Genomic DNA, 121,896 nt, shown 5'->3' with positions numbered 1-121,896 from the left:
ACTAGGTAGTGTGACACTGCAGTGTGCAGCTGAACATAAGGTAGTTTGTCACTGCAGTGTGCAGCTGAACATAAGGTAGTGTGACGCTGCAGTTTGCAGCTGAACATTAGGTAGTGTGACACTGCTGTGTGCAGCTGAACACTAGGTAGTGTGACACTGCAGTGTGCAGCTGAACATAAGATAGTGTGACACTGCTGTGTGCATCTGAACACTAGGTAGTGTCACTCTGCTTTATGCAGCTGAACATAAGGTAGTGTGACACTGCAGTGTGCAGCTGAACACTAGGTAGTGTGACACTGCTGTGTGCAGCTGAACATAAGGTTGTGTGACACTGCTGTGTGCATCTGAACACTTGGTAGTGTGACTCTGCTGTGTGCAGCAGAACACTAGGTAGAGTGACACTGCTATGTGCAGCTGAACACTAGGTAGTGTGACACTGCAGTGTGCAGCTGCACATAAGATAGTGTGACACTGCTGTGTGCAGCTGAACACTAGGTAGTGTCACTCTGCTTTATGCAGCTGAACATAAGGTAGTGTGACACTGCAGTGTGCAGCTGAACACTAGGTTGTGTGACACTGCAGTGTGCAGCTGAACATTAGGTAGTGTGACTCTGCAGTGTGCAGCTGAACATAAGGTAGTGTGACACTGCAGTTTGCAGCTGAACACTAGGTAGTGTGACACTGCTGTGTGCAGCTGAACATAAGATAGTGTGACACTGCTATGTGCAGCTGAACATAAGATAGTGTGACACTGCAGTGTGCAGCTGAACATAAGGTAGTGTGACACTGCAGTGTGCAGCTGAACATAAGGTAGTGTGACACTGCAGTTTGCAGCTGAACACTAGGTAGTGTGACACTGCTGTGTGCAGCTGAACATTAGGTTGTGTGACACTGCTGTGTGCAACTGAACTTAAGCTGGTATGACACAGCCATGCTCAGCTGAACATAAGCTGGTGTGACAACTGTGTGCAGCTGAACATTATTTACACTTATGGCCTTGAGTTTATCACTTATCTCTTGCCAAATTAATTTGTCTGTTTTGTTGATTCACCTGTTTGATGTTCTGTATTCGCCATATTTAAGCACTCCTGACTTACTTCTAGACCTGTCTTGAAGTAATCAGTGCTTGGCACTATACTAGAAATATACATGAAACATAACAGTCTGAACTATGCCTGTTTTTTACTGCTTAATCTTTGATAACAACTTGTCTATGTTATGAATAAGCGTCCCCCTCTTTCAATTTTCTAAATGCCCAGGGTGCTGTTTACAGCAAGTATGGTAAGTGTTTTCTTGTCTAATATGCCCCAGTGAACACAATGTTGATTACTGTTGTTCAAGTGCTGTTGCCCGTAGATACTGACAGTGGTTTTAGTTCTCAGTATGTGTACATTAGTGTTGACTTGTTGGTATCCATGATCATTCCCAGCGCTCTCTTCTAGTACATCTGGATGGAAAATGTCATTTTTAGTATGTTTCAAACAGGTTTGAAATGTCAATCTTTGTCACTAAAACAACTCTCTGTCAAATATAATATGGACTCTGGCTGCCTGTGTTGGCACTGTTGTTACTGTAAAGAAGCTAAAGTTGTGCCTGAAATGTTTTACCATTGTTTCAGCCTTATAACTGTCACATGTGAACACTCCCTGCTGCCCACTATCTGTGGGCCTTATAACATCTTACTAGTTGTCACACTAGTGGCATAGGCTTGATCCACACCTTTCTAGTATAGCTGTATGGTTCAGGACATGTGATTATTGTTTTCTCCTTTCATATATTATATATGCTTCTTTCCCAATAGTTTTATCTCGATTACTGTGGGAGATCTTATTAGAGGGTAAGTTAGTTTTACACCACTTTGAACAGTATTTCAGTTACATTGTGCAGCATATCGGTCTGATATTAGGGTAGTCTTTACTTGACACAGCTGGCATATATAGTCTCATTTGGTGAAACAAACAGGCAATGATATGGTGCTGACAGAGAAGGATCAAATAAATGTGAATCTTGGATTTGAACACATGATCAGCTGATCCAGAGAGCTAAGGGAGAACTGTGCACAGCTAACTGCAGCACCTTGGACCAGTGAGTTGTGTTTGTGTCCTTGCTGTCAACATGATGTGAAACAAAAGATGGGTCCGTCCGATATCAGTTATGTCTTTTCATTATTTTGTGTTCTCATAATTGCATAATTCTCCCCTGTTCTTGCATAATTAGTGGGAACAAAATGTTCATTACCACAATTTTATTGTGTTCAGATATTAGCTCTTTTATGCTATCATATTATTCATACACAGCATTATGTGATTTCTTGATGACCTTCGTTATATTTCATGAATGTTTTTCAAATGAAATGCATAAGGAGAAATATGCCATTTTGGTCTTTGATATTGAGAGATATTTAGCTTTGTACTCGTGATTTTTAGGACATGCATGGTCGAAGCATTTGTGTTGTAATGTCAGCATTTGATAGAGTTCCTCAAAAACAATGGCCAGACTTGGCAGGATGTTATGTCCACTGTACTTGGAAGGATTGTATGCCCCCTGCAACAAGATCAGGGTCTTGTAGTAGCCGAGCGTGGAAAGGGGCACCTTTAGACATGTCAGACATGTGGCTTGACAAGACACAAACATGTCAGGTTAAGTTATCCAACACCCCGGAGTACAACCACAGAAAAGATTTGCTGGTGATGAGCATCAGGAGTATGTGATTCTTATTCCTGTATCAGCTGGTACAAGTGCTCGACTCTACCAGCTGCTGTTTGTATATACGCTGATCAGTAGATTGACCAGCCAACGACATAGTGCCAGTGTGTGGGTTACGTGGTCTAAAGGGGATGAATGACTGTGCAAGGTTTTCCTGTAACCCATTGCTGTGTTACGAAGCAGTAGTGTCGTACAAACAGGTGGGATGTACCATGTCATCTTGCCTCAGCAGTTCTGTTTATAGAGTAACCAATTCTCACTGATGCAGACATTGTATGTCATCTGTCTTTGGGCCAATCAGACTGCCTGAATAGTGCTGATTCAAATATCTATATGGTTGATAATTGCCAGGTTTAGATGTAGATCCATGAACCACTGATTACCATGACAACACAGAAGCATCGCCCATTAACAGGCATGAGTTTAGCAGTACACAGCAGTCTTGTCGCCTGTGCCAGATGAAGTGTATCTATAGGTGTGACTATTGGGCTAGCAGACAAGGGTTGTAGTTAGATGATCCGGAGATTCTTCCTGTGTACAATATAGTTTGGACAAGCTAATGCTTACTGTTGAATTTGTACTGCATAAATATCTCTGTGGTATGTATTACAAAACTAATGTTTTTTTAAAGAACCAACCACAAGGCACATTTTGGTATTGTGAAAGCTTTGTTGGATGTCTGTTGTCAAAATGCTAAACACTTATCATCACTGGATATGTTGACTACATGCCTTGATGGCAGGTCTTTAGCCTCAGTTATAGTTTCAGATTTGGTCCTTGGAATTTATCCCTGGATATACCGTGTTGTTTATGATGTTGTGATATTGTGTTACCGTATGGTTGACATTTCTCTCTTGTATGGTCAGACAGTGTTTGCAAATTATTTCTATTCCTTGCTGGCTATGCTGTGTAAGTCCATCACTATTATTTTCTGTCTAATCACCATGCTCAACTTTAGAAAAATCAAGGGGTGTGTGAAAAAAATCCATTATGTGTAGAATACATCTGATGAGATTTCTATTCAAGATACATGTATGTGTAAGAATCGTTGACAATTTGTTTTCTTGTCCTACAATGGAAGGTCAATGGTTGCACTATCAGAAGTGAGAAAACTTGGAAAGCTTAAAAGGAAAATATAGTTCTTCAAATATACTTGCATTGTATGTATTTATGATCTGGTAAATTTGTTAATTAATGATCCTGGACGCTGTTCCACAAAAAACATGTTAGGGCTAGGATGATATGTAGCTTCCATATGTTAACATAGGCTATAACGATCGTAGATAGCTTTGATTGCTAAGATAGTTTTGTGGAACAGGGACCAAGGTAGAAAATACATGTTGAACCAGGCAAATGTCTAGATAGTAAAACCTGTTGCGTTTTTGTGCTGGACTGTAGTGCAGGAGGTGTGGGAGATGAGAAACACCAGATTTACATGCTCTCAGGTTGTATCTGGTGGTGGAAACCCCCAAATGGCTGTCTTTGGACAATGGTTAGGCAAACATTGATAGACAGTAACTATGTTAATTTTGATTCAAACTCATTACATTTAACTGTTTCAGTTTGTCAAAGAAAGGCTTTCAAAGAGGGAATTAATGTATGTTGTATCTGTTCTACTAGACTGTTTCACTGTTTTATATGTACATTCTCTATGGCCAGTATCATATCTGGGCTCTCTTCCATTGGTCTTGCCATATTGTCAGTCTGCCCTGTGAGCGTGTAGTGTCGTGTGGGAACCATGGCATAGAGAAGCCTGGACACTTGTACATTGTGTTCTATCTTGCTATTTCCTCACAATAGTTTTGCCAAAATAATATTTAAAAACTAGATTTAATAATGAAATAGGTTTTGATTTTCTGAGATCTATTTGCTGGAGTTTGTATCTGTCTCAGTAAGATGTTTCAATTTGAAACTGTACAGAGATTGATTCTATTCTGTTCCAAAAGGATATGGTTATTTACAAAACATGTTTTGTGTTGCTTGGTTACCAGTAATGGCTGTATTTTTGTTGGGACAAGGGGTCATTATAGACAAGAGTAATTAATATTTCCAGTAAATTATTTTTGAAGTTAATCATCTTTGCTTGTAACATATGCTTCAATAAGATAGATGAGAAAAGTGAATTACTGTTGATTGAGAAAGTAAAATTATTTCAACTTTCCCAAATTTGCAATCCCAGCAAAAACAAGCTTGTGGCCTTAAGTCCTGTTTTGCCCCGTTTTCTAAACAGTGTAGTATCTACATCGTGGTGACTGTCATTTTCTGAACATGTCCACAATAGTAGAAATGGGACCTGTAATAGAATAGAAGCATGCTAGCACTTTTACTTTTGTCATGTTTGTCATTGACATTTTTTGTGCTTTCATCATATCAGCAGTGTTGTGTGTGGCCACCAGAGGCTCCTCCTGTACCATGTGTCTGTTTGATAGTAGTGTTGTCACCATCTTCACGAGGCAAGAGAGTTAACTGACTATAAAAGTCCAGTTTCCTCCCTTGCCGAACTAGGCTGGAATTACTGGGCTTGATCGTAGCGCCACCAGTGTCTATTACCAGTTATGTCCCTTCTAAGCCTCTCCAATGAACCAATCAGATTCCACCTCTTGTATCACTTGCATTTGCTACAAACAAAATGGCGGCACCCAGTTAGGACGATCTGATCGATAATCATGATCTATATTGTGATAAAACGGGTCTTACATCGCAAAATGCATCAAATCACGTGAGCACCTTGATTAAAAACAAGAAAAGATTTGGAAAATATCTGTTGATGAGTTAGTGGTGCACATGCTTTGCAAATCATGAAATCCAATGAAATCTACACGACAGTTTACAAACCGGATTTTGATTTCGTTGCATAAATTTGATTAGACTATGCATAGACTCGTTAGTCCAGCCAAAATGAAACTGGACTTTTATAGTCAGTTAACTCTCTTGCCTCGAGAAGATGTGTTGTCACTGGTCACATGATGGTCTTGTCATGTGCTAGACAAGAGATTATTTATCCCAAGTTGATGTACAGGTTCAAATTGATCACTTTCGTTAATTTCAAGAAGATTCAGCAGAAATCTCCAACCTGGACTGGTGGGTATGTGAGCTGCACACACATATTGGTTACATGAATCCTGTGTGTCAGGGACACAGATGTGCTGCAATGCCAATGGTGACTTTTCAATGTGCCTTGTAAAATGATAACTTGTTTGTTTTTTGGTAAGCATTTGAAAGTTGTACACCTCTGCTGGAAGAAGCTAGGTGGGAAGTGCTGTTGTTTCTTGTCTCTATCGATGTATGATGACCACACCAGTCTATTTGAATGAGTAGTAGCACACGTTCAGTGTTGTGGTATAGTGGATAGTGGGGCACAATTAGCGTCGGCACGCTCACACCACCACCATCCTGATCCAGAAAGCAATCCTACTGACTGCCATACATCTTTGCCATGTCCAAAATTAACAGACTAAAAACACAAACAGGATCTTCACAATTAACAACTAGTTTTGTTTTGATTGTTTCGAAAGTTAAAAGTGTATAGGCCTCTACTCTGTAAGGAATATTTAATGTTGTATAGCATGACTAAGCGTCATGTGTATTCAGGAATTTGACCTGTCCTCATGCCCTCACGCCACCACAACTGTTTTCCCCAAACACTGACTGCTTTATATACCCCAATGGGAAGTTTTCTTACATGTGTTTGAATGACATTCTGTTCACAACATTTTGGGTATACATATGACTGTATTTGAATGAGACTTAGTACACATGGTCCGGAGGTCAGGTCTCCATTGCATCAACTGTTCTGCCCATGTAAGGTCAAGGTCACTGTAGTTCAATTATGGAACAATTTGGATAAGTTCATAAGAAAATTTCACTCATTTACCTGTCATATGTCGTGCTTGTGTTAGATATCAAGTTTTCTCTAAAGGATATTCAAATGAGTTTTAAATAGTTTCATTCAAAAATTATTGCAATTAATTTAATGAAGACTTCGGTTTGTAACACGTACCACCTGTGTTTACCACAAGTAATGTTCTTACATGTGATTGGATGACATTGCAGGTCAAGGTCATTCAGTATGAACTAGTCACAAAAAGCATGTGTACACGAAAACTCAAATCTTTATTAATGGAATATGGTGAAATGTAGTATACCATCATCTCATCACATACAATTTTGGGGTCACCTCCATGAAGTCAAGGTGACTAGATGGCAAGTTTTCAAATGGTTCAAATTTCAGAAAATTTCTGATTAATTCATGAGGAAAAATCAAAGGTTTTTGCAATCAGTTAAGATGAACTCTGATTCAATACCTATCATGATTGTTTCAAATGACTTTAAATAGTTTCATTCAGGAAGTATTGTCAGTATGGTATGGGGACCTCACATTTGTAACACCAGCTGAGCTTGCAACAAGCAATGTCCTCTTATTTATGATTGGAATGTGTTAAACTGCATCAATATAAATGATCTCTTGGCAGTTCATGGCTGAGATCGAAGGTGAAGGTCATTAAACCGGAAGTACGTATAACCATCCTCTATATCTCCAGGGCTCACATTTTGGTGAACCTACACTAACCCCTGGATCCATCCCAGTGGTTATTGCAGTTTCAAATGACACGCCTTTGGTGGCTATTTAGACTACTACCGGTAAGTCTAACGTACCAATCAGAATGCGAGTTACTAACCAGTCTCAATGTTGGGTTGGCAGTATCAGTAACCTAGCGACCAATCCCGCTCATTACAAAAGAGTTTGCGAGGAATTCGAAAAACTGAATGACACGCAAAAGAAAGCCCTCAAGTATCTTATTGATGGAAAGGATGTCTTAATGTCCATTAAAACTGTGGTGGCTTTGGTTTGTAGGCAATATGAGTTACTTCCCTGACCCATTTTTTTCCCCCTTATCTCGAGGTTTGATTGGTCTGTAAAATTTTAATGAAAATCAAGGGTAGGTATTTCAAGATCGCGAGAACCATGTGAATTGGTCCAGGGGTTAGTGTAGGTTTACCTGAATGCAAGCCCTAGAGATATTGATGATGACTTGTGATTAACAATCTATTAATAAGGTAGCTGCAGAACAGACTTTTTGTTAAACCAGAAGCAATGTTGTGAAACCGGAAGTGCTTATGACTTTGTTAATAAGGTAGCTACACACATTGGACTTTCTGTTTCAAAATTGTATTGTATTGTATTGGCCATGTGTGAGGTCAACTGTGATCTGATGTGGTGAAGTTAACATGGTTCATGATATATGTTTCTGATTGGAAAGTTTGGGGGCATTCAGGAAAAGGTTGGGATAGGACCGCTGCTGTTTTTGATGTAATGCAAACATCTTACTAGTTTGGTGATTGGTTCACAGTGGAAACTAAACTCATTTAACTACACATGAACTTACCTTGCAATCAACTATACATGAAATCCCCTTATAATCAACTTAACTTAAAGTGAAGTTGCTGTTTAGTTATGGTATGTTTACAGTGTCAGTGGATAACTCTCTCAACTATTTCTACTCTATTCTTTGAGAGAGATATCCATTTATGACCTGCACCAATGAATGCCAGAAACCAACAAAACACTATCTTTTTTCGCTATCAGTGAAGCTGTTGTTTTTATGAATCAACCACTGTGTCCAGGAACATGACTCTTCACAAAAATAACACATTACTAAATGTGAATTGCAAAATTACAAAATCAAGTCGTCTCGTTAATCCGACACTCATTAATCCGACAATCGGCTTTATCCGACACTAATGATGGGAACCGATTAAATCAGTGCTATTTAGACCTGTTAATCCGACAGTCTTGCACTCCGACTCCGACACACCTAATTTGCAACGAATTACCGAAATCACTCATTAATCAATCTCGTTAATCCAGTGATTCAGTGTAGTACACTGCCTGCGAGTACACAGCCTGTGTTTTGATGCGAGACGAATCGGCTGGTAGCTGCATATTACTACGGCTGCAGAGATAAACTTGCTTAACAATAAACAATTAACGCTTTAAATAGGATAATTCACATGCTTAGATTACCTTAATCTTAATAAAATTAGATACAAGTTCTCGCTATCGACGAGGACATCCCATTACAGGTCACGTCAGAACAACATTTCGCATACTATGACCTACCAATGAAATGACCAACAGGAAGCTGATGTTAGCCACTTAGAAAGCAGCTTTCTTAGCTTCAAAGATGCGACTTCCATTCCAGACTATGCTTTTTAAAGTATTTTGAATCGGCCATACAGTCCGTAACAGTTGTTTTGTGTTAAACTTTAGAGGTTGCATGATTAGAAAACATATTCCGCCAACAATGTAACATAACAATATGAATATGTATTTTATATTTTTTATTACGTGTTTGAATCCTTATCTATCGTGTAGTTGTCCGTTTTTCGATCATGAACGTTGATACTACTAAATTTCGTTTATCCGACATACTCATTAATCATATGCAACCATCGATGTCAGATTAACGGGACTTGACTGTACTTGTCCAAACAGCTGTGAAGACTACACTTCCAGAAGGTATTAGTCACACCTGGGCTAATGCTGGCAGTGTTTACAGTGTTAACAACACTAAGTGGTTCATGTTTATGCTTGCTTTCATGTCCTATGTGTTTAAGACACATATAGGTTGTGAACAACAAATAGTTGTTCTCTTTTCTTTTTAATTGAAATAAATATGTGCCAAGTATTTTACAAAATCTTCATGTTGAAGATAGTATATTGAAATATAATCGATGGAATTTTAGATAATTGAAATCCATATCTTAAATACATATTGGAGATATTGTGATATGGTTAGTATGTGATATTAGTATATGATATTTTTGGATGTATCAAATTTCCAATTACAAAAGCTTGACATGAGATATGAGTACCATCATTAAGATGTACTCTTGTTCAAGTGTCCACATCTATACCGGGGTGAAACAACCCCCAGGCCAGTTCTTCACCAGGGAACATTTGGCCTAGGACAGTTCTTCCCCATCTTGGCCAGACCTTCCCCCATATGACTTCAGGTCGGGAAGATCCCGCCTGGGCCAAATCTTCTCTTCTGTTTTGGCTGGTTCTTCCCCATCTTGGTTGGACCTTCACCCATATGACTTCAGGTCGGGAAGATCATCTGACTGTCCAGTGTGATGAGAGAATTTATATCTGAACTGTCTGTCTGTATACAAGAGTAGTTATTGAACATTTAAAACAATACCACTGACCACTGAATTGATATTCAGAACTTTGTATTTCTATGTCAATGTCAAACTTGTTGCCGTGAAATGAAAAATTAAAAAATAAAATTCCCTAAATAGCAAAAGGCACTAGTTGACAATCTGGTCTTTGTGTGTACAAAGTTTCATGAAATAATACCTATTAGTTTTACTTTTTAGAGATATGGTCCAGACAAACACACCACTAGGAACAGAGTCTAAGTTAAACTTGTTGCCATGGAAACAGGAATAAAATACAAATTCTAAACATCCCTAAATAGCAAAAGGCACCACTTCAGCCCTTGGTTAATATATGTACCAAGTGTGGATGGAAAATCCTTCACAGTTTTCAAGTTTTGATCTGGAAACTAAATATGGACAGACTGACCAGATGATGACATTGTATGCTGGGGGAAAAGAAAGATATGCTTTCTTTCATAACTCTTCACTCCCGAGGGGGAAGATCTGGCCAGGGGCGGGGAAGAACTGGCATAGGATATTTCTCACTAGGGGAAGAACTGGCCTAGGCCAAACCTTCCCAAGCGAAAAACTCAAAAGGTTCAGCTTTGTACACCGGAAGTTATATCAGTAAATGTTCTGAAGTATGAAACCTTTAATCGTTTTTCAAGCACTCCAGTAATTTCATAAAAGCATTAATCACATCAGTCTAGCTGCCACATCAAGTGCTGTTGTCATCTGTCAGTTTGTATGATGAAGAGATTGTATTTAGGACCATCGTTCCTCCTGTACCGCATCATCAGTGTGCAGGATGTGTTCAGGCTGGAAGATGCTCCTCTCCAAGCAGTATACCTCACCTGACATTCCATATAGGTTTTCCTTTTGACCACGCGTTCTGTTTTTCTCACAGCTTATCACTACTGGTATATTATGACATATCACAGCATGGTATTGACTGAAAGAGATTGTTGTAAATTACATGTGAATTTCTGAAATGTGTTGACTCGGGGATTGAAATGAGTGCTCAAACAGAGGCGTGGAAACAGTACCTCCTTATGTCTATCTATATGTATTTTGTGAAGAGTTTTATTATTGTAATCGTTACAGCTTCTTGTTGAGCTGGAGAATTATTTCGTGTTGCTGACACAATGTGCCTTGTAAATAAAAACATCGAATGTGACAGTGATGTTCTCTTGTACATGACACTTCTCAAAGAGCTTGGTGGTTTCAGCTGTAAATGTCTGGGTGAAGTGTTTTAATTTCAGTGATTGTGAAAGGCAGTCTCAAATGGTTCTTGTGAGTTTGCTTTCAGACACAGGCCTGACAAGCATTAAACCTGTATCACATACAAAGGATGGGATGAACCCTCAGTGTTTGACTTGGCACAAAGTGTGTCATTCTACTCTGTTGCAGCATACCTCCCACTTTTGAATACTCCAGCTGGATTTCGGTGTCAAGTTTCACAGCGGCAGGACAAGTGTATCAACTCATGACTGATGGGGAGGGGAAGAGACTACACCTAGCTATGTCAGTGGGGTCTGGTAGTGAGTGAAGGCCCATATCCACAGGGGAAGAGACTACACCTAGCTATGTCAGTGGGGTCTGGTAGTGAGTGAAGGCCCATGTCCACGGGGGAAGAGACTACACCTAGCTATGTCAGTGGGGTCTGGTAGTGAGTGAAGGCCCATGTCCACGGGGGGAAGAGACTACACCTAGCTATGTCAGTGGGGTCTGGTAGTGAGTGAAGGCCCATGTCCACGGGGGAAGAGACTACACCTAGCTATGTCAGTGGGGTCTGGTAGTGAGTGAAGGCCCATGTCCACGGGGGAAGAGACTACACCTAGCTATGTCAGTGGGGTCTGGTAGTGAGTGAAGGCCCATGTCCACGGGGGAAGAGACTACACCTAGCTATGTCAGTGGGGTCTGGTAGTGAGTGAAGGCCCATGTCCACGGGGGAAGAGACTACACCTAGCTATGTCAGTGGGGTCTGGTAGTGAGTGAAGGCCCATGTCCATTAGTGTGACAGCTTATTACCAGTGATTGATAGTATGACCTCACATCCCACACCATCTGGGTTGATATGACATGCAGTCAACCAAGTCACCGAACAGAACCTGGAATCCGCAGAAATGAATGTCACAAGCACAAACTTGTCAGTCCAAAAATTGCTGTTGAACACACATGTTGTATTGTAATTCTTTAATTCACATATCAGAACATATGGCCAATATCTCACAATTCACAATGTTTCTGTACAGTAATTATTAATTTATAATTCCTCAACAAAATTGTATTATCATACCTCATATAAACAGAAAGTACAAATTGACATTACCTACACAAAATTAAAAATTGAAATGCAAGTTCCATGTTCATCATGATCAGTTCTTATTTTCAGGTTTGAGATAAATAGATTCTAACTTGTACACAAAGTTTAGTGACAAAACGTATGATAATAACACCCGAATGTCTCATTTATGGTAAAAATATGTACAGATTAAAGCATGTAATAATGTGTAATAAAGATACAAAATATACTTCCCCAAACACTTCCAAATCATTTTAATGGGTGCAAATATGACGAATGACAGTCAACATGTGTCATTGGACTGCATCTGCACATCATGCAACCACCTCTATACAATAAACGCCATCGTCAAAGTGAGATCCTCTCATAAACCTTCACTTATATCAGAACTTCATATTCGTGTCAAAGGGACATATTTTTAGGGAGGGCTCATGCCTTCTGTTGTACTGGGACCGCTGTTCCAGCCACGGATGGTCCTCTGTTGCTCTGGATGTCCCTCTTGCCCGTCCTCTTCCTGATGAGTTCCGCCATCCCAGGGAGGCGGGAGAAGTAGTTCCTGGCCAGGGTGTGCTTCTGCTTCACTTTGTGGATGAACACTTGGCCGTAACCCTGAAATACAGACACACTGTGTAGTTGGCCGTCAAATACTCTAACTCATTCGCTGACTACCACACTGGTATTAAATCCCTCCCTCCCCAACTCAACTCAGTGCCTCTATTTTTATTGACATACTTTTGAGGTTAAACGCATTGCTAAATTAAAACTTTCCAGATCATTTTTTAAAAGAGTGTGGGAGTGAGTATGGCTTTACACCGTTTTTAACAATATTCCAGCAATACCATGGCAGAGAACCCCAGATTTGGGCTTCACAAATTGTACAAATGTGGGGAATCGAACCTGTAAAGTGAATGCTTTAACCAAAAAGCTACCCCACCGCCAACCTTTTGTGAAGTGATGAGTATTGGGGTTAGCATGGGATTAATCCTAATATTGAAGATAGTAGTGCAAACATTTGTTTTCTGATCTGGATTGAACCATACGAAAGATGTTTGTCCATTATGACAATGATACTGACTCAACTGTATTTCAATTCAACATTCACTTTATAAGACAAAGTATTCTACATGTTAAAGCCCCCTATATGAAACCTGCCCAATACATGTGGTCAATTATACTTAGCGCAATGTCATGTCCAGGTTTGCGACCATTGTTTTATAAGACTTTATGAAGTGTTACTCCTCTGGTTGATAATTTTATCAGGAACTATTCATGTTTACAGCAAGCAGCTAGGTCACCTAACAGGATCAGGTGCATGGTCAAGCTCGCTGTCTTGGGTGATGCTCATGATGTCAATTACTGGATTGTCTGGATTGTTCATAGAGGTCACTCTCCCCACCTTACATTACCAGATTTATATTCCTGACTAAACATGAGCACACTACCCTGTTATGTAGCCTCCCAACCTCCTACCTCTTCTAGACTGTGTAGCCTGTCATGTGCCGAGGCTTCCTCCTTGGTGAGAAGCACACAATTCCATGGCGACCACTCATCATGCTTGTCCCAGCGCACCAGTATCAGGTCATACAGGTCCTCCCAGGCACTGAGGATACTCTGGCTGTTCCAGATGTTCTCCACCAAGTATTGCAGGTCATTCTCCTGCAGACACAACCGTACATGTATACATGTCACACACTGAACTGTTTGATAGGTCTTTCCTACAAGTTGACAGATGACAAAGTTGACACAATATACAGATAACAACTTGCTTGACGACGGTATAATGATCTATACCGAAACTCTACTATAGTAATAATTTACAGAAGTTCTTATCTGTAAATTGTGTCTACTATGTCACACACTGCAGGCTTGTCATACTTACCCACATAAAATTAAATATCTTAAAATATTTTAAATGCATAGGTATTTAGTTGGATCAGAGATGAGCCTGCGCTTTCGGTTCCAAATTCAGTTAGGGTGGTCATATCTACAGGTAACCTAGCTCTCCACTCAAAAGTAGAACCATACCTGCAACAAGAATGCAATCTGTGATCGATCCCCATATCCCTCCTCAGCCTTCCGCAGTGACTTGAGCATGAACCGGAAATGGCTGAAGTCCTGTCGAACTCGAGCATCATTGTCGGTCTTGCCACAGCGGCGACATTTGCCGACATAGCGCGAGTTGGAGGACAGGGAGAACTCGGTGGAGGGGAGATAACTGTTGCAGCTTGGACAGAAGTAGATGTTCTTGCGGAGAGTGGATGGATCTTGGGGCACCTGTGGGTAGTAGGAGAGATAAGTATTATACCATTCATCATACATTTATAGCAACAAAGATGAGATGAGTCCAGGAATCAATCGGGATGACACTGAACAATGCCCTGTAATTACATTACTAAAGATGTTCTCTCTTAACTATTGGCATATGTATATATATGTCTATTAAGACAATCTTCATTTATTCAAGAACATAAGATAGCCAGACGATAAATCACAAAGAACAATGAAGAATGAAACATGGTAACTGACGGATAATCGAAGTGAAAACTGTGAGAATATCCGGGAAATACCAAACTTACACCCCCTATTCATAAAATGGACTGGTATGACATTGCCAAGGTTGGATTGTATTCATATTACTTAAATATGGGAAATGTTTATGAAGATTTGTACATTCTGTTAACATCTTTATGTACTGGTTACTGGGGATCTAATCAGTCCTTGCTTCCCCAAAAGACAGACAGGATTTATCTGTTAATGATATGGATGGCATTCATTTTTGTCAAGCAAATCTCTTCCACAATGACAAACATACACAGTAGGTAAAGGAGCTGCCCACTAGTAATGAATTGCATGTATAGAGTACTAGCAGCATGTCTACCTTGAGGAGTTTGGCAGACTCAGGGTTGAAAGTGGGAGTTTTGATGTACTGGAGGAACAGAGTTGAGATTCTCTTCCTGAGTCCATCCAAGTTGGTTTCCTTCACACCTCGCATCAACAGGTCGGCTTCTCTGTCGATGAGTTCAATGATCTCCTGCGTTAACTTGCAGTCATGCTCCTAATAGATAAAACAATAAGGATGACTTTAATACATACTTGAATAAAAGTAGATAAATCATGGGTTATGACATGGTAAATTTGTAACGGAATATTATATACCAAAACGTTACAAATTCAGTTTTTATTGTTAGAATTAGACAAAAAATGCTTTCATATTGTGATTGAATAGGGTCTGAGAATATTAATTTCTGCCACTTGTGACATTTCATTACTACTTTTGTTAATGAAAAGACTCCCTTGATGTTCAAGAATTCAAGAAATCTAAAGCATTCAGTGCTCTGACAGAGCAGGATCTCACCTTCACAGTGTGTTTGAGAGTGAGAAGCACATCCAGTCGCTCATCCTGAGTCAGATACTTCATGTTAATACTGTTGTATATGTCTCGCAGTTCTCGTGCTCGAATTGTATATGGGGTGTCCATTTCAGTGACCTTTCCATCATGACCCTTCCATTTCTTTGGAGAAGCAGCCTTAAGATCAATAGATTACAGTTACCACATTTGCACACATTTTATCAAAGTCTACTATGAGTGCTTTATTGTTGAAAAGTGACATATGCAGGTAAAGTGCAGCTATTCGGAAAAGGAGGGGTGCGTTATGTTATTTGGCAATTTATAAATAGTGATTTGGACATTTTGTTGAAAATACATATGAAGTAACTATAGAGTTGTAATATGTTTAGTTTTAGTATATCTGACCACAGCCTGAGATCTTAGCCAGTAGTTCAAAGCCTAAGTCTAAAACGATTCTTTTTAGTCGAGTAAGCTCAGATAATGAAAGTCCATAAGATAACAATAAAATCTAATGAAAATGATGTTACGAGTCAACAGGCTAGTAGATTCAAAAGTCTTTGGCACAGACTGTGACTACCATGAATGCTTCCGAAATTTATGAGCCCCCGCCTCTGGATCTGCATACTCTGCGATATATTAAACACCAACCTTCTCCAGGAAGCTCTGGATGCGCAGGTCCTTGTTCTCAGAGCCGGCCTCCAGCTTGTGCCTATCGATGGCCGCCAACAGCTGGGTCTCCTGGTCCAGCAACATACACAGAGCAGCCTTCCTCTCAGCCCCCTCCAGGGTGGTGTTGATGCGCTCTATCTCCTCCTGCCGCCACTCTACAGCAGACAATTGTTTTTAACTTCCCACCTCTACATTCGCAGATTGGGATGAGACTAATGAAAGTCTTAATGGCTTCCATGACAATGTCATGAATTTCATACTTTTGCATAACAGAATCCCCCCACAATAATTGAAGATACTTTGTTACATTTTCCCGTAAATATCAGTTGAGAAGCAAATTAAACAATCTTCCACCTACTTTCCAAAGCATGAAAGAGAAGATCAAAGTCCTCTTTGTTCTTTGGATTCATTCGTCTTGCAAACTCCTTCTTTATTCTGTCTTCCTTCTCTTTCTTCTTCCTGATTTCTTCCTCCTTCTCCCACTCTAACCTACGCTGCTTATCTTGTTTCAGCTTGTGCACATATCTCTTGGACAACCAGCGGCGGTAGTACTTCTGTATGATAATAATCTGGAACAAACACATTAATGTTTTATACAAATGAAATATCCAGTACAGCTTGCACTCCTTCGAGTATTTTCTGCAATGCTCTGAACTTAACAGTTTCAACTTTCTTCTATCACACGTCACTTTCAGGTACACATTGAAACCTTCTGATCTTCTTTTACCCGTGAAGATCAGGTCTTCAGCAACCCATGCTTGTCGTAAAAGGTGACTATGCTTGTCATAAGAGGCAACTGACGGAATCGGGTAGTCAGGCTTGCTGACTTGTTGATGCATGTCATCATATCCCATTTGTGTGGATTGATGCTTTTGATATCAATCATTGGATTGTCTGTTACAGAGTCGATCATTTACAGACCACCATCATATGGCTGGAATATTGCTGAGTGTGGTGTTAAACAACAAACAAACAAACAAATCTTTTCAGCAGGTTCCCACAGCAAGCATGTTTTAATCCTAAACCACCATGGGAACAGATCTTTTTGATGCATGTCTGAAATCTTTTTGACTATATAACATGAACTCAGAATCATGCACTCACTGAATGGACAAATGAACATCAACCTTGTCTTAACAAATCAAGAACACATATACCTACCTTTCTAAGAAGCATGGCTAGATGATCATCAGCCGTCGTGTACTGGCCTGGGATAAGAAGCTTGTCTGACATATTGGACACAAACACACCAATCTTTGTCATCTGTGTTGATGTGTCATTGGTCGTCTGCTGTGGCTGGTGACGCTGTTGGACTGTCTGTGTGTCCCGACAGTAGCGTTCTATGTTAGACACAGGTCTCGGCTTGGTGGCAGTTTGTGCTGAAGCATTGTGATACTCAACGCCAGTTGTCTTGTGGCGGAATCCTCCCAAGAAAGGCTTCTTCTTTGTGGATCGTTCAATCTCAACTACAATGTCTCTGGGTTCTTCATCATCTACATAAGGAGAATTTCAAAGACATTCATATCTAGGCTGTTTACTAATGGTGCGCAAGTATTACTGGTATACCTGTATACCACAATTACTGATCACAATATATTTGAAAAATACAGGTATATTGCATTTTTTCAAATGAAGCATATTTTCATCTTTTGGGCTAAGTTTACATACTAGACAAGTCTGACTGAAATTATGATGTTTACAAATAAGCAACTGTTTCCTGTGATCAAAGAAGTGAAACTATTCACTTCTGGGGTTACGTGGCAGATGTATGAGGGTATCTGCCACACAAGTTGGAACAACTTCTTCTGCAGGTGGACCCCTCACTCATTAAATCACTGCCATCCCGTGGGACACGATGCCTGCATTCTGATCACCTGACATATCCAGAACCCTCATTCTAAATTTAGATTCTACAGGCTGGTATAACTGTGATGCGGGGATGGTTGGGTGGGCATTTAGCGAGTGAGATTGGATAAGTACATAAATATACAATTTATTAGAAAATTTACAATTTTTTAAACTTATCCTTTCTCATACTATGCATTTATCCCACAGTTGGATGGTGGGGCGCAGATACCCTAGCTTGTAAACATCTCAACCTTACGGGAACTAATCATGAAAATTCAAAGGATTTTACAAGGATTAGTGTAAGGTTTGCTTAAAAAACCCTCTTTGTGCTATCAAGAGAGCATAATGCATCAGAAGCATCTTGATATCCATCCTCAGGATGATATTGATCTGTCTGATGATTCAACCTGAATAAGGAATATGCGTGCGTTCCTGACTCTGTCTGTTTTCTTGAGAAGATAAGGGGAACATAAACTAATCTTTGATTATTTGCTGGGGAGTGTAGGTATTAGTCCTGAGGAGAACGAAAATCAATGAGAGGTCAGCATTCTGAACCTCCATCATTCATCCAGACTAGATACAGAGAATGAGTGGCTGATTATCTCGATTGTCAGAACCTGTTCATTTTGTTAAAGTTGATTTCACTTCAGTGAGCACCGTAATATGATCCATGACTGGATGTGGACCAGGTCCTTGTAGAGAACAGATCTTCAGAATCTCAAGCTTGCCATAAGAGGAGACTTTACAGATGAGACCAACAGGTTGGTGCAGGTCAACGTATCACAAGACGTTGACTGATGCTCATGATGGTTAAAAAATAGTTGATCATACTGCTGTTAAAGTAAGGTAATTAGGTTTCTTAGTAGGCCGGTGGTCAGTTGAAAGTGAGACGGTCCATACATAGGCGGGAAGGGCGGTAGACAAAACGAGTCGGTGAGCAATCCTCCTCGACTGGAAGCGATGTAACTGTTGCCGAATAGACTTAATTTCTTATTAGCAAGAAGATTAAGCCACAGCCACATGGAGTAACACATTGTTTGAGTGTCCACGCGGAGAAATGACCATGCACGGAAACCGTACACAATACCTTAAATGATGAACAAACGCCCTTATCGAAAACTTGCGAAAGTAAGTTTGAAATCCAATTCTGACAGGGCAACACACTGCTTGACAATTTGTATCATTACCCCACACTCCACAACAATCACAACAAAGGGAAATGGGGTCAAGTAGAGAAAACAGGCGATACCAGGTTGTGAAAAGGGACGTGACAACTCCAAATGTAAAATATCTCCGTGGTAATGGTAAACAGACGTGAAATCAATCATGTAAAAACCAAAACAAAAAAACAAACAAAATATATTCTCCGTTCAGGAATGCGTCCAAACACCAGGCAATAGAAATGAGAATAAGGGTGCTGGATATGTCAGATAATCAGATCGCAGGGATCGTGTCACACGGAATGGCAGTGGTGCATGACCCATGATCACAGTGGTGACTTTGTGATGTATGGGTTGTGTTGGGGTGAGTGGTGTTTTTGAAGCTGGTAACTTTGTCCTAGGATGTTTCCACACCAGGATCAAAGAATAAGAAGAAATGCATAGTGTGAAATAGGATAAGTTTAAAAATTCTGCATATTTGGCATTGGAGTATATATATAAGTACAGTGCTTTCACATCAGCTATTTTAAAGTATGACCTGAGAATCAAGAAAATGAAGCCTTACAGGCTGGACATCGAAATATTATTAGCAAGTTCAGTAAAATAATGTTCACACTGACTCCACAGTGATGCCTTCTGGAGCAAAAGGTAACACAGACTGACCTCCCTGCACTCGCACAGTGATGACGTCAGGCATGTGATACTCCTGACGAGGACGGTAGGACTTGATTGGTGTGTTGACAGGATCAGCAGACTGCATCTCCAGCTGAACAGTGCCATTTGGACCCACGCCCAGATCAGCCAGAGTTGACTTCTCACTTATACCTTTACCTGCACACATCACCAGACACATCAGTGCTCAACTGAACAATAAAAATCAAGAGACCCTTGATATACTTGTTATCCTAAGAACACATTTTAATGATTTAGGGATCCCCAGATGAAAATATTTGGGCAGATAGCCACAGGACACCCATTAATTTTAATACTGTCGATATTCAGGTTAGAAATGTATTTTTATTATTTTTTGTCACTACAGGTCTGCTACTGAGTTGCCATCTACCTCATACAAAAAGTGGAAGTTGACAAGGAAATGTTACTAGTCCATCCTTAATTTAACTAGTCTCAGACTTTAATCTTGAACCCTGATACAGTTGTAATCTATCATCACAAAAAAACTGCAGCATTTAGTTTTCTTTAAATACTGGATTGTTTGTGATTTAACCTATTACTACTACGGTAATCTATTTTGGTGACTATCTCAAGATGGCACATCAAGTGCAGAGTGTAATTCTTTAAATATGACTTCTAATTCCAGATAGATTAAAGAATTAAAGAACTGTGATCTGAAGCATCTGTCATTGCTTGAGTGATGTATGGAACAACCTAATGATAAGTGATGACAGTTGTTTACATAGTAGGAGGAATCTACACTCTCTGCGTACTTACCATCATGCATGATCAGGATCAGATTGACCGGCATCTTGAGTTCACTGGAAAAATGTTCCTTGAGCTGCTGGAGAGTCTGACCCAGTGTACATGCCAGAGTGACCACTTGACCGCTTGGCATCAGCACAAACTTCACTGTACATACAAAATATCATATGTATCCCTTGCATTGTGATGTTTTCTTACTCTCTCATTCAAAGCAACTTAATAAGGCGCATTCAAAAGAACATGAAATTTATTAGAATAAATCATTAAATACCTTGATTATGTTTTTGGTAATGTGAGTATTCTACCTGTAGCTGTTGCATCAAGGTTCACCTTGGTCTTCACTGAAGGAGTTGGCTTCACTGGAGTCGCCTGCCTTCCATCTAGTGTTACACCTTCATCCTCTATCTTCCTCATTTCTGTGCCCACCTCTGCTACGGAAGGGGCTCTTTCTACCTCAGGCTTGTCCTCCAGCTCCTGCTTATCCTGCTCCCTCACATCATCCTTTACTTCAGCCTTTTCTTCAGTTGTTGCATTTTCAGCCTTAACTTCTTCTCCTGTTGGTTCCTGCTCTGTCTTTTCTGCTTCATCAACCTTCTGTTCTTCCTTCTGGCCCTCTTCTATCACTTCTTCCTTCTGACCCTCTTCTGTTACTTCTTTCTGACCCTCTTCTGTTACTTCTTTCTGACCCTCTTCTGTTACTTCTTTCTGACCTTCTGTTACTTCTTTCTGACCCTCTTCTGTTACTTCTTTCTGACCTGTTACTTCTTCCTTTTGACCCTCTTCTGTTACTTCTTCCTTTTGACCCTCTTCTGTTACTTCTTCCTTTTGACCCTCTTCTGTTACTTCTTTCTGACCTTCTGTTACTTCTTCCTTTTGACCCTCTTTGGTTACTTCTTCCTTCTGACCCTCACTCTCAACTGGGACATTTGTCTCCCCTGTGACTTCTACTTCAGCTGACCCTCCCTCCTCAGGTTTTCCTGATTCACCAGCTGCAGGGTTAGGCTCTGTGATATCAGGCTCTGCAGGGTCAGGCTCTGCCTGAGGCACTAGTACTGGAGTGGTGTCTCCTTGTGCTTCATCAGGTGCAGGGTTTGTGTCCTGGGGAACATCTTCTACCGGGGCAGTCTCTTGATGGGGAGAATCTTTCTGGTCTGCAGACTCACCCGGAACTTCCTCTTTTTCTTGATCAGACATTTTTCTGTAAATATATAAAAATAGATCATACTACATTGATAAGCACAAGGTTTTACATGACTTACAAATGTGCATCCAGTATGCACAAATGTAGAGAATGGACACAGAAAAAAATATGCTGCATCCCAAGGGAAGAACAATGTTCATTGTACTTACAACAGATCAGGAGCAATTATGGGTGTCTGTTATTTCATCCATCAAGCATTACCACTGTCCATGATTCATCACAGGCTCTAGCATACCAAATATGCAACAAAAACTAAAAAACTGATTGTGAAAAGACAGTTACATTCTGTAAAAAATGTGCATGCTACTTTTCATTTGGTTTTAAATGATTTACAAGAATTGTTCGAAACTGGTTTTCAAGTCAAAATACTCAAATGGAAAGAAATGTGGGTAATTTTTTTTAATACCCCCTCACAATTGTGGATGCCTAACAAAAATCAAAAACCATGAAATACCCAAATAACCAAATGCTTATCTGGAGTTCTGCTCATGAATGGCAGGGTTGACCATGTGTCATCTTGCCCACTAGTATATTAATAACACTGATATACACAACAAAAACATTCATTTCATAAATATTGCATTAGAAGTTAAAAAGTCATATTTACCATCAATGGAAAACTCTATTACTTGAAAAATGAACTCGGTTTGAAGTACCAGTTCTACTATTTGCATTTGCAGGAGTGAGTGAGTGAGTGAGTTTGGTTTTACACCGCTTTTATCAATATTCAAGCAATATCACGGCGGGGGACACCAGAAATGGGCTTCACACATTGTTCCCATGTCAGGAATTGACCCAGGGTCTTCGGCGTGACGAGTGAACACTTTAACCACTAGGCTACCTGAACGCCCCGTGTTTGCAGGATATTTGCATGTTATGTATCACCCCAAAACAATCTACAACAACAAATGGCGACTTCGGCCACAAGTCCAAAGCCTGAGTCAGGTAAAATTCTGTACGTTAAGCTAATAATAGTACACCTAATAAACACAGAATTCACCTGAAATTTTGGGCTCATAGTCTCAAACATTTCTGGCACAGATTGCACAAAACCAATAATTGCTAAGCTTGACACTTATGAAAGAATGTTATTTTTTTAGTTAGTACTCAGACCAGTGGATAGTCACGTGATATGTTGCTTAATGACAAAAACTCATGATAGCTCAGTGGTTACACTACATTTCTTTCTGACGATGTGTATGTTTGAGTATAGACAAAGCTTAAGTCAACTTCGCTGTATGCATGATCTGATTGTTTGAAACATGTATCTAAATAGTTTTGGCCAAGGCTGTGGTAAAACAATTACCAATCAGTCATTTTGTTCCCAACTCTTGAGACCTGCAGTGGGTACCCGGGTAGTAAATTTGGACTCGTCCCAGCCCAACAGGTCAGGTACCTTTCTGTACACACAAATGTACCCTAGCTTGTCAATGATATTTGCACAATGCACAAAACCAGACCAATAATCCTGACATCATCAACATAGTCATGTAAGAGAATATTTGTGAATACAGGAAGGTACCCGGGGTTTATTTCTGTAATACCTGTGGCAACAGTGACCCCTATAGCTACACATTTGGTACATATTGTAGTACATGTGTTGATAACAACCTGAACAGGTACAGTTTTCTAACCTTGACGATAACTTTTGTTATTCTCATACTGACACACACATACATACACATATGCACGCACACACAAACACTTATAAATACATTCGCACACATAGATCTATACAGTTTTGCAATCATACCTATTTTACACTCCTAATAAATAACTTATGTATCACACGCATACTTATTATTAAAAACATGTTCACAGTCAATCAATCAACAAATCAAACTAATTAGTTTCGGAACACATGAAACAGTGTATAAACTAATAAAGTATTTAAGATCAACGAGTGAGGTTGTAAGGAACACAGGGAGGCGTTATGAATTAGCCGTAATTTTCAAACTGATATTAATTTCACGGATCCTTTTTTACAAAAGAAATGAACAATTATGACAATTATGAACATAGCACTTTCGTCCTATACACTCCAAAGTAACTGACTAAATTGAAATATTATAACTTCTAAACCTCATTAATTTATTTACCTCCCAAGAATTTTCATAAAGGAATAGTCAGCGACCTGCTTGACAACGGATGTTTTATGCACTGTAACAGTAAACGCATTTCATATGAAGTGGTGTTGATATTAACGCGTAAAAGACCGGATAATTGAAAACAAAAAAACTTATGAAATAGCATACCCTTTACGTTATACAACTTCACTCAGATGTTTTCACTTGACATGTTATCGCAGACGGCCGCCATTTTCCCTGCTTGTTTTGGAGACAGCATGGTTACCACGCACTTGCTGACGCTGTATAAGACAAACCTTCTCATTGGCACGATTTCCGAATTGGACCAATCGCATATCTCCTCTTACACGGTCGTCGATGCTGGTGGTGAACGTTATGGAGGCTCAAGTCTAAAGCTTCCATAACAACGCAGCGCGAAAAGGTCATATGCGTAACTATTAGGAAAATGTAAAGTTTATACAATTTGCTGCGTGATTTCCCATCTTATCTAACACCTGGAATAACAGTTTTGTATTTGCCGACCAAGACTTCTTGAAAAGGTAATATTTTAGTGCTCTAGCCTAACACAATCTTCACATAGCCAGGCAAGTGCTGCATCATCAATAGATCTCTATTGTAACTAATGACATGTAGCCAGCTTCTGTGAATTACATGTAATTCTTATTTGAGAATTCTTCTTTAAGTTTTATATATTTGGTAGAATGAAACACTTAAAAAACTCACTGTTATTTAAACATCACTATTATTGACCTGGCAAAAGCAAACATTTCAAACAGTCATAGCTCATACTGAGATCGGACAGATCAGACTCATTTAGAGTTCATTGATGACATTATTATGGTGCATAAGAATAACTTTTTGTATTTTTTCTACATTTATTAATGTTTCTTGCTCCTCACAATAAGTAGGAATTGAGATAATATATCCTTCATGGTAAATATGAAATGGAAAGGTTGAAATAATATTAATGTGTTGATGTTGGTCATTCAACTGCATATCTTACCAGTGAGAAAACTGATAACTCGTTGATATAACTTTTTCAATACAGTTAATTCACACACAAAAAGTTGCCAGTAAACATCTCTATAAGCAGGTAATTAAGATACAACTGAATCAAGGTACAAAATCATGTTCCCAAGTTTGTAATATTTTCTTCTTATTTGAATTCATGATGGGAAACAAATTTCAAAGTATGACTATTTTTATCACATTTTGGTGTGATTTATCTGATAAGAAGAAAAAGAGCAATCCCTAACTGGTTGTTGCCTAAGAATAGAGCATTTAGAAAAAGTTACAATAAATACAATTATAAAGGTTATGCAACACAAATGCAGCCGGGAACCACTTTATAGGAGGGCTCATTGCAGCTCATGACACATTAGTAACTCTCTTGCTGGAGGAAGATATATCAGAGTTTTAGGTAGGTATTTTTACACAACAAACAATTATAAGGTTGGGCCTTCCGTGAATGAGAGTGCGTATGGTTGTTGTTAAACACACTTTATAGTGATACATATACAACTTGAATGTGTAGATCAAACGTTTCCCTTTCAATATCTGCAAACCAAAGGCCATACACAAAATGTAATCTTGTATTTCTATATTGAAGTTTATTCTTCATGTAACAGTGATGAAGGACATCATAAATATGAAAACCATAGGCTCACAAAATCTAATCTTGTATTTCCAAAATTAATGTTATTATTCATGCGACAGTCAATTTAGGAAAGTAGTTCAATAATAGGGGTGCAAATATTTCTGAACCATATTGCTAGCTGTTCTGCTGCCCCATGGGATAACCAGCTGCTATGCCTCACTAAGCATGTTAAGCAGACATACACATATTAACTGACTATACATCAGTAACTTTCAAAATGTATGATAGTGAGCACCTTGTTTATCAGTTGGATACATACTCCTTGTCACCAGGGGATAGTGGGGTACCCCAGTGGTTAAAGGGTTCACTCATCATGCCGAAGACCCGGGTTCGATTTCCCACATGGGTACAATGGGTGGAGCCCATTTCTGGTGTCCCATGCAGAGATATTGCTAGACTATTGCAAAAACGGCGTAAAAGAATACTCACTCACTCTTTGTCACCACTGACTAAATTTGTCTTGTTTATGTGTTTAGATGGCATCTCCAGGCAGATATACCAATGGCACTACAAATGGTGATGGAACAGCCAATGAGAGACTTGGGCCGATCAGACAAAAAAACAAAATTGGCGGCATTGGCCCAGATGGATATCCAAGATTACCGCCAATCAAACGACCAGCGGTCTCCAAAGAAGATCCATATGCAAATAGTAAACTGATGAACTTCAGGCTTGCTAACCACAAGCAAGCTTTACTCATGCAGATCCTGTGAGTTTACTTTAAGAAACATATCTTTCAATGGACATTGATTTTCAATTCAGTATGATTCCAACTTGTGAAGGTGCCTTGTAAAATAAGTAATTAAGAACATCTTTGTTAGATGTTGGTTGATTCTGAACTCAAATAATTGTCCTTAACATGTCTTCCATATGTCCTTCCATAGTGCTGCGAAAATGTTTGATTAAATGTGATGTGAGCAAATATAGGTTGTAGACTTAGTAAGGTGCATTCCTCACAATTCTTGTGTATATATTTAGACAAGACACAGCCATGAAGGCAATGGATGAAACCCAGGAAGCAGTGGAACTGACACCTGACAAACCGCCCAGTCCAGACTACCCTGAGGAGGTGAGAGATTTACCTTGCTATGTCTTCACAGTAAAACAATGTAGATTCTGCAAATCAAGACATGAATCCAGTAGGACAATACTGTTACATCTTGTTTTGTCTTAACTCCAACATTCTTTCAATTGAGAGAGAAGACATTCTTGGGATTCGTCGTGATATTGCTGGAATATTGCTGAAAGCGGCATAAAACCATACTCACTCACTGTTTCAAGGGGTTGAAGAATTTCAGGATTTTAAGGGGGTGTCCCTATGTGTGTGGACTTGATAAGGCTAGTAGATGTTTCAGTCAGTTTTCATTGTTGCAAAGAAAGTTTTTGTCAACATGAAAAGTTGTGCAGGTGTAGTTGGTAACTAATTTGTCTGTTTGTGTGGTCTGAGAGACTGATCACCTGACATCAGTACTTGGTATGTGCTTGCATTACACAGTCAGAATTACATCAAACTAATTTCAAAGACAATTTTGTTGTTGTTGGTGCCTTAATTAAGGTGTGTTTATGAATGTGCTTTTCTCATGTGTTATCCTTTCTTGATTTTCATTCAAGTCATTGATTGGCATTTAGAAGTGATACACATAAGGAAGAGAATTTATGGATGTCAACTTCTTTATTATGAGTATCACAATATTTCAGAGTATATACATGTACTTACCCGTACTCCTTCGTCAGATGAACAATCGCCTGATGAAGGAGTAAGTATACTAGCCACATTAAGAAACTGTGCACGGAGAAAATATAGATATAAGGGCACACCGTCCATATATGAAATATAGGTTTGAACACAGCAATTATTGGAGACATTCAAACGCTCATGCACGTGCTATGCGATATGATGTCATTGATGGGGGCCTTTGGATGTGCAATGTGTTACTGCACGTGCATCATGTGCAGCCGTCCACAGCATGTGCAACTCAAAATTCGCCGTCACTTTGGAAAGCATGATCTGTGGTCATTCAAAAATTCAAAACTTCTCAGGCGCAGACATAAGCATATCACAAGCAAATCATGCCAAGATTGACAGCTGCACAGCGTCATGAAGCCATTGGAATGATCCGAGCGGGAATGAGGCAACAACAGGTGGCAACACATTTCCAATGCCATCATTACACGATATCATCTTTGGTGAGGCGTTATCAGAACACAAATGACGTTGCCGACCACCCACGTTCAGGACGCCCCCGAGTAATGACACCAAGACAGGACAGATGGATTTGAGTTACACATCTCCGACTCAGGTAACAAACGGCAGTAACGATGTCCCAGACAATTCCTGGACTGCGCCGTATCCATCCCAACACTGTCAGGAATCGTTTACGTCAGTACGGGATTCGACCATGACGCCCTGCCATACGTCCCATCCTGACACACCGTCATCAAGTCAACCGTCTAGGATGGTGTCGAAATCATGTTCGCCAACCTCGAATATGGTGGAGAAATGTTGTCTTTACAGATGAATCGAGGTTTAACATTTCCCACAGTGACGGGCGCCAACGTGTCTACCAGCGTTTGGGAGAACGTTATGCACGCAACTGTATTGTGGAAAGGAATTGTTTTGGAGGTGGCTCTGTGATGATTTGGGTTGGGATAACAGCACGACACCGAACCCCTTTGGTGGTTGTTCAGGGCAATCTCACCGGTGTTGGCTGCAGAGATCAGATTCTGAGGCCTGTGGTCATTCCTTTCCTGCAACGTCATGGCCCGGGATTGACATTTCAACAGGACAACGCTCGTCCTCACACGGCTAGGGTCGCAATGGATTTCCTTCACCATAACAATGTCATGTTACTGCCATGGCCTGCAATTTCTCCAGATCTCTCCTCAATAGAGGATGTGAGTGATGAAATGGAGCGCCGTCTGCGTCGTCTTCCACATCCTCCCTATAACGTCCGTGACTTGGCACAGGATTTGAGGAGGATATGGCAGGCCATTCCCCAGGCCTTCCATCCCCATTTGGTGGACTCCATGCGTCGCCGATGCACTGCTGTGATTCACGCACAGGGTGGTCATACCCGTTATTGACTTTGTCACTTTGTCGTATGACCCCCTACTCCATTTTGATCTTCTGACGTCATCGTAACAGATGTTGTTCAGGTCCCGTTGACATTTTCTTATGGTCCGATCATTCAGCTGCTACAGCGTCTGCATCATTTTGTTCTTGCTGTGTTGTATTTCAGTCCAGAATATATTTTCTCCGTGCACAGTTTCTTTAAGTGCCTAGTATATATACTTCGAAACGTGTTCCTCATAATAAAGAAGTTGACATCCATAAATTCTCTTCATTTGATTTTCATTGTTTCACAAAAATGCTTTTAAATGTTGTGGTGATGAATATATTTGTTATGTGAAAAACTGCCACTTGATAAAAACCAAGTTCATTATTTTGTGTTATTGACCCCTTTTTGATCTGAACCTCATTAGAAACGAAAAAAAAGCAAGGAAGAACAAATTGCGGTATGTTTTGACTGTTTGTTCCCAATTGCACCTTTAATATCTTCACAATGTCCTGCAATGTTGGATTGTTGTCCGACACCAGAGCACACTTCATTGTATTAGTATCATGTATTGTCATAAGATGTATTGAGAAAATCCTTAATCACGTCAGATTTACTGCCTTGTCTGTCACACATTTTATCATGTCTTTTGTTATATTTCCACAAAGGAAAAAATATTAATTCCTTCACACTTTGTGTATCCTTGTATTCACATGTATGTATTCGCATCTTGTAATTAATGTTGATTCACTTTAAATGTATATTTTTTCCTTGTCCTTTGAGGCAAAATAAGCTAAAGTAGAATCTAGTAAAAACTGTTGCAACATATAGTATTATCACCATAAACTCATAGATTTGTTTCTTTTTCTTTTATTTGACCTTCCCTCCCCACATCACTACCCTAACTACCTCATCCCTTGCCCCACCCTATATGTCCTTAATTTCCCGCCACCCTCACAGATGATGAGTCCTGAGCGGCGTGTCCGGGTAAGTGCAGGTGGTGTCGCAGTAGACAGTAGCTAGTGCTGCCTCTTGTAACCACCAGGCCAAGTTGCTGTCCTCTATTTATCCCTGAAGACTAATCCCAATATTCACATATTATCATCCTGTATCACAAAGACTTTGCTAACACACCTTTACCATATTGACTGCAGTTGAATTTCCTCCAATCTCTGACTGTCACTCCCATCATATCATTGTTAAAAAAAGGAGCTAAAATTCAAAATATCTCAGAAGTTTTAATTCATCAGGGTTTTACCTTATCTTACAAAACTGTGGTTCTATGGGTCCCCAAAGGGTTAATTTCAAGGGTGCTTAAACAAAATATGGTGGTCCTGTAAAGTAATGAAATGTTGTGGTGTACTATCAGATTTGATAATTACTTCAATTAGAGGACCTTTGTATTTCTTGTCAAGAACTTAGTACAATGAATATTGTTGTGCATCCCTTGGGACGCAACATATTCCTTTTTCTGCATCCATTCTATACATTTGGGCGTACTGGATGCACATTTCTGCGTCACGTAAAACCCTGATTCATTATTCTATTCACATTTCTGTATACGCCCTTTAAAGAAATCAGATTACATTGAATTCATGGTTCTGAAATTTGAATAGAATGCTGAATTATAAATTATTTTGTGTATGTGAAGCTGTTGGACATACTTTAATTAGAAACTTATGTATAGTGTCTTTTAACTCTCTGTCCTGGTCATGGCATTTAGAACAAAAAGTAAAAGGCATATTACAAAAATGAATGAGTTTGAACAGCATGTTCATTTCATAAGAAAGAAACCCAAACATGTACTATATAGCGATGAAATATTGTTGATATAAAAGTTGTGAGTATACAGTCATGAGTCTGCCCAGTACCAGAGTGTACCCACGCATATCTTCACTGTTCCACCATGTACATACACACTTGTGTGAGTTGTTATATGTGCACATGGTTTTTTTGGCGTGTTTTCACACAAACTGCACATCTGTCTCGAACCTTTACACAGCGGTATCTACTGGTACAATAACTTATGTACTATTTTAATAAGATAAGTTAAATGACAGTTTTCATGCTGATATGACATTTTTCATTTGACCAATGTGATGATAGAATAAATTACTTATTATGTTGTAAGTTGAGTACCCTGATTAAATAGCTTGTAAGAACAGAAATACCACAGGGGTAGTTTAATAACTAATTTGTATGTAGCCAGCAGGGCTTGCTCCTTTTAAAAGATACTGGCCATCTAAACACATGAACAAGACAAACTTAGTCAGTGGAGGAGGCCATGGAGTGGCAGAACCTGAGGCAGTTTAGTACTCCTCTCCCCAGAATGTTTTTTCTTGCACTCTGAGAATAAATCTTGGCTTCTATTTGCCTCATTTCATGGTGATTTATGAGCAAATAAAAAAGTTTTTGTCACAACATTACCAAACGGCGGCCGGCTGTCATTCTACCGAGATGGTCCAATTAAAAGAATAAAACATACAAGGAGAAGGGGTGAAATTTTGACTGGCCGGAAAAGCCATCTACTTTACGTTTCAGCAAGCCCTTTGTAATTTTAACTGGCCACAGGCCAACAGAACAGCAGTTAAATCAACAACTGAACTATGGGAGTTATATATGCTATATGGCTTATTGGAGTTCTGCAGTTCTGTTTTGATAAAGAATTTTCAATCAATGCACTCTCAATTTCTTTTCTCAGATTAAAAGTATCTTTTCTTGACTAAATATTATTTTGAAAATAGTATATCTAATCTTGCAACAGTACATGCTCCATTTCTTAGTAACTTGCTCTGTCACAAAGAATAATAATTCCAATCTGTGTAGCACCTGGTGTGTGTTGATAGATCTCGCTCATGTTGAGTATCTACCGATTCTTCTTTCATAACGCCAGTTGTCTGCTAATGTCAAGATTTAAGATGTTTTCTACACATGATCTGAATGTGTTTTCTCTAACCTTTGTCTAACAGTCTCGCTGTCAGGTTACAGTTGTATTAGATATGAATGCTACAAGCTTTATAATTCTCCCCTTCCCAAACCTAGATGAGCCGACTGATTAAAGAGTAATACTTGGCCAAGTGCCCATACCCAAGCGTAATCATGTTGGCGAGCTTCCAAGACCTACGGTATCTGATTATGCAATTAATTATTGATTGACTGGCTTAATCAGTCACGGTCCTCGCTGTAATGAGCTATTGCCTTTATATAACAGTATATATCATTCCTTCCTTAACAGTTATAAATATATCATTATTTGTATAACTGTATTATTTAATCTTTCCTTATTTGACAGTATATGCATACCATGTAACTTCAATACTTTAAAAAGATGATTTGTTATCATGAATTGCAAAGTGTTTGTTTTAATTGTTTTATTTAAATTTAAATGTTCCAGTCTCAAGATATTGTATCAAACAATGTAAATGTTAAGAAATTAGAACAAAACTTATCATGGATACATTTCTGAATTTAAATGATTATTTTAGGTTCGCGCTTGATAAAACCATTTTTTAGAATTTACAATGGAAAATGATGTAATGTAATTTAAGCTATCTGTTGTACAAAATCGAACAGATGGACCTATACCTGTTCATATGTTCATTCAACTATCTAATTAAACAAAGACAGGAGGAAGGGAAGGTTTCACATGTGCTGTGTTTGTAGCTAAACTACCAGTTTCTGCGTGGCTGTGTGGAGAGTGGCCCTATCACCCCCATGCAGAAGGAGTGGGACTCACACATACTCAGGATGGTGCCACAACACCTCCGACAGGATGCCGATCTCAAGGAATACCTCGCAGAGTTGTTTGAAGAAATCAGGAAAGACTACTATGGCAGTATGAAGAAGTCTATGGGTATGTTCACTCAAAAGTCTTGTGTGAAGACCAATGTGTTGGATTAATGTATATTTAAGTACAAAATCATACTTCTTAAGTCATTTGTAATTCCAGTTTTGATACTATCTTTATTTGCTGTAACATAGACACTGTCTGGAGGTAAAATACTGTGATGCCCTGTTGTTGTTTACAGTTCAGCATGTGCTGGTCAAGCCTGAAGTGAAGGGTCTTGAACTGGACTCTGCCGGACCTCCCCCAGCAGAACCACAGTAGGTCTTCTGCAGTCTTTATTGTCATGTATACTAGGATGAGTGACTGTAGGAAATAATCAAGAACTTAAAGTTACAGTAATTTGGATGATACGAACTAATCCTTCCATCCTGCTATAAATTTGTCAGTCATGGGTCTCTTGAAGCTCTGTTTAATATAATCAGGAGGAAAGAAAATTATACACAATATACCCATCCCTTTCTAAATGCTGATCACACATAATTGGACTTGAAATATCCGGAAATGTAAAGTTCATGTGTGGACAGAACTCCAACATTACTCGGTACGCTTTGGATTTGAAACTTTTAATTTGTTTGAATTTTTAAGGTAAACAATACACATAACATCTCTTATCTCAATTATTTACAGACTGCTGGAATATTGCTGTAAGCGGCATTGACCAGCTAACAAACAAAACACTCTATCCCTTGTCCATCAGTAATGAATGATATTCTCTAGTACTGTTAAAAGTATAAAGCACAACTGCTAATAAGGAATATTTGTCTCTCTAGGGGTCTTGATTTCTCACGGCCATGGCATGAAGATTACCTTGACAACCGGCAGACAATCCGCACCAACCTGCACCTTTTGCACCCGTCCATGCAGGTGGTGCTGAAGATGTGCCAGACCACACTGGGGAACATGATCCTCGTCGACATCTCGTCGTACAGGTAGGGCGCTGCAAATCTCACTTACAACGTTTCTCTTTAAGAATGAAACACTGAAGTGATAACAATCTTTTCAGGAACTCATATTTGTTGCTTATCCGGCATTACTCCTTAATGCATCTAGTGCCTACCTTACGACAAAGAAGACAGAGCTTCTTTATGGTCCTGGGTGAGAAAAAAGTGTTGTTTCCCTCTCAGGTCATGTGACAGATCGTGACATCACAACCAATTCACATTCTTGCTTGTCGCCCTACAAGGAATGTCTTGGTAATCTTTCTACCACACTAAATTTTGACTGAGATGGGTGATGTACATATTCCATTTCATATTATGTTCACTTTAATGTGTATTAATATGCAGGTATTTTCCATGTAAAATGACTTTGTCTTTTTCCCACTACGTGGCTCATTGTTTCTGCGTTACATTGTTTACCTCCATGTAGAGGTAGTAATTATTGTTTGCAATTCTCAGCTAGGTATTAACATTTCTTGTATATTTAAATACCATTAGCCTTTGGCGTTATATAGAGTTTCACGCTTGTATTTTGACTGCACCACAGTATGCACTCCAAACTTTAAATGTAATTTTTGCTCACCTCTTTACATCCACGGCTCCGAGACTAGGAGTGGTTTGTGGAAACGGTTATTCATTTCCGTATCCCATACGTCCACGACCAAGTCAGTCACAACACCATATCTCTATGGTTACGCACAGTCTTCCTGCAGACTAACAAGATTGCTAACCTTGAACCTTGATCCACCGAGAGCAAACAATCTTCACAAGATCAGAGCAGTAGCCTCAACCATGGCTTTACATAGCAACTGTGCTATTAGGGCAAATATGGAAGGATGTTTTTGGAGGTCTGACATGATTTTCGCCAGCAATTATCCTGGCGATGTGGCGCTGGAAGACATTGAAGGCATTCATAGTTTTGGCCCTCTGCTAGTAGCCCAGCAGGTAACCAACCCCCGACACAAATAATGAACTCTTCCTGTCCAGAACAAGTCTTACCCATCCCGCACAGTGCTGATTATGACACGCCTGTTAGTGGGAATTTTCAAGCCTTTTCAGCATTGGCTCGGTAACACAGTACGTAATGATTTTAGCTTACGCTAATCTTCCAATATACTGTATGTTTACTGTTCTGATTTTTTTGCCATATGGTTTCCTTGACAACTTGTCGTGTGAAGGGTTTTATAAGTTTTACCCATCGCTTTACCGTCAGATGCATTAAGGAGTAATGTAGGATAAGCAAAATATTTAGTAAAATCAAAATATTTTTTTACATTTGTATACTTATCTGCATTAGATTTGCCTCCCCACTATTGCTTCAGAAAAATCTTTTGTTAGCTCGGGTGATGAACAGTAATGTGAATTGGTTGTGACATCACGATCTGTCACGTCTCCTGCAAAAGTTGACTTGAGATATTTCCATCCATAATGATAAGGTGCATACTCTGGACGATGATTTACATCGCATTACAGGCTCTTCATGGACGACCACTCTGCGTATGTCCGATACCAGGCTCGCTTTTCTTGAGATGGAATTTTGGCAGACACTAAACTTTTTTGAAGCCCTTATCCTAATTGGCCTCTTCTGCTTTGTCATTGATCAGGATCTTACCGAGGACAATTAATCCAAATCGAATTGATCATTTTTGGAAAATGATGTCTTTTCATCAACCTCAAAGCGACCACTTGCGCAATCATCTCTGGGCGGCCTTGGCGGAGATAACCACCATCAGGTGCATAGGTTATCTCACCCTAATGGACTGAGATTACAAGGCATCTTCTGCGTCAGCCTTGGTGTGCATCCAATGTTATTTAATGGCGCCATCTCTGAAAACCATGCCCGTGTCTCCAGCTTTGCCCAGGATGAAATGGCAAAGGTCAAGACTGCATAGAGCCACATGGCAATTATCAAGCCTGCCGTCGCCAACACAAGTCCAGGGATGGTGACCATAGAGGCAGGTGTTGAAGCTCTGGCCACCCGATGCCTGGGATCTCACACCCCAAGTCATCCCATACATAGACACACCCATAGGTGGGAGAGTGGGCAGGTTTGGGGCCAAATGGACAATCTTCGGGATCCATTTGTCACCAACATCCTTCAGCAGGGGTGCCGCTTCTCACTCATAGCAGTAAAATCTAAATATTTTTTACATTTGGATACTTATCCTGCATTACTATTTCTAAAGGACCCTCCCTTGGCTTTGCTACCTCCCTGGGAAGTTCTTTCAGATGTCCGTTACTAGCAGTGATGTGATGGTGCATGACCTCGCCACTTCCCGTCACGTGGTAGCTATAGGAGGAAGGAAGCCACACAACTAGTGGGTACAACAACTTCTGTAGCCAGACTCGCGCAGCTCCGTCTCCTAAGTAAGAAAAACAGCAGTAGAAGCATTATTGTATTAATGCAGGATAAGTATCCAAGTGTAAAAAATATTTAGGTTTTACTAATGTCACCTGACTAACCACGGGTCCGGGTAGTCCTGTGGGTACCTGGGTCCTACTCAGGACCCACCCAACCCAAGTACCTGAGTTACCCATCCCAGTCTCTGTTCCTAGAATTCAGTTTTGAAACTGAAAAACATTCCAAATGGACAATTGTGATAGACCCAAATGAACCTTACTACTATTTCTGTGTTTCAGAGCAAATGGCCCAATGGAGTTTGAGAGCCTGAAGAACAATGTTATCTTAGACCTAGAGAAAGCAGAAGAGAGGCTCATGCACAGGTAAACACAGATGCCATGCGAACTGTTTGACTAGAGCTGATATCAATGTTACAAGAGGCACACTTTGAGAAAGATTGTGTGTGCACACACTAACCAAGGAATGATGTGGTCAAAAGCACAGTTGGCTGACACATAAGATGTCTGAAACAAGGATGAGGTGCACTCCGGTCCTCAGAACATGTCAGTCTGTCAGTATGAGTTGTATGAAGTACCACAGCATTATGTGTATAGTATTTTCTTGTACACTTGTATAGGTATATCTGTTACGCTGATGTATGTGCGATGAATGAGATGTGATCACAAGCCTGTGTGTATTACAGCTGGCACCCAGCTGTCATCAACGTCTTCACAGACAAGAACAACTTCACCAACATCAAACCAGAACTAATGGACTCCTTCTATGCCAATGTCGCCACACTTGTCTCAAACCAGGTCTGTCACCCTTATGGGTCAATTATCAACCAGTCTTATGCTCTTTTCTGAACTAAGGAGAAATTAACTTATTCAATTTCTTTCACAATTATTTCAGATTCATTTTCAGTCCTCTTGTCTCTGCATTATCTTTAGTAGTAGTGAAAGAAATTCTGTGAGACATTTGGATTAAGAGAGCAGCTAAATTGTTCATAAGTGGAGCATATGAACAGAAAAAAACACAGTCACTTTCACAAAAAGTCATTGTTACATGTAATAGTTTGTTGATCTGTGTGCATGATTAAGTTAGACTTTGTATATAAGATAGCACCCACAGCTGCTGACAGTGACAGAGAGAGTATGTGTTGTTTCAGCTGAAAGACCTGTTGGTGCGGACAATCGATGCCTTCGTTGATGTGTTTGAGCCAGAAAACCATCTGCTGTTACCAATTCTGAAGATGGAACTGACATTTGATGACCGCAAGATGCAGTTCTACCCACCCGTGGAGGATCTGGAGGAGACAGTTCTGTTTGTGGTCACTCAGATCACTAAGACCATGCAGCACGTGCCCACTGTCCAGTCCTGGCTGGCTGGTGGTAACACAGTCACTCACACCGACGTCAGTGTTGCTGACCACATCCTTAAGGCTGCCATCGAAAGACTGAAGGCAGCGGTCAAACGATACTTTCAGGCTCCTGAAGAGCATTTACAATCATTTGGTGAGTATACAGTAACTGTATTAGTATCATTTAGGTGTCTAAGCAAAACCAATCTCATTAAAATCTCAGATCTTAGTTCTCGTTACCACTAAGCAAATATCTGAGGACATTCCATTACAGATCACGTCAGAATGACCTTTCATCTGACCAATCAGACCTTATCATGAAAGTCACATTTGAAATTTTCTAATCATGCAACCTCATGGTTAACACGGAGTATTCCTAAAGACAGATACAGGCTGTACAACTGATTCCGTTATAATCATTGTGTCTCTCGCTTCAGTGGAGTAACATTTGAAACAGAAGAGACTTTCCATTCCCATTGGAAAATACTGCCATACAATCTAGGCCATCTATTTGACATTCCAGAATCTTCTTTTGTTCATTTTTCAAAATTTGAATCGAGACGTTTGTCAAAATAGTGTTCAAAGCATAGTGTGGAATGGAAGTTGCCTGTTTCAAAAAAAGCTGCTTCTTGATTGGCTAATATTTACTTCTTGTTGTCATTTCATTGGCCTGTCAAAGTTCCCAAAAGATAGTTTTGACGTGATCTGTCATGGGATGTCATCAGATCTTTGTGAAGTGGTAGGGAACACTATAGTCTGATTTTAATGAGATTGAAGCAAAACATATTAGAATCAGTCAAGTCCCTAAATATTCGTCCAGAAATGAAAAACAATTGGGCTTTTTTTAAAAGCAGAGACCAAGATGTCATGATTAAATTTCATTCTATTATCAATCAATGTCAATTACTGTGATGAGAGAATATGAGCCTCATTGCCCACAGTTTTGAATTATGAGGAGGAACCATTATGTGATGCATTTGTTGCATCTCCTCATTCGATGTGGTTGACTGGCAGTATTAGTATTGTGAAGTAAACTACTTTATGGATCACATGTAGGAAACATTAGTTCGCCGGTCTGGAAGAGTTCAGTCTTCTAAGAAGTGGTTCTAAAATGTCTGATGTAATCCAAATATGCAGCTTGTTGTTTATGATATGTGGGTTTTTTTCTACAAATGTCCTGAGGTATAATTGACATTTCAACTGTGCATATGTTTTTGAAGATTTTCAAGAATTATTCTTATATTCCTGTTATTACTATAAGTGAGAGGAGATTTTACCACCAGTAAGTATGAAGTCACACTTGGACAATGGAGACTGTCTCACTCTTTACTCTTAAGTATAGTCTTATACTATTTTCTGACAAACTGTTTGATTCCAAAACTGAAATAGGCTGAATGATGATGCATTCTACTCACCATATCTCTAGCATGAATATCACAACTCAGTCTTTATCTATAAACAATGGCCATGTTAATTGCTTGCCAGATTTCTGTTGTATCTTGGCCACGATGTTTATAATATTTCTCACTCAGTGCACATTTGTTTGCCAGACATGATAAATGGTTATGCCATAGTTATCAGATTTATGTACATGGGATGTTTTGTTGAATGTGGTGTATATTTCTATAAAATAGATGCTGTAATGTTAGAAAATTGTTATCATGGAATGATCAATTATTTGAGAGCACTTTATTTTCAAATGTGTTTTATTTTTTATAAGAATTTGCAATTCCTAGTTATGCATTCAGTAGAGCAACGAACTGAACAAGACTGATAGTTGACTGTGGTGGTGCCTCACGACTGTGTGATGGCCGTAGTCTCACTATATACCACAGTTCCCCGTCAGCAGTTGGTGTCTTGTGTATGGTAGTAATAGCCCATCAATAAAATACCAGTTTCAGTACACAGCTGTACACATCACGATGAAGATAGGTCATATTAAGCCTTTGAGTAAACTTTTAAAGCACTGTTAAACCCTCACTACAAATAAGGTTTTAAATATTATTTATGTATGTATAAAACACAATTGTATGTGCCATTTTATGGAATAACACAGGAGCCAACAATTGACATATTTCATACAGTTCTATCTGTCATTACTTGATATTCAACAGTTATAAGGCTATGTATGTAGTTACATGTATTTCAATTGGTTATATGAGAGGGTCACGTAGAGTGGATTTATCACAGCTCATGATTTGTCTTTAACTGTGGAAGGGAGTGTTAGTTAACAGTCTGCCCTATACGTGGAAGAGTTGACGTAAGGGTACTCGTGGTGTTGTTTCAGTTGACCGGTATGACTACATTGTGAATGGCACTGCTCTGAAAGAGATCCATGCCTACATGGCTGAGGAACACACGTTTGCTGAATACACAGAGGTGAGTGTCACCCACGTAGAACAGAGCAAGCAGGGTTGCCATTATATATGCCTCAGAGTGAGACTGACCAATCAGAGAGCAGAATTACTAACCCCACATGAGCATGCATACCGTCAGTAAAAATCCAAGATTTGAGACCATATACCGTCAGTAACAGCCATTTTGGAATTTCCAACACCCATCTCACATATTTCACATGGAAGTTCTGGTACTAAGATTTGTTATTTGACACTGTTTTGTGTTTTACTGTCATTAATTGTGATGTGCAAGGACATTAATCTGTTTTTAAGATCATGTTCGTGACTTTATTGATAAAGATTATAGTTAAAATTTTCAACAAGGTTTGGACTCTAAGGTTTGAAGAGTAGTCTCCCTTTGACCCTCAACATCCGTTGTGTCACGTTTTCATTTTGACATGACACGTGTGATATGGATACCAGAGAGTGAAAACTTTTCGGCATAATAAATTTGTTATGGTGCCTTTAGTTGCAGTATACAGTGTCATAACTAAAAACTTGTTGAAAAGTTTTACACCGTAACTACTAGTATACACTGGACAAGTTAAACACTTGGCGGGAATATATTTATGGGTACTTTTATATTGGTTGGAGTTATGGAGGGTTCTCACACTGATACGTAACATATTAATTGAGATAAGGTGGTATAGTGGGGTGAGGTGGGTACCCAGTAGGACATGATGGATATTAACTGTTGGTTCTGTTGTGTGAGGTAGATGAATACACCTCATTCCATATATATACATTCAATATATATATAGAGAGAGAATATTTAAGCATGTGTGTCATACTGGTTTTACAAAACTAGTGTCAGAATTTTTGTATATACCGAGCAAGAGTAATACATGAATTCTAACACAAGTTTTGTAAAATCAGTGAGACACACATGCAAGTGAAATAATTTCTTTATTACTCATTATCACTTCTTCTTTAAAATAATGCACTGGTCCCGACCACCATCTTAGAAAACCACAGTTGTCTCATGACATCTTCAGCTATATATATATGTAGTTTCTAGTGTGAAGCCATTCCAACTTACCTTACGTCACATTAAGATTTGAATAAGGTCAACAATGTTGTCCGGAGGACGTAAACAAAACACTGGTGCACATGTGAGTGATATTTGCACTAGTGCACATATTAGTTTTATGAAATTTGTTATTTCTAACCTTATGGATCATAATTATTGTGATTATTGCCATGATTATTAGGGTTATCATTATTGGATACCTCTGTGGACCGGTAAGTTTATCAGCACCCTATTTGTATTGTTTTTCCCATAGTGTTTATCAGACAATGTGTTGTTTTTAAGAAGCGTAAGAAAGATCCTGGTGTTATGTTTGCAGCAAATTGAGAAGTTCCGTAACCTGGCCAGTGAGATCATGGGACTTCCAAGCATCGAGCATTTCGCTATGATCCGCCTCGACTGTGAAGATCTGAAGCGGGGCTTGGCAGAAGCTGCTCGAGGATTGGCTGATGAGTTGTTGAGTCGTGTTTCTGCTGATCATCGGTCGGAGAATGAGAGGTAGATTTACTACATAGGTGTTAAAGTTGGTGTTTTTTATTAACTCTAAATGGTTGTTAGTGATTGTTGATCATGAACTAACATATGACATATATTGCCATACCCAGGATCTTAGTACCTTCAGGTGTTGTTTTTTATTCTGTCAATATGTGAAAGCTTACAGAAATAGCAAGCTCAATCCAATAAACACAAAAGATGATAGTAGAAAACACATAGATGGTGTCTGATAGGTAATTGATAATTTCCCTCAGTATCTGCAAGGAGTTCCATACTATGAAAGACCGAGCCCTGCGGCAGCCAGAGACCAGTGAGGATCTCATGGACATGGTGTCATTTGTGGAGAAGGCTCGCACAATGGGCATGATCAAACTCAATGAAAGGATCAAGGTGAGTGCTGCTGTCAAAAGCTCACAGGTGTCATATTTATGTAGCTACATTTATGTCACAATACCGCAGCGGGTCTTATTTCTAATGTTCAAAATGAAAACACCAATGCTTGTATGAAATTTCCATTAATATCACCTTGTATTACCACTTCAATTAGGAATTGTCTATCCTAAAAAAAGAAAATCCACCTAAAACACAATTTTGTTAACAGAAGAGCTGTGAGAGGTTTTGCTGAAGAAGTTGTTCCAACTGGTTGTGTGGCTAACCCTGTCACTCAGCTCAAGTGATGTGTGATAGTATAAGCCTCACAACCAGTTGGAACAACTTCTTCTTAAGAAAGACCTCTCACAGCTTTTCTTTTTGTCAAGAACAAGCAGTAAATGCATTGAGGAGTAATTCGGGATAAGTATTCTGATATTAAAAATATCTGGATTTGACGAGTACACCCTTTGTGATGTAGATGCGCTCAGAAACAACAAGGTGTATAAATGTCCACAACATATATAGCACATTCTTTATTATTTTCCATTCAGAGCTGCCTGTTTATGTTTGTGAGGTACAGAAATCAGATAATCTGCTGATTGGCTGAATAGAACTTCTCCTGAAGTGACCGCCTATGGAGTGTTTGTAGGATCTTAGCTTGGCTTTCAGATAGGCTGTTTGTGTATAGAAATTATTCCTATTCTATGTTATTGTTTCATGTGCTTTGTAACCATACAGGAATCTAAAGACCGCCTTGCGTATCTCATAGACGTGTTCATGTTTACGCCTGAAGATATTGAGCTCAACTGTGAGGTGCTTACCTGGCCAACAAGAATCAACCCTGTCTTTGATTCCAATGATGAGGTATGTTTCATATTGTTTTCATAGAAGACTCTAGGTAAACCTTGATTTCAGTACATGTGATCTGCGATGCATCTAGCTTTGTCTTGACATTCTTGGCTGACTTTTCCTTCCTCAGCTTGTGGAGAGTTCCAAACAGAAGGGAGAGAAGCAGCTGCTGGAGAAGAGAGAGAGGGTGATGATTGAGCTGGAGAAGCTACGACAGCGTGTCGATGAATTCAACGAGAATGGTGAGCTGGACATGATGCAGCAGTATGTGCAGGACGTGCGCGGTGTGCAGCGCCGCCTGGTGGATGTGCAGGAACAGATCACCTGGATCAATAAGGTATCTCTAGTTGTCCTTACCTTTGTAAAAATGTTCATGAAGTTTCGCTGCCATTGTTCATGTGAAAGACAGCTTCAAGGGGTCTGAGCCATATTAAGCCCCTACTTCCCTGTGTTATAACATTGGACTAAGTTGGAGATCAGGTGGTTACAATGTGTGCCCTAGCTATGTGTCTGTGATGGAGTGGAGTGTTGCTCACGCTGACAACCACTAGTGTCCCAGACTTGTAGGCTGGTAAAGCCATGATAGTACTAGCTGTGGCACAGATCAACAAGCACTGACTGTGTATCTGTGATAGAGTGGAGTGTTGCTCACGCTGACAACCACTAGTGTCCCAGACTTGTAGGCTGGTAAAGCCACGATAGTACTAACTGTGGCACAGATCAACAAGCACTAACAGTGTGTCATTGACTAGAGTTTAACTGCTTCCCTGTGTTCTTCAGGAGGAAGTGCTCTTCAAGTACCCAGTGACAACCTACCCAGATGTGGACGAGATCTCATCATCACTTGACCCCTTCCAGAGGCTTTTCAATGTTGTACTCAAATGGCAGAGGGCAGAGAAGAGGTGAGTAGTGAAGTGATAGCTCTGTCTTTTTTTATTTCAACAATGTTAGTTGCAAATAAGCAATCATGACAACTTTCCTAATGCTAGAAACTGAGAGACAACTTTGTTTTGTCAGTGATTAGATGGGTAGCCAAGCGGTAAATGTCATGATTGGAACAACAGATCCAACTGTCGCAATGAATCCCTTATTGTGTAGACTTGTACATTTTGTATTCTCTTTTCAGGATCTGTTTTTGTTTTTGTTTTGTTTGTATCAATATATTTTCCCAGGGTAGAGTAATACATGCCATATATTTGAAATTAAAACCAAAACAAAACAATTGAAACTTCACCTTACACCAAATTCGACCATCAATTTGGAAATTACTCAATTCTGATCAGGCAATCAGAGGTTGTCAAATCACAATGAATGATTGTCGATAGGCGTATTTAGGTAATTATATGTACAATTGTAGGTTACAAAATGCAAAGTTAGAAATCTACAAAGAGAATGTATTTCACGTTTTGGGGACTTGGAATTTATGACTGTGATGTCATTTCTTCTGCATCACAGTGAGCAATATAACGTCATCATGGACATACCATGTAGATCAAAACCTTTGCAAGGCTTGCTTAGTTTTCTTTAGGAGTGCCCACCTCATGCCACCTTACCTAGTTGCTGTGCTATATGCTTTCAATGCCTGTCATTTGTTCGAGTGAAGTATTACAATGTAAACAAACTGCTTGAGCACATACAGCGAGATGTTAGAATTGAGATTAACATACTGTGTTTTCAATGTAGAACTTGGTTACCTGTAGATTACCCTGCTAAATATAAGATTTGAAACCTCAAGCTGCAAATTCGTTTCGAAATTCAATTTGGACCAGTAAAATCTGCTGGTAACCTATAGCTCTACATTGAAAACACACTATGTTTTTTCCTTAATATTTACTGATCATGCTGGAGGAAATTCTCTTCAAGAGTATAATTAGCACTGGGGGTTACGCTTGGCCTCCCCTATTGATGCTGGTGGGATAGTGATGTTACTGCCAAGGACTGACAGTTGGTGTATGCTGCAGATGGATGGATGGAGCCTTCCTGGAACTGAACTCAGAGGCAGTGGAGGGCGAGGTAGATGAGTACTGGAGGGAGACCTACAAGATACAGAAGGTCTTCAACCAGAAAGTAAAGAAGATGCAGATGGAGAGGGATGAGCTTGAGAGAGAGAGGAAGAAGAAGCGGCGCACGGTTGAGGATGGGGGTGACGAGGCCAAGGATGATGGTGGTGAGTTCCACCCACCACAGTCTCTGGCTGTCTGCAACACCGTCATGGACAATATGAAGGACTTCAAGGTAGGAAAGCAAGATCATTGTATGTTAAATCACTAGTGTATGTTTTTTGGTGTTACTTAGAAATATAAATAGTTTATCCATCAATTATCCCAGTAGTTCTACTATAACATGCTGATAGTTTTGTTTCATAACTTTACCGTAATTTTGTGTGATAACATTAATGTAATTTTGTTTCATAACTTTACTGTACTGTACTGTACTTTTGTTTAAAATGTCTAAAGCAGTTGTAAGCAGCAGGTATCAGTATTTGGTCAAATCAGTATGTTCAAGGATCAGAAATGTATGTATAGGTTTTATAAATTTATATGTTTGATTTCTTTCTACTACTATTTGTATGATTTCCCCAGAAGGTGTGACTACTGTTGATTGTTAAAGATCTAAATTTACTTACAGGAGTTCATCCCTGTAATAAGCATCATGTGCAACCCTGGTGTGCGGACACGCCATTGGAAGCAGATGTCAGATATAGCTGGCTTTGACCTCACCCCAGACTCTGGTTCAACACTTAGGAAGGTCCTCAAACTGAACCTTGACCCTTACATGGAGCAGTTTGAACAGATATCTGGAGCTGCATCCAAGGTAGGGGGTCTTCACATTAACAAGGCCTAACCCAGAGAGCTCTGCTCTGACGATTCACCTTAGAATTGTAACAGCTAAAAAAAAGTATATCTCAATAATTCTTCACTTATGCCATGAGTTAGTTGCTTTCACCACAAAACTACCAGGTACTTATCTACGCAGTTAAATCTGTAATGTTTTGTGTGATTAAACATTTATTGCTGTGTTGTTAAACCTTGAATGCTATGAGGCAAAACCTTTATGTTGTTAAACTGTGAATGCTGTGTGGTTGAACTTTGAATGCTATATGGTTGAACCTTGAATGCTCTGTGGCTGAACCTTGAGTACAATGTGCCCGAACCTTGAATGCTATGTGGTTTAACCATTAGAGCTCTGTGGTTGAACTTTGAACACTATGTGGCTGAACCTTGAGTACTGTGTGGTTGAACCTTGAATGCTATATGTTTGAACCTTGAATGCTTTGTGGCTGAACCTTGAATGCTATGTGGCTGAACCTTGAATGCTATGTGGCTGAACCTTAAATTCTATATAGCTGAACCTTGAATGCTATGTGGTTTAACCTTTAGAGCTCTGTGGTTAAACCTTGAATGCTGTGTGGTTGAACCTTGAATACTAAGTGGTTAAACTGTGAATGCTATGTGGTTGAACCTTGAATGCAATGTGGTTGAACCTAGAATGCTGTGTGGTAGACCTTTGAATGCTATGTGGTTGAACTGTGAATGCTGGGTGGTTGAACTTTGAATGTTGTGTGGTTGAACCTAGAATGCTGTGTGGTTGAACCTTAAAAGGTCTGTGGCTGAATGGTGAATGCTATGTGGTTGAACCATGAATGCTATGTGGTTGAATCTTTAGAGCTCTGTGGTTGAATCTTTAGAGCTCTGTGGTTGATCTAGAATACTGTGGTTGAGCTTGAATGCTGTGTGGTTGAATTTTTACTGCACTGTGGCAGAACCTTTTGTGCTCTGTATTTCAGCTCATAGTGCTTTGAGTGCTATGTGTTTAAATGTGTATTGATAACAATGTATAATTCTGTGAACATACAAGTGGATCTAGTGCAGTGCAGAAATTCTGCAGGTTGTTTATTTTACATGCAACTGTCCAACTCCATGTCCTCCACAGGAATTCTCCTTGGAAAAGGCAATGAACAAGATGATGGAAGAATGGACAGGAATCAACTTCAACCTCATTCAGTACCGGGATTCTGGTGTGTCCATCCTGGCATCCGTGGATGACATTCAGACCACGCTGGATGACCAGATCGTCAAGACACAGACTATGAGAGGCTCGCCCTTCATCAAGCCATTTGAGAAGGAAATCAAGGTAGATGGAGTTGTCTCTCCTTGCAGTGGTGATGCTGATGTCGATGGTGCTAGCACTACTGCAGACACACCTAGTGAAAACACTGACCAACACACAGAGTTTTCACATATCTGCGAAAATCCAGTTATGTAGGAAAGCTGTTGATGGATTAACACCAGCTTTAAAAAGGTCACACTTGAAGATTTCTTTATGCAATGTCTTTCACATCTGAGACATTTTCAACTCTTTGTGCTTCGACAACATAACTCTCCCAAATTCTAAGAGACCACAAATTACCAGCTGTATTCTATCAAGATTGACTCTCATTCTCTACTCCAACAATCACTTTTTGAACACACCTCCCTGCATCAGAGGACTAAGGGCAGATAACTGTGGGGTTGAAATGATACATGTTATCACAATAATGAGATATAATTGATTATAAGGATTTTTACAATAAATGATACAATTTCCAAAAGTCAAAACATTTAATTTTATTCAGGTGTAATCCAAAATTGTAGGGAATGACTAGAGACCTGACCAATAGTCCTTCAACCTTTCTCCACATTCAAATGAATTGTATTTGCCGTTTACCTCTTAACCACTGTAGAATGTCCTTGTATTCTCTCCATCTTGCAACATGACATGAGTAGACCCACCTGGGTGTAAACTGCCAAGTCCACTGTATCTATTGGATCACATCATTGCACTGTTTTGTGACATAGGTGAATTGCTACATTCGTACATCTATCAGCTCTTTCCATTGTTCACAAACTGCCCCAACATAAGATGAATGCTGTGACTGCCAGGCAGGGCATGGAGAGCTGTGTTTTGTGTGATGGGCCGACGATGGACCTGCCAAGTCTTGCAGCTGTTTAAATACAAACTGGACATTTTAAACACTTTCCATCTGACAGTTTCAGTTCTGTGCATGTGTCAACGGGACTACAGTTATATGACACAATGACATCTGTCTGTCACAGTCATATCTTTTGTAGAATGGTTTGCAGTTTGGAGGATACCATTGACATTTTGCAGCATATACAGTAACTTGTGAAATAATAATCATGAACTTTATTATCCATCAAACACCCACATACTGTCATGGTATGCCAGTATAAGCATTAAACATGGAAATCTGCTGTAAATGCCATGAAAAGAATTCTTCTATGCTTGTAAGACTTGTCTTTTAGTCACAAGCTATAACATTGAATGTTGTGACGTACAGTATAGCCTTTCCGAAATGAAACCTCATGTCAGGTACATTTTGTCAAGTTGTAGCGTAACCACTGTAGCGTAATGATAAGGTAGGTTTAGAACTGATAGAACGAAGACAAATGTGTTTAAGTTTAAATATAACAATGATTATGTAAGGAAATTCTTCACTGGATGAGCTTAAACATTTATTGTTTAGTGTGAATCAATATGACAGGAATTGATCTGTAAGAGAGTGGTTGTTACAAGGTAGGATGATTATGACTATGAAAGGTTATGCTGTACAGAAAATCAAAATCATTGCAACATTTTCGAAATCAGGGTTTGATTGGTAATAGAGCGTGTTATTATTATTTTTGAGTGTCTGTGATGTTGTTATGACATGTATACCATTCCTACGCAAAGAGGAAGATATGTTGTTATGTGGCGGCTGGTAAGGATGACCCAGGGTTGCCCTGTTAGCTCTCTGCATGACTAGCAGTAGCAGCAACATGAGCATCTCTGTCTTCAGGACTCTGACATACAATCTAGGTAGTCTGCCAACAAGTGATGAACCTTTTTCATGACCTTTCACTCCCACTTTCTCACTCATCTTTTGATGACTCACTCACTGCCATGTCACATTTCAGGGTCCTGTGCCACAAAGCGATCTTAAGGCAAGGGTTGTCATAAGTCTATGTTAAAGTATAGAAGTTATGATCCCCTCAACGCTAAGATCGTGTTGTGGAACAGGGTCCTGGCCATATCACTGCCATGTTTGAGCATCTGATTTAATGCATTCACACAAGATGCAAAGCATTTGATTCTCAATGATGTTTCAAAGACATACAAACAAACGCTGGCCTGCTTGCACCAGGAATAATATGCAACGACTACAGTAAGAGGTGTGAGAGTTGCTATAGTCGTAGCATGGTGATTGCAAACAATACGCATGATGTTCACTTATGCGATGTGCCTGTTGCTCCATGTGCTTATACGTCACTGAACACACCACTGTATTATCCATCTTTATAAACATCTCATGTATTTAACGCATGACAGTTGTCATGACATAGCAATTCTCTCTAGTGAATGTGTTAAGGTTTGCTCAGTTTTGTCTAGACTTATAGTGCTACACAAGGATTAGTGGTTCATAGAGTAGGATCACTATTTTCAGAGACTGCTACACATCCCTACCTCCATAGAAACCTTTAAGAGCTTAAGTATTAAAGTTTCCTTTTAATGGATATTTTATGATTGCTTCCTGACAATAGTATAATATATTTTTTTATATCTTTATTAAAATATAATGAAATCTGAGGCACTTAATAAACAGACCTGTACTGCGTGCTTCTTATGCAAATCCCATGTCAATTAGTTGACTTATAGTTGATTGACCCAAGATTGTTTGATATGTCTTGTGCACCAACCTAAAATTCTTAAAATTGCTTTAAATAAATCAGATAAACATCATGCAAGACTGTTTGTGTTTTTCCAATTGTATGACTATGTTTGAAGAAGTTTCTGAAAACAGTAAAAGTATTGTTTGTCACTAGCATGTAATTTGGACAGTATAATATATTCAAATATAAAGGGATGCTTCAGGCGATTCATCATTTCTATTTATTCTTTACATAATAACAGTAGATATCAATCTATACCTTATCTGGTATTCAAACTTTGTACAGCATGCCTGTCATTTAACCTCACTATATTTACTAACAACCAATTCATCATTACCAAACCTCATGAGGTTATTTGCCTGTCATATAATTCCTTGCATATTTACAGAAATATGATTGAATCAGTTTAGCTGTGATGATACATGTATATAGATTGTTGTGTGGTAGGACGGTGTATGTTAACAAGGCATGTTGTTGGTGTGTGTAGGTGTGGGAAGAGAAACTGATGCGGACGCAGGAGACGATCGATGAGTGGCTGAAGGTGCAAGCGCAGTGGCTGTATCTGGAGCCCATCTTCTCCTCTGAAGACATCATGCAGCAGATGCCGGAGGAGGGGAGGCTGTTCCAGATGGTGGACAGAAACTGGAAGGACGTCATGAGGCACACTGTCAAGGATGCCAAGGTCAGTACCATCAACCAAGAGAATGCCCTGCCTTGAATAAACTCATCAACATGTTTTTAAAGTATGGCCCTATCCATGTCCCCCAGTTACGTCAGAAGAACGACATTATAAAAAAAAGAAATCATAAGTGATATAGCTGATAAGTAATAAGAAGAAAGTTTATGATAATGTTTCTTTGTTGTTTAACGCCACACTCAGCAATATTCCTGCTTTATGACAGCATTCTGTAAATAATCGAGTCTGGACCAGACAATCCATTGATTCATATCATGAGCAATGGGATACGATGACATGCATCAACCAAGTCAGCGAGCCTGACCACCTGATCTCATTAGTCGCCTTTTACAACAAGCATGGGTTGCTGAAGACCTATTCTACCCCGGATCTTCACGGGTATTATAATGAATTGTTGATGTCACTAGTACAGACGTAAAGTTAACAATACTACACAGATAATCTGAGTGAAAAATGTATTTGGGTTTGAATGTAATTCCCAACAACTTTAATTAACCAAGATGGTATCCCCAAATCTGTTCATTTTGACTTCGGTTAACAAAACAATGCTAAGACCATAAGTAGATGATGAGGTGGGTAAAAGTGACACAGGATGGTGGGGCTGCATCACTTGATGTAGAGCGTGAGTGTTGCCTGTGTGCTTTAGGTGATGGCAGCTGTGGGCATGCAGGGGCTGCTGGAGAAGCTGGTGGACAGCAATGGTCTGCTGGACAAGATCAACAAGGGGCTGAATGCCTACCTGGAAAAGAAACGTCTCTTCTTCCCACGGTTAGTGTCCTACACGATGAAGCAGGTGTAGTGTCAGCCTGGGATTTATCTCTTTCTTCTTTTTTTTTCATGGATTTGTAAACATGTTGCAGATGTAATAAGTTCTAAAACAAATTAAAGGTATCTGTGTTTCTGATGCACTGCCATGCCAGAGCTGAATGGGTCCCCAACTCCCCATGTTCATCAATAGAACCAACAAATATATCGATATGGTAATACCATTTTGAACTGGTTGAGTCATTGATTCTTGCTTACACTATCAACCACTAGGTTGCTGGTCCCATTGTAATATTGTCAAGTGAAATGGTGTACAATATTCACACCCTCACCATTTTTCCTGAATAGAATTGAAATTAGATTGGAATGATGTTTAATGAAATAATCATTGAGCCAGTTACCTCCCTTGATCATCAGTTGTATCTCTTCCTTCAGATTCTTCTTCTTGTCCAATGATGAGATGCTTGAGATTCTCTCTGAGACCAAGGACCCAATGAGAGTCCAGCCACATCTGAAGAAGTGTTTTGAAGGCATTGCCAAGCTGGAGTTTGACGATAAGCTGGACATCCATGCCATGTTCTCCAGCGAGGGGGAGAAAGTGAAGTACTCCACTACTATATCTACAGCCGAGGCGCGGGGGGCAGTGGAGAAGTGGCTACTGCAGGTCCAGGACGTCATGCTGCTGTCTGTACATGATGTCATTGCTGCTGCTGTTGAGGTGAGAATAAGATATGTTTCACAATTTTCATCGATCAAACAAGTAATTTTGGGTGGTTCTATACAATTTCCTTGTTTGTTTGTCAAGTGCTATTTGGGATAAGAGTCTGACACCCTGAAGATAGAAATCGGCACTCATGTAGGCTGTGAGTGCTGTAACTGATTATTTTAGGGGCTCAGTTGATTGATTTAAAAGTTCATGGAAACAATACATTGAATATAGATAGACTATGAATGCCTAAAAGGGCGAGGGTATATAATTTTACCAAGGAATTCCATCCATCCTTCTGTCCATCCATCAGGGGACAGTTTCTTGTGCGACATATAACTTGAAGACTACTGCATAGATTCTTTTCAAACTGATGAACACTGCCTTTGCCAATACGAGATGCAGTGTGAAGTTTGATTTTCAATATTTGGATTTTTTGTAAAAATACAGCCATTTTCCTTTTTTTACTTAGAATTATTTTACGCAAACCTTTGTGCGACCGATAGCTTGAAAACTAATTCATGGATTCTTTTCCAGTTGGGGGTACAATTTCTATACCAATAGAAAGGGTATAGTGTAAAACTCGATTTCGATAAGTGGATTTTTTTATAGAAAATGTTGCTTTTTTATGTCAAGTGTACAATATCCTGAAAAGCTTGCCGCTGACGCACCATAGCGCCTTTGGATCATGCCATTGCTAGGTTATATTGTTGTGATTTTTAAGAGACGCCGGCTCAAACGTTAAGGCATCAGTATACAGTATCTCCAATGTCAAAATTGTTCTCCAGATGATGTTGGAGTTGAGGTCAGGGGTATTAGTGAGCCCTGCTCACTTTTGCCTTGTTTTCTGCTATTTCATATTCAGTAATTTGATTTGTCTCTCCCAAGGCCTACCTGATCTCTCCCCGCTGTGAGTGGGTGAAGGAGTGGCCGGGCCAGGTGGTCTTGTGTGCATCCCAGGTTTACTGGACACGTGAGGTGCATGAGGCTATCCGGGGAGGACCACAGGGGCTCAAGGACTACTGGGAGAAATTGCAGATTCAGCTGACTGATGTTGTGGCGCTGGTCCGAGGCAAACTGACCAAGCAGCAGAGAATCACACTGGGAGCTCTTGTGGTTATAGACGTACATGCTCGGGACGTGGTGCTGGACATGTCCAATAAAGGTACTCAGAGCTCATAAAAGTACTCAGAGGTTGGACCTGTGAACATCCGGGGTAGAATAGGGTCTTCAGCAACCCATGCTTGCCGTAAAAAGCGACTATTCTTGTCGTAAGAGGAGACTAACGGGATTGGGTGGTCAGACTCGCTGACTTGGTTGTACATGTCATCATATCCAAATAGCATGGATCGATGCTTATGATGTCAATCACTTGATTGTCTGGCCCAGACACAATTATTTTCTGGGGCTAGGGCATTGAGCCCCACCTTCCAACTATTTGATAAATGCATGGTTTGAGATAGGATAAGTTTGCAAATGTGTAAATTTCCCAAAAAATTGTAAATCCTTAACCTATCTCACTCGTTACATGCGCACCCGTTCATCCCCGCATTACAATTCTCTTATTCTATAAAGCTTTAGAAAGAGAATGAGTTGGCTGGGGAAATCACGTGGTTAGTGTGTATAGGTCAACATGTATACAGAGCGTGCATGACCCAGATTGTTGGGAAGTGACTATGGTGATGCAGGTAAATTGGGTTTTTTTAAAAGCTGGAAACCTTTGTATTAGCATGTTTTCCACTTTGGATCAAAGAAGAAAGAGAGACGAATAGTGTGAGATAGGATAAGTCTATAAATATACAATTCATTGTAAAATTTACAATTTCATCAAGGCAGCCCATGTAGCAAGTTTATTTTTCTCTGAAGGTACTTGGAGAATCATTTGATGTAATAATTACTATATTATGGCCCAATACAATCAGTCCTTTGTTGCCTCTTTGGAGTACAATTAAAAAAGGATCGTATACGATCAGGACATTCAGTTTCTCAAAGATTATATTTATATATATACAGTGCAGTTCCTTTCATCTCTGTGACTATTGTTTATGCTAGGTGTGGCTGCGGAGAATGACTTCAACTGGTTGTCCCAGCTGCGCTACTACTGGGAGGAGGAGAAGATGCTGGTGCGCATCACCAACGCAACTGTCAGGTACTGTAATGAGTACCTTGGCAACTCCGGCCGCCTTGTCATCACTCCTCTCACAGACAGATGCTACAGAACACTGGTCGGAGCATTCCATCTCAATCTGAACGGAGCGCCGGAAGGTCCTGCTGGAACAGGGAAGACAGAGACCACCAAGGATCTGGCAAAGGCTCTGGCTGTGCAGTGTGTTGTGTTCAACTGCTCCGATGGTCTGGACTACATTGCTATGGGCAAGGTAAATATTTGGTCACAGGTTCACTGCTAAGTTTCCATAATCATAAATGGTTTCCTTATTGATGCGCAGAAAAATTGTTATCTTCACTTACAATATTATGTATATATATATTTAGAACTCGTTTGTGAATTTCAGTTCTTCAAAGGTCTTGCCTCAGCAGGAGCATGGGCATGTTTTGATGAGTTCAACCGTATCGACCTGGAAGTGTTGTCTGTGGTTGCACAGCAGGTATGCAATTGTTTTAGAGATTTTTGCATTTATATGTCATGTTTAATTTATCGTTATTATGTATTTGAAATTATTTTGATAAGGAATTGTGCAGAGTTAGAAATTGTCACTAGTCCCGTAGTCCTTGCCAAACTGCCCAATAGTCAAGGTATCATAAGGACTAGTAGAAATTTGCCATTATTAAAGGTTTACCTATATGTTATCATTATAAGGAATAGTGGACTAAAACCGTATCTATTGCTGTTGTGATATGGAATATATTAGTTTCAGCAATGACATTATGACAGATGGCGTTATATGAATCTAATATATTGCTGTCTCCCTCAGATCCTGTGTATTATCCGTGCTGTCCAGGGCAAGGTTGACACATTCATGTTTGAAGGAACAGAGCTTGCCTTGAACCCCAACTGCTATGTTTGTATCACCATGAACCCTGGCTATGCTGGCCGCTCTGAGCTGCCAGACAACTTGAAGGTGCTCTTCAGAACTGTGGCCATGATGGTGCCAGACTATGCCATGATCGCTGAGATCTCATTATATTCCTTCGGCTTCCTGGATGCCAGAAATCTGGCTGTGAAGATTGTGACCACCTACCGACTGTGCTCGGAACAACTGTCCTCCCAGTTTCACTACGACTATGGTATGAGAGCTGTGAAGGCCGTGTTGTCAGCTGCAGGTAACCTCAAGCTGAAATATCCTGATGAAGATGAAGATATCCTGGTAAGTCCTTGTATGTCTCAACATTCAACAATGGTTGACAAACTGTTCAGGCAAATATCCACAATTGCTTTTCATTATCAAGGTTGTATCTATTACACTTCATACAGATTTCACTGATTTTGTTGTGCAATCATTCCTGACGTCATCATTTTTTATACCTCATTTTTCAACAGTGACACAGTACGGTACATAATTACAGCTTCTCATAGCATTGTCATTCTTATTTCAGCTTCTGCGATCAATCATTGATGTCAACTTACCCAAGTTCTTATCCCACGACATCCCACTGTTCAACGGTATCATCTCTGACTTGTTCCCGGGACTCAAGCTGCCAGAGGCCGACTACAAGCTCTTCCTTGCTACCATGCAGTCTCAGTGTGAGAAGAAGAACCTACAGTTTGTGGACTTCTTCCGGGAGAAGATCATCCAGACATACGAGATGATGATAGTGAGACACGGGTGAGTCAGTCCTAGGTGTGACCTGTAGCACTGTACCTCCTGTTCAGGGATCAGGGCCCCGTTCCACAAAGCAATCTTAGCACTATGATGATCTTAAGCCTATGCTAAAGTGTTGGAGTTATGATCACCTTGGCAAAGATTCCAAAGGGCCCACTTGCATAAACCAATCTTAGGCAACACTTTTTATATTTCTTGGTTTATGGATTTCAAACTCATTTCAAAAGTGAGGTAGGCCAAATTTTTTTTAAAAACTTGACTTTTGTCCTAAATAGTTAGGGAGGTACAAAAAAAAATATACTGGAGTAACAATAGTAAAACAACTTAATCTTTATTATATCCCTGGCACACACCTTGTGCACAAATGGCAATATAACAATATTCATGTCATGGGTGAAATACATGAAGACGCTGCTATTTTGGCAGCATGGGCGACTATTAATTCTTTCAACACCAGTCAACCAGAAGATTTTACTGCTGGGACACTGAGTTTCCAGAGACTCTTGTGTGATAGATGAAGCCAGCATTTATCAAAGAAAATATCTGCTTGTAAAACATCTTTGCTGCTACATGTTTGGCTATAGACTGTTTGAAAGGTCTAATTAATCCTATTGTTTATGAATATGAAAGTTATGTGTATCACATTATTTAGATAATTCATTTACAACTTAATAAAGTTTGTTGTAAATGAAGAAAATGTAAGCTAACACATTCATAACGGCTAGATGAGGGACCAAGGAAGCCAAAATGTCACAGTTTTCAGCAAATATAAGATTTCATAAAATCCACTTACCTATTTCTTTTTCGTTTTTTTAAGTTTAAGGGGCACGGGTGGCCCAGTCGTCTAAGGCACCGCGATTCGATGTGCAGCATTGCGTTCTTTGGACACACCAGAAACCTGATTATGGGTTCGAATCCCGGTTCACACCAGTTATGTTTCTAGGTTTGTCAGCACCATACCCGTGCTTGTTGGTTTCACCGAAGTGGTAAACGTCTAAGACCTGCATTACTTCGGGTTTTCCTCCCACATTAAGCTGACACACCATGATATAACTTGAATACTGTTAAAAGCGTTGTTAAACCCAACTCACTCACTCTGTTTTACTTTCATTATTTACGTAATCGGAAAATTATTTTAAAAAGAATTACAAATAGTATCTGTCATTACACATTTCCCTATAATAGTGGCTGTCCACTCACTAACATGAGGAAATACCACCGATTTCAAAGCTTCGTATGAATAACACGTTCATCGAAAGCTGCCATGTGGGTATCCATTAATAAGCTTATATTGTTTCACTGACATTATGATAATAGTAACATCCATAGGAGTCTTTTTGTAGCTGCAACATTGGTTTCTAGTGATGCTTTCTTGCCGAAATCTGCTACAAGGTTCGTGATTGGTCAAATTTAAGCATGTGACCTAAGGCAGCCAAACAAATTACAGCAATGGTACCGTCCTTGGGTATGATAATTTTCCGATTTTGAAAGGTTTTGGTTAAATCATGTTTTTCTGAATGTTTTAAGCAGGAAATTGTGATCTATATTAAAAATATGCAAATTCATGGATGTATCATGGTAGTTACAAACTGTGATAAAGATTTCTTATGCATATATTTTGGCATTAAACATTGTTTAATCAATGAATCAATCTGAGAAATCAAGGCAACGAAAGCTGAGATGTTATGACGTATGTTACCCACGATAGCACAAAAAGATGGAAATAATAACTTAGATGTAAGTTTGACAACTTTTAGTTATTTTTCTTGATTTTATTTATTACTTTCTATAATACATTTAAAGAATTCCTTGAAACGTCTTTATTTTGCTGTTTGACATGTTCAATGAGGATCAGTTGTTGAAGTGTATGTCCAAATTTTTTATTTTCAATAACATTGCGGGAAATAGTGAATAAGTTTCCAATATATTGATAAAAAATGATAAATTGAAATGGAATACGTATTTTAGGCATTACGGAATGTGAAAGATTTAATAAATGAATGATATGACAGGTAGGTTTATAAAGTTTTATACCATTTTTATGTGACTTGGCCGGTCTAATGCCATGCAGTGTCTGGTGACTTGTGGCTTCATGGCCGCTGTACCGGCCTTCGGTGTTGAAACTGTTAAACTGGTCACCACTGCACTTTGCGTTCACATGCATCGATGGCATCAGAGCAGGATCCCAGCGAGAAATATCAAAGTGACCTCCCTTTACTTTACACATCTTTTTCTTTTTTTGCAGTTTTTAAAGCAAAGATCGGCAGTTATAAATAAAGGAGTCATTTTAATTTTAATTTTTATTTTTGTTCAACATTTGGACTTTGAAAGAGCGGCAGATCCGTAAACCAAGTAATTAAAAGAATGATCTTAAGTCTATGCTTAAGTATGGGAGTTACGATCACCTTATAGTGCTAAGATCCCTTTGTGGAACTGGCCCCTGGTGGTTACCATGTGTGACAATGGCATCGGTTGCTGCTCATGCGTATCAACCAAGGATGTATGACATGAGTACATGCAGCCCTAGCTGAATAGCTGTTATATGGCCGATTGTGGCATAAAACATGTCACTCACTCACTTGAAATACACTTTTCAGTGTATTGATATGTTATTGCAGTTGCATCAGTATTGTATAATAGTGAGGTTGCTCCAACTGTACAATGTTCAAAACATATTCTTGTCATTCTGAGTCATTCTGAGGTTTGTTCAAATTATTGATATGTTCCCAATTCTTTTTAACATGGGTCAGCTGCTCTCTCAGTACTGTTTTAAGGAGTTTTAAAGAATATGAAAAAAACAATATGTATTATTAGTTTGATTGAGGAAGTGTGGATTGTTTTCAGCTTCATGTTGGTGGGGGAGCCATTTGGCGCCAAGTCCAAGGTGCTGGAGGTGTTAGGGGAGGGCATGACACAGCTCAGTGAGGAAGGTCATGAGGACTTCGAGAGGGTCATCACGAGGATCGTCAACCCAAAAGCCATCACCATGGGCCAGCTGTTTGGACAGTTTGATCCTGTCTCTCATGAGGTAAACAGGCAGCAAGCTAGGATGTTATTATACTCTTCCACAACCTAAAGGGCGCACATGTGACCCTTTCATCTCAGGGACTACAGTTTGCTGTGTGGAGTTGCATCCCTTAGTTGTGTACCTATGATCATGGGTTTGAATCCCAGTTCAACTTGATTATGTTTCTATGTTTGTCAGCACCATACGTGTGCTTGAGGATTTCACCAAAGTTGTATCCAGTTCCTGGATCTCTACTTTCATAACGGAATATAACTGAAATACTGTGCAAACCACATTAAACTCACTCTCTGGCTAAAGCAGTTTTCATTTTGAGTTATTATCACAGTGGTTTGTAGACATTGCTGTTGTCTTGAGATGAGCCCATGTGTGATGTTGTATATTTCCAGTGGACAGATGGCGTGGTCGCCAACACATTCAGGGAGTTTGCCTCCACGGATACCCCCGACAGGAAGTGGGTCATATTTGATGGCCCCATCGATGCTCTGTGGATTGAGAACATGAACACTGTTCTGGATGACAACAAGAAGCTGTGTCTCATGAGTGGCGAGATCATCCAGATGTCTTCTGTCATGAGTCTCATCTTTGAAACCATGGATCTCTCGCAGGCCTCGGTAAGCTCATGCCTAGTGGAGGTGGAGACAATCCATTTGAGGTGGACTGTGAACTGATGCCTTTTACGGTACTTGTAATACAGTCTTGTTCTGGTGTGAATCTGCAGAAAGGCAGCAGAGAAGCAGTGAAGAAATCAGCTGTTTCGTTTCAAACTAGACAAGATATGTTTTGAACTAAAACCAGCAGTTTTCCTTAAACTCAAGACCTTATAGTTTTCTTTTTTATGCTATCTTTATACAGTTTAGAATGATCCTAACAGTGCCATGTCTTCCGTTTAAGTATAAAATTGACCTTTTGTCCTCAGTAAATGGAAAGAAATTTAACAGAGCCTTTCTTCTCCGCTTTATCAGAAAGTGGATAAGACATATCCATGCTCAAACTACATTGATAGGCCAAAGTTAAGAAATGTATTTCAAGGATTCTTAGACTAAGGATGTTATTGTACATGACGCCACTAAACCCAGACTATAGAGTTACATGTTAAATGTATGATAGCATGCATATTTTTTACACACCACCTCTCTGACGGAAACTGCATGAGATGTATTCAGATACCTTGAAGTTGATGTCTTTCATCTTTGTTGACATTATTGTTAAAATATCATATGTCGTGGGTTTGTTCGAAAAGGGCATGCAGTCTTATCGACTATCATCATATGCCTTACAGCTCAATACCACATGAGCTTCATTTGTTTTTCATTTCCTTTAATTTTATCAGAAAATGGTCATTATTGAAATTCTGTACCTGTAAAAATGTCTTTTGAATTCTCCTGTCTAATGCTGTGACTGTTCCCTGCAGCCTGCCACGGTGTCTCGGTGCGGTATGGTGTACCTCGAGCCAACAACACTGGGCTGGAGGCCAATAGTCAAGTCTTGGATCCACACCTTCCCTGAAGTGCTGAAGGAGAGTGCGGAACTGGTTGATGCCCTGTTCGAGTGGCTTGTGGACCCTTGCCTCAACTTTGTTAGGAAACACTGCAAGGTCAGCAGAAAACTGCAAACCTGAGCATCATCTGAAATGATCTCAAGTAGAACTGATTCAAGTTGACCTCTTATTATCAGTCCAGATGATGTTACTGTGTCTTTTTCTTTCTGATTGTAATCGACCTAGTTATGATAAGTAGATATTTTATGAAGTGATTGTTTTTTGCAGGAGTATGTCCCCACAAGCCCCGCCAACCTGGTCCGTTCTCTGATGTATCTCATCGATATGTTGATGCACGAGTCCATCAACAAAGACGATGCAGCTGACAACAAGCACATCAAAGTGTACCTCGTGGTGAGTGAACGAAACTTTGGGACTAACTGAATTTGCACCCAAGTTATTTATGAAAACTATACCAGCATAGAATGTTAGCACATCACAACATCATTTAATAGAAAAACTGATATGAGACAGTTCAATATGTATTTGTCAAATGAACTGTCAAAAAAGTATGCATGTTGACATATCTTTGTTTTCAATTTTGCCATGAATATGTCGCAAGTACCCCATGCTTATCATTAAAAGAACACTAAAATTGGGATCTTATTGTTAGGTTGTGCAATCTGTTGTTTCTCTTAACCAAGAAAACAAGATTAATGCTCATACTGTCAACCACTGGTTTTGTGCTGCAGAACAGGCTATTTACAAACCACCCGTAAATAGCTCAAACATTTGTGACAATCAATCACTCAGCATGTATCCACAACTGTTTCCCATTTAGAACACCATGTGATGCAACTACCAATGTATCCACAACTGTTTCCCATCTAGAACACCATGTGATGCAACTATCAATGTATTCACAACTGTTTCCCATCAAGAACACCATGTGATGCAACTATCAATGTATCTACAACTGTTTCCCATCTAGAACACAAAGTGATGAAACTATCAATGTATCCACAACTGTTTCCCATCTAGAACACAAAGTGATGCAACTATAAATGTATCCGCAACTGTTTCCCATCTAGAACACCATGTGATGCAACTTTCAATGTATCCACAACTGTTTCCCATCTAGAACACCATGTGATGCAACTATCAATGTATCCACAACTGTTTCCCATCTAGAACACCATGTGATGCAACTATCAATGTATGCACAACTGTTTCCCATCAAGAACACCATGTGATGCAACTATCAATGTATCCGCAACTGTTTCCCATCAAGAACACCATGTGATGCAACTATCAATGTATCCGCAACTGTTTCCCATCTAGAACATAATGTGATGCAACTATCAATGTATCCACAACTGTTTCCCATCTAGAACACCATGTGATGCAACTATCAATGTATCCACAACTGTTTCCCATCTAGAACACCATGTGATGCAACTATCAATGTATGCACAACTGTTTCCCATCTAGAACACCATGTGATGCAACTATCAATGTATGCACAACTGTTTCCCATCTAGAACACCATGTGATGCAACTATCAATGTATGCACAACTGTTTCCCATCAAGAACACCATGTGATGCAACTATCAATGTATCCACAACTGTTTCCCATCTAGAACACCATGTGATGCAACTATCAATGTATCCACAACTGTTTCCCATCTAGAACATAATGTGATGCAACTATCAATGTATCCACAACTGTTTCCCATCTAGAACACCATGTGATGCAACTATCAATGTATCCACAACTGTTTCCCATCTAGAACACCATGTGATGCAACTATCAATGTATCCACAACTGTTTCCCACCTAGAACACCATGTGATGCAACTTTCAATGTATCCACAACTGTTTCCCATCTAGAACACCATGTGATGCAACTTTCAATGTATCCACAACTGTTTCCCATCTAGAACACCATGTGATGCAACTATCAATGTATGCACAACTGTTTCCCATCAAGAACACCATGTGATGCAACTATCAATGTATCCGCAACTGTTTCCCATCAAGAACACCATGTGATGCAACTATCAATGTATCCGCAACTGTTTCCCATCTAGAACATAATGTGATGCAACTATCAATGTATCCACAACTGTTTCCCATCTAGAACACCATGTGATGCAACTATCAATGTATCCACAACTGTTTCCCATCTAGAACACCATGTGATGCAACTATCAATGTATCCACAACTGTTTCCCACCTAGAACACCATGTGATGCAACTTTCAATGTATCCACAACTGTTTCCCATCTAGAACACCATGTGATGCAACTTTCAATGTATCCACAACTGTTTCCCATCTAGAACACCATGTGATGCAACTATCAATGTATCCACAACTGTTTCCCATCTAGAACACCATGTGATGCAACTATCAATGTATCCGCAACTGTTTCCCATCTAGAACACAATGTGATGCAACTATCAATGTATCTACAACTGTTTCCCATCTAGAACACCATGTGATGCAACTATCAATGTATCCACAACTGTTTCCCACCTAGAACACCATGTGATGCAACTTTCAATGTATCCACAACTGTTTCCCATCTAGAACACCATGTGATGCAACTTTCAATGTATCCACAACTGTTTCCCATCTAGAACACCATGTGATGCAACTATCAATGTATCCACAACTGTTTCCCATCTAGAACACCATGTGATGCAACTATCAATGTATCCGCAACTGTTTCCCATCTAGAACACAATGTGATGCAACTATCAATGTATGCACAACTGTTTCCCATCTAGAACACCATGTGATGCAACTATCAATGTATCCACAACTGTTTCCCATCTAGAACACCATGTGATGCAACTATCAATGTATGCACAACTGTTTCCCATCTAGAACACCATGTGATGCAACTATCAATGTATCCACAACTGTTTCCCATCTAGAACACAATGTGATGCAACTATCAATGTATCCGCAACTGTTTCCCATCTAGAACACCATGTGATGCAACTATCAATGTATCCACAACTGTTTCCCATCAAGAACACCATGTGATGCAACTATCAATGTATCCACAACTGTTTCCCATCTAGAACACCATGTGATGCAACTATCAATGTATGCACAACTGTTTCCCATCTAGAACACCATGTGATGCAACTATCAATGTATCCACAACTGTTTCCCATCTAGAACACAATGTGATGCAACTATCAATGTATCCACAACTGTTTCCCATCAAGAACACCATGTGATGCAACTATCAATGTATGCACAACTGTTTCCCATCCTGTGAAACTGCTCTGTTTTAGTCGGCTGTCCTGTTTTCCACACCATGGTCTATCGGAGGAGTGGTCGATGTTGATGGCAGACAGAAGTTTGATGTGTTCTTCAAAGATCTTCTGTCAGGAAAGTTTGAGGAACACCCCTTACCCAAAGTTCTTGGAAAGATCGAGGTGCCCTTCCCCAGTGACAACATGGTGTACGACGTCATGTATGAGGTGAGGCACTCTAAAGACCTGCTGTTGACTTTGTGCAATGTACTACTGATGTAAGGCCAAATTATTTCATAAATGAATGCATATATGAGACAGAATGTTTTCTCTTTTCAGCAAAAGGCTCGAGGTCAGTGGCGTCACTGGAATGACCTCATCAAGGGAGCTGAGGTGAAGAGTAAGAAGATCCGAGAGATGCTGGTCCCGACCATGGACACTGCAAGATATGCCTACCTCATGGACCTGTGTATAGAACATGGACGGTAGGCACTTCAATTGAGGCCACACTTTTATTATTTTATGGTTTATGGAAATTTTACTAACCAGTCAGCTTTGGTTGGTCTAAATGAAAATAAAAATATATATATACTGCGCGGTACATTTTATGTTATTTGGTATAAAGTCGCTTGGGTCATTTTGTTTAGAGAGAAAAAATAAATGCAAATTCCTTTCCAAGTGCAAGATGTTTAACATTTATAAAGTAAGGTGTTCATGGATTTACTCATGTGAGAGAAGAATTTGTATTTCAAAAAAATATTTACAATTCATTTTATGAGTTATTATTTAAAAATCCAACAATTATATATTTTTGAACTTCTCCTAACTCACACTATGCATATCTTCTTTCTTCTATGATCCTATCTGGAACCGTGCTTGAACCATGTTTCCAGCTTCTAAAACAAAAACATTCACCCAAACACACCCCAGCATCTGTATGGTTACAACCAACAACTGGATAAATTACTATTTTTGGAAACTTGAAACATGGTTCCAGCACGTTTTCACATTGGATCCAAGAAGAAAGAAGATATGCATAATGTGAGATAGGATAAGTATGTAAATATACATTTTATGCTAAAATTCTAATTTTTCAGATTTTTTTAATTATTGTAAATAGATTCTGATATTATTGTTTTGGACAAAGGAATATATAGATACAAGACCCTTGTATTTCAGTTTGAATGGGAACTTGATACATGTATGTAATGAGAAACTGTTTGTTTGCAGACCCCTGCTATTTGTGGGCCCAACAGGAACAGGCAAGAGTGTGTATGTCCAGGAGAAGATGATGAGTCTCTCGAAGGACCGCTACCTGCCAACATTTGTCAACTTCTCTGCTCAAACCAGTGCCAACATGACTCAGAACATCATCATGTCCAAGCTTGACAAGCGGAGGAAGGGCGTGTTCGGACCACAGATGGGAAAGAGAGCCGTGATATTTGTGGACGATCTCAACATGCCAGCTAAAGAAGTGTATGGCGCCCAACCTCCGATTGAATTGCTTAGGCAGTGCATTGATCATGGAAACTGGTGAGAAAATCTTTTTGCTGTTCAAATTCAACAAAGTTATGAATTCACTTTCTCATTAAATATTTGTTAGGAGTAAAGTATTTATGCTTGTCTAGATATTGGTTGTGATGAAAGACGTGGTTGTGCAGGTATGACCTGAAGGACACCTCCAAGCTGACGCTGCAGGATGTGCAGTTCCTGGCAGCCATGGGCCCCCCGGGCGGAGGCCGCAACCACGTCACGCCCAGGTTCCTCCGACACTTCAACCTAGTGGCCATGAACCCCTTTAACGAGGACACGATGATCAAAATCTTCTCCACACTCATGTCAACTTACTTGAGGGTAAGTCACATCACCAGTTGCTACAGGGCTAATGCTGTGTTGTCAATGTACCAGGTGCATAAGAAGACTGGCGAGATACTATTAGGTGCAGGTGAAGATCCACTGAGGATACTACATTCTTATCACCAATAAAACTTGGCCTGCATAAACCAAAGGGTAACCTGAATTTGTACATGAACGCCACTTGTCATTGAGCACAACTTTCTGATTTTTTCCATCCATGTTTCCAATATCGCGGCCATAATTTTGCTTCTGTGTCAACTACTTATCCAAAGTTGGCAACAATTTAATTTGATTAATTTTTTTCTCAAAAGAATTCCTTTTTTCCTTGAAATTCTGTTTCTCTAGCTCCCTCAGAACAAAATGTTTTTATATATTACTGCTGCACACTAGCAGGCACGATAGAAAGTTCCTTCATGTTAATGCAAGCTCTCTGACTGGCATCTCTGTGTGTCCAGGGTCAGGAGTTCTCCGCTGACTTCTTCTCTGCGGGGAACAACATAGTGCAGGCTACCATGGAGATGTACAAGCAGGCAATGGCCAACCTGCTGCCTACACCAGCCAAGTCCCATTATGTGTTTAACTTGAGAGACTTCTCTCGAGTCATCCTGGGCGTCTGTCTTATTAAGAAAGAACAAGTAGAGAATAAACGACAGATGATCAGGTGAGCTTCCTGCATTGTAGCAGAAGACAAGATGCTTTAACAAATATCGATGACTATGGATTGTGCACGACGTTTAATCATTATATACGAACAGTGGAGAGACAGAAGGCTAATGTTGACTAAATGTTTGTCAAGGGGTCATTCATTTTATCTTCTTTATGACAGCACTTTTAAGAATAAAAAAGAAAGTTTGAATATTTTATTTAAGGAAAAAAACGAGTGGGAGTTGTTTATCATACAATAAAACACTACATTGAGAATAAACCGCAAGGGGCACAGAGTTGTTTATTTCTTATATGTGATATCAATATCATGTACAGCCTCTTTAAAGATGTTGATCAAATGTACAAGCTTTAATTTTATTTACCCAAATTTTAATAATGATGACTCCCTGAATAGAATCGGACGTCGGAAATTTGGGACAAGTTCCATTTTATGAACAGATTGGTATTTTCCCCATTTCTCACAATCCTCACATGGATTACCTTTACCTTTTCTCCCTATACTGATTGTCATATCCCTCCCACTTTGAGATGGGATCATTCGGCCACTGCGTTTATCTGCGCAGTCCAGCTAAATCTATGGGGACAACTAACTAGACACATGATCTGTCTCTAATAATGTGCTTGAATGTTATAATTTGGGTAATGCCATGCAACTATTGCCTTACCTGACCTACTTGTTCTACCACTGGTAGATATGTTGGAACTTGTCAATGTTTCAGGCTGTGGGTGCATGAAGTTATGAGAGTGTTCTATGACCGTCTCACTGATGACGGTGACCGATCATGGCTGTTTAAGTAAGTATTTAGTATGTTTTATTTTGCTTGTGCTAACATCAGTTTCATATCAATGATTCTGATATACGTTTGGTCAAAGGTGATTCATTTCTAGCCCAGCAGTATTACAGTGTTTAAAATACCCACCTGACTGACAGTGATCTTTTACAGATCAATGTTTTCAAGATTTGTGTTCCATCAAGCAATATATAGAGGCAGTTTAGAGTCCTGTCAAGGACATTTATAACTTTGAAGGTCACTTCGTCTTGAGTTATTGAAATGTCCTATTAACACCATTTAAACCTTCAATTCAGGAAGGAATTCTGACACTGTGTTTGTATTGCCAGGACTGTAGGTAGCTTGGTGAGAGAACATTTCAAGGAGAGCTTTGATGGAGTGTTTGAACATCTTGCTAATGGAGGAGAGGGGGGCAAGGTAGGTGGTTTTATGGTTGCTGTTTGCCTCTCAGAACATTCTCAGGCTGAACACTATCATCATCCGCTTCGGAAACTGTCTCTGTTATTTCGTATTCATTGACTGTTTCTCTCAGGCTTCTGAACTCTCTCTGTCATATAACTTAAAACCTCTTTACTATGTATTCAACTGTTTCTCTTGTGTAATCCTGTTAGTGGCTTAAATTCTGAATTAGGGCTGCCTTCATTGTGTGAGCTCTCTAACATACTCTCAGGCTGTGTAATATATGCATACTCTCTTGGTTTCTTAACTTGGAGGAATCTTTACCTTTTGGGTGACTGGGACTAAGTCTGCTTTTACAACTCCCATGTATGTGTGTATGTGAAGATTCTGTCAGATCTCATTAGCAAGTACAACGCACATCCAACAAGTACTGTGCAAGCAGTTGCATGTCATAGTAGACAGTAAGGACATTACTGTAGATGTACAGTATCTCACTATATTATGTAAATATTATAAAAGAATTTACAACCTCTTCCCTTATTTGCAAATAAAAGCTTGATTTTGAGGTGAATTGTCCAACTCATATTAATCCAAATGGCCAAAACACAATATCATTATATTTAAGGGTGATAACAATTGAGCATGCTTTTACGGCATTTAGTAGTTAAAGAAGACCAACCTGTGACAGTTAGTGGGGTGATATGGTCCCTGTGACAGCACTCTGGCAGAATCTTTGTAGTAATGGACCCATTTTTCTTCACGTGTTCCCTTGCTGTAACAATGTAACCAATTCTCTGTTACAGGGAGAGGTATATGTCTGCTGTGTTTTGAACCTTTCATTCCTGTTTCTATCCTGTTTGTTTCTCCCTCCTTAACCTTGCATGTTGTTGAGATTTTATTCCAGGGTTGAAGTTATGAATGTCAGGACGTACAATATATTTACATGACTGTAAAATACCCATGAAATACATGTCAAGCAGCATATCACGGTAGTAAATCTACAACACTAGAGCCAACATGCCTAGATTGCATGTTTATAATAGTGCTTTATGGATGGATGTAGTACATGTCAGTAAATTGTAGCTAGCATCCTACACTTCTGAATGAGAGATAGAATAGACACCATTACTACTGCAACCCACAGCAATCAACATCCAGTTCTATCTGGACTGAAGGCACTCATTATCAGGTAGTATTGATAGAGTAAGACCTTTATAGTTACATAAGGCATGACTTTGAACACTTGCCCAATTGTTTCTTTTTTCATTGACATTTGAGTCACCTTGGAATTTTAATGTTCATTTTATTCACAGAAATTGTTTCCTTTGTTTGTGTCAATTGTACAAGTTGGAGTGTGCTACACACAACAGATATCACCTGCACTAGCTACTGGGTGACACTAGGTTAGATTCACCATGAGTTAATCAACTCTGAGCTGTGTTTCAGGCTGCCAAAACCATCAAGCTTGCAAAAACTCTTTTCAAACGTAAAATAAAGAGAATGGCTGTGGTCGATATTGTCTCAAATGATGTTCATGTAAAGACCTCTTTCTGGTTAATTCTTTCTTTTGAATAATTAATTTTCTTTTTTTCTAACAGTACAGAATATAAAAATAGATCGTCAAGTTTCTTTGTGTAATCCAAACTAAAGTAAAACACCTATAATCCCAAGACTTAAGGTTTATTAGTATAGGAATTTTAAAATCAGTCTAAACATAAGGATTTCCACACCCAAGTATGAGGTATACTCATTATATGTGTCACTACAGGTACAAGAGCAAGACCTGCGTAGTTTGATGTTTGGGGACTACATGAACCCTGATGCAGAGACAGAGGAGAGGGTGTACGAGGAAGTCAAGTCGCTGGAGGAGTTTTACAGAGTGGTGGAGCTTTGTCTGGAGGAGTACAACAACACCCACAAGACCAGGATGAACCTTGTCATCTTCAGGTAGAGACACACTGTCACACAGCCACAATTAGGGGGCACACAATAGCACATTTTGTTACAATATAGATCTTGATAATTGATCAGATCGTGTTGACTGTGTGCTGCCATTTTATTCGAAGCAAATGCAAGTGAAGTGAGAGGTGGAATCTGATTGGTGAATAGAAGGGATACAGAAGTGAGATAACTCGTAATGGCCACTGGTGACGCTTTGATGAAGCCATATTTCGGCAAGGGTGGAAAATGGACTTTTTTAGTCAGTTAACTCCCTTGCCTCGGGAAGATGCAGTCATCACGATTCCAGCTCTATGACGGAGGTCTGAAAATAATTTAGTCTGGACCAGACAATCCAGTGACTGAAAGCATGAAAAAACAATTGACACCACCGGGTTGTGATGACAGCCAAGCCTCCAGACCTGAACATCTAGTCCTCTTTAGTTGGCTCACAAACAAGGGATGTTCTTCCCTGAAATCCCCAGGGTGAAAAATGTGTTGTGATCTTGGTGCTGGTCGTTGTAATTTACATACCAATTGTTTTGTCAGATATGTATTGGAGCACCTGTCCCGCATCTGTCGTATTCTGCGTGTGCCGGGGGGCAACGCCCTGCTCGTGGGGGTTGGGGGCAGTGGGCGGCAGTCCTTGACCAGATTAGCCACGGCTATGGCTGGCTACAGCATCTTCCAGCCAGAGATCTCCAAGAACTATGGCAAGGTTGAGTGGAGAGAAGATCTCAAGGTAGGACATGTAGCATGGAAAGTATACTATTATGAATATATGTGAAGTTAGTCAAGGCATCATGTATTGATTACCTGGAAGTTAAACCTGAATTGCTATGGTTTCAACATAAAAGTCATAACCCAAACTAGAAAACATTACACATTTTAAAATCTAAATCAGCATGAAAACTAACAGTTTTAGTCCACTAGTCCTGATAATCATAACATATAGTAAAATCCTTAAAAAGGGAAAATGTCTACTAGTCCTCATCATACCGTAACTTTTAGGCAGTTTGGCAAGGACTATAGGACAAGTGCCTATTTGTAATGCTGTAAAAATATCCAAAACTTTTTTCTCCAACTCACAGCTCATTTACAGAAGATTTATACATACGTCTCTTAGAAAAACAATCAAATAGTATCTAACTTCTGTTTGTGATGTTCCCTCAATTGAACTTTTGTGCCATTTCTGTTCATAAAATGTTGATTTCACAGCTGTAAGGTTAAGATGTGTTGTGTAGTTTAGAGAGGCTGAGGTTCAGATGACAGATCACAACACAAGTTGATGTGGCAAAAATGATGGAGACAAAATACTGTATAAACTAATAATCATAATAAGTGTTCAATTGCTTGTATATCTAGTCTATGGTTATTGTACATGGGAGTCCTATGGTTGAGTATAGCTGACACACTGGTGTTGCCTGCTGCAGAGCCTACTCAAGAGTGCTGGAGCCATGGGCAAGACAACAGTGTTCCTCATCACAGACACACAGATTAAAGAGGAGTCATTCCTCGAGGACATCGACAACCTCCTCAACACAGGAGAAGTGCCCAACCTCTTCCCCACAGACGAGAAGGCAGAGATCATGGAGGTACTCATGTTGGTATTTGTATCTCTGTTTGATCATGGAGATACTCATGTTGGTATTTGTATCTGTGTTTGATCATGGAGGTACTCATGATGGTATTTGTATCTTTATTTGTTCATGTAGGTACCCATGTTGGTATTTATAACTTTGTTTCATCATGGAGATACTCATGTTGGTATTTGTATCTTTGTTTGATCATGGAGGTACCCATGTTGGTATTTGTATCTTTGTTTGATCATGGAGGTACTCATGCTGGTATTTGTATCTCTGTTTGATCATGGAGGTACTCATGTTGGTATTTGTATCTTGTTTGATCATGGAGGTACTCATGTTGGTATTTGTATCTGTTTGATCATTGAGGTACTCATGCTGGTATTTGTATCTTTGTTTGATCATGGAGGTACCCATGTTGGTATTTGTATCTGTTTGATCATGGAGGTACTCATGCTGGTATTTGTTTCTTTGTTTGATTATGGAGGTACTCATGTTGGTATTTGTATCTTTGTTTGATCATGAAGGTACCCATGCTGGTATTTGTATCTTTGTTTGGACAACTGACTGTTGACTCATGATGGGAAGGATGGACCCGTTTGTTCTGTACCAGTATAATGTACTTCCTCTTATTTGTTGGTGACATTCTCTTTGTCTATAGGTTGTACGTCCGTTTGCTCAAGCTGGAGACAAGAACGCAGACTTCAGCCCCCTTGCCTTGTTTGCATTCTTTGTGAACCGCTGTAGAGAGAACCTCCACATCATGATCGCCTTCAGCCCCATTGGCGACGCCTTCCGGAACAGACTGAGGCAGTTCCCCTCCCTCATCAACTGCTGCACGATAGACTGGTTCCAGGTGAGTAGAGCCTGACATGTGTTACCTGGGTGCTGTGGTACAAAGCTATTTTACCACTAAGGTGATCGTAACTCCCACATAGACTTACGACAGTATTAGCACTAAGATTGTTTTGTAAAATGGCACTGCATGAGCTCACTGAAAGAGATTTGGACCCTTCTGTTTTAATTGATTAGAAGTACAATCTTAGTAAATCTCTTTCCTGATATTTTAAGAATACTGTTTCCATCCATATATTATGAAACAATATTAAAGTATTTAGCACTACTAATGTCCTCAAGACTCAATTGGTCCAAGGCTTGTAACACCTTAGCACTACAGGCATCTAAGGCAATGTTTCCTGTTTAAAAAGTATTCAAGGAAAACAAATATATCTCATTTTCCACTGCAAATTCGATATTTGATGGTAAACTTCTACCCATTTTGTTGTACGGCTCAGAAATATGGGGCATTAAATATTTTGAATCCATTGAGAAAGTTCACACTTTGTATTTTAAACACTTTTTATGCTTTGGTAAATATGGTTCAAATAAGGCAGTACTAGGTGAAACTGGTCACTGTAGTATATATCTTCATAGCCAGCTGTATGTCGTTAAATATTGAATGTAGTTTATACAGATTGTGTTGAATTGATTTTGTACAGATAGTGTTGAATGAAGGTTATACAGATCGTGTTGAATGTAGGTTATACAGATAGTGTTGAATGTAGGTTGTACAGATGGTGTTGAATGTAGGTTATACAGATGGTGTTGAATGTAGGTTGTAGAGATGGTGTTGAATGTAGGTTATACAGATAGTGTTGAATGTAGGTTGTACAGATGGTGTTGAGTGTAGGTTATACAGATCGTGTTGAATGTAGGTTATACAGATCGTGTTGAATGTAGGTTGTACAGATGGTGTTGAGTGTAGGTTATACAGATAGTGTTGAATGTAGGTTATACAGATAGTGTTGAATGAAGGTTATACAGATCGTGTTGAATGTAGGTTGTACAGATAGTGTTGAATGAAGGTTATACAGATCGTGTTGAATGTAGGTTATACAGATAGTGTTGAATGTAGGTTGTACAGATGGTGTTGAATGTAGGTTATACAGATGGTGTTGAATGTAGGTTGTAGAGATGGTGTTGAATGTAGGTTATACAGATAGTGTTGAATGTAGGTTGTACAGATGGTGTTGAGTGTAGGTTATACAGATCGTGTTGAATGTAGGTTATACAGATCGTGTTGAATGTAGGTTGTACAGATGGTGTTGAGTGTAGGTTATACAGATAGTGTTGAATGTAGGTTATACAGATAGTGTTGAATGAAGGTTATACAGATCGTGTTGAATGTAGGTTGTACAGATAGTGTTGAATGAAGGTTATACAGATCGTGTTGAATGTAGGTTATACAGATAGTGTTGAATGTAGGTTGTACAGATGGTGTTGAGTGTAGGTTATACAGATGGTGTTGAATGTAGGTTGTATAGATGGTGTTGAATGTAGGTTGTACAGATGGTGTTGAATGTAAGTTGTACAGATGGTGTTGAATGTAGGTTATATAGATGGTGTTGAATTGAGGTTGTACAGATAGTGTTGAATGTAGGTTGTACAGATGGTGTTGAGTGTAGGTTATACCAATAGTGTTGAATGTAGGTTGTATAGATGGTGTTGAATGTGGGTTGTACAGATGGTGTTGAACGTAGGTTGTATAGATGGTGTTGAATGTAGGTTGCATAGGTGGTGTTGAATGTAGGTTGTACAGATGGTGTTAAATGTAGGTTGTATAGATGGTGTTGAATGTAGGTTGTACAGATGGTGTTGAATGTAGGTTGTACAGATGGTGTTGAATGTAGGTTGTACAGATGTTGTTGAATGTAGGTTGTATAGATGGTGTTGAATTTAGGTTATACAGATGGTGTTGAATGTAAGTTGTACAGATAGTGTTGAATGTAGGTTGTACAGATAGTGTTGAATGTAGGTTGTATAAATAGTATTGAATGTAGGTTGTAGAGATGGTGTTGAATGTAGGTTGTATAGATGGTGTTGAATGTAGGTTGTATAGATAGTGTTGAATGTAGGTTGTACAGATGGTGTTGAATGTAGGTTGTACAGATGTTGTTGAATGTAGGTTGTATAGATGGTGTTGAATTTAGGTTATACAGATGGTGTTGAATGTAAGTTGTACAGATAGTGTTGAATGTAGGTTGTACAGATAGTGTTGAATGTAGGTTGTATAAATAGTATTGAATGTAGGTTGTAGAGATGGTGTTGAATGTAGGTTGTACAGATGGTGTTGAATTGCGGTGGTACAGATGGTGTTGAATGTAGGTTATACAGATGGTGTTGAATGTCGGTTGTATAGATGGTGTTGAATGTAGGTTGTACAGATGGTGTTGAATGTAGGTTGTACAGATGGTGTTAAATGTAGGCTGTATAGATTGTGTTGAATGTAGGTTGTACAGATGGTGTTGAATGTAGGTTGTATGGTGTTGACAAGTTGTTGTGTGTTGTAGCCTTGGCCAGAGGATGCCCTGGAGAGAGTGGCCAACAAGTTCCTGGAAGATGCTGAGATTGAGGACCAACAGAAATCTGACTCTGTCTTCATCTGCAAGTACTTCCACCAGAGTGTGCGGGACCTCTCAGACAAGTGAGTGAGGGGGGAATGTTCCTGTTACAGTTTACCATATCTTATTGTTTGACATGTTATTTGAATAAAACTGTCTATTTCTAAGGATTTAGGAAATATGGATGTAACATATTTTGTGCACACACTGGGCGTTTTATCTCCAGATTCCTGGATGAGCAGGGTCGACACAACTACGTGACCCCGACTTCCTACCTGGAGCTCATCTACTCCTTCAAGTTGCTGCTGGGCAAGAAGCAGGATGAGACGATGAAGGCCAAGAAGAGATATGTTGTTGGTCTAGAGAAGCTAGCCTTTGCAGCATCACAGGTTAGTTAACGCTCTTTCCTCTGATCCAAAGTCTCCAAAATAATATGAAACTTCAAGAATGTAGAAAGTAAGCAAATCCATGTTACCTGGGTACATGTTCAAATAATTACTCATGTCACATTGTATATGTAATCACCTTATGCTAGCAGTGGTTGCTAGTGACCTATTCTTCTCAGGAATGTATGGGTCTTATGAATTGATTCCATACCTTTCCATCCATTCATTTCCAGTTAGGACTTTGTTAGTAAGAGCAATGTGCAATATGTAATGTAGGATAAGAATATAAAATAAACAATACTCTGATTTTGAAATAACTATAGAAACACACAAATCAACATAATTACACAACTCACTCATGATGGGACTTTTATAAAAAGACCACTGACACTAGGGCTGGGATGATTCACCGATACATCGATGTATCACGATACATTACATTTCGATACGACTATCGATTTGTGGGTCTATGTATCGATACAAAACGATACACAGCTGATATACTACGAGTAACAAAATGCATTTACTGCTGTTTACATCGTCCGCAGTCAGTAAAGAAAATCAAGCGATGATACAAATAAAGACGTTTAAAACAAATCTTTACATATATCATACAAAAAAATAAATCAACAAAAATATATCTAAAAGTATTCAAACTTACATCTAAGTTATTATTTCCATCTTTTCGTGCGATCACGTGTAATGCAAGTCAAATGACATTTCAGCTTTCGTCGCCTTGAATTCCTGGCTCAGACAGGATGTCTAATGCAAAAATATATGCATGAAAAATCTTTGTCACAGCTCGTAACCTAGCATGATACATTCACAAAGTTCCATATTTTGAATATATATCGTGATTTCCTGCTTAAAACGTTCAGAATAACACGATTTAACAAAAATCTTTCGCCAACTTCTGAAATTTATCAAACACGAGCTTGGTATCACAGCTGTTATTTGATTGGCTGCCTTAGGTCACATGCTCAAAATTGACCAATCACGAAACTTGTAGCAGATTTCGGCAAGAAAGCCTCATTAGAAACCAATTTTAATCCAATGAAATCGCTTGTCATAACTACGACAAAAAAACAGGCGATGTTATGAGCGTGTAGATGAAAGAATAAGCTTTCTAGCGATGTGTCATATGCCATTCTTCGATGAACGTGTTATTCATACGAAGCCTCAAAAAAGGGGGTATTTCTTCATGTTACTGAGCGGACAGCCGCTGTTATCGGGAAATGGATGATGACAGAAACTATTTATAATTCTTTTAAAAATGTTTTTCCAATTACATAAACAATGAAAATAACACAGAAATAGGTAAGTGGATTTTATGAAATATTATATTTGCCGAAAATCGTCAAGTTTTCACTTCCTTCATCCTTAATCTGGATGTTAACAACGTGTTAGCTTACATTTTTTATTTACAACGAACTTAATTAAGTTGCAAATGCATTATTTTAAATAATGTGAAAACATAATTTCATATTTAGAAACCATAGGATCAGACCTTTCAAATCGTGTATAACATGTATAGTAGCAAATATATTTTACAAGCAGATAAATGTTGGCTTCATCTATCACACAAGAGTCTCTGGGAACTCGGTGTCCCAGCAGTAAACACTTCTGGTTGACTGGTGTTGAAAGAGTTAAGGGAGTACTGTGAACTGTGATATTAGTGTGTCTGTAATCTAGGCAACAGTATCAGGTTTAGGTTACATTACAGCATAAAACTGAGCATATTTCAGTTTGTTTGAGATCTGTAGCTAGCTGCAGCGGCTGAAGTTGGTAAAAGGCCAAAACTTCCATTGTTTGAAATAGTTAATGTTCAGACATCAGTTAAACATGTCTGACTTTGTGATTTATTAATTAGTGTGATGTTGATTATTCAAGTTCAGAGTTTCAGACAATTTGCCTTTCATTGATCATTGTGAGAAAATCACAAACCAGTGGTTGTTTTTACCAAATAGTTCTGCTGTTCAGATGACATTTAGAATGCATTTTTATTGCAGAAAATCAAGGTATTTAGTCAGGCTCCTTAACTCAAGTGTTTTGATTCTTGCTATTGAGTGACATGTGCTGTGTTTGACACATGTTCTGAAGGAAAATATGAGTTATTTGATGAGAACTATTTTACATTAAACTTTCATCATCTTCCACAGCTTGTGACATTATTTTTTGTATCGTATCGTACATATCGTATCGTGACCCCACTATCGTGATACGTATCGTATCGTGACCTTGTGTATTGTCCCAGCCCTAACTGACACTGCTTGAACAGAGCACTATACTGCGCTATGTATTGGCTTCTCCTCCAGGTGGCTACTATGCAGAAGGAGCTGGAGGAACTGCAGCCACAGCTGGTGAAGAGCTCCGAGGAGAATGAGAAAATGATTGTAGTCATTGAGAAGGAGTCAAAGGAGGTAGAGGTGACAAGTCAGAAGGTGAAGGCTGACGAGGCAGTAGCCAATGAGCAGGCGGCATCAGCCCAGGCCCTGAAGGATGAATGTGAAGCTGACCTGGCGGAGGCTCTTCCCGCCCTGGAGGCTGCCCTGGCTGCCCTCGATACACTAAAGGTCAGTATGTAAGATGGAATGGCTACACCAAACTGCCAGCCGAGTGCTGGGAAGTTTTACACTTTATATTTCAATTCAATTTTCAAATATGTTTCAATATTTCTAATTTCAGTCATCTGAAATTACGATTGTAAAGTCCATGAAAAACCCTCCTAATGGAGTGAAGGTTGTGATGGCTGCTGTGTGTATCATGAAAGACATCAAGGCAGACAAGATCAATGACCCTGACAAGCCAGGACAGAAGGTAATGCATCACATGCTGCAGACTAAGAAACAGTCATATTTTGTCATGTTCAGATTACAATGTAAGCATATGTGAATGTTTCTTCTTAGCCATCCTATCCATTTGATCGACTTGACATGTTACCTGTCATTGTATCTGTCACAGATCCTTGACTACTGGGGACCTTCAAAAAAGTTGCTGAATGACATGAACTTCCTCAACATGCTCAAAGTGTATGACAAGGACAACATTGCTGTAAGTGTCTTTTATTATCAAAATGTTAATTGAAAATTGAATTATACCATTGTAACCTCTGTTTATTGACAAATGTTATTGCCATGGATTTATGTCCAGACACAAAGTTAAAAAGACTAAAAATGACTAATGCCTCATGCTGATTTATTCCAGTTATACTTGTAGGGTGTCACTTACAATTTACTCATTGTCTACATTTTCTGCCACACAGCCACACATAATGCAAAAGATCAGAAAGGAGTACATAGGTAACCCTGAGTTTGACCCAGCCAAAGTAGCCAACGCTTCATCTGCTGCAGAAGGTCTGTGTAAGTGGATCCTGGCCATGGAGATCTATGACAGAGTTGCCAAAGTTGTTGCACCAAAGAAAGCCAAGCTGGCAGAAGCTGAAGATGAACTGAAAAAAACCATGGCATTGTTGAATGAGAAGAGGGCAGAACTTGCTGCTGTGGAGAAACGTCTGGCCGACCTGAAGTCCACATTCCAGGAAATGACAGAGAAGAAGGAGAGACTGTCTACCCAGGTCGACCTGTGCGGTAAGAAGTTAGTGAGGGCTGAGAAGCTGATCGGAGGACTCGGTGGTGAAAAGGATCGGTGGACAGTGGCTGCCAATAACCTTCAACAGATCTACAACAACCTACTGGGCGATGTTCTCATTTCTGCTGGAGTCATTGCCTACCTCGGTCCATTCACATCTGCATTTAGAGAGTCCTCCACAACTAACTGGGTCAAAATATGTACTGTGAGTATTGATGGTTTCATTTTTTGAGTCATTTTTAATAGATATGATAGTTACTTCGGGACATACACATTGTCAGATTTCAATTGAGTTGATTAAAAGTAAAAGAAATAGAAAAACATTATTGTCATTTTATTTTTAAAGATATTTTGGTGAAACAAATAATTTCCACATTTTGTTTCATCAGTGTGATGTGAACAGGACATGTCTAGTCCAAAGTATCACTGACTCATTGTTACTAGTGTTTTATTTAGTCCAATGTGTGTTTAATTTGTGAAATTGTTCTGGTGTTCACAGGAGAAGAAGATTCCATGTTCTGCAGATTTCTCCCTTAGCAAGACACTTGGGGAGCCCATCAAGATCCAAGCCTGGAACATCGCCGGCCTGCCTAAAGATAGCTTCTCGATAGATAATGGTGTCATTGTGGCCAACTCCAGGAGATGGTGAGTTGAAATTTTAACTCTAATGTCGCATCAGCCAGTAATAAAATTGACCCTATTTATTTGGCCAAAAGCCCAGCCTAATCAGTTCTCTATTGAGTATCGAAGTGTAGCTGAGAGCCTAATTGTTACAGAATAACATCTCTGGGACTAGGTCTGGGACGAGTCCAAATTCATAACCCGGGTACCCGACCGCCCTCTTAGCTGACCTTACCAGGGTTCCAACTGTAGGTCTCAAGTTGGGTACAAAATGTATGATTGAGATTTTGTTTTACATGAGCCCTGTCAAAAACTAATTAGATACATGCATAAAACAATCTGATCATGCATCACTGAAGTTGACAGAAGCTTTATCTTTACTCAAACATATATAAGTCAGAATGAATGCATGCATTGTCAGAAACAAATGCGAACTTTTAGTGACTTGTTTGTGTATCCAGGAAGTTTGATTGTTATTGTCGTTCAACAATATATCACATGACTAACCACGAGTCCAGGTATTCCTGTGGGTACCTGGGTCCTCTTCATGAGCCACCCTACCAGAGTACCTGAGTTAACCGTCCCAGCCCTATATTAACCTATTTCTGCCTAGACAACTGTAAAGACTATGAAACAAATGCTGTACTTCAATCTATAATCTCAAATGTTTAATCATCCTAATGTTGAAAACATTCAATTGTATGACTATTTGAACTCTAGCTGTGTTGCATCATGAAACATGAACAACATAATACTAGTAATGGCACTGAATATATAGCTCTTATAATATTCTTCCATTTGTTTTGGCAGTTCTCATGTTCTTTGCTGAATACATTTGTTCAAATTTGTAAACAAGGACTGTAGGTACATTTATATCTACTGTATGTAGAGTTTATTGAGAACTGTTGTTATACCCTTCCATCTGTTTTACCCCTGCACCTTACCCCATTTGGTTAGAATGTATGAAGCCCAGTCTTGGTGTACCATAAGATTGCTGGAAGGGGATGTAAACTGACTCACTCACCTCTTTATTGCAGGCCTCTGATGATTGACCCTCAGGGTCAGGCCAACAAGTGGGTGAAGAACTCCGAGAAGGACAGCAACCTATCCGTCATCAAGCTGAGTGACGGAGACTATATGCGGACACTGGAGAACTGCATCTCCTTTGGGAACCCCCTGCTGTTGGAGAATGTTGCAGAGGAGCTGGATCCCTCCCTGGAGCCCCTGCTGCTGAAACAGACATTCAAACAAGGTCAGTTCATGATGCTGTGTCTCACCTTCTTTTCATTTTTTGTAGGGGTAAATAAAGTTATATAATTGATACAAACTGAAAATGACATATGCAGGCTATGTAAGTTTCATAGATGATTTATACAATTTAAATATGCAAGTAAAGATTTAGGGTTGGAATCTTGTTCCTATACAGTGAAACCTTGTAAAATAGTAGCACATACTTTGGGACATCAAATGTATGATGAGTTATGGAAGGTTTTGAGAGGGTGCTCATGGGGAATAACTGGATATATAATGTCAGGAAGTAAATGGCATTCCAATGCATCTCAGATAGTGATGAATAATCAGAGACTCCATCTCCTAGTAGATGGTCTCTGTAATAATGAAGGATTCTGCAGTGCCATGAAGTTGCACTTTCTTTAGTTATATCCGAATGTCAGTATTTGAGGTTTCAGTATATAATATCAAGGGATGATTTTGTTATTTAATCATTAATGTATATGTGACTTTTATTTTTTCTGAAACCAGTGTCGGGTATGAAGTTATCAGATTATATTCTCCAATTTATGAGCTTATTTCTTTCTGTGAACTTCTCTCCTGAACTCTTACTTCTGTATTTGGTAACCCATAGTAGACGATGCTGGTAAGACCCTTAGCTGCAGCTCACCACATGTCTATATCTCGTACTTCACCCTGTATTCCACTCACAGACTGCTATATATACAGTATACATAGATAGATGTCAGTATATACTAAGCTGACAATTAGGGCTTCTTTTAATTCAAGGCTTCTCTCCATTTAACAAAGATCTGTTTGTGTTTTGGGTAGTCTAATCTGTGAATATTCTTGGGAGAATATATAGTATCCAGTGCTCGTGTCATACATACCTGTAGGTGTGGTTGGGTTGGAACCTGACTGGTGTGTCAACCATCACCATGTCGGGGTTATTAGCCATGCTATCCATGTCATCCCACTGTGATATAGCTGTAATATTGCTGACTTTTCAGTATGATGTATAATAATTAATATTAATACTTGTTGTATAAACTGGTAGGTATTCATTTTGTATAAAGTCTATTCACTTGATGGAGATGTGTAGATAATATATCGGGATATTTTGAAGTATCCATAGTAGGACACATTTTCATCTTTCGTAGATCCGCCTGAGCGGCCAAACAAGATTAAATTGCTTCGTTTGATAACTGTAATGAAACTGAAAGGTATGGATGATTGTCACTTTCCATGCTAATGCACTGTTCCACTTGTAACAGAGGCGGATCCAGAATTTGGAAAAAGGGGGTTCACACAATACCAAAGTCATGAAATGAACACAAACATTTATATCTGAGTGACAAAAAGGGAGTTTACACAAGTCAAAAGTAGGGTGCGCACACTCCTCTGGATCCGTCAGTGCTTGTATAAGATCAGCATACTGCTCTAGACAGCACCCTGCCATACAGGTTCCTGCGGTGTTAGCCAGCATGGGGATGTGCAATATCTGGTGTAAGTGAGTAGGCAGAGGTCTGAGGTATATGTGTGTAATGTTAGCCAGCATGAAGACAGGTAGACACATGTACTGTATTACTAGACAGTCATCAGGGCTGCAAAACATGCTTGGTAATACAGTAGTCAGCATGGGACTTAGAAATAGTCAGCTCCATGTGTGGTACAGTAGATTACTTTGTCAGAAGTATCTAACATAACAGTCTTTTCTTAGTTTTATGTTTATATATTGTTAAATTTTGTGTTTTAAGGAAAGGGTGAGTTATTATAAGGAGCATCTTTGGCAAACTGGAAAGGCCACCAGAACTACAGTGATCCCTCGCTATTGTGCTCTTCGATAAAGCGCTACCTCGGTTACTACGCGCGGTAACGCATGGCTCCCAAAATTTATGTACACTTTTAATACTGAGAGTTTTACACAGACCTGATTGTTTTGATGTTCGTTGTTCATTTGCACATAACGCTTCTCATTGCATAATCAACCGTTTATCTCTGAATGGAGTTCTAATAATCTGTTTGAAAACATCCGCGGCAAGTCAATGCCACTGAAACACTCTGTACTTGTGTAATGAATTGTGATTGGCTCTTCACTCATAGTGTCTGTTACTACCATTATTGATCGATATTTTCATGTAAGTAGACTACTTTCACATTGAATGTGACAGTTAAGGCGTGTTAATAATAACCAAAGGCGAAAACATAATGGATATATATTTTTACACTATGAACGGTAAACAACAACATTGCAATGTGCAAGACAGGCGAAGATCGTGAGATTGGCCGAGCTCGCCTCTGCCTTGGTTTAACGGCTCGATCATCGTCTATAATGCCCACCAATTATTTGGACCCCATTGGTAGCGTTGTAGCCAGGGACCACTGTTTAAAAAAAATTAAAAAAATTATTGTGAAAATCGCCTCAACATGAACCAGTCTTTTGACCATGCTGATTTTTAAAGAAATGTAGGTACAAAATGTGGTGCAAATCTTAGGTTACATATTTGCTTAGATCTGATTTGTTGAGTTCAAAATTTGCAAGATACAGAAAAGATTAATTGTTTCACTCTGTCATGTTCAGTCAGTTCATGTCTGATGACATTCCTGATGGTTCTTTTACTTTTCCAGTGTACCAAAAAGGGCTTTTATCATGCCTCATCCTCATCCTAAAATCCATATTTTGCATTTGTGCATTATGAGTATGATATTCAATAAATATAACCAGAACATCCAATCAGTATAATGACCAGTGTGTAGTTCATATTCCACTTTGTTTAATGTTTACATCAACCATACCATTCAGTGTGTAACCTTGCTGTACATGTCTGCTGTATGTGTCTGTCCTACTCTGTCCTCCCACTGTGTTGGCTTCAACACCGACATGTGGAGGCCGTGTCCTGTGTATGTTAACTGTGGCCATCTACTGTCCACCCACTGTGTTGGCTTCAACACCGACATGTGGAGTCTGTGTCCTGTGTATGTTAACTGTGGCTATCTACTCTGTCCTCCCACTGTGTTGGCTACAACACCGACATGTGGAGGCCGTGTCCTGTGTATGTTAACTGTGGCTATCTACTCTGTCCTCCCACTGTGTTGGCTTCAACACTGACATGTGGAGGCTGTGTCCTGTGTATGTTAACTGTGGCTATCTACTCTGTCCTCCCACTGTGTTGGCTTCAACACCGACATGTGGAGGCCGTGTCCTGTGTATGTTAACTGTGGCCATCTACTCTGTCCTTCCACTGTGTTGGCTTCAACACTGACATGTGGAGGCTGTGTCCTGTGTATGTTAACTGTGGCCATCTACTCTGTCCTCCCACTGTGTTGGCTTCAACACCGACATTTGGAGGCTGTGTCCTGTGTATGTTGACTGTGGCCATCTACTCTGTCCTCCCACTGTGTTGGCTTCAACACCGACATGTGGAGGCTGTGTCCTGTGTATGTTGACTGTGGCTATCTACTCTGTCCTCCCACTGTGTTGGCTTCAACATCGACATGTGGAGGCCGTGTCCTGTGTATGTTAACTGTGGCCATCTACTCTGTCCTCCCACTGTGTTGGCTTCAACACCGACATGTGGAGGCCGTGTCCTGTGTATGTTAACTGTGGCCATCTGCTCTGTCCTCCCACTGTGTTGGCTTCAACACCGACATGTGGAGGCTGTGTCCTGTGTATGTTAACTGTGGCTATCTACTCTGTCCTCCCACTGTGTTGGCTTCAACATCGACATGTGGAGGCCGTGTCCTGTGTATGTTAACTGTGGCCATCTACTCTGTCCTCCCACTGTGTTGGCTTCAACACCGACATGTGGAGGCTGTGTCCTGTGTATGTTAACTGTGGCCATCTACTGTCCTCCCACTGTGTTGGCTTCAACACCGACATGTGGAGGCCATGTCCTGTGTATGTTAACTGTGGCCATCTACTGTCCTCCCACTGTGTTGGCTTCAACACCGACATGTGGAGGCTGTGTCCTGTGTATGTTAACTGTGGCCATCTACATGAGCAGTGATGAAAGTTTCTCATTTCTGATGCATTCATGTCTGAGAGTGACAGAAATATCTGTCATGTGCGATTGATGTTAAGTTTTTGTATATGCATGAAAAATAAAAACATGTACCTTTCACATGTATATATCAGTATGTATGACACTGAATGCTTATGTCGTGCAAACACATGAAAGTCACAGGTCTTGAAATTTAGAGTGGAAAGCTATATGTATATCATAAATATTCTCTTGACATAACAACTGTCGAAATGTGGTCAGTCATTGATTGTTATTATTTGTTTTTAAGATTATGGATAATAATAATATTAATAATGGTAATGCATAAAGGCATCATGTGACCACAAGACTGATGAACAGTCATTGAAGAGATCAGATGAAAATGTTCATAGACCAAAGTCAACTGAGCTGGTCTGGAATACCCACAGTGAAAAGTCTCGCATTTTTATCAATGTTGCCAATGTGACATAGAAACGTGACAAAATTGAAAGAAATTCATATTTTTTTATTGTTGTTTTCTACTTATTTCACAAGGCCGTAGAATGACTGAACATGTTAGTATCTTTGATGGGGCGCCACCTGGAGAAGAGTCAGGTAGTAGAGCCTGCTATTGTCCGACGTCACACACTGTGTTCCACCGAGGTGCCTCGCGTTGCTGTCAGCTGTCAGCAGCAGATCATTGCTCTGGTCTCTGTCCGTCCTGGAGCTGCTGTATTTGTTGCTGCTTGTGTCAGCTTGTATGGAGATTCAGAAACAAACCCAGCTCAATTCTATTTCACATTGTGGAACACCAGCACTGCAGTGAAGATGGTTGGCACTGAATTCCAAGTGCTTTTGACAAGCCTTGCAGAGAAATGAAGGCTTCTTAGAACATCCTCCATAATCTAAACCTTCATTTCCTTGCGCCATGCTAACATCACAAGACTGGCTTCATATACACCATACGGTTATCACTCCCTGCGCGATGCAAGCTGCACACACTGCTGTTGTTAGATTCAGATATTGCAGTTTACCTTGAGATGCTGGCAAGATAGTCATGAATCAGATGTTTGCTTTGATAGTGTTATGTATGTGTAGGTCTAGATAGGATGATCTGTGTTTTATGTGGGATTTGTCCATCCTCAACCAACCTCCACCACTGCTGTAATGTTGCTGTGTAAATATCTTACTGTTGTCCTTGTTTGTCCTGTGATGTCTCCTAACCCCAATCTCCAACCCCATCTCCACCCCCATATCCACCCCCATGTCCTCCCCCATATCCACCCTATCTCCAACCCCATCTCCTCCCCATGTCCACCCCCATCTCCTCCCCCATATCCACCCCATGTCCACCCCCATCTCCTCCCCATGTCCACCCCCATCTCCTCCCCCATATCCACCCCATGTCCACCCCATGTCCACCCCCATCTCCAACCCCATCTCCATCCCCATCCCCACGCCATCTCCACCCCATGTCCATCCACCTCCCCCATCTCTACCCCATCTCTACCCTATCTCCACCCCATCTCCACCTCATCTGTCCTCCATCTCCCCTCCAATCTCTATCCCCATCTCCATCCCCATCTCTACCCCTGTTTCAACCTCAACCCTATCTGCCACCCACCTGCCCCTCCACCCCCTCCAGTATTTTGTCTACCCCATCTACCCTCAATCTCTCCCCCCCCCCCCCCCCCCCCCCCCCCCCCCCGAAACACCTCCACCCCCAACCTCTCTCCCTCTCTCTCCCCTTGCCATCATGTTGCTGTGTGTGTGTGCATATGACTGTTGTCCATGTTATTACTGACGTAAGTGAGATCGGTCCCCTGGTTGTGACCGGGCCGTCACATGGCTCCGTGTTCCCCTCCATCAGCTGGTTCATCCCTCACAGCCAGCTGGCACTTCCACACCTTCATGTCTTGAAATGTCTCATCAGATTCTTTCCTTCTTTTTCATATCAGTAACCTTATTTGGTGTTTTCTAAAATCCAGATTACTGAGAATCAATGAGAGCTTATAGTTAAACTGTGTTGACCTGTGTGTAATGCTCTGTGTAACAAAGAACTATGTGTATTATATGTTCTCCTTTATTATTTAGCCTATGATTACTGACTCTGAACTAAGTATTTATTTTACATTTGAAACACTTGTTTAATCTAAAACAGATTTGAAATCAGAGTAAATAAAGCATAAAAAAGGTGAAATTAGCTGGTGAGTAAGACTTTTGTTTTGTTTATTAGCTGGCGTTGACATGATCCGACTCGGAGACAATGTGATTGAGTACAGCCAGGACTTCCGTTTCTACATCACCACCAAGCTCCGCAACCCGCACTACCTGCCTGAGATTTCAACCAAGGTGTCACTGCTCAACTTCATGATCACCCCAGAGGGTCTGGAGGACCAGCTGCTGGGAATAGTGGTGGCCAAGGAGAGGTGAGTGGACTGGTCAGTTGGCCAAGGAGAGGTGAGTGGACTGGTCAGTTGGCCAGAGAGTGATACCCCATGGCAATAGTCACTTACATACATGGTGTAGTCCTTTCTATCATTATCATGGGTCTCAGTATCTGTAACATGACGTTCATTGAAGAGTTAAGCCTAAGGTATGTAGGATATATGCATCATGAAAACAAGAGTATCTCCATGTGTCTGGCATCTCCATGTGTCTGACAAGAGGTTCCATGTGTCGGACAAGATAGTCTCCATGTGTCTGGCAATAGAGACTCCATGTGTCTGAAAACAGTCTCCATGTGTCGGACAAGATAGTCTCCATGTGTCTGGCAATAGAGTCTCCATGTGTCTGAAAACAGTCTCCATGTGTCGACAAGATAGTCTCCATGTGTCTGGCAATAGAGTCTCCATGTGTCTGAAAACAGTCTCCATGTGTCGACAAGATAGTCTCCATGTGTCTGGCAATAGAGTCTCAATGTGTCTGAAAACAGTCTCCATGTGTCGGACAAGATAGTCTCCATGTGTCTGGCAATAGAGTCTCAATGTGTCTGAAAACAGTCTCCATGTGCCTGACAGAGAGTATGTTGTGTGTTACAGGCCTGAGCTGGAGGAGGAGAGACAGGCTCTGATTGTGACAAGTGCAGCCAACAGGAAGCAGCTGAAGGAGATTGAGGACAAGATCCTGCACACTCTGTCAGCCTCTGAGGGCAACATTCTAGAGGACGAAAGTGCCATCCAGATCCTTGACTCCTCCAAAATACTCTCTGATGAAATCTCCAAGAAACAGAAGGTAATCTCTGCGCTGATATATATAAATGAGACAAGTATTTGAAATTGTTTATTTTAATTCCTTTTGTTTTAGCTACTGACAAATACTACATATAAATTCATATTTTCAATTTACATCATGCAATTGTTCTGGTAAACAAACTGAAATGTTCTATTAATATATATTAACTAAGGTTAAGCTCAGTCTGATAGGGTTTAACATATTATTTCATGAATGCTAGTTAGGAGATAAACATACTAAGTTAGGTTACCTGTAGATTTTACCAAGCTAAATTAAGTTTAGTTTATTCTACCATGACTAAATAAATTGTGTTAGCAAACATATAGAGTATGGGTTGAGTCCAGTGTTTTGAGTGGGTTGTTGATCTGAATTACTGAATCACCGACTACAGCCTGTAAACAAAATATGGTGCTGTATATATGCTCAAGCAGTTTGTTGACAGTATGACAGGCATTGAAAGCATATAGCACGGCAACTTGGTAAGCCAACATGAGGTGGGCACCCTTAAAGAAAACTAAGTAAGCTTTGCAAAGCTTTTGTTCTACACCGCACGTCACCATTATGATGTCATATCGCTCATTGTAAGACAAAAAGTACTATTCTATGAATATTAACATCAGTGATGCTGCCATCAAATTAGCTGTTTAATAGGAATTTAAACTGAAGGGAAGACTCTCATTTTGTTTGGATAAAGGAATTCCACCTTCATGGGCTATATGCAGTTGTAATCTCCTTTATCAGATCGCAGAGGAGACGGAGAAGAAGATTGAGACTTCTCGTATGGGGTACCGTCCAATAGCTAAACATTCCTCCATCTTGTTCTTCTCCATCGCTGACCTGCCCAACATAGACCCTATGTACCAGTACTCCCTCATCTGGTTCGTCAACCTCTTCGTCATGTCCATACAGGACAGGTGAGATATTTTAAGCCATCCAGCTGTTGGGAAACAGTAGAAGGGCTGGTTAACTGTTTTACTAAGGTCACTTGTGGAATGGTGAAAACAAATAAAATTCTTAGAATTTTCCATGTTTTTATTATTTGTTCACTAAAATTAAAATATTTTATTTCAAACAAGCATGTATAATGATGTCAATAATCCAAAGCCTCAGCATAATTAGTATAGATTTGTTAAATATATTTGGAGATGAGGTTTTGACATAATTCTGAATTCTAAAATATCATCTGTAGTTTGTAAGGATTTGCATGTTTTAATAAGCTTTGTTTTTGCAGTAATAAGTCTAAGATCTTGGAGAAGCGTCTTCGCTACCTGAAAGACTATTTTTCCTATCAGTTGTATGACAATGTCTCTCGGTCCATATTTGCCAAGCACAAGTTGGTGTTTGCGTTTCTCCTGTGTGCCAAACAATTGCTGTAAGTACTAAGTGGCATTGCAGCATTAGCAGTGGCTAGGCATGACCATCTTTCACAGCTGTGGCTGCTCCACCATCCCTCACTCTCCATCAGGTGACTAGCACAGAATGCGACATGCAATCACTTTTGTGGATGGCAGCTTTTCTGATCAGTAACTACACTTGAATCCGGGCATATTCTAACTCCTTTTGAACAGGTGGTAATATTTTTGTACTGTCGTTATCATAATTATTTCAATGTTGTTCAGTTGATGCTACTGAACAAAATTATCAACTTAATTAAGGTCTACTTTTTCTCATCCAGACATATTACTTCTGCACTGGCCTTTTAATGTCTCTGGATTGTGAGTCTGCCTCAAATCTTGTGTAGTTACAGAAAACTTGTAATCCTTGAAGTTATTGTGGTTTTGCAGTGTTCACTGCCAATTGCGTTTCAAATGAAAACTTGTACCCTGAGACTGTTCCAATCAGCCTGCTGGTGTCTAGGAAAGAGGAATTGCAACATCTGATGGATGTGAGACGGTGGTGCGCCGCCTGCTGTCATCTCTGCCATCTATCATCTCCACGTACTCGTCTCGTCTGTTTCAGCAACAAATCCAAGATCCTGGAAAAAAGATTGCGCTACCTGTCGGACCACTTCACCTATAACCTCTATTGCAATGTCTGTAGATCTCTATTTGAAAAAGACAAGCTGCTCTTCTCTTTCCTTCTCTGCTCAAATATACTGCTGTAAGTATGCAGCAATGTGTCTCACCTACTGACATCGACAAGAGGGACAGTCACATAGATATGCAGGAAAATGAAAAAAAAAATATTATAATTTGTATCTGCAGAAATGCAATCTAAATAGTACAGGAATAGAAATGATTTGTTTGTTGTTTTACACTGCACTCAGCAATATTCCAGCTATATGATGGCGGCCTGTAAGTATAAGAGTCTGGATCAGACAAACCAGTGATTGGAATAGAAATGAGCATTAGGCTGTTTAGTGAAAGTTACAGTGACAGCTTGAGAGCTTTTAATATTGACCGGGTCAGACTGGACAGATACTAGTGTTTGGAAAGACACCTGGTGGGAGGCACCTCCAGATCAGCCTGGCTATTCACTGTTGCCAAATATTTACATGCTTTTAACATGTTCTTGTTTCATCTATTTACAAACTAAATACTGCCTAACCTTGCTGTTGCTTTGCTTAGACAACTGACAACATTTTTAACTCTATACTAATCTGAGCGTGTAGATAGATGTTTCCTCCATATCTAACAACCTCTGCATGTTTTGTTTTGATATAAAACATTGTTTTGTTAAACAGTTTGTTTCAGCACATGCAGCAGTGTCTGGTTGTTGGCAGCTGTTTACATTAACCACAGAAAATATGCATGTTTATTGTTCATAGATGTTGGCACTGTGTGAAGCTTTTGTGTTGCCTTTTATGAATATATGTGGTGGAAAAAAGACAAAATGACACAATTCTATTTTTTTAAATATAATAATTATAAATTTTAACAATATTAAGGGACTGGTCATTTGTAACTGTGGGGGGGGGGGGGGTCATAAAAAAATGTGACATGTTTTGGGGGCCCAGTTGATATTTCTGGTATTCTGTTTGGACTCACTCTTAAGTATATAGTGAAATGGAGATTTGTAATGCTCTGTGCTAGTTGTTAATCTAGGTTGTAGATTTCTCTACACCTGGTGATGGGTACCAGCAAGGGTTAAAAGAATCTACATTCTAGAAAATGAACTCGGACATTTCCCTCTGCTTGTCAGGAAAGTGGGAGAAATTGTCCCAGTCACAAGCATACCCTCTATCAAATATTGCTTTAGCTGGTGTGTTACCCGACTCATATTTGTTAATTATTAAGGCTATTAATAATTGCGCAAGCATTGTGTGTTTTGTTTGTTGTTAATGTTCCATTAATATTTGGCACTGTGTTTAGTTGAATATTTAGTCTCAATGGTTGCCCATGTTATGTGCAAATGTACTGTAGAAGTCTTATGCATGTGATGGCCATGGTTTAAGTGATGAGGAATGGTTAATGTCTTACAACTGGAATGAATGATAGTTTACATTTTATATTTATTGTTTATTTTGTATTTTGTGTACCTGTCTTAATTTGGCATGGCCCACTTATTGTTTCATTACTTAGACATTAGACTAGTAGATCGGCTAATTGTGGACTAGTTCTGATGATGATGAGGTATTTGGGCTAGTTATGGTGGCTAGGAATGTGGACTAGTTATGTGGGCTGGTTTTGGTGGCTAGGTATTTGGGCTAGTTATGGTGGCTAGGAATGTGGACAAGTTATGGTGGCTAGGTATTTGGGCTAGTTATGGTGGCTAGGAATGTGGACAAGTTATGGTGGCTAGGTATTTGGGCTAGTTATTATTGCTGGGTATGTGGACTAGTTATGTGGGCTGGTTATGGTGGCTAGGTATTTGGGCTAGTTATGGTGGCTAGGAATGTGGACAAGTTATGGTGGCTAGGTATTTGGGCTAGTTATGATGGCTGGGTATGTGGACTAGTTATGTGGGCTAGTTATGGTGGCTAAGTATTTGGGCTAGTTATGATGGCTGGGTATTCAGACTAGTTATGTGGGAGGGTTATGATAGCTGGGTATGTGGGTTAGTTATGATGAGGAGGAGGTATGTGGGTTAGCTATGATGGCTAGGTATGTGGGTTAGTCATGATGGCTAGGTATGTGGGCTAGTTATGATGGCTAGGTATATGGGTTAGTCATGATGGCTAGGTATGTGGGTTAGTTATGATGAGGAGGTATGTGGATTAGTCATGATTGCTGGGTATGTGGGTTAGTTATGATGAGGAGGTATGTGGGTTAGTCATGATGGCTAGGTATGTGGGTTAGTTATGATGGCTAGGTATGTGGGTTAGTTATGATGGCTAGGTATGTGGGTTAGTTATGATTGCTAGGTATGTGGGTTAGTCATGATTGCTGGGTATGTGGGTTAGTCATGATGGCTAGGTATGTGGGTTAGCTATGATGGCTAGGTATGTGGGTTAGCTATGATGAGGAGGTATGTGGGTTAGTTATGATGGCTAGGTATGTGGGTTAGTCATGATGGCTAGGTATGTGGGTTAGCTATGATGGCTAGGTATGTGGGTTAGTCATGATGGCTAGGTATGTGGGTTAGCTATGATGGCTAGGTATGTGGGTTAGTTATGATGGCTAGGTATGTGGGTTAGTTATGATAGCCAGGTATGTGGGTTAGTTATGATGGCTAGGTATGTGGGTTAGTCATGATGGCTAGGTATGTGGGTTAGCTATGATGGCTAGGTATGTGGGTTAGTCATGATGGCTAGGTATGTGGGTTAGCTATGATGGCTAGGTATGTGGGTTAGTTATGATGGCTAGGTATGTGGGTTAGTTATGATAGCCAGGTATGTGGGTTAGTTATGATGGCTGGGTATGTGGGTTAGTCATGATGGCTAGGTATATGGGTTAGTTATGATGAGGAGGTATGTGGGTTAGTCATGATTGCTAGGTATGTGGGTTAGCTATGATGAGGAGGTATGTGGGTTAGTCATGATGGCTAGGTATGTGGGTTAGCTATGATGGCTAGGTATGTGGGTTAGTTATGATGGCTAGGTATGTGGGTTAGTTATGATGGCCAGGTATGTGGGTTAGTCATGATGGCTAGGTATGTGGGTTAGTTATGATGAGGAGGTATGTGGGTTAGTCATGATTGCTAGGTATGTGGGTTAGCTATGATGAGGAGGTATGTGGGTTAGTCATGATGGCTAGGTATGTGGGTTAGTCATGATGGCTAGGTATGTGGGTTAGCTATGATGGCTAGGTATGTTGGTTAGTTATGATGGCTAGGTATGTGGGTAAGTTATGATAGCCAGGTATGTGGGTTAGTTATGATGGCTAGGTATGTGGGTTAGTCATGATGGCTAGGTATGTGGGTTAAATATGATGAGGAGGTATGTCGGTTAGTTATGATGGCTGGGTATGTGGGTTAGTTATGATTGCTAGGTATGTGGGTTAGTTATGATGAGGAGGTATGTGGATTAGTCATGATGGCTAGGTATGTGGGTTAGTTATGTTTGCTAGGTATGTGGGTTAGTTATGATGGCTAGGTATGTGGGTTAGTTATGATTGCTAGGTATGTGGGTTAGTCATGATTGCTGGGTATGTGGGTTAGTCATGATGGCTAGGTATGTGGGTTAGCTATGATGGCTAGGTATGTGGGTTAGTCATGATTGCTACGTATGTGGGTTAGTCATGATGGCTAGGTATGTGGGTTAGCTATGATGGCTAGGTATGTGGGTTAGTTATGATGAGGAGGTATGTGGGTTAGTTATGATGGCTAGGTATGTGGTTTAGTTATGATAGCCAGGTATGTGGGTTAGTCATGATTGCTAGGTGTGTGGGTTAGTTATGATAGGAGGTATGTGGGTTAGTCATGATTGCTGGGTATGTGGGTTAGCTATGATGGCTAGGTATGTTGGTTAGTTATGATGGCTAGGTATGTGGGTTAGTTATGATGAGGAGGTATGTGGGTTAGTCATGATTGCTAGGTATGTGGGTTAGCTATGATGAGGAGGTATGTGGGTTAGTCATGATGGCTAGGTATGTGGGTTAGTCATGATGGCTAGGTATGTGGGTTAGCTATGATGGCTAGGTATGTTGGTTAGTTATGATGGCTAGGTATGTGGGTAAGTTATGATAGCCAGGTATGTGGGTTAGTTATGATGGCTAGGTATGTGGGTTAGTCATGATGGCTAGGTATGTGGGTTAAATATGATGAGGAGGTATGTCGGTTAGTTATGATGGCTGGGTATGTGGGTTAGTTATGATTGCTAGGTATGTGGGTTAGTCATGATTGCTAGGTATGTGGGTTAGTTATGATGAGGAGGTATGTAGATTAGTCATGATTGCTGGGTATGTGGGTGAGTCATGATTGCTAGGTATGTGGGTTAGTTATGATGAGTAGGTATGTTGGTTAGTCATGATGGCTAGGTATGTGGGTTAGTCATGATGGCTAGGTATGTGGGTTAGTTATGATGGCTAGGTATGTGGGTTAGTCATGATTGCTACGTATGTGGGTTAGTCATGATGGCTAGGTATGTGGGTTAGCTATGATGGCTAGGTATGTGGGTTAGTTATGATGAGGAGGTATGTGGGTTAGTTATGATGGCTAGGTATGTGGTTTAGTTATGATAGCCAGGTATGTGGGTTAGTCATGATTGCTAGGTGTGTGGGTTAGTTATGATGAGGAGGTATGTGGGTTAGTCATGATTGCTGGGTATGTGGGTTAGTTATGATTGCTAGGTATGTGGGTTAGTTATGGTGGCTGGGTATGTTGGTTATTTATGGTAGCTGGGTATTAGGGCTAGTTGTGATGGCTACAGGTACACTGGTCAAGTATGTGGGGGTAGATATCATGACTTTATTGTCTAGGTATGATGGCTACAGGTACACTGGTCAAGTATGTGGGGGTAGATATCATGCCTTTATTGTCTAGGTATGATGGCTACAGGTACACTGGTCAAGTATGTGGGGGTAGATATCATGGCTTTATTGTCTAGGTATGATGGCTACAGGTACACTGGTCAAGTATGTGGGGGTAGATATCATGGCTTTATTGTCTAGGTATGATGGCTACAGGTACACTGGTCAAGTATGTGGGGGTAGATATCATGGCTTTATTGTCTAGGAATGATGGCTACAGGTACACTGGTCAAGTATGTGGGGGTAGATATCATGCCTTTATTGTCTAGGTATGATGGCTACAGGTACACTGGTCAAGTATGTGGGGGTAGATATCATGGCTTTATTGTCTAGGTATGATGGCTACAGGTACACTGGTCAAGTATGTGGGGGTAGATATCATGCCTTTATTGTCTAGGTATGATGGCTACAGGTACACTGGTCAAGTATGTGGGGGTAGATATCATGGCTTTATTGTCTAGGTATGATGGCTACAGGTACACTGGTCAAGTATGTGGGGGTAGATATCATGGCTTTATTGTCTAGGTATGATGGCTACAGGTACACTGGTCAAGTATGTGGGGGTAGATATCATGCCTTTATTGTCTAGGTATGATGGCTACAGGTACACTGGTCAAGTATGTGGGGGTAGATATCATGGCTTTATTGTCTAGGTGTGATGGCTACAGGTACACTGGTCAAGTATGTGGGGGTAGATATCATGCCTTTATTGTCTAGGTATGATGGCTACAGGTACACTGGTCAAGTATGTGGGGGTAGATATCATGGCTTTATTGTCTAGGTATGATGGCTACAGGTACACTGGTCAAGTATGTGGGGGTAGATATCATGGCTTTATTGTCTAGGTATGATGGCTACAGGTACACTGGTCAAGTATGTGGGGGTAGATATCATGCCTTTATTGTCTAGGTATGACGTATACTGAGAGTGTCATGTGTGTCCTGCAGAGCTCGTAACGACCTTGACCTGGAAGAGTTCATGTTCTTCCTTACCGGTGGTGTGGGACTGGACAACAAGCTGGCCAACCCAGCACCGTCATGGCTGTCTGACAAGAGTTGGGATGAGATCTGTCGCCTTTCAGACTTAAAACATTTCAAAAAGTTCAAGTAAGGACATACTTTTAAAAACAAATAAGTAACATTATTATCTCAATTTGTGGAATATTATAATTAGGAATGACAGTATTTAATAGTTATCTGCAATTATAATTAGAGGTGAAAAAATAACTAAGGTGAAAGTGTTGCTGTCGGAATGAATTCTGAACCTCAGATACAACTATGTCTTGCAACAGGGAGCACTTCATGAAGAACACTGACAAATGGCGTGAGTTCTACAACAACAAGGAACCGAACAAGGCGGAGCTGCCAGATCCGTATCACTCTCAGCTGAATGAGTTTCAGAAGATGATTGTGCTCCGCTGTATCCGTCCAGACAAGGTACACACTGACGTCAGTACCGTGTTGTAGGTGACAGCTGACAGTCTCTGCTGGACTGGCCAACTGATGTACAGCTGTTTTTGATATTGTAGTGTCCTTGATGTGGAGGTACCAGTCTTGTGCATCCAGGTCCTGTCTTCAAAGTGATTCCACAAAGTGATCCTAGCACCACAACTGTTGTAAATTATGTTAGAGTTTGTGAGTTATGATTGGCTTTGTATGATGATCACTTTGTGGAATGATCAACGTTACCATCCTCATACTCAGACCTTTTGTCCAACCAATACACATCCAGTTTGCTTCTTACAGCAAGGAGATGGAACTTGTATTAGACTGTTTTGTATAAACTTAAGAGTTATATATTTGAAAACTTTAATTATTTACTTCTATAATCATGATAACTGACAGTCAGTACATTTCAGTGTTTGCACTTATGTCCTAGTCTTGACTTGGTTTCTATTTGTTGGTTGGCATGAAACAAGAGTAGATATGACCCCTATTGCATGCACAGATTGCTCCGGCCATCACAGACTTTGTGATGGACAAGCTTGGGAAGAAGTTTGTGGAGCCTCCACCATTTGACCTTGCCAAGAGTTATGTTGACTCCAACCAGACGACCCCTCTCATCTTTGTCCTGTCACCCGGCGCCGACCCCACCATGAGCCTGCTCAAGTTTGCCGATGACAAGGGATATGGTGGCAACAAGTTTAACTCCATCTCCCTTGGGCAGGGACAGGTGACAATATAGAAATATAACGCTACTTAATGCATATTTGAAAAAGACATATTTTTCATAGAAAATCTTTGAACCATTTTTCAAATATGCATGTTTTTAAAATATTACACCAGTTAATAAGAATGTGCAGTTATCTTTATTTAATTAATGCCTAAGGTCATTATGCATTTTATTTTCAAAAAGATGGAGGATATGTCATTCTGACATTCAAGGACATGCAGTTTTCAGGTTTCGCAATGAGTTTGTGTTGTGGTGGCATATGTCAATGGTAGTGAAATACAGCCAAACACCGGTGTGTTGAAGGTGAAGGGACCGAAGGAAATACTTCGAGTTATCCGAGGTTCAACACAACCAAAAAATGAACTGATTGGATAGAAAAAAAAATAACACAAAACATGTGACAAACAAACGAGGAAATGAAACAAATGTCCAACATTACTTTTATCGTTATTGGCAATAATGGAATGGTAGTAATATATGTACATTTATGTATTATTAAATGTATAATATACATACACATAATAAAAATTAAGCGACAAAATGCATTCTGGAAGTACATGTTTTGGACTGGAAAATGACTTCAAGACATCAGATTTGACACATCGAAGGTTAAGTTATGATGAATAAAGAAGGAACACACAAGGACCATGCTTTTACTTTGAGACAACCATATTTTCCACCCATCAAAGTTCAACACAACTGTATAGTGAGAGATTAAAATATTATGATTAATTCATTAAATTGAAAACTATAGTATATAGAACTGAAGCCTTTAAATCCCATTATTGTACATGAGGATGCTAACTTCCATCCACTGTTTCCCAGGGTCCTATTGCTTCTAAGATGATAGAGAAGGCGCGGGCAGATGGTACATGGGTACTGCTGCAAAACTGTCATCTGGCTGTCTCCTGGATGACTGCCCTCGAGAAGATATGTGAAGACTTCAACACTGAGAACACTCACCCCGAGTTCAGACTGTGGCTCACCAGCTACCCCTCAGACAAGGTATGTCAACCAGCAGAACAGGCATAACACTGCCACTCACCAGCTACCCCTCAGACAAGGTATGTCAACCAGCAGAACAGGCATAACACTGCCACTCACTAGCCACCCCTCAGACAAGGTATGTCAACCAGCAGAACAGGCATAACACTGCCACTCACTAGCTACCCCTCAGACAAGGTATGTCAACCAGCAGAACAGGCATTACACTGCCACTCACCAGCTACCCCTCAGACAAGGTATGTCAACCAGCAGAACAGGCATAACACTGCCACTCACTAGCCACCCCTCAGACAAGGTATGTCAACCAGCAGAACAGGCATAACACTGCCACTCACCAGCTACCCCTCAGACAAGGTATGTCAACCAGCAGAACAGGCATAACACTGCCACTCACTAGCCACCCCTCAGACAAGGTATGTCAACCAGCAGAACAGGCATAACACTGCCACTCACTAGCCACCCCTCAGACAAGGTACTCATTTGATATTTGTAACACATGAGTTTATGAAATATGTATAATGATGACCTGGTAGAGACAGTTAACTTTTGGATGATATGTTTCAGTTCCCTGTGACAGTGCTGCAGAACGGTGTGAAGATGACCAATGAGCCTCCCACTGGCCTGCGCCAGAACCTGCTGCAGTCCTACCTCAACGACCCCATCAGTGACGAGGAATTCTTCCGGGGATGTCCCGGAAAGGAACTGGTCAGTTGCCTCACCAAAAAACAATTTCAATCTAGAAATATTATATTTTGTGCTGTCGTTTATATATGTCAGGGTGGTTGGGTAGCCTAGTGGTTAAAGCATTCACTCGTCACACAGAAGACCCGGGTTCAATTCCCTACATGGGTACAATGTGTGAAGGCCATTTCTGGTGTCCCCCACCGTGATATTGCTGGAATATTGCTTAAAGCGGCGTAAAACCATACTCACTCACTCACATATGTTGCTTTTGACCTGAAGTGAGGTACTTGCTTGTTTGTTTCAGCAATTTGAGAAGCTGTTGTTTGGGCTGTGTTTCTTCCATGGCCTGGTGCAGGAGAGGAGGAAGATGGGCCCCATTGGCTGGAACATCCCTTATGGCTTCAACGAGTCCGATCTCCGGATCTCTATCAGACAACTACAGGTGTGACAGCTGTAGAACTAGAACATGATACAAACTGATCAAATATGTACAGGCCAACTTTGTAATTTAGGGTCAAAAATGTTTCTTAAAACATGGAGTTAAAATTTATCTCTGCTGCAAGAATTTCATCTCAAACTGAGCTACACCAGCAGTACAATGATGGGATTGAACTTAAATGAAGAAATTGGTTACATTTTGGTGATGATCTATTTCCATTTGATTGGTTTTATTGTACAGTACATTTGTGAACACCTGTATCAACAAACAAAGTTTGATTTCTTAAGTCTTGTACAAGCTAGGAAGATTTACCAAGCTAGGAAGGTTTACCAAGCTAGGAAGGTTTACCAAGCAGAGCAGAATTGAAAGGAAAACAACATCTGATTCTCTCCCCTTGACCATATGGATTGCACTACATGCACTAAAGGAATAACTATCTTCTATCTGCAGCCATTGATGATCTGTCAATCATGAATGTCAAACCTTTGCAAAGATAATTTCAGTCGTGTATTTAATGTGTTATTTGTAACTTTCTTTTTTTGGTAAATTTAGATATATGTTTTTATAATAAAAGTTTCACTTTTTTGTTGACAAATGAAAAAAGTGAAATACAGTAAAATGCCTACTGATGTATAACTCATTATCAAGAAGGTACATACTTAGTGTGTGTGTATCTGCATGCAGATGTTCATCAACGAGTACGATGAAGTGCCGTATGACGCTGTGTCTTACATGACTGGGGAGTGTAACTACGGAGGTCGTGTAACGGACGACTGGGACAGGCGATGTCTGCTCACCATCCTGGATGACTTTTACAACGCTCACATCATCATGGACCCCAAGTACAAGTTCTCTGCCTCGGGTGTCTACTTTTCCCCTCCTAAAGGATCCTACAAGGACTATGTACAGTTCATTAAGGTGACAAGGTCATTATGTAAAGTTTAGAATGGAGTTAAAATTGTTTGTGATGTGATGCCAGCACAGTTTTGTAGAGGATTAAATTGTTTTAATACTAGATCCACATATTTTTCCTTTGATTAGCCTGTACAGTTTAGACCTTTGCTTGACAGAACCTGCCCCAGAACCAGCACCCGGAAGTGTTTGGTATGCATGAGAATGTGGATATCTCCCGAGAATTGCAGGAAACTAACCTACTGTTTGCCTCGGTCCTCCTGACACAAGGTCGCTCTGGTGGGGGAGGGGGAGGGAAGACAGATGACAAACTTTCCGACATTTCAGCTGATATTCTCGCAAAGGTGGGTAGTGGGGTCTTATTTTATTCACATTGCTGTGAATTTGTTTTCCAATTCTTGCTATTTATGAATGACAAGCTGGTTATTGATCTGTTGTATAATATTGTTATCTGCAATTATAAACACACCATATATGGTATCCTCCCAGACATTCATGCTTCATGAGAATCACATCTGACAACAACTGATGCCTTGAACACTTTAAGAAAAAATAAAAGATAAAAAAACATAAAGCATCAAAATGTTTCCAATCGGGATGAAAAATCGAATAATTAATTTATTGTGGTCATGCAAATATAACATACAATAATATAATATACAAAACTGCAAATGAATTTTGACTTTATTTGTTTAACCAGTTGCCAAGTGACTATGACATTGAAGAAGCCACCAAGAAGTTCCCAGTTGTGTATAGTGAGAGCATGAACACTGTGCTGGTGCAGGAGATGGAAAGATTCAACAGGTACAGCCACATTAACCTTCTTGTATGTTATATACCTTGAAGAGATGGGGTGATGTCAGCTTAAAGAAGCTATCCTATAGGTATGTGTGTTGAACTAGTGTTACATCTCCTGCTGCAGACTCCTGACCATCATCAGATCCAGCCTGCAGAACCTGCAGAAGGCCATCAAGGGGCTGGTGGTCATGTCGTCTGAGCTGGAGGACATGGCTGGAAGTCTCCTCATTGGACGCCAGCCAGCCATGTGGGCCAAGCGCTCATACCCCTCCCTCAAACCACTGGGCAGCTACATCACAGATTTCCTCGAAAGACTGAAATTCTTACAGGTGAGGAAAATGTAATTCATCTTGGGAAGAATCCTAGGAATTGTTGAAAATGATTTCAAGTTTTCAAATTTGGTTTGAATATGGATTTGGATTTTTGTGATGAATGAAATCAATTCATCTGCACATGTTTGAATGAAAATTATGTATTTTTTTCACATTATCTGCCATTGTTGAAGAAATATTATTTCCGTCAACAGAACTGGTATGACAGCAGCAAGCCCCCGGTATTCTGGGTGTCTGGCTTCTTCTTCACTCAGGCCTTCCTCACTGGTGTCATGCAGAACTACGCCAGGAAATACACCATACCCATCGATAAACTGGCCTTTGACTTTGAGGTAGGTAGTTAAATAGAAACTATTTGAATGTTCTTGAAGCTTCAGAACACATGTTTAAACTACGTCATGTCACCTGTTCATGGCTGTCCCCATGTTGGTGCGATGGTCGCTACTCCCAGGGGTGGAGGATGATCTCTTGGATCTGGACATCGCGTCTCTCGGTACTCCATCTGTACAGCTTGGGCCGAACTTTGTTGTTGCAACAGGGGAGATATTATAGCTGTTGTATGCATTGTTACTCATACTTTCAACAACTGATCTGCCTGCTTCTCATAATTTGCAAGTTACTGACATATTGCAGACCTTGGTGTAAAACATTCATTTGCTCATTCTATGGTGTTCCCAAGACCCCAGTGCAGATTCCAGTCGAAGATGGCGATCTTCATTTCTATTATCATTTTAAAAGTTCAGACAAACATCTGTCTACAATTATTAGCAAATACATTCATCATAGGTAGTGGATAGACAACAACAATTATCATGTTTTACTTTGACAGCTGCTGTGTAACATGATGAATCCTGTCTGTGGAGCCCTGCTCATCAACACACTTGTTCCAATCCTGTCTGTGGAGCTCTGCTCATCAACACAGTTGTTCCAATCCTGTCTGTGGAGCTCTGCTCATCAACACACTTGTTCCAATCCTGTCTGTGGAGCTCTGCTCATCAACACAGTTGTTCCAATCCTGTCTGTGGAGCTCTGCTAATCAACACACTTGTTCCAATCCTGTCTGTGGAGCTCTGCTCATCAACACAGTTCCAATCCTGTCTGTGGAGCCCTGCTCATCAACACACATGTTACAATCCTGTCTGTGGAGCTCTGCTCATCAACACACTTGTTCCAATCCTGTCTGTGGAGCTCTGCTCATCAACACACTTGTTCCAATCCTGTCTGTGGAGCTCTGCTCATCAACACACTTGTTCCAGTCCTGTCTGTGGAGGTCTGCTCATCAACACAGTTCCAATCCTGTCTGTGGAGGTCTGCTCATCAACAAACCACCTCCGTGGTCTATTGGTAGAGCGTCCGCCCGGAGAGCGGAAGGTCCGGCGTTCGACCCCTGACCGCGTCAAAGCAAAAGACATTAAAAGATGGTACATGTTGTTACCCTGTCTGGCGCTTGGCATCAAGGGGCTAAAACAAGGACTGGTCGGCTCGGAGTCAGTATACTGTGTCTGTGCGGGGTATTCATGTTAAAACTGCGTCATGGTATCTCAGTGAGCTAGCACTATAAATCGGCATCAGTCCGGACTAGTACATGCAGCCACACAAACACACACACGTACATGCACGTCGCTGTATAAGAGCAATAATCTTGGATGCGACGTTAAACCCCATTTCACCTCACCTCACCTGCTCATCAAGACACTTGTTCCAATCCTGTCTATGGAGCTCTGCTCATCAACACAGTTGTTCCAATCCTGTCTGTGGAGGTCTGCTCATCAACACAGTTCCAATCCTGTCTGTGGAGGTCTGCTCATCAACACAGTTGTTCCAATCCTGTCTGTGGAGGTCTGCTCATCAACACAGTTGTTCCAATCCTGTCTGTGGAGCTCTGCTCATCAACACAGTTGTTCCAATCCTGTCTGTGGAGCTCTGCTCATCAACACAGTTGTTCCAATCCTGTCTGTGGAGGTCTGCTCATCAACACAGTTGTTCCAATCCTGTCTGTGGAGCTCTGCTCATCAACACAGTTGTTCCAATCCTGTCTGTGGAGCTCTGCTAATCAACACACTTGTTCCAATCCTGTCTGTGGAGCTCTGCTCAACAACACACTTGTTCCAATCCTGTCTGTGGAGCTCTGCTCATCAACACACTTGAAGTTATAGTCTTAGAAACAGTGGTTCATAATCACTTTGTCAATGTTTTCCGATTGTGAGCAACTTAATATGGAAATACCACACAGACCGAAGATAAGAGAATGAATCACAAGTATTTTCAATACCTCAAGGGATTCTTCCTCTGAAAAAACAGCATATTATATATTTAGCAAACAATGAAACTTGTTGAGAGTTGACAGCTGATTAACCTGTGGTGTCTTCATTTGATTTGACTGGTCACATAACTTAACTCTCTTCCAGGGGTATCTGTGTGTCATGCATTTGATAATATGAATAGCCAGATCCATTCTAACAAACTCAGCAGACAGTCTCCTAAAAACTGACAGCAGTAGGGTCTCACATAGCTTGATTTCTGCCCATGTGTCATCTTGTTCGAACCTGTGGATCCATAATGTATGACATTTATTGAACATCATGATGTTCTTTGTTTCAGGTTTTAGTCCATGACACTCTGAGTGAGGCACCTGAAGATGGAGCTTACATCGTCGGTCTGTTCCTGGATGGAGCCCGCTGGGACAAAAACAGGTACACTAAGAACATCAGCAATCTATTCTATTCTGTATAGCCGGGATCCCTGGTTACTAAACCATAACTGCTGGAACAACAAAAGTTCCTGTGACAGCAATATTTTAGTGTATTTTTCAAACAAGTAAAGTTTGGTTTTCAATATTGTAGTACATGTATGGTATCAAGTCACAAAAACACAACTGCTACATAAAAGCATGCATTCCATGCAAAAGTTGACTTTTTATGCAAGCCGCATGCAATTCAGTACCCAAGAATGGGTATAAAAACATGTGCATTAACGGGATTCCATATGCATTGTTTAGCATCGTGCTGACAACAATTACTCATAAAAACAACAAAATTACGCAATTATTCAACTTTACGAAATGCCATGCCTGTCCGAAAATGAGTGTCTGTGAGCCATTGGTATGCTTGAAGCTGGATCAAGTCAAAGTGATTTTGTAAGACAATTTAACGTCTACAGAAACACCATTTGGTGTTTATGGCAACGTTGGCAACAGATGAAGAGACCATCCTCGGAATGGCAGGCCACGTGAAACCAATAATCGACAAGACAACTGGATTCAAAACAACAGACCTACGAAATCGATTCCAGCCAGCAACAGTGACTGCAAGAAGCATCCCTGCCCTTCGACGAATATCTTCACAAACCATACTTTGTCGCCTCAGAGGTTGTCGCCAGAAGACCCGCCAGATGTCCCATATTGACAGGAAACCACCATCAAGCACGTCTACAGTGGTGTAGACAGCGTCTACGCTGGACAGCCATGCAGTGGGGACAAGTTCTATTCACTGATGAGTCTCCTTTTTCACCTCAGCCACAGCGATGGACGGATTCGAGCGTACCTATGACGAGGTGAATGTACGCAAATCATTGTGTCATGGAAGAAGATCGGTTCAGGGGCAGCAGCGTTATGGTATGGGGTGGGATTACAGCAAGACAGAGGACCCGTTTGATAGTGGTAGAGGGAAATCTCATTGGTCAGCGCTACCGCGACGAGACCATCGGCCCTGTTCTACCGTTTTTGCGGTGTAATGGCCCAGGCATTACCTTTCAACATGACAACGCCCAGCCTCATATTGCTCCACTTGTTCTGGATTCTCTTCAACAAAACAATGTAAATGTCATCCCCTGGCCGGCTCGCTCCCCTGATCTCTCACCAATCGAGCACATGTGGGATGAGATGGATCGGGGCCTTCGACGTCAACCACGTGTTCCACAGACACTCCAGGAACTTCGAAACATGCTCCAGCAGATATGGACAGGTATCCCACAGGACTTTGTACGACGCCTGGTCCATTCCATAAGATGGAGATGTGTTGCTTGCATCGCAACCAGAGGTGGACACACATGCTATTGATTTGTAAATTGACGTTTTGGCATGTTCATGTTTTTTATGAAATCACTCATTTTCTGAAGTCAGTATGGCAAATTAAACCATTTGAACACTTACAGGAGTCTTTTATCTGTTGCAACTCGAAATTGTTTCAGATTTGGTAAAAAACATAACTTTGCATTAAATTTTATTCAATATCACAGGAACTTTTGTTGTTCAGTATAGTAATCGATTAAAGGGACATGTAACACACCCATGATATGTTAGTCTGGAAATTTGTAATTTCCAACAATTTCACTGGGAAATATGCTGTACAAGATAACAGTGTTTCAGATTACTACTAACTAACAAATAACTACTTTTTTCGTCACCCTTACAGAAATAGTGTATTTTTACATGTCACTTCCCCTGAGCCTACCTTCACAAACTGCCATGTTTATTATTGATGAGATAAAATACACTAGATAATCAAAGATGCCATCATTCTACTGGTGCCACACCTACTCCTGGTATCTACTGGTGCCACGCTTACTCCTGGTATCTACTGGTGCCAAACCTACTCCTGGTATCTACTGGTGCCACACCTACTCCTGGTATCTACTGGTGCCATGCCTACTCCTGGTATCTACTGGTGCCACACCTACTCCTGGTATCTACTGGTGCCACGCTTACTCCTGGTACCTACTGGTGCCAAACCTACTCCTGGTATCTACTGGTGCAACACCTACTCCTGGTATCTACTGGTGCCACGCTTACTCCTGGTATCTACTGGTGCCATACCTACTCCTGGTATCTACTGGTGCCACACCTACTCCTCGTATCTACTGGTGCCACGCCTACTCCTGGTATCTACTGGTGCCAAACCTACTCCTGGTATCTATTGGTACCACACCTATTCCTGGTATCTACTAGTGCCAAACCTACTCCTGGTATCTACTAGTGCCACACCTACTCCTGGTATCTACTAGTGCCACACCTACTCCTGGTATCTACTCGTGCCACACCTACTCCTGGTATCTACTAGTGCCAAACCTACTCCTGGTATCTACTGGTGCCACACCTACTCCTGGTATCTACTGGTGCCACACCTACTCCTGGTACCTACTGATGCCATGCTTACTCCTGGTATCTACTGGTGCAAAACCTACTCCTGGTATCTACTGGTGCCACACCTACTCCTGGTATCTACTAGTGCCACATTTACTCCTTGTATCTACTGGTGCCACACCTACTCCTGATATCTACTAGTGCCACACATACTCCTGGTATCTACTGGTGCCATGCCTACTCCTGGTATCTACTGGTGCCACGCCTACTCCTGGTATCTACTCGTGCCACACCTACTCCTGGTATCTACTGGTGCCAAACCTACTCCTGGTATCTACTAGAGCCAAACCTACTCCTGGTATCTATTAGTGTCATGTCTACTCCTGGTATCTACTAGTGCCACAGCTACTCCTGGTATCTACTAGTGCCACACCTACTCCTGGTATCTACTGGTGCCACACCTACTCCTGGTATCTACTAGTGCCACACATATACTCCTAGTATCTACTGGTGCCACGCCTACTCCTGGTATCTACTGGTGCCACACATACTCCTGGTATCTATTGGTGCCACACCTACTCCTGGTATCTACTAGTGCCACACACACTCCTGGTATCTACTGGTGCCACACCTACTCCTGGTATCTACTAGTGCCACACCTACTCCTGGTATCTATTAGTGCCACATCTACTAGTGCCACATCTACTCCTTGTATCTACTAGTGCCACACCTACTCCTGATATCTACTAGTGCCACACATACTCCTGGTATCTACTGGTGCCATGCCTACTCCTGGTATCTACTGGTGCCACGCCTACTCCTGGTATCTACTCGTGCCACAACTACTCCTGGTATCTACTGGTGCCAAACCTACTCCTGGTATCTACTAGTGCCACACCTACTCCTGGTATCTACTGGTGCCACACCTACTCCTGGTATCTACTAGTGCCACACATACTCCTGGTAACTACTGGTGCCACACATACTCCAGGTATTCACTAGTGCCACACATACTCCTGGTATCACGTCATTTCCTGGTGTAATGGGAATGAACACCACTAGCCCTTGTGATATGAAAATTAGTAAGTTAAATGCTATGTTTATGTTACAGTGGCTGTTTGACAGAACAACTGCCAAAGATTCTCAATGATGCTGTTCCCATCATCTGGCTGAAGCCATGTCTACAGGAAAAGATTGATGTGTCCAACAAGCGCTACAAATGTCCCGTGTACAAGACCAGCGAACGTCGGGGCACACTGTCGACAACCGGTCATTCCACCAACTTTGTGATGGCCATCCTACTGCCCACTGAGAAGCCAATCCAACACTGGGTCAAGCGGGGCACTGCTCTCTTGTGTCAGCTCAACAACTAGAACATGGACAAAATACTTGAGTTTACCACTGATGTCCAGCTGAACACAAACATTCCAGTTCTATGTTGACATGTATGTTGAAATCAATCCTTTTTATTTTGTTACCATTGTTCATTGTTACTGAAATTATAATAAGATTTAAAACATTAGTAATATGCTTTCACAAAAGAAAATTCTTCTAAACCAAATGCAGCCTGAATGTGTATGCATAATTTGATATTGATTTTGAATATCAAGTGTTTTATTTATTCTGATATTGAGGAAACCACAAGCACAGTTACTTATATTTACACATACACAGCATTTTCAAAAGATTACATGTTGTTAAGCCATAAGATCGAAGATTTCATATCTTTTTGTCCCCTGATCTCTCAGGAGTATTTATTCATTGACAAATGTTTACATGTTACATCTTACACAAATAACTAAAAGATTGTCAGTTTGTGACTATACCAGTGTGATATATAACTGAAGCACCGCCCAGATGAACAGTATTACCTCCCCTCCCAACCTTCAGTTGTGTGCAGTAGATAGGGGACTTGACTCTAACTGTGATAAACAAGTCAACAACACAAAATATACATTTAGTTTGGTCCACATTTGGTAACAGACTTACATGTTTTATGCTTTGTTTGTGTTCTTTTTAAGTGAAACCAGCATTCTCAAGTCTTCAGTGCAGTGTTTAATTATACTGGTCACACATATATTTTACAGGTTTTGGTGGATGTTAGTTTACAACCTTGAGTGCTGAAAATCTAACATTTCCAAATGAATTGTGCATACGAGTACTGAGTGCACCAACAACTGACGTGTTTGTAGGTTGTGATGTAGCAGGCAGGAGCTTCATGAGTGTATATGCAGTTTCATTGAATTGTATAATAATAATAACATCTTTCCAGAGTTTATAGTTTTTATATCTGCTTTCCGTCCACTGTACATGTGTAAATAAACCAATGGGAGCTACTCCTGTCTTGTACACACAGATATACATATATTTACTATGTTGTGTGTTCTCCACCATACCACTGTGATATGAGATGTTAATAAAATATATACATAACACAACTTGGTCTTCTTTAACAGGGGACAAACTGAATGAAGTATTTTAAATACCTGACCTCATCATAGCCATTAATTCCAATTTGGGCTGTCTTCACACTATCAACAGACCTTTTCTTCACTGCCAAACTGTCTCTGGTGCGTTCTGAGGTAAACGCTATCCTCTAGCATAATTAGACTGCACATGCGTGAGGTGGGAAAACAATACTTCTTTCCTCTGTGTGCTGAAATAAACAGCAAATACATTTTGATCACATACAGGACAAACTGGATACATTATCACACAGCAATTCAAGGTCTTCTTTCATGCACACAGATACAGAACATCTGACGTCATTTTGAAGTTAACGTAGGTAGGCAATTAGTTGATTGTATTGTATACCCCTATCAGGTAATCCTCACCCTAAATGCCATTCATGCATAAAGAATACAATGTGCAATAAATGCATAGAGATGCACTTATTGCAGAAGTTTTAACGTCAGCAAGAAAAACTAGATCATCTACAAAAACTTGTCTGGTGAATTATCACCTTAAGTGAAACTAAACTGGAGTTACCTCAAATGATGGCCACTCGGACAAGGCTGGTACATGGGGGCAAATGATGAGGGCAAACCTCGTATCTCGTCACACCTGTCCGAAAGGAAAAAGAGGCAGGCGTACCTCGCTGGATAAAGATTCACCGGCAAACGTCCGGACCTGCAGTGTAGAGTGGCTCCTCAGAGCTGATCCCTCACGTCCCCGTTAATATGAACAATAGCGTGCATAGATGATGACATTTGACATAGCTGTCAGTCTCCCAGCAAGGGCATATGAGGTCCAGATCATGTGATTACAAGGTTATATATGGCTATCACACGAAGTACCTCAGCTAACTGTCATCACAACAGAAATGTCAGGAAGAATTCTAATGCTCATATCTCACCCTTAGTCAATGTATCTCAAGAAGAAGCTTGTGTTCCACGGAAGTCTTAACATAATGGGAGTGGAAATCGACGTCATCTCCCCACCTTATCAATCTGATACCTTGAGACTTCATGAGGAATCCCGTACTGCTGTTACAAGGCCTAGGAGTCAAATCCCTTCAGCCACCATTCCTCGAGACTGCCAATCATTACTAACCTAGTCACGTTATCAAACGATCTATTCGTTTAAGGACATTATACGTCTCGTCTGACGATTAATGAATAATTTGCATACTCGCATATGCGAGGTTCCGACGTATGGTTCTCAGTAGGAAGTGACAACTTGGAGACGATGGCTTGCAGTATATACAGTTTTACTTTATACATGTAGATATATACATACAAAAGACACTATGTGCCAGGTCAGCACATAGTGGTTGTGGTTGTCTAGGTGCCCCAGAGCACCCAGCCTAACCCTAGCTAGGCTTTTCTCCTTTCTCTCAATCTCTCTGGACCAAGGCTTATATAGCCAAGGTCACCTGACATTTAGTAAGTAATAAATATAAATGTAAACAGTAATTCATCAGCAGTATGGCAGACGGTCGATGTACACAAAAATGGGGATTAACAGTTTAGGATTAGCATCTTATAAATAACAGCAATTAAGTGTTTCAAGGCATATAGATGTCATGGCTCCAGGGTAATGAGCCTTTGCAATTAAATGTTCTTCAGACAATGGATGTCGTAAATCAGTCGCTATGACAAATTCCCTCCGTTACGTGAAGCTTGGACCCCAAGCTTACATGAGTCCAAATTGATATGTGTGAACTTTTCACCAACGAAAACAACCATGCAAATGTGAACAAAATCAGTTACATGAAATCCTTATGCAACAAATATATCTATGCAATGACGGTATGAAAATGATCATCTAGCCAATTTGATTTAGTGCTAGTTTGAAAACTAACCAAGTGATCTTTGTAATGTGCAATTTCACAACAAGGTAATTACCGCTTTGCACAGATTCAATAAATATATCATGGAGGTTCTTTGAATTCAGGAGTGTGGCTTGGCGGTGCGACTCAGTACCGAATAATGATAATGAGTAATGTCATAAAAAGAACAAATTAAACATCTCAGCAAATATTTCGCATAAAGAAATTTGAAACCAGGAGTCGAACTTATCGCGTGACTCAAACAGTACTTGTGGGTACTTTTGCCCTTTTAAGTACAATGGGTGCTCTTCCCGTGTCTTTGACGGAGCTTGCCCAGATATTGGGGCTGCGATGCCCAAGAAACAAATCCTTAATTCCGACATCAAGACTCTGAAATGCTGAATACTGCTGTGCTGTTAATTACTGAATACTGACATACAATAAACATATGTGTGGCGGTGGCTCACCCAAGAATATCCCTAATCTGAATTCAAAGTCCTAGACAATACATTTAATTTTGTACCAAACTGTGCACATTAATAACTTGTAACAAATGACAAATTTGGTTGTTTAGATTTTTTAAATCACGAGTCGAGCTTTAAGGTGTGACTCGATAACCCTGCAGCTTAGGTTTGTCTGGGCCCTAGCTGCAACTATATGTCTGGCGTGGCCTGGAGACATTTCAAAGATTCCCTGCACAATAACTTCAAAGATCTAGCTTGACTAAAGATGTAATTTGGAGTATATTGCACATATACAAAACTGAATTTTGGAAAGACATATTTTGGCATTAATATACTGGCTTTGATTAAACATACCTGGTTGCACTATTCAACAGTCACACAATATATATCCTTGATTGAGTCCATGTAAGTAAACACAAGTTAGTAAGTCCCAATGAGATATCTTGTACACAGTGTCCATCTTGTAGGTGCCTGTAAGGTGGTTTCTGTATTGTGCAGGGTCTGCATGAAGATAGCTGTGGTCGGATCTCTGTGGGATACGCGTGTATACTTTTTTTCTTAGGTCATGTGCAGGAACGACATCTTAAAGGGGAAGTCTTAGCAGTGGTGCTAAGATATTCGAGCAGGGAAGGTTTGGGATTGGAGAACTTGATCTTGATCGGAGAGGTTCTTGTTCTTTCTTCAATCTTGTTACAGGCCGTTTCTTCAGTCTTGGTGATTGGTCTTCAGGAAGGTAGTCTATCCTTTTAATAAGAGACTGTCACTTCCTACAGTTTTGTGAACCATATGCCTTGCTGCAAAGAGGTAAGAAGTCTGTCATACCCGGATTCTCCACCAAATTATTATGGTTCTGTTCGGATGAACAAAAACCTTCAAAAAGGCTGCTGGTTTTCTTGGGGGGAATTAGTCAGCAAAGAGCAGGAGTCTCACAGGAGACTAATCACAATTTTATTTACAAGAACAATTAACAATGAACAATTTACAATATCTTAAAATATAGCTGGGGGTGCCACAGAGAGTCGGTACAACCCTCTGGGCTGTGGGAGAGAGGTCAGTCTAGCAATTCATTAACCATAAGGCACAGCCCATCGTGTATCAACCAATCATATTCCTTTTCTATTGTTCTAATTTTTGTTAAATATATACAGAAACAAAATGTTAAGCAGAAGGGCTTTGTTACTCATATCAAGCAGACCTCTCTCCCACAGCCCAGAGGATTGTACCGACACTCTGTGGCACTCCCAGCTATGATAAACCATATACCCCTTAAATACTTAAGTGCGTAAAGATTCCAATTTTTCAAGTTAGACAATAAGTAGTATGTGCGACTGTGTAGAGTTTGAATTATTAATTTACTGCACAGATGGTAAATTAAGGTTTACATATTTATAAACGAAATGTGTTTTTTTAAGGTCTAAAAACAAATTGTGTTTTGTATTAGGTGTAAGCAATTGCTTTTCTACTACAATGGTAGTTTCGCCCCTGAAATACTACTCACCCTACCCGGGTACCCGAGTTACCCGCCCCAGCCCTAATGTACTGACCAGAATTTTCAACTAAACAGTTGGACCAGCTTTACTGAAATGTTACTAGCCCAATATAAAAGTCACTGGCATTTAGCTTTGCGGACAGGCAGCTATTTCGAACGCTGGCTTCAATGTGTCAGTAAATGTGTGTATGAAAACACGTCATGTGATACAGTGTACGTACAGTGTACGTTATGTGATACAGTGTACGTCATGAGATACAATGTATGTCATGTGATACAGTGTACGTAATGGGATACAGTGTACGTCATGTGATACAGTGTACGTTTTGGGATACAGTGTACGTTTTGGGATACAGAGTACGTTATGTGATGCAGAGTATGTTATAGGATACAGTGTGCGTTATGTTATACAGTGTATGTTATGTGATACAGTGTACGTCATGTTATGCAGAGCACGTTATAGGATACAGTGTACGTCATGTGATGCAGAGCACGTTATAGGATACAGTGTACGTCATGTGATGCAGAGCACGTTATAGGATACAGTGTACGGCATGTGATACAGTACGTCATGTGATGCAGAGCACGATATAGGATACAGTGTACGTTATGTAATACAGAGCACGTTATATGATACAGTGTAAGTCATGTGATACAGAGCACGTTATAGGATACAGTGTACGTCATGTGATACAGAGCACGTTATAGGATACAGTGTACGTCATGTGATACAGAGCACGTTATAGGATACAGTGTACGTCATGTGATACAGAGCACGTTATAGGATACAGTGTATATAGTTTCCGATCTCCCTTAGCATGATTCAACAACACAGTTGCATATTTCTTTCATTGTGATAGATCATTATCATATTTTAATGCAAAATGATACAACTGTGATACTAAAACCCTCCCCGTTCACCCAACCGCATGTTTACATTTCAGATGGTCTCTGCACAGTATGGATAAAGCGGTCAAACATCAGTGAAAATTGTAGGTCAGTGGCCTTTTCTCAGATAAATGTCTGTTGCAGTTCCATGAGTCGTCCAGCTTAGGTAGATAGTACATGTATAGACTTCTTGTTCGCAGTACACATCGTCTAACGCCCCGCAATTCGCTGTACAGAGTTGCGTCCCTTAGACATACAAGAATCCCTTGTTCGCGAATTCGAATCCATACCCGTATTTGTGGGTTTCACCACAGTAGTAGGTGTCTAAGACCTGCATCACTTCGGACACTTATCTGACATACTGTGATATGTCTGATGTACTGTTAAAAGAGGCGCTAAACACAACCCACTCATTCCTGTTTTTTTTTAAATATGTGCATATACTCCGGTGCAGCAACACACATTTACAAGCCCGCTTTATGACCGGGGGCATGGGTTCGCCTGGTTACACGTTACAAGATATACATTTCTTTAGGTGTCGACAAACAAAGAGTGCACAAGGTGGGCTCTGATACGAAACATGTTAAGAAGTACTGCTATTTGCAATATTACATGTCCAGACACTGCTGCTCAGATGTTCATGTAGTGCAGGGTCCCGTGTGAATATGCCCGTAGTCCAAACAACAAACGTTTGGCCTGATATTTAAATTGAGATGCTCTGCTTCAGCCACAAGATTTCCTGCGAGAACAACACTTGCTGCCCCAATCCACGTGATCCTGGTAAACTTAGTTTTACTGTAACATGCTGGGAAGTGGAGGGTCAATGAGGTCACTGTAACGTGCTGGGAAGTGGAGTGTCAATGATGTCACTGTAACATGCTGGGTAGTGGTGTGTCAATGATGTCACTTTAACATGCTGGGTAGTGGAGCATCGATGTGGTCACTTTAACATGCTTGGTAGTGGAGCGTCGAAATGGTCACTGTAACATGCTGGGAAGTGGAGTGTCAGTGTGGTTACTGTAATATGCTGTGTAGTTGAGTGTCAATGAGGTCATTGTAACGTGCAAGGTGGTGGGGTGTCAGTGATGTCACTGTAACATGCTGGGTAGTGGAGGGTCAATTATGTCAATGTAACGTGCTGGGTAGTTGAGTGTCAATGAGGCCACTGTAACATGCTGGGTAGTTGAGTGTCAATGAGGCCACTGTTACATGCTGGGTAGTGGAGGGTCAATGATGTCAATGTAACATGCTGGGTAGTGGAGTGTCAATGAGGCCACTGTAACATGCTGGGTAGTGGAGGGTCAATGAGGTCACTGTAACGTGCTGGGAAGCGGAGTGTCAATGAGGTCACTGTAACGTGTTGTGAAGTTGAGTTTCAATGAGGCCACTGTAACGTGTTGTGAAGTGGAGTGTCAATGAGGCCACTGTAACATGCTGGGTAGTGGAGGGTCAATGATGTCACTGTAACATGCTGTGAAGTGGAGTGTCAATGAGGCCACTGTAACATGCTGGGTAGTGGAGGGTCAATGATGTCACTGTAACGTGCTGGGTAGTGGAGGGTCAATGATGTCACTGTAACATGATGGGTAGTGGAGGGTCAGTGATGTCACTGTAACGTGCTGGGTAGTGGAGGGTCAATGATGTCACTGTAACATGATGGGTAGTGGAGGGTCAATGATGTCACTGTAACATGATGGGTAGTGGAGCGTCAATGAGGCCACTGTAACATGCTGGGTAGTGGAGGGTCAACGAGGCCACTGTAACATGCTGGGTAGTGGAGGGTCAATGATGTCACTGTAACATGCTGGGTAGTGGAGGGTCAATGAGGCCACTGTAACATGCTGGGTAGTGGAGGGTCAATGATGTCACTGTAACATGCTGGGTAGTGGAGTGTCAATGAGGCCACTGTAACATGTACAACCCAAGCAGCTCTCGGGATCTAGATTATTTCTACATACACCTCACATATCGGATACCCATTTCCTGCTCGGTTAACAGGGACACTTTTGGAGAAAGTCACTTTCCCAGGGTGACACCACACGTTGGACACGTCGAATGAGTGGCTTCTTTTGAGTGCACAGGGTGAAAGTACTGTGCGCTATGGGTAGTGACAACACCGTAAACATTGTTGGTCCTTTGGCTGAAGAACAACCTGGTGACAAGCGGGATCTCACAAACGTCTGACACTTGGCTGTAGTCTCATCTATAGAAGGAACCCGTGCAGATAAGACACAACCGACCGCACGTTCTCTCGTTCGGGTTGTATCGTCATGACGCCTGGCCCTTCATTGGCTTGGGAAAGTTTAATGTAAACAACCTTTACTGTCAAGGCGTTCTTCTCTTCTCGGGGGTTAATCTCAAATACAGGAGTATTTACCCAGCTTAGAAACCGAAAAACGATAAATTATGTCAAAATTCATTACGAAAACATGTCTGATATCGAACCATAGCAATTACTTGTTTTGTTGTTGCCGATACAGAAGTAGGGTTTGACAGTGTTACAAGGTTTTTGTGAGGACGTTGCAAATGACCTGTTATCACGTCGATAACTGGTTTCAATAATTCATTGAAGAAAAGTCTCAATTCCAGATAAGGCGTATTCACTAACTAGGTAAATTGCAAATGGTCATACGGCCGAATATCTCTTTCTTTGATATACATTATTTTTTCCTTTTAATCTCCATCTATAATAATATCAAGATTTTCCTTTTATCATTAACAATACTCTGCCGTGGCATAGACTTCCATCTACGGGGCATTGGCCGTTCTTCACGTTTAATTGTCTGCATCTTTCATTTAGATGTCGATCTCGCAGACCAGTTGTAAAAGGAAGGTACTTGAACGTATAGCTTCAAAAGGTCTCTATAATCAATTCATTAAAATTTACCTCGTTTATACAAACATATTTGTCGGGTTGCAGACGGAGTCAATCGACTATAGTTCAGTTAACTGATGTATACCAAACTATATGGTTATCTCCACAAGCTGGTTACGTATGCCGGTAACTGTAGTTGCTCCCTATCTAATGAAAACAAACCATGTCACAGGGAATCCTCGAGGTTCCTTATAGGCATATCGCACACATTACGAGTTAACCATGTTACCATACTTTTAAATGGAAGAATCATACGGACATTTTTTACCAAAACATATAATGGTAGCTACCTTACGCAAATTTAATATTTATTGGACAAAATCTAAAAATAGTTATCATTGTGTATAATTCTAAAAATACTACCTCTATTACATCATAGCCATAAATTCCTGTTTATGCTGAGAACCACACTACACATTTTTAATAAATTTTCAACAGACGTCCTCTTCACTGCCAACATATCTAATAGTTGTGAGGGAAACCCTATCCCTCGCCAGAGACGCCACTGCGCATGCGCAAGGCGGGAATCACCTCACTTCTTTCAACCCATGATCCTCATCAACTAGATGCAGATATTTGGGGAGGTGGGAGGGATTAATTTCTGATGTAATAGAGGTAGTATTCTTAGAATTATACACAATAATAACCTCTATTACATCATAGCCAGCATACACCAGAGGGACCGGTGGGATCTGGTATCTAGCATCCCTTAGATATTTGGCTTTGTGAAGTGGGAATACAAGGATTGTATACAAAAGAGACCAGACGGAATAGTCTAATAACCTACTTTCAAGGCTAGACATAGAGAAAAAACGTCATATTATGGATATAATATACATATATTTAGCCATAAATGTCATACTTAGACATATTATGACGTCACTTCCGGTTGTCATTCAATGACCTCGTTTGCGATACATGTCTTCTATGATCCCATATCAACTTTTGACGTATTTTTACGTTATGCCCGATTGGATAGTGATATTTAACGTATTTTGACGTTAGTCCGGCCGTGAGGTCTCCCATGACGTCACTTCCGGTGGTAGTACATCATACATCCTAGACTTGTTGCAAGGGCTCTGATCCCGTGAGGCCTGCAGTTGATGTGAAGACTTGTGCCAGTCTAAAGCTATCTGCAATAACCGATCTGAGCCATCCCGCTACAGTACCCTTGGTTATGTCCTTTTCTGACGAGGGTTTGCAAGAGATAAAAAGGCGTTTTCTCTGCTTTCTGTGGGGTTGAGTTGCTGTAATGAAGTATCCCAAGGCTCTTATGGGATAATATAATCTGTCCGGATACTCAACACTTTTACTTAAGGCTGGTATTGTATATTGCCTGTGTCCGAGTGGGCCGAAGGTTGACGACTGGTTTTTGGCAATAAAATCTGGGAGTCATCTGAACGACACTGATTTCCATTCTTAGGTATGAGTTACAGTGGAAATGTCTATAGCGTGTTAATCTGATACACGAGCAGTGGCCATGGCTAGGAGAAAGGAAAGGAAGTCTTCCTGGAAACTAATAGTAATGTCGCACTACTCATGGGTTCATAAGGTGGTTTTATCAATGCTGACAATACTATAGATAGATCCCATTTTGGAAATATACGTGGCGTTTTAATGTCTTCCAGTGCAAAAAACTTCATGAATCGATTCAGAACTGTGTGAATACCTATAGATAGGCCATCGTGTTGTAATACTGATGCCAGTGCGGGTCTATAGCCTTCGATAGTGCCATGTCGCAATTTTTTGTCGTTTCTGAGATAGAGCAAGAATTCAGCAACTATAGGTATCGTTATCTCCACGGCTAAATAATTTCTTATTCTCCACTCGACGAACTTATTCAATCTGTTATTGTATAGGGCAGATGAAGCTGGTCTCCATGAGGCTGCCACTCTTCGTGCAGCTGATTTAGAGTAGTCGGCGGCTGGCATCTTATTCGAGATAACTTCCACGCGTGAAGGTGGAGATTGTCGAGGCGGCCGTAAAATATGTCCGTTTTCGGTTGTCTCAGTAAATCGTGACGTACCGGGCGTTTCAGAGGTTTGTTTGTTTGTTGTTTAACGCCGCACTCCAGCTATATTACGGCGGTCTGTAAATTAATCGAGTCTGGACCAGACAATCCAGTGATTGACATCATGAGTATCGATCCACGCAATTGGGATCGATGACATGTATCAACCAAGTCAGCGAGCCTGACCACCCGATCCCGTTTGTCGCCTTTTACGACAAGCATAGGCTTTTACGGAAAGTATAGGTTGCTGATGATCTAGGATTCTGTTGTTGATGCTGAAGCTCTGCAGGCCGTTTCTGGATCTTGGATGCCAATGAGATCGTGGATTCTTGAAACTTCCGACTGGTTGATGTTGCGATGGCTTCCTTCACTGACTTCAGTCTGCCGTTGAATATCTGTAGAGCTGTAATAGTCTGTGATAGCATGGATCTTCTTAATGGCTCTGCAGCTGGGATCATGTGATGAACTTGCTGTAGTAGATGATTTCTTTGCATGAGCAGGAACTGTGCTGACATCCAAACTTGTGCTGATTGTAGATCTTCCTGCATCTTCAGCATATGGTCCAGTGAGCTGTGAATAAACCCGGTCTGCTGTAGCGTCATCTCCGTGATTGTTCGGGGGAATGACGTGGCGAACTCCAGCTGCAACCCAGTTAATATTTGAACTGATATTATATCTGTTTATTGATGTTGTCAAACTCCCTCATTCTGTGCATACTGCGATGCGATGTCCGTGATTCACGATCTACCCTATGATGTGCGTGGTAGGGAGGGAATCTGTGAGATTCTCGATCTCTTTTTATGACTCTCCTACTGTCCTCATAATAATCTGATACAGCTTGACTCTGTGCGTGTCTGCTGTATGAGGATGCCTTGTCATATTCAGCCTTAGATCTCTTTTGAATCTCGTGATGTGCGACGGATTCTTTTAGATATGAGACTTCATGAGACCTTGATTGCATACGTTTGTCGATCATTACAGACATGGTATTGGTTATTTTCTCCGTGAACTCATTTAAGTTAAAGGGGGAGCGTGGCATAGAGTGGAAATCGGTTGCTTCTTCCAAGCCTTGATTATCCACCTTACCAGTCGCTTCCGGATGTACGGGACTGGTTACATTAAAACCTGAAAGGTACATCGGTTGCTTAACTATATTGGGAGAGTGGGATGAACGACAAGATCTCTTCTCCTCAGAAGGCGAGACGGCGTCCCCACGCGACAGTCGCTTGTCACCCACGTGATTATCTTTAAGCGTCACAACGGACTTAATCACTTTCTTACATGAAGCAGATGACTATTTTGCTGACGCTCTAGTGTTCTTCTTAAAATCAGGGTAATTGAAACATGCCTTAGAAAATTTTTCAAACTTCTCCTTAGACAAAAGTTCACAATAATTCCACCTTGATTTTAACGTGCATTTGCTTTTCTTGCACGATAGGCATCTAGGTTGAGGGTGACCAGGGATCTGAGGTATGTGAAACTGTTTCATTTTGCTTCTTACCCTGTGATTTGGCAGAAACGGTTTGTTGGAGATAATACGTAGGTCAGGGTGTAGGATAGGAGATCCTGTGCTGATTTGAGACAAGGGGTTATCAGAGAACCTTCGTAGATCTGAAACGAGAGTTTATTGGAGACCCGACCAAGATTAGAGATCATTAGTAGGTTGATAGATTAGTAGGTTGATGATAGTTAACGGATTGTTGGAGATCCTAGTATGTTGATAATAGTTAACGGATTGTTGGAGATCCTAGTATGTTGATAATAGTTAACGGATTGTTGGAGATCCTACTAAGTTGATAATATTTAACGGATTGTTGGAGATCCTAGTATGTTGATAATAGTTAACCGATTGTTGGAGATCCTAGTTAGTTGATAATAGTTAACGGATTGTTGGAGATCCTACTAAGTTGATAATATTTAACGGATTGTTGGAGATCCTAGTATGTTGATAATAGTTAACCGATTGTTGGAGATCCTACTAAGTTGATAATATTTAACGGATTGTTGGAGATCCTAGTATGTTGATAATAGTTAACCGATTGTTTGAGATCCTACTAAGTTGATAATATTTAACGGATTGTTGAAGATCATAAGTTGATAATATTTAACGGATTGTTGGAGATCATAAGTTGATAATAGTTAACCGATTGTTGGAGATCCTAGTTAGTTGATAATAGTTAACAGATTGTTGGAGATCCTACTAAGTTGATAATATTTAACGGATTGTTGGAGATCCTAGTATGTTGATAATAGTTAACAGATTGTTGGAGATCCTACTAAGTTGATAATATTTAACGGATTGTTGGAGATCCTAGTATGTTGATAATAGTTAACCGATTGTTGGAGATCCTACTAAGTTGATAATATTTAACGGATTGTTGAAGATCATAAGTTGATAATATTTAACGGATTGTTGGAGATCATAAGTTGATAATAGTTAACCGATTGTTGGAGATCCTAGTTAGTTGATAATAGTTAACGGATTGTTGGAGATCCTACTAAGTTGATAATATTTAACGGATTGTTGGAGATCCTAGTATGTTGATAATAGTTAACCGATTGTTGGAGATCCTACTAAGTTGATAATATTTAACGGATTGTTGGAGATCATACGTCGATAATAGTTAACGGATTGTTGGAGATCCTAGTTAGTTGATAATAGTTAACAGATTGTTGGAGATCCTACTAAGTTGATAATAGTTAACGGATTGTTGGAGATCCTAAGTTGATAATAGTGAACGGAATGTTGGAGATCCTACTAGGTTGATTATTGTTAACCGATTGTTGGAGATCCTAAGTTGATAATAGTTAACGGATTGTTGGAGATCCTAAGCTGAAAATAGTTAATGGATTGTTGGAGATCCTTGTACGTTGATAATAGTTAACAGATTGTTGGAGATCCTAGTAAGTTGATAATAGTTGATTAGGGTTAACAGATTGTTGAAGATTCTACTTTGAATAAGTTTAACAGATGTTGGAGATACAACGTTGAATAAGGTTACCTAACTTTTGGAGATCCTTCGTTGATGAGGGTAACTGCTGTTGAAGAACATACTTTGAATTTGGTGAACTGATGTTGGAGATCCTACGTTGATTAGGGTTAACCGATGTTGGAGATCAAGCGTTGATTAATGTTAAATGAGCTTGAAGATCCTACTTTGAATAAGGTTAACGGATGTTGAAGATCTTGCTCCGATTAGGGTTAATGGATTGTTGAACATCCTATGTTGATAAGGGTCAATATATTGTTGGAGATGCTTTGTTGATTAGGGTTAATGGATTATTGAAGATCCTACTTTATTAGGGGCAAGGGATTGTCGGGTGTTTAATGGAGTTCATAATGTTCAACTGTGAACAAAATTGTTAAATTTATATCAAAATGAGTTAATTGGCAATCTGATGTTGAACAGCAGTAATGGTTTGTTGGGAGATCCATGTTTCATTAGAAGTCAATCCAGCACTGATTGGAAAGAGGACTGACATTTAACAGCGGTATGGATTAGTTTGAGTGCAATGTTGAGTGCGCATACCACAATTTTAGGTCACTATCAACAGTTGTCATACATTGACATGTGATGTTTAGACCAAGGGACAAGGCTGTGTTGGAGATCCAATGTTGGTAAGAGCCAGGGAACCCTGAGATTTATTCAAGTCAGTACTATCCTCACCATTAGAAGCAGGGATTGTTGGAGGCCTTGACATCAAGAGAATGCAGCTGAAAGACCATGCCTGGTTGTCATCATCAAGTTAAACAAACAGCATATGAATTTATACCTCTTTATTTGTGAAAATAGCACCGATCATCATCTTTGATGATGTCGATGAATGCAGTGATAAAGTGATGATAATGTAATGACAAAAGCCAGTGTTCATGTGCAATAACGAGCTAGGAGATCCCCCAAGTTACCAGTCTCAATGGGCCTTGGTGGCACAGTACTTCCTGGAACCATGCATCTCAACGACCTGCTCACTCAACATGTGGCATCAGAGACCAAAAACCCATAGGGCATCTTAAAGAGGTATATCATGTTTTATTGGACTTGAAAGTAGTTGGCATGATGATGGAGACAGCTGATGCCACATGCTGAGAGGACAGTTCCCAGTTCACAAATAGATGCAGTGTAAGGTGGTCCAACAGTCAGTTGAGAACAGCCTTTGGGTGCTGGAACAACTTGTTCTCTTCAGGACCAAGGTTTGTCTGTCACTGGAATCTATACTTGTTCATAAAGGCTTTCCCATATCTTTCTCTATGCCAAAATCTAACAAGCATAAATACTTTTTCCTTGATTACTAATACAAAATTAATCCTCTAACAAAAGTCTTGGTACCAACTGTATACATTTATTTAGTTAGTGTTAATCGTATTGTAACATGTGCATAATAGTGCCATAAAACAGTATACATACATATATTTTTTTCAAGAACAAAACACATTATATCAAACATGGAAGCATATCCAGAAGTCGAAACCATTTCATTTGCCATACAACACTACAAGCACCAGTACATATCATAGAGGTGGTAAGATTTCCAACATTCTCCTATATCTGTAGAAACGTAGCTAAAATCAATCACCATATCTAACCTTTCTGTAGGGCTTCCTGGAATAATGTTTCCTATTCAAAGAGTAACATGTTAGTGTGCACAGCCTCCAGAACATGCTTTTAGATAAGATATATTGATGTGGCACTAGAGTGTACATTGTTTCCATGGTGACCAACAAGGGTGGGGTTCAAGATGAACTACAAGATTTTACATCTTCCCTCAATCAGAGCAAACTGGCTCTCCAACTCAACTCCACACAAATCCTAGCAATCACCACTGCTTCAACAATCCAGTGTAGCATTGATACCACTGGTGTTACTGTCTCTAGAAACGTCCCTAGGCCGTGATAATGCAGTGGACAAAGACTCACTACCATGTGACTAGAGAAAGCCTCACCAGAATAGTTTGATAACATTCCACATGATATGAATAAAGCATTCAGGAGATCACTACAAAATCATCAACAATGTCAGAAATGTTGCCATTTTAGTATTATAATCAAAGCCATAATATATTCCACTGTTTGTATTTACTGTTTGAAATTGTTACCAACTGTTTGTTAACAAAATAACTAATTTGTAATTAATTTAATCATGCTGAGAATAATAGAGCGTTTATAAACAACAAAGCATTTTGTCTTTTCTAAATCACATTCTACAGCCTAGTAAAGCGATAACACAATGAAAAGTCACAAGGCATTGCGTATAATA

General features: G+C 40.2%; 2 protein-coding genes across 5 annotated transcripts; one reads left to right on the top strand and one right to left on the bottom strand.

Annotated features, from left to right (window-relative positions):
• Positions 1-12,071: 12,071 nt before the first annotated feature.
• On the bottom strand, positions 12,072-24,183 carry LOC139445590 (IQ motif and ubiquitin-like domain-containing protein). Of its 2 annotated transcripts, XM_071226748.1 has the most exons (13): positions 24,095-24,183; positions 21,469-21,836; positions 20,944-21,348; positions 20,651-20,785; positions 19,865-20,032; positions 17,355-17,686; positions 16,552-16,762; positions 16,173-16,348; positions 15,531-15,701; positions 15,054-15,230; positions 14,201-14,449; positions 13,646-13,831; positions 12,072-12,784 (listed from the first exon to the last, which is right to left on the bottom strand). In XM_071226748.1, the coding sequence occupies exons 2-13, from the start codon at positions 21,830-21,832 to the stop codon at positions 12,605-12,607; spliced, it is 2,754 nt and encodes a 917-aa protein (XP_071082849.1). In that variant the 5' UTR covers positions 21,833-21,836; positions 24,095-24,183; the 3' UTR covers positions 12,072-12,604. The 2 variants fall into 2 exon arrangements, with proteins under 2 accessions (XP_071082849.1, XP_071082848.1); XM_071226747.1 differs by having other exon boundaries at positions 20,944-21,836.
• Positions 24,184-24,300: 117 nt separating this feature from the next.
• LOC139446048 (dynein axonemal heavy chain 12-like) lies at positions 24,301-107,061 on the top strand. Of its 3 annotated transcripts, XM_071227314.1 has the most exons (68): positions 24,301-24,465; positions 26,060-26,292; positions 26,562-26,652; positions 29,067-29,099; positions 29,600-29,626; positions 32,303-32,492; positions 32,668-32,743; positions 33,257-33,415; positions 36,065-36,148; positions 36,469-36,580; positions 36,934-37,279; positions 39,413-39,504; positions 40,868-41,046; positions 41,298-41,433; positions 42,154-42,279; positions 42,395-42,601; positions 43,045-43,166; positions 44,226-44,499; positions 44,893-45,078; positions 46,198-46,398; positions 49,462-49,656; positions 50,318-50,439; positions 50,872-51,154; positions 52,031-52,307; positions 53,195-53,520; positions 53,656-53,748; positions 54,076-54,468; positions 54,698-54,927; positions 57,769-57,952; positions 58,339-58,563; positions 59,364-59,546; positions 59,718-59,843; positions 62,740-62,928; positions 63,040-63,185; positions 63,931-64,233; positions 64,362-64,554; positions 65,013-65,218; positions 65,943-66,017; positions 66,344-66,431; positions 68,182-68,360; positions 68,901-69,093; positions 69,785-69,946; positions 70,596-70,790; positions 73,285-73,418; positions 73,562-73,724; positions 76,037-76,294; positions 76,407-76,538; positions 76,683-76,772; positions 76,984-77,514; positions 77,809-77,954; positions 78,968-79,182; positions 85,377-85,569; positions 86,182-86,374; positions 87,116-87,288; positions 87,606-87,746; positions 94,170-94,328; positions 94,514-94,658; positions 95,170-95,394; positions 96,220-96,399; positions 96,964-97,104; positions 97,388-97,525; positions 98,207-98,440; positions 98,593-98,778; positions 99,135-99,238; positions 99,357-99,561; positions 99,759-99,896; positions 102,166-102,257; positions 105,756-107,061. In XM_071227314.1, the coding sequence occupies exons 2-68, from the start codon at positions 26,060-26,062 to the stop codon at positions 106,015-106,017; spliced, it is 12,018 nt and encodes a 4,005-aa protein (XP_071083415.1). In that variant the 5' UTR covers positions 24,301-24,465; the 3' UTR covers positions 106,018-107,061. The 3 variants fall into 3 exon arrangements, with proteins under 3 accessions (XP_071083415.1, XP_071083416.1, XP_071083417.1); XM_071227315.1 differs by lacking the exons at positions 29,067-29,099; positions 87,606-87,746 and adding an exon at positions 88,334-88,474; XM_071227316.1 differs by lacking the exon at positions 29,067-29,099.
• Positions 107,062-121,896: the final 14,835 nt, after the last annotated feature.

This window comes from Haliotis cracherodii, unplaced genomic scaffold, assembly GCF_022045235.1.
Source record: "Haliotis cracherodii isolate W230 unplaced genomic scaffold, xgHalCrac1.p SCAF_6, whole genome shotgun sequence".
Classification (NCBI taxonomy): domain Eukaryota; kingdom Metazoa; phylum Mollusca; class Gastropoda; order Lepetellida; family Haliotidae; genus Haliotis; species Haliotis cracherodii.
The sequence above is the reverse complement of the archived record's forward strand: the minus strand, read 5'-3'. Positions and strand labels throughout refer to the sequence as shown.

Bases quoted from the DNA above. Each gene is read 5' to 3' on its own strand.
- LOC139445590 (XM_071226747.1), bottom strand. From the start codon at position 21,832: ATGTCTGATCAAGAAAAAGAGGAAGTTCCGGGTGAGTCTGCAGACCAG. The intron at 15,702-16,172 runs GTTGGTGTTTAA...ATTGATCTTAAG, and splicing joins TCCAGAGCTTCCTGGAGAAG to GCTGCTTCTCCAAAGAAATG. The intron at 13,832-14,200 runs GTATGGTTCTAC...TTGTGTCTGCAG, and splicing joins AGATTGCATTCTTGTTGCAG to GAGAATGACCTGCAATACTT.
- LOC139446048 (XM_071227314.1), top strand. From the start codon at position 26,060: ATGGCATCTCCAGGCAGATATACCAATGGCACTACAAATGGTGATGGA. The intron at 58,564-59,363 runs GTAAGCTCATGC...TGTTCCCTGCAG, and splicing joins TGGATCTCTCGCAGGCCTCG to CCTGCCACGGTGTCTCGGTG. The intron at 77,955-78,967 runs GTGAGTTGAAAT...TCTTTATTGCAG, and splicing joins GTGGCCAACTCCAGGAGATG to GCCTCTGATGATTGACCCTC.